This window comes from Balearica regulorum, chromosome 22 (assembly GCF_011004875.1).
Source record: "Balearica regulorum gibbericeps isolate bBalReg1 chromosome 22, bBalReg1.pri, whole genome shotgun sequence".
NCBI classification, from domain to species: domain Eukaryota; kingdom Metazoa; phylum Chordata; class Aves; order Gruiformes; family Gruidae; genus Balearica; species Balearica regulorum.
In genome coordinates this window covers 2,295,081-2,439,259 of record NC_046205.1, presented here as the reverse complement: position 1 = coordinate 2,439,259, position 144,179 = coordinate 2,295,081, and the positions used below count along the sequence as shown (strand labels likewise).

The following is a 144,179-nucleotide window of genomic DNA, read 5'->3' as shown; positions in this document are numbered from 1 at the left end:
ACAGTGGAGTTTCCTGAGATGTAAGCAGGATTCAGCAGCTTACAGGTTTTAATTAAATTTCAGGGTATCAGTGTGCATAACTCTACTTACATCAGTGCGGATATAGCGACTTACCCAAGTGGAAGATCTAACCTGCTGCTTAATGATCTTAATTTATTTTGGCACACAATAGCAGAAGAGTTTCCTATATTTGTTTTTAAACATCTTCTAGAGATGAATGGGCAGTAGTAGTTTCCGGATATGAGAGAAATTTTGCTTTATAGCTCACATCTGCAGAAGCATGAAACCAGTGATTTGAATATTAGACCTGCCTCAGACACTACACTGAGGCATAGCTCCTGTTACGCCCAAGGAGAGACCAACGAGACTTTCCAATGCCCTGGCAGACTTGAGAGAGAGGTAAAATGTATCCCCCAGGCAAGAGAGCTTCATTTCTGCCTCACCAGACCCTCCAGCCATTTACCTTCAGGAAGAGGACAGCAATGAATGCAATGGTGAAGGTGACCATCACTTTGGCATATTCCTCGGTTGGTAACTTCTCCAGGGTTGGCAAAAAGCTCTGTGAAAAGAGGGAGACGATCTCAGTCATAAATGCTTCTTCCCTCTACCAGGGTCACACAAAGTGGTGGATAACCCAGCAAGTTTCTCAGCCTGCCTCTCAGAAAGAAGGGGCAGGCCACCTTCCTTTCCTCATCAGAAAGATTTTTCCTCCTACTGTTTGCACTCTTTTGGCAAAGATTTTCAGAAGACTATTTAAATGAGCACTAAAAGTATGACTGTTTAATAAAGATGAAAAGTTGATGCATTTTCAATGTATGCAGGCAGGCTCTATCCAAATCATTTTGCTCTGCAATTTGCATCCATAAGATTCTTACAAGAAAACAGGGTGTACTTTTAAGAAACACACGCATAAGCAAGCTGTCAATCAAGAACACCGTGTTGGTGATAACATATGGAAAATCCTCTTTTGTCATCAAACAGAGCAGTTCTGGGTATACCACAGAGATCAGAGAAAGTTTATTATTGCTTAACAGCCACTGAAAGAAACTTCATAGGGGTTCACAGCATGACAAATCAGCTGGGCTTGCTCACTACCTACCCCGTTGTCTGAAGACTTGGGGCTGAGATAGGTAGGGACCTCCATGTAAGAGCTGCAGAGAGTGAGAATACTCAGGCAGAAGTCCAGCAGCTGCAGAGCCAGGAAAGGGATCTTCGAGCGTCCCTGCTGCAAGAAGGACAGGGAACGGGGAATTTTGTTATGATTACAAGATGCGTCACTTCTATAGATTTTCTCCCCATTTTACACAGGGCCTGTGCTTTGTTCACACTGACAGACTAAGCTGTTTAATTCACTTGTACTAGCCAAATGATGAGCAAACCATCTTTTTGGGCTGATTTATACAAGCTCCTCAGAAGAGGTCTCTAGCTGGAGCAGTGATATTCCTAGCTTATCTCCAGCATTAGCACACCCAGAACAACCTCCCCAAAGCCCCGAGACAGAAAATCAACAGGAAGATTCCCAGACATGGGAAACTAAACAATGTCCCAGCTGTCACTAGTTTTCCTTGCACACCCTTTAGCCCCCAAGGATTGCATCCTGTCTCCAGCCCATGTAGGACCTGCCTTGCCATGAAGAACCACGGCCCAAGACAATGATGCTTTATTCCAACATTACGCATCAGCGTCCATCTCAGAGAACAGAGAAGAGCACCCCAGAAGTGAGCTGTTACCTACCGTGTGGCTAAGGGAGGACACAGAAACAATCGCTGGGACTTGTAGGTAGGAACTGAACATTGTTAGGAGGCTGAGGAGAAAGTCTATGACTTGTAGAGCAAGGAACGGGATCAGGAGACGTTCCCTCTTCTGAGAAAGAAAAGCAATGCCAGTTATTTCTATTCTAAAGGGGAGAATGAGACCAGCTATCAATACCTGAAAGGGCTTATATTAAGGTACTCCATGAATGAACACTTTCCTGGAATTTCTGCATCTAATTCCACATACTTTGATGACAATTGATTCAGAAACAATAAAGGGCATCAACTCTGATTTTTTTTTTTTACCCCCTTGGAAAGTTTCTATGAGTTTTCATTATATGACATTGGCACTTGATTTCATCACAGCTGTTGTTCAGCTGTCCCCAAAGTTTACCACTATAGAGAAAGCTGGTTTCCCACACCAATGCGTGATCATTTCTTCTGAGTGTAATAGGGGAGTTACAGTTCCCCTCCAGGATCTGACTTACAAAAGAGCAAGGAAATGATGCAATAAAACAACATTTCCAAATCATAGCATTTCCATTCCTTAACACAAAAAGGTCTTGATGGAAATATCACCCAGATTTGGTAAATCTGGCAGTTAGCAGCCTTGCAGATGAGCCTGAGACTGCCTTCCTCCTCTGTAAGAAAGCAGAGATATTTATCTGCTTTTTTGATCATATTTCAGCATTTTCAGTGAGCATCCTGAGTCATTTCAGTGACTCACTCATTTCACTGAGTCCCCTCCTCTAATACCTCCTAACTCAGAGAGGCTTCAGCCAGCAGCTAAACGTCATTTGTGGAGGACATACCTTCACCACACCAAGGAGGAGGTTGAAGCTGATGACAAACAACATGATGATCAACAGGAAACTGGTGATGACATCAGCTAAAAGTAATAAGAGTAATTACCATTACTAAAAGCTGGAGCCTAATGTCCCAATTCAATCATACCTGTAAGGAAGAACTAGAGTGTGATAACCTGACAGAAAGAACTGTATACATGGGGAAATGAATGCCATGCAGCTGGAAGATAACCCTCTTTTCCCTTTCTACACCCACTTTTTCATCTGTCTTCAAAGCTTCTCTTTCTTTAGCCACTGGGTTGAGCAGGCTGTCAGCACAGGCATGTGGGAGCCAAAAGCCTTTATTGCCTGGACTGAAATTTTAAATATCCTAGGCTACAGTATTAAGGTAAAATGAAGTGTGTGTGGCGGGGGGGGGGAAGGCAGACTGCTTTTAGTTAATGTTTAATAAGTCTGAGTTGGAAATTATTTTGAGAGTCAAAGACAGATAAAGTAACCAACAGTGAAATTTGGCGAAAAATCTGCAAAATTCACAAGACAAGAAGCATGAGTTTTAACCACCCACCTCTGGTATGGACCACAGAGTTTCAGGGTGAAATGTCTCACCTTTACTCTCAGTAGCTGTAGGATGCAACATACACATTAAAAATAAATGTGTGAGGAGAACAACATGAGACAGTTCTACCTACAGGGCTGAAGCTTTGTCAGCTGTTTTGGGTGCAGGAAGGTGGTCTCCTATACAGGAGTAGCTTACCACTGAACAGCTCCCAGGAAGCAACGTTCCTCTTGGTATTGCAGCCTGCCCTGATGAGGACTACCAACGCCTTGCTTGTACTGTATGGTACAGTATACACATGTGGTCTTTGTAGCAGTCTAGACAGTGTGAATGTTTTTGGTAAGATTCATTTGCTTCTTAAAAAAGCTCACTCCCAAGTCAAAACACTGCTGATTTCTTTGTCTGCCTCTGTGTAATGTACAGTCTTTCACAGCGTCTCCTCCAACTCACTCTCTGATTTCTTTCTTACTGCTTTACTCGAGTTCAAAACAGCAACAGTCTGTTTGGGGTCTTCAGCTCCCAAGTTCTTGAATAAAGGGTTTAATTTTATTAGAAGAGCCAAACTTTTAGCTTTTTTAAAGCAACTGAACCTTTCTATAGTTATGTTTCTCAGACATCAGAAATGTTTGATTACAGGTTTGCTTTCCCCCCCACCAACTGCCCAATTTATTCCATAGCTATCAAATAAATCTAGTGCTTAACTATTTTTGTTCCATTACCCCTTTCACTTGCTTTCATAAAGAAATCTGGAAATTGTGCTTTAGCCTGTTGGATCCCTCATGTATTCCAGCTGTTCTGAAATCCTTCACTGCTCCATATTACCCATTTGTTTTCCCATGAAAATGCCCTTCCACCTCCCTCAGCTGAGAATGTTTGCCTCTACCTTTGGTACCACATTACATTTTTAGTGGGTAGGAGAGTATTTCAGTGCTTGGGCATACACCAAAGTGTCCTTAACTCACTAACTTGGCTGACAATACACTAAAATAATTTACAAAGATGTTGAGGCAGAAAAACCCATCCCTCTTTTCAGGCAGATGACACCAACACTGCTGTTTATAGCAACAAAACATTTGCATCAGGGCAGTCACAGCTATGTCATAATTTGGCAAGTTACTCTGAGGGAGCAAATGCAAACAGTCAGCCCAAGTCAAAGGGAGAGCCATGCTGGAGAAGGACAGACTACCACCCATGCTGCCCGTGATGTCTGGCAGGAGATGGGTGCCCATTAGATGCAGCAGCTGCAGCATATGCAAACTGTCAAGTACTGCATCCAGGCCCTGCTAAGCAATGTGGGTATGGACTAATGCCAGTTGAAGAAAGAATCAAAGATGAGACTGAGAAGCTCTGGAGCCTTTCCAGGGTTGTAGGGGACCTGCCTGACAGCTGGGCTGAGCCACATCTGGCAGTAAGGGCAGGTGGCACCAACGGCAACACTCCTCACATCCTTCCTCTGCTAGCAGAGTGTGCGCTTTATTTCATTTAAATGCATTGATACAAAACATATTTTAACTTCCCCTACTATCTTCTCAAGAATTAGTGACACACTTGAGTGTCCTCTAGAAATGAGATTTGCTGATAAGGAACTTTTAGCCAAAAAAGGAGATCTGACCAGTACTTCCTTCCCTGAGCATGAGAAGCCTCTTCCTTCTGGGACTCAAAGGGGGGAAAAACCCTTTGAGGAGGCTGCATCCCTCAAAGAAGCAAAAAGAGCTTATCTCAAGAGAGGGAACAACACTACATGAGCTGCTGCACATGGAGGTGTCAGGCATTCAAGACCTAAAGGAGTGATCAAAAGTATCCAACACACACATAACCTACATCAGGAAAAAGAGTTTTACTTATAACCTGGTAAAAACCAAATGCAGGATCTGTTTACCACAAAGCAATGAGAATCAAAACACAGAAGAAGTCCTAGGAAATAGCAAAGAAAGGGAACCCAAATCCAGCAAGACCCAAACAAGAACAGAGAGGGAAATGGAGAAAGGGCTTTACTGCAGAAGAGGCTGCTCATAGCTTTGCAGCTCACGAGAGTCATGGGAAGAGCCTAAGCTTCAAGGCAGAAAACCAAACCCACCTTTCAGAAGCGGGAGAGTAGAGACAAGGCTGTGATCTGGTGCACACACAACCAAAGATTAACACACAGACAGCATAAACTCAAAACAACAACAAAAAAAGAGCTTAACAAAGAAGAAAGACTCAGCCTTTGTGGGAACAGCCAGTCCCATTAAACCCCAAACTGTCTGAAGCCATTTTCCCTGGTTTTCCTCCCAGAACCAACAACCAGAACCTTTCCCCAGAGGATTTATCTCTTTAGCACGGTGTTTCCTCAGATTCATGACAGCTGTGTTTTTCTGCTGCTTTCTGCCTGGTCTCATGCTCCAGCTCTCTCAGCAGGCTCGCTAAGTAATTGGGCAACTGGCCGTTGCTTCTGCAGGCTAATTGCCGGCAGAACCCAGCTGAATTTTACAAGCAGAACCTAGATCAAAAAAACCCTAAACAAAATAACAAAGAAACAAAAGCTCACAACCCTACAGACACAAAGGGATGGAAAGAAAATGAAAACCAAGAGAAAACAACTTTCCACTCACTGTCTGCCTCCTATTTGTTCACAGTGAACATAGTCATCCTTTCTGCTGGCAGCAGATCTCTCTGTTCCAGCGATGTTTCAGTGGATTTGATCTCAGTAATCAAAGATTTCACTTAAACAAAATGAATTCTTCCTTTCTGAGAGCACATTTAGCAGATGGGCTAAAGGAGTGACTCCCTTAGATAGTGGTAGCTGCTGGCTCTTAGCCCTGTCTGTGCAAACCCTCCATGAGATAGGAATGCAGTAGATGTTATGGAGAGGCCAAATGCCACCTGAAATACTTTGCAAGGGCTGGCAGAGCAGTAAGATACCTTCCAGGACCAGCAGTAGATCCCTGGGGTTTGAAGCACTTGCAGCCACAGCAGACCCTAAAGACCAGATTGCCGTGACTACCACGCTTCCAAGCCCAGCATCTATTGTTTAAAAATATCAGACAGTATTTTTTAAGTCTCTTCAGTATTGCTCTTCGTGCTTAGTTGGCCATTGTAGGATGAATGTTTGTCTCTTTTGTACTTAAAAATCCTCAGAAAAGGGCAAAATTTAGGAATCTTGAACCAAGCTTGAGCACCTGTATAATGTCAAATGCATCTTCCTCTCTATTCCTCCTGCATGTTTGTCTGTGTTCCTATCTCAGGAATAACCTGTTTTCCTCTACAGCATCTTAAAAAGTACCAGAGTATTCAGACAATAACAGGGTTTATCCCTGTAGAAGGTGTACTGGCTCTTTGAGGGCTATTGATGAAGACAAGAGGCAATTCTTACAATAAAGGAAATTCCAGATAAAAAGAAGTAAAATCTTACAAGAAGTGATGCAGTCTTGAACAGGGATGAAGAGAGGTTGTGGAATTCTAATTTTGGGAAATATGCAAACTTCAACTGGACAGAGCCCTGAGCAAGCTTCCTAACTTTGAAGTCATAGAATCACAGAATGGTTTGGGTTGGAAGGGACCTTAAAGATCATCTAGTTCCACCCCCCTACCTGTTTCAAGCAGGAGATTGGACTGGAGACCTCCAGGGATCCACCTTGCTTTTGCTCTGATTTGATGATTACAAGATCAGGCAGGGCAGAAATGTTGCTCTTCACAAAGCCTGCTTCACTCCTATAGCCCTAGAATATCCTACCTATAAGAATATTTCAGTTCCACAGCCATCTCCGTGCTGGCAGTGGTACTTTATTGCTGGCAGAGAGTGTGGTGAGAGCTTGTCCCCGTTGAGGTCCCCCTTTTTTGCAAAAGCATACAGGAATAATCAGCAGCAACAAATAAACAAACATGCTCTTTCTTATGCTTTTTCTTACTCAAATTCTCTGAGACTACCTGAGTCTCCCAGCGAATTTAATGAGAAGGAATATACGTGTGCTGTGAAGTAAATGCCATTTTGCGTGGGGAGGTGGTGTAACCAGAATGGGGGCAGGACAGAGCCTCCCCAGAGCTGCACTAGACATTTGCAATGCTAGCAAGTAGTACCAAAAAATCCCACCCATCCAACAGGAGGAGAGAGCATTTATTTGCCAAATGTCTATTTTTTATTAACTTCACATCAGGGTTTCTGCCCTGAATGCAGCCAGGAGGGACATTGAATGAGTCCTAATATTTCCCATGAATGCAGAGAAACTCCTTTATATTTTATGGCCCAATAAACTGGCATGGGAAATACAAACAGGGCTCATAAAGCTGTGGTTTAACAGTCGCATTCACAGATTGTCAAGGACGGCAGTGTCTGATTTGGTGCTGCTGATAAGCTGCAGGGAGTTGTTTCTGGACAGCTGCATTCAAACGATGGGCAGGATGGGTGAGGGAAAGAAGCCTCGAAGTCCCTTTAGCTTTTCATCAGAGAAGGAGGGAATATTTTCTGCAGAGGATATGGTATGCATAGGATATGGTATATGCTGTGCACACAGGCGTTCAGGCATAACTGAGGTATTTTTCTTGGCTGACTGGACAGAAATTGAAACAACTTTTCCAGTTGTACTTTGTCCACAGTGACAATTTTTATAGTCATTAATGAAAACTAAAAGTGATTAATGAAAACTAAAAGTGATTAACATTTAGACTGTATACAGGCATGAATTGAAGACATCCTAAAGATCTGACCTATGGCAAGCAGTGGGGTGTAACATTTTCAAGGCAGAAAACCATTCATGTTAGCAGCTTAGAACTGGAGAAGAGGTTTTAATTGAAATATTTTTGGGGGGATTGCTTTTTTGTTTTAATTTTCCAGCAGGAAAAGCTAGTCTGCCAAAGCTCACATGCTTTCAGGAATGACGCACTGCCAATAAGACTTTTGCTGGGAAGGCTTCTCAGCTCCAGGACGAGATTTCTAATAGACTGGAAATGGGTGAGGCTCCATGGGAAATGCACATCCAAATTTCTGCTGTACATGAGATAGAGCGTAGAGATGTGAACCTAATTCTTCCAAATTGCAACTGAATGCCCCAAATCACCATGCAGCCAAATTCATCTCCTGTTCCTCTCCCTGGCAAAATTAATCTTGTGTTATTTCCTAAATATTGGTTAGGTAGTAAATTTAGATCTACTTTATATTAGCCAACATCCTGGGTTTGACCCCACTAGAGGTGGGAAAATCCAGGCTCCCAAGGACAAAGAAGAACCTGGGTCTTCTTCCCATTTTAAGCCAACATTTTCAGCAGGTCTTATATTAATTTCATCATCAACTTTCATTGAAAAACAAATTTCAGGGGAGCGCTCTCAGTCCTGTGCTGCCTGTGGCGTCTTGTAAGCCAAGACAGCAAGGAGTAGCAGGCTGCAAGGGACAGAGCATCGCTCTTCTAAGGGCAGCTGACCCAGTCACCCTTCCCATTACCCTGGCAATTGCAAAAACCTACAACAATCCCAATTCTGCTTCCCCTCCCTGGTCATATCTGTGGAAGTCGAGGCCCATCCTATATCCTCTTTTCAAGGCAGCAAAACATACTCGTGAGAAGTCTTGAGTGTGCTCTGATTCCTGATAAAGAACTCCTATATATATTTTTTGCTATTGTATCATGTGAAAAGCCTTTGCCCATAAACCTTGCCTCGTTTATATTCTTGGGCCATGACTACAGCATTAGCATTATACATTCTGAGATGTGCTTTAATCTGGCAGGATCTACAAATAGAGCAGCAGATGCTGAGGGCATCGACAGAACCTCTCCCCAAATTGTTCTCCAACTCTTCCATCTGGGTTTTGAAGTAAAATTGAACTTTTTGCACTGCTTTATTACTTCCCTGCTAGTTTCTGGAAACAGAAGGGTTGCACTGTGTTTATTCCAACTATAATCAGAAAACACTCGCAATCTCCCAAGCAGAGCCCTTTGAAATGCTTGGGAAGAGAAGCCAAGTGGAAGTGCTGGGGATTTCATTATAAAATGTTCCTTTTTGTGTAGGAGGCAGTGGAAGAGGGGGAGGGGAAGACCTGTCATTTTGATTGTGTGGGAAAAGGGGAGGGTGTTAAAAACGGGGCCAATTTCACTCGGAACTGTTCTATTCTTAAAGAAAACCCTTCAGATTTGCAGAAATGCACATCTTGCTTAGAAAGCATATAATGGTTTCATATGGAAATTAACCGAAAAATCTGTCTCAATGATTTGTTTCTTTTTCTTTAAAGAATATTTTACTTAGATATTGCAAGAAAAGTAAAAATCATTGGCCTTGGATGATCTGTCTGCAAAAAATAATGAAAAACAATTGTCATTTTTACATAATGACAAATTGGGTGGGGTTGGAATTAGATGATCTTTAAGGTCCCTTCCAATCCAAACCATTCTATGATTCTATAAGTGTATCTGTGGGAAAGCATTCTGATCTGCAAATATCATGTTTGGTTTTCAGCAGTTCAGATCACTGCATTATTCAGAATATATGTGCATACTCTACCATCAAGAAAAAATATTTCCACCTGTGCCCATGTCCAAGCCAGATACATCAAAACAAACCAAACAAACCCAAAGAAGGGAGGAAGACCTTAAGGTCACCCTTGCATGATTTTCTTCAGGTTTTATCTGTAAAATTAGAACTAGAAACATATATTACAGAAGTGGAAAACTGGATTCTCCTACGTATGTTGTCCTGACCCAGAAAACAGCTGGGTTTTAGAGCCTGTTGGGTGTATTGCATGTTGCCCTAATGGGAAAGCTCTGCAGAAAGGATTTCCCAAAGCAAACATGATGCAAGTCTATATTGGGTGTTGAGTTGAGCCACAGCTGCAGAGGGGCCTTGGTGGATCACAGCTAAGCAAAGTAGCCTCCAACCCACCCAGACTGGACTACTTTGGAAGTAATGCCCTGTGTGAAAGATGTGAGCCACGGCAGCAGACCCGCGCTCGGTGTCCTGTTAGCAGGACTCACCCAAATTTCCATTTTCCACTCACTGTTGATGCTTTTCAAAACAGCCTTGGTGGATCACAGCGGTGCCTCCTAAATGCCATCTGGGCTCTTTTGAAAAATGTGAACCCATCTTGTAGCAATAACTTCACCTAGACAGTGACTATGCGTGTTTTGGTGCTTTCCACTATGACTCATAGCCCGGGGACAATGAGTTTGGGATGTGCACGAATCTGCCGTATTTGATTTCTTTTTCCTCCACTTACAGGGGGCCTCTCCATGCATGCTTGAAGCCTGGAGAAGGACACACTGGAAAATCAGGGAACAGGCAAGTCCTTGCTGCTATGGGTTGCATTTTTATCTATCAGCCTTCTCTGCAGGGAGAGACAATGCAGCGTGTGGGAGTCTGGTTTCTGTCTTTCTGAACACAGCAGAGAAGGGTTATCTAAAGTTGTGGTTTTACACCAAAAAGTTACTAAGAAAAAGAAAAAACACCCTGCATTTGTTGCTTCCTGTAAAATTAGCCTAGTTAAGTAATATTTGAGGTTTGGGGAGTTATTTTCTTTTAAATGGCACCCCACATGAGAAATCTGCCAGGTCACTGAAAGCCAAGCTAGGTTTTTCCTAGTTCAAGCCACAGGAATTCAATCAATGGTGATGAACATGACGCTTGGGACTACTTGTGGGATACAAAACACCCTGGCTTCTTCTTCCAGATAACCAATGATGTTCTGCAAAAAAAACCAGCAGTTGGCAACATCTGGGGATGGGGGCCAAAGGGACAGGGGGGAAAGGGAGGTGGGCTGGTGTGGCACTCTGAAGTGCCTTCAACTGTGAGGCAGGAGACCCCTGCATGGCATGACGGATGATGAGAAGAGGATGGCTCCATGGCATAGAGGGCAGGGTATTGGTGGCAATGTCAGGTAGCCCATGCACCCATGGGATGTGGGTCTACAGTTGGTGAAAAGAAAGAGAAGAGGAAACCAGGGCTGCCAGATTAATACAAAGTGTATTGCAGAGGGAGTGGGAAGGCAGGAGGAGTATGAGGGTACTGGAGAGTTTGAGCTGAGGGACTGACCCACTGAACTAAAGACTTCACTGGGCTCCACATCGGTCTCCAAAAAGCCAACACAGCCATGGCCTAAACAAAAATCCAAATCTTTAGAGTCTAAACTTTGTTTCTGGGTCTGAGCTTTCGGCCTATCTGGTCTGAATACCAGTTTCCAATTTTCTTTGATGAAAAAGAAAGAGGGACCACTGGAGGACTTTGGACTTCCTCTCAACCCCACAGACCCCTGGTGCTTTCCAGCACCCCAGTGACCTACCAATTCTGTAGTAATCCTTATCCAGGTCTTTGCAAAAGCCTTTTCCGCTCGCCACCTCCAAGGAGTACTCAATCAGCAGCAAAACACTCATAACCTAGGAGAACAAAAGCAAAAGACACAATTCAGTGGGCCATGGGCCAGCTTCCTATCAACAAATTTATTTCCAGGGAGCATGCAATGGCCACAGTCCTAAATGCAGGATAGGTCTCCAAGGGAGACAGTCATGAACAGTTTAAAATCCTTTACAAGGAAACATTGAAACAAAAGTTATCAGTTTATTAATGGTTTGGGTTTAACTGTCTTTTTCTGCCAGCTTCTGAAGGAGGGTGGAGGAATTTCAAAGTTAATGAGTTTTGTTTCAACATTTTTTATCCAGAAAGTCCTGGCTTTACATTTTGAAATTGCATTTTGCTTCAGAATTGAGCTAAATGGAACAATAGTATTATAAAGTGTAAAAAGAAACACAAAAAGAATAAACAAATATCTATTAAGTCTACCTATAGCACTTCATTGGCAAAATAGTTTTCCTTCTTTTATTGATTTGAGAAAAATTGAACCAGAATGATTTTCTCTCCCTTCCCCACCAAGTTTCCAAGTCGGACTATCAAACCCTAGACTCCATGGTTCATCCCACTCTGAGTTTAGCAAGCTGTGAGATGGAGTGTGGTCTAGAGCTGTGGCCTCAGTCCTAGCACTGAACTTCTATATCCAAACAGTGATGATCTGCAGTGAAAAATCAATTTCTAACCCCCAGGTTAGGGAGAGCTCCTGCTGCATGTGGGGCACTGGGCAGTCAGGGGCTGCAGAAGACCTCCATAAGGCTGGAGACCTCATCATGGACCACCTCAGACAGCAGGTCCATGCAAGTAAAACCAGGAAACGAGTAGGCACAATGCCAGACACTGCACCACATCCCTCCTGGGGATAATCTCACCCTGCCAGTGTGTATGCTACAGACAGCACATGCCAAGGGGACCAAACTTGTGAATTCAAGAACAAGTCCAAGGCCGCAACAGAGCCTGCAGTGCCAGAGCAAGTAACACTTTTCGGGGTAAAGGACTACTCTGACGCCATTTATTGCTCCTTCATCACCTTACTGACAGTTTCAGCACTGTATAGTCAGGCGGCCCGTTTCTGACTCCACTATGCATCCAACCTTGTTCATTGCTTTCTTCCTTGTTCTCCGATTTCTGCTGTCCTCCCTCACGCTTGGTATGTCTTTCATTTCTTGTGCATTTTTAGGCTGTAGCAAGCTGGAGCACAGCATGGCCTGCCAGTCCCATACCTACAGCTGCACAGCGTGCGCTGTGTTATTTTAAAATTGGTTTAACAGCGTGGGTGGTTGGGGAGAAAGCCTACGTTCCCCGAGGATGCAGGAAACACGGGCTTGTCACCCTGCAGCTGCATCTCACTGTCTGGACAAGCTCTCTGACCTCTCTGCTGCTGTGCACATTTCTGCCACTTCTCTGCCTGAGCTTTACCGCCGTCCGGGAGGACATCTTGCCACAACAACAGGGCACACCTTGAGAGCAGAGAGCGGGAGTCAGACCAGGAGAAATGCACGGACTGTCATGCCTTGTGCATTTTTCCTTGGAGAGGTGGGAACTGAGTCTGCAGGAGAGGAAATCCTGAGGCGTGCAAACAATGGAGAAACCTGTGCAAACATGACTCTCCATCTTCACCCCAGAAACGCCAGGTCTAGCATTGGGAGCACCCATTCTGTAGACTATTCTCCAGGGACAGGACCCATCAACAAAAGTACCATCACCAAAAAAGCGGTGGTCATGAAGAGGTGAATGACAGAAGCCATTTTATCTGGACTGCGCAACCTCTGTCTGTGAGTCATCTGAACCCCTCTCTGATGCAGGAAGCAAGCATGGGTAGTGTATAGCTGAAACAACTTTTTCACAATATTTATAGCAGCCTTTCATTTCAACAACCGCTTAAAGAACTGATGCAGGCATGGAGAAACCGGAACTTGCGGTCTGCACTTGCGTTTGCAAACTTTATGTGTGGGGAACAGCACAAAACCAGCAACTGCAGTGGGACGAGGCAAACCTAACTGCAAGTGAGCGGAAGGGGGAATATTTTTTTGTCTTTTGCAGAGCAGTGGCTGGAGGTGCCATACAAGATCCGGGCAGTGTTCAGGCTGGAGTAATGTATAGTCAGATGTGCTGGGGCTGACATTGCAAGCCAACAAAACGAAGAGGAATGGAAAGAAAGACTTCGCATTGCCCTGAAATAGGGAAGAACGGCTGGTGGGATGGCCTGCAGCAGAGACAGGAACTGAATGCAGACTGTCCCACTGTCTCTGCGTAGCTGCAGGAGACCTAGAAACTATCTTCAAAACCAAATTCATCAACTTCCTGTGCCACAAGTTCCAAGTGCAGTTTCCAGAAGAGCTGTAGCACATCCCCCAGCGCCCTTTGCTGCCAAAGCGAGCGTCCACCAAGCTGCACTCTTGCTGCAGTGGGGACCAGGGCCCTGTGTCCCACCACGAGCCTTCCCTCTGAATCTAAAATACTGTCTAGAGTCTGAGTTGGAGGAAAGGATGTGTCATGTTTTCTCCTGGCCTGTCTGATATCAGATTGTTCAATAGTTACATGAGACGCAGTACTTTTTTTTTTTTTTCTTTTTTTTTGCCATGCAGTAAATGAACTTTGCAATTTGTTTGTGAGGCTGATAGGAAAAGGAGAAATATCTAGGTCTCGTTACATGGAGACACAAGAAAGTTAACATGAATTCAGTTTAATGTAACAGTGTTTGAAGTCCCATGGAAGCAGTGAACCTTGTCAGGGATGAAATCGCATCAGTCTGAAGTTTCTTTAAACTTGACAGCGTCCCCTGGGACGTAAAGGATCTCTTAACTAACTACACATGGAGATCACACGCTGATGTCAAGTTCTGTAACTTGCCTGAGAGGTTTCATGTACACTGTCCTGAAGAGATTTCACTTCCCTTATTGCTACTGTTGGTCAAACCCCTCAAATGTCAGTATGGGAAATATAGGAAGAAAATGCTTTTTCAGGTTTCTGTTAAATGGAGGCCTGAGCAAAATGGATGACCTGAGCCCTAAACATCAGTTTTATTCCTGAAAGACAAGTGAACAAAGGACATCAAATCCCAAATGCTCCCATCCCAGAGGCATTTACAGCCAGAGCAGAGTCAGAGCCTAAACTTCAGTATGAAGAACCATCTCTAATGTCTATCAAAGAGGGGAACAGTAAAGCAAAAGAGCTCCTGGTTTCCTTGCAAGTGTTGAAATGAGCCACACAACCAGACACACTGCAGTCCTGTAAAATAAGTACACGTCAGATAGAAAACCCAAGCCCAACCTGAAAGATTAAGGAGAAGACTTGTAAAGTGAAAGTTGGTTTAAACTTTCCATTTAAAAGGGTTTTTGCATAGAAATAACAAGCCACTGAACTGCAACAAGATAAAACGACAATGATCTGTGTGCCCCTCCATCGGCTCTCCATCACAAGTGCCGTGTGAGGACTAAGATACCTCTCCATCACCTGACTTTGACACGCTGCTGCCGGGCATGTGACAATCTCATTTATTCCTGCAGAGAATATACATACAAGGTGATGAAACCTCTGCAGTGGGCTGCTCGCCTCAATTTGAGAAGAAGGTAGAGAAAGATTGATGTGGTCTCTGCCTGGCACTCCTTGCTCCACAAGGCTGTGTATATTCTCACTCGAGATTCACCCTTCAGCTCCAGAAGAAACCAAAAGGTTCCCATTTCAGACAGACAGGACTGCTCAGACAAGCATCAAGCTCCCTTTCTTATTGCTATGTCACGACAGGAGAGAGGCAGGCTTAAGATAAGAAATTTCATCTCCCATCGCTCAATTTGCAGCTCACTTGGTGGGCTGCAGTCTGCCAGCCCCTCCACCAGCCAGCCCTTCAGATTTTATCTCCTACGACTGGAACTTTGGGAGGACATCTCTTATCTTACTGCTGCCTCTGTTTAAAAGGAGTGCTTCAAGTTTCTTGGTAAAAGATTTCTAACACCAGGAAATTAAGTGACTTAGCCAAACAGTGTAGGACTGAGGTAGAGCCAGTTGTTAAACCAAGGCAGCTAAATTGGGGGTGTCTTGCAAGGCAGAATCTTAACAGCATGACACACACAGCCCCTGTTCCCTGGTGAATAATTTTGCTGCAGCTGCAGTAGGGTTTAAACTGCTGTTAGAGTTTGTGTCATGTGCCTTTCTTTTCTGAAATATGTGCAGCTTGACTAATCTCCAAATAATTTATCTTTATGCACATGGCCTTGGTGTGACGACTGCTCCTTCGTTTTTTCATACCCAGTGTTTCTGCAAGAGCTTGAAGCCATAATGAACAGGGGTCAATAGGGACAGTGATATGCTGCTCCAACAGTGCATTGGGGTGCTGCAAAGGTTTCTGACAGCACTGCATGCAAGCAGGTGACACCCAGCACTTTGAAGGCAAATAGCACCACATACAAATGCAGTCCTTTCAGTGCTTTGCCTTTTCTTCCTTTAATTTAAAAGTGGTTGTTGTGGCAGGGTAGGATGAAGTGAAGAGTGCTTTTAGCTCCCATTTGGTTTCCTTTCAAAACGTTTTATCTTTTTCCTTCCTGCTGCCTCCTTCTCCCCCTCTTGTTTGTGCACCAGAGATGCTCCAGGAGGACGAGGGAGCAGCAGAAGGTCTGCTGAACCTCTCAGGTCAGCCACAGCCTGGTGAAGGTGCAATGAATCGCAGCTCTGTACCAACAAGAGTCACGTCCACAGGCGAGGGCTGGACCTGGGGAAGGTCCTAGAGATGAGACTTTGCTCCTTGAGTTAAAGAACTGACAAAGAGAAGAGCTCAGCTGTGACAGAAGCCAGACCAAGCTGTAGACATGCTGCTTGCTAAGACCTCCTGAGGCTCTAATCAAGGACTAATAGCAAATGAATTGCAGGGTTTCTTCCCATGCTGTGTGCACAGAAGCAACTTTCTGGCCTTGTTCTGGAAGCTAATGTCAAATAACTTGAGCTGCTTCATGCCTGGAAGGAGTCAATGAGCAGAAGGACAAATTCCTCCATGCTTTCTTTGAAAGACACGTGCAAGTCACCTCATAAGACCCAGTGAAGCTTTGCTAATCACACAACTCTAGCCTTTCCTTGTTCTTCTCCTTCTTCCCTGTTTGAGAATACCAACGATTTATTTCAACTGTCTATGGAGAGATCAGCAGTGAGACAAATCTAATTTATAGGAGGACAAGACATCACCACAAAGCCTGAGAGCTTGTGTTTGATGGCATTACTATCACCCAGCATCACTATGATTCATCACTAGGACCCATAGCAATAATTTATACTGATACAAACCAACAGTATTGATGTAGCAAATCATCCAAGTCACTGCTGAGTTATAAATCCCTTTTTCTTTTTCCCTCGCTTTGCCCAGCTGCAGCTACATGATCAAAAAAGGTGAGGAAGAGGTATGGAAAAAATACTTGCTATTCTGTGTTATCTCTTAAAGCTCTAAGACAAGACAATCTTCTCAAAAAATCAAACTGTTTCCCAAGGGGTTCTGTGTAAAGGAAACCCACTGCAATGAAACAGTAGGTACAGACACACTGGGACCCGCAGAGACTTGGGGAGTAAGGGACTCTGGTACTGCAGTGCCGGTCACTCTGTCAGGAGCTAGCAGCAGCAGGGTTGAAGAGGTGAGGGCTCAGGCTGCCCCTGTCCATTCTCCATATCCTTTACCTGGTCAACCGTGGTCTCCAAGAGCATGTCCGGCTCGTTAGTCTAAACCCAAGTTGCATGTTAGTTGCTAATGCTCCCCGGCACCACATGTCCTGCACTGACTTTGTACATCATGCTTGTGCATATCTTACGGTAATCACTCTTCTGGTTTTGCAATGACCCACCACAAAGTTTCAGAACTTTGGTGACCCCAAACCCTCCTGACCACCAGCCACATCCGGATGGTCACTGTGATGGTTGTTGAACTGCACAAGAGCTGTCATTTAGAGACATGGGGATCCTTCCCACCCAGGAAGCCCTAGCACTGGGGACTACCAATGTGGGCAGAGGGAGAGCAGAGCAAGCACCCAGCTGTGGCTTTGCAGGATTCTCTCCAAAACCATGGTGAGATCCCATGGTGAGCTCATGTTCCTTGTGATCTCTCAGGTGCAGGGTGAAGCCAAATCATGCCCTGGCAGAGCAGAAAGGGGACACATGCAGGTGGCTTTGACCACAATGTAAGAGTTTGGTCCTCATTAAAATATCAGGCAGAGTTATTATTGCTACGTTCTTTCCTGTGAACGTGCTTAAGACACGCTGTGGGTGATGGGCAAGTCTGTTTTAAAAATGGTCTCATAGTCACATTCATGCTTGACGCAGACTTGTCCCACATAAAAGAGGGTCAATGGGTAGCTCCAGCACTAGACCCCTGATGGCCCATACTGCCATACTTAGTGTGCTCCCTGGCTTTGGTTTGAATCACTCCAACCACTTCAAGACCAATCTGCTCCAGAAGGGGCTGACCCCAAGCCAGGCAGCATCCCTTGGCTTCAGGGCCCAGGATCAGTCTTTTACCCTCTTTTAGGCAGAAATGCAGAGAATCTAAGTGTTTTGTCGCAGATACCTGTCCTTTTCTTTATATAGGGTAAGGTATAAACTACAACTAAGTATACCACAGATAATCTCTGATTTTTTGAACCATGTCTCCACTGCTAAGAGTCAGGAGAGGGATAACATTCATGGACATTTGAACCTCTTCTGCAAACGCTTTCCCGTGAGCACTGTGAAGGCTCACTCCAAGGCTCTCTGCCTTTTGCTGTTCAAAACTCACCTGATGTCTTCAACAGACCCACAAAATATTTTTGAAATAACACGCCTTTGATATGATGTCACTGGTTAAGTTTTGCCTGTTAGCCAGCGGGACCAAGAGGTGGTGCCTCTTTCTTTTCCATCATGCACTGGTGCAAATCTCTATTTTTGTTAGTGGCATCATGGTGAAACACTTAGAAAAATGTGCCTCAGTTCAAAGCGTTTGCTGACTTCTGAGAAAGACAAAGGAGGCTTTGTTATGATTCACGCTCCCAGATAGGAAAAAATAGTTCACTTTCTATACCTCTATTTCACTACTGATAACAGATAGTTCACGTCGCAAGGCGTGCTTGTAGCCTTCTGCAGAAAATGCAGAAAAGGTCCCTGGCTGGTATTTCCTGCGTTTGCACAGACCTTTAATTTTGCCAGCTCCTCTTCAGATCTTGGCTATACTTCCTACGAGGGTCCAATTTTTAAACAGTTCATGACCATCGCTCTGTGATGGCTATATGTTTAATTGGTTGTCAGAAATTGCTTGTGCTCTGCTGCAAACTCTCAGGTTTCATATGTTTCAATTTTTGTGTCTTGGGGTCATGAGAATGCACAGGAAATATGGCAATTTCTTTTTCTTTAAAGCAGTGAGATTATAAGCTTTGAGCTTGTGGCAAAAAGACAAGTAGCCTGCCCAGGGTGTAATCTAGATGCTCAAAAAGCAGAAAGCAAAAGAGGTTATAAAATTGCATGATTTTTTTTAACCAACCTTGTAATGTTTTTGAGGTCCCCAAATGATTAAAATATGCCATGGAAATGCCACTACAGCACCTGGCTTTGAAGTCATGCCAGGGAAAAGAAGTTGGCAGTCACATGAAGATGCGCTGTAGACCCAAGTTTCTCTGCTCTCCTGCTCTGGGCTGGCACAAGACCATCTCCTGCCCCAAACCAGGGAGGTGCAGACATGCTGCGCTGCGCCCAAGCACAGCCACCCCCTCCAGCAACCCACAGTGCTGCTGCTCCTGGCCTGTTTATAAAATCCTATCATTCACTGAATGCTTTCCATTTTTCTTAGTATCCAAAAAAGCAACTAAACTGATCTCCAGATTTCTTTGCCTTTCATTTCACGAGTTGAATCCTCCACCAGTGTATGCAGGCATAGCATCGTGGAAGTCAAAAACCATTAAACCAGCACGTCAGACCACTGTCTTGGCTTTGTGTGAGAGAGGAGGGGGCTATGCTGCAGTGAGGATTTGCTCAGGCAGCTTGGATTGCTTCTGCTGCCCCAGGAAACCTGGCTGGTGTCGCGGAGGGACCATAACGTGTCCTTCCCACGCGTGGCATGGCTGCCACAGTTGCTATGTCCAGCACGTATTTGCAGCTACAGCTCCCCTCACTCCACTTTTCCTGTGCAAGGAGCGAGTTAAGAGCCCCCGTTAACCGTTATCACCCTCCAGGCCCCCAGCCCGTGACTACGCACACCGAGTACAACAGGTGAGATTTTTCTAAGTGCCTCTGCTGTGCAAGAAACCACAGTATGACTTAAAGCCACCTGAAAGCATCTCTGTGCAACCAGGTAGATGGGAAGAAATGTCCCTCCAGGCTCTGCTGCCTCTGCTCGCTGCCATCTGCGCCCACCCCTGAGCAGTTATGCCAGCTGCCTGGCAGCTGAACACAGTCACAGATCAAAACAGAAACCGAAACGGTGCCTATAGTGTCCAACTGGCCATGGAGAGAGAAATGAGGCAGCTTTACCCCACCCGCCCTGTGCTTGCCTGGGGCCCAAATCCCTCCTCCCTCCAGTGACCCGTAATTTCAGCACTCCCACAGTTTCCATTGGCAAGGTTCTGCCCAGCTTCTAACCAACAGGTCCAGGTAGCCGTGCTGAGCCCTGGCCAGGCTACACGCCCCTCTTACCAGAGCTCTTGCATTAAGCTGCAAGGGAAAAACAGGAAGCAGAGTGAGTTTCCATGAGCTCCAACAGGGAGAGCCAGGGAAAAAATAGTGAAAAAACCCTCCCAGTATAATAAATTTCTTCCTGCCTTCCCCTTTCCCCCCTGCCACCTTCTCCTCTTTTGCCCATCCCTCTTAAATCATTGGTTTGTCTCTTTTGGGAGCACAGAAAAGTCAACAGTCAGGAAACCTTGTGATCTGCAACGATTACACCTTCTGCAAAGACTACACCTCCGCCTCTCTTTTCTCATCTCCCTCTCCCTGTCCCCCCCTTTTAGTCCTGTAACTTACCATGTGGAAGATCCCTAGAGCGACTGTTGCTGTCTTGATGTTGAAGCAGCAACATTTGGGGGGCCTGGTGGTCGTTTGGGCAGTCATTTTCTGCTCCCTGCGCACAGCTATGAGTTAAGGAGGTTGAATTTGCAGCAACCGCTCCACTGAAAAGCGAAGCGAGCAGTGCAGCTCAACTTCCTTCCTGGTCTATAAATGTGTTAAGTCATCTACAAAGTCACATGAGGTCTTTGATTTCTCAATAATAAAGCAAGCAAAATTGTGTTGCTTTTCTAACAGATCTTTAACTGCTTGCACATCCCAGATGGAAATGTAAGCACAAGTGCTGCTTCGGGCAGGTGGTGTCCAGCAAGTGAGATGTACGGGGAGAGGAGGGCTCTGAAGCAGGGTGCAGCTTTGTCCTACAAAAATCATCAGATACAAAAGCAGGGGGCCAAGAATTTCACCTTAAACTTGACCTGCTGTTTTTGCAGTGAGACATCCAAATTCCTTAGTTTGAAGTGTCTCGTTCCTTGCCAGCAAAGTCACCATTCCTTGGAAGTGCTCCTGGGAGCTGATGTTTGAGCAGCCCTGGCCTCTGGGACCAGGAGGGTGGTTGGACTCCAAGGGTCAGGGTTGTTGGCTGAGAGATCTGCAGATTTGCTCTCAGTTCTTGGCACAGCCGATGTGATTTATGTTAGTCAGCTCCTGGAAAAGAAAAGCAACAAAGAGACCTGAGCCTGGTGACTTAGCCACTGTGCAGGATGTCAGACTGTCTACCCCTGCTTGAGCTTACTAAAATGTGCTCTTCGCTATATATTTATTACCATTCTCATAAATCCTTTTTTTTTTTTTTTTTTCCCCCTCTCTTTTCCCTTTTCCCCACTCTATGGGACAGAAAAGTCATCCTTTAGACCTGTGGAGCAGATTGACCTGAGTTTCTGGCTTCCTGGGAAAGGTCTGGTATGCCACAGCAGGGTGGCAGCTCTCCAGCAGGTAAATGCAGGTAAATGTGATGAGAGTTGGGCACACTCGAACAAGCTCTCAGGGGACTTGCCTGCCAGCCCAAATGTACTCACAGTTTATTTTTTCATGCTTCCAGGAGTGTTCCTGCCCAGCATAGCATCGGGGTCCTACAGTGCTTAGGCAGAGGGCTTTCTTGATTATTCCTATGAAACTAAATGCACAAATTCCACTTCAATGCCAGGAAATTGCCATTCTGTAGCCCTCCAAATCTGTACAGAGTTCTACACATCCAGCTACGTTATGGGAGGTGTCCTGGAAACTTCAGTTTGGCTGAGTGGATGTTCCCAAATGCCATGGAAGTTCCACAGTGACGTGTTTTTAGAGAAAGTCAGGAGTTTTGGGCAGTGATGATATGAAATATAAGTAGCTGAATGCCCTCGGGGACACAGCAACTCAGACAGGGTCAACTTATATCTTAAATCATATGGTCCATAAAAGATTGGCCATGTCTTTATGCCCAGGGTCCCCCTCCAGAGCCAGGGATCGCTGCAGCACAAAGAATTTTCAGGGCAGGGCAGGGTCAGTGCAGTCGGGTCCCGTTGCATATTCCTATGGTTTTCTTTGGAATCTCACCAAATCTGACAGTTTATTACTTAAATCCCAGGTTTTGAAGTCACATGGCACTCTTTTTTTTTTTTTTCCCTTTAAGGATGCCTCTGTGTTTTTTGGTCTTGCATTTGTGGGAAACTGTTTACAAGAGCCAAGCTCAGCTGAACAGAAGAAGAAAAGGGAAAGGATTCTCTCTTTTTTTGCACTATTTTGTGATTACACTGCATTCTAGCCAATTTCATATCAAGCTGGGGAAGAAGATGGACTCATATTCTTCAAAAACCTGATTACAGCAATACAACTTCTGCCCTGCAGTTGTCAGGAGACTGAGAGCATCCCTGGGGTACCCCTGGGGACCAGCTCTGAGTCAGATCCCACACTGCCATGGGTAACTTGTGCTCTCCACCATCCACTGATTCAAGAGAAATGCTCAAATGCAAAAAAAAAAAAAAAAAAAAAAAAATAAATAAAAAATAACGGTAGAAGGCTGGGCATCCTGGGAGAGAGTGGAAATTGAGTTGGTTTTAAGTCAGCTCTGAGTTACTCCAGCCTCGAGCTGCATGGTCTGTTTGGTGTGTTTTATTTCAGTCCAAGTCCATGTCTTTAACTCCAAACCTTGCAAACCCAGCTGGGCCCACACTGCTGAGCCCATAGTAATTCATGCTCACCAAGACTAGAGAGATCTGCTTTCCTTCTACATAGCTTTCCATCCAGGGGCCTTAGTGGGCTCCACAGAGTTGGTCAGGCACCATTATCCCTTTTCTACAGATGGGAAACTGAGAAATGGGAGCAGAAATGCCCCAGTTCCTGGCCACACCGCTGGCCACAAGAGAGCTGGGAAGGTAACTGGTGTCTGTGGATTCACAGGCTGCTCAGTTTACGAGGAGAGACTTCATTACAAGGAAAACATGAAATTTATAGACACTGAAATTACAGCATTGGCAAAAGATGGCATCGCTGTAAGTTATATTTTTGCTATCCACTCAAAACCTGCCTGGCTTCTGAACAGCTCCAGATTTCAAGGATACATTTTTTATGCAGAGTAAATTTGAAGTATGTTTGGTCTCACTCCTCCTCAGTATGAGATTTTACAGATTCTGCCTCTTTTTAGGATGGGAAATAAAGTAACTTCTACAGAGTATAGTTATGGGTCTCCTGTTACAAGAGATCTCCAGCAGCTTCCTGCCTTCGCATGCAAAGGCAAATCCATGGCAGCAGCTGGGAAATGCTCCTTCCAGATTTTTGTCTATTTATAGAGGTAAAGATTTTGTTGTGCATTACCACAGTGCTGAAGTGTTTGGGCCGAAGCCCCCAAAATGTGATCTTCCATTTGTTTTAAAGCCATATCTTTCTATCAGTCTTTCTTTAAGTATGATGGGAAATATTTTCAAAGCTCTTTAACCACTGAGAGGGTTCATCTTCATTTGCTTCAAGTATCATTGCTGTAGGGTTGTGTTTTGGGGTTTTTTTTAAACAAAGCAGAAGAATAGCCACATCTCCTGGAAACATTTTGTGATCTCAGCACTGTTGGTGGGTGTTTATTAACCTTGAGAAACTCAGTGCACCATTGGTCTTGTCTGTTGTTTTAATTTCCGTATTTTTAGGTGAGATTAGGGCTTGTCCAGGGGTCAGGACCTTGCTGTCAAGTCTGAACTGTGCACTGATCTCCCCATTACCTAGGACAGGAGACATTTCTGCCCCTTCCCCCTTACCTGTCCTGGGTTATAAGCAGAGCAGAGCAGGACAGTGCCCTGCCATCTGCCTCTGCCTTGGAGCCCTCACCCTGACCACAGCCTCTGCGATATTCATAGCTCTGCGAAAAGTTTGCCTTCCTGTGGCCACAACTCCAGCTGAATGAGTGCAAATGCCTAATATTAGTCCTCAAGCCTAAAAATTGCCTTCTCCCAAGAGAGGCAGCGCTGTCCCCTGTGTGTCTCCACAGTGACAGCCTGCACTGAGCACAGCACCAGATGGTCACCGACCCTCCAGGGCTCCAGAGATGCTCAATGCTGAGGCAGCAGGCACCTACAGAACCATTAATTTAAGTCTGGTCTATGAGGATACAGCAAGAAAGCCCCCCTACTAGAGATGCAGTTTTTACTGGCAAAGTGAGCTCTTTAGACAACACAGTTTCTACCTCCCTAATGCACATGATCTGGAAGAGCAAATCACCTCTTGTGGGGTAGAAACTGCAACTCTGGAGATGGGGAGAGGAGGTTTGCTTGAATATTATCTCTGACTAGAGTGTTTATTTTTTTTTCCTCCTCCAGACACAGAGCAATGTTACGAATACACACTTACAGGCAGGGTTAGGTTTTTTTTATTCCAAACAATATTATGAATATAGACATTACTTCAATGTTTCAGAGCTCCTGCTTCCTAGCCTCCATGAAACCATCAGGTGGAGAGAGGAAGGCATGGGAAATAAATGATAAACAGTTGCTATAAGTTTTAACGGACCTCAGACTAGGTTTAGACTAAATTCTACCACTTTGGACTCACTTTTGAACCAAATCAGGTCACTTTTGAACCAAATCGCTTGTGACTAATAACTGGTAAAATTCTGACATCACTGTTGGTTGTCACCATTATTGGTGTGTGCTTTCCAGGCTAAAAATGAGGGGTTTTAGCACATTTTTCAGCATAGCCTCTAACTACTATTAAAAACCATAATCCAGTTGCAAAGATTCACTGGTATAACGTGAAATTGAAATCTCTTCACCTGCAGGGAAAGCACAAAGCCATAGACGAGGACTGAAGGCAGCACAAACATCAAGCCCTGCATTTATCAGCACCCTGGGGCAGCTAGAGCTACGCCAAACCACAATAATGTCTGGAGAATCTTTGGGGAAATAGGGTTAAAAATAATATTTGGGTTTAAAAATTGATCTGTTCAAGCATCTTTCATTTACAAATCAGTTGCAAATACAGGCTTTGCTTTCCCTTCTCCACATGAAACATATTTTCTTTGGGGGTTGCCTCCCCTCAAAGCCATTTTGTGGGCCTGGCCAAAGGAAGGTGCAGGAGGATCAAGTATTTCCTGCTAATATGAAAAGCTGATTCATAATTTGAACCTGACTTTGCTTGAAAAGCATACTTTCCCTTTGCAATCCCCCCTCTCCTTTTAGAGGCAGACAGAGGCTTGCTTGTATGTTTGAGCATACCATACCCAAACTTAGCTCACAACGTGCAAAAACAAATAGAAAGTGTGGCCCCGGCTGGGCCATTGGCTTCAAATAGTCCTGAATGCCACTGCATATTTGGCTTACAGCATTATCCTGAGTGGCCCCTTTCAGTGGTCTGCAATACCAGCCTCTTCAGACACCCAAAACGTTGCTGAAAAATCAGTGTTGTAGGAAGTCAGTCTGCTCTAAGGAACACAGCCTTGTGTTTTTCATGGAGATATGGACATATATTTCATATGCTTTGCAGAGCCTTGCCCCTGACTCCTTCCTGGAAGCAATCCCAGGTGGGACCTCTTGTTTGAGGGGTCTTCGTCCTTTGGCTCGATTGACAACCCGCTGACGTCAGAAAGCATCTCCCATCAAGACATATCCTTCAGAGAGAGCATGAGGAGAGGCCGATACGAGCCACGTGCTGCTGTCCTTTGCACCCGTGGCAACGAAGAGCTCCCAGGTTTGGGTGTGCTTCTCCTCGATGAGACCAAAGTTGAACCAGAGTGTAGGACAGCCACTGCGGATAAATCAGAACTGCCAACTTGCCTGCATTGCTCAGAAGGGTATTAACGCAGCCATACGTTCTCTGTCTAAATCTTTATGCCTAATGCAGACATCGTTTCAGGCATGCATTTTCTATATAAGGACAATTATGGAAGAAGTGAAAATCCTGAAAGCAAGAGGTCGGGTGAGGAAGACAAAACTTTCAGTCTAAAAAGCCTGGGCTGACTTCACAGATGAGGAAACTAAGTACAAGGAAATTAAGAAGCTTTTCCCAGAGAAACAACCAGCCTACAACAGAGCTGACTTGTACTTAAGCTTCCTGCACACAAACCTCTAACACCCTCCCTGTAACAGGCTCCCAATTTCCATGCAGCCCTGATCCTGCTTAGTCCTGGGTCTGGCCTCAGCCAGTGGGAAATGTTCCTTCTGTCCTTCCTAATTGGCTTCTTCCAAAGCATTGCTTCATGTATTTGCACTTTAGAAGAAGCCAAACAACAATGTGAGAGCCTTAATGAGAGAAGTACTGCATGCCAGCAGAGCAATAAATCTCCAGCAGAGGCTGGCATTGGGTCTGCTACCGCAAATTCCTCTTGCAAACCAGTTGGGCTCAGGCATCTGCTACTGCCAGGGAAAAGGGAGAGTTTGGTTAAGTGGCTGACAAATGGCTTCTGCTTGTAGAGTATACTGATTAAACTAAATGCACTTTCATTTCAAATCTGTTTGCAAAAGGAGGTTTGTAAAAATGCAGCTAGCAAAGGACGCAACAGAAGCGAGAAGATGTGCAGTCGCTGAATCGTTGCTGCCTCTTGCCAGATGTCAGATGAAAGCATTGGGGGGGATAAGGGCAGCACATAGGGCTTTCTCCAGAAGTCAGAGGGTCATGAAAATTTGCACCTGCTTGTGAGCTGTGACCAGAGCTCTGTGTCATGGGGTCCCACCTTGGATTGAGGTGAAGGGTGCTCATAGGCAAAAAATACTCCACGATCGGTGAGTTTTACAAGCCAGTGCTTTATTAATGTCTCTGCCTGAGTCCGTTCAGCTGCACCCCACTGCAGCTCTGGTCTTGCTGGGGGTGGGGGGGTGTTTCCTGCTCTTTAGGGGCAATTACTTGGGTTCCTCTGTTCCCTCTATAAAGCCTCTTGTCTCCAAACAGTGGTGAAAAGGTGAAACCTTGCATTTGGAAACAGTTACAGTGTAACATGTGAATTACAACACCATGATTTAAAAAAATACTTTAAAATATGTTTTTAACGAAGGTGTAAAACAATGTCCCAGAGAAAGTTAGTCCCATCTATGCTTTTCTACCTACATCTTATTGAGCAGACTGTGTTTCATCAGGGATATTTGGGGAATACGTATTTGTGCAGGTAAGTACCATGGCGACGTGACTGTGGATGGGGTTATTGCAAATTGGCATAGCTGGATTTCGTAATACGCCCAGCCTCGCTCCACCAAGGTCTGCAAGCCATGCTGACCTGTCTTTCTCCGGGGTCTCCAGCCCATGCCTGCTTCATGCAAACCCTCGCTAAGCCCAGCAACGAAGGTTTTCAACCTGACAGGTTTTTAGACCTGATGATAATATTCAGTGAAAGGTATTTGAGAGTGTCAGATATTATTAGTTTCTGAGTAAGAAAACTAGAAAACCCTCCGCATAGTCCTGTGTAGCCAGAAGCTCTCTAAGGGCTCAGAAGACAAAATGATCATTTTGCTTATTCTGAGTGACAAGAGCAGTCTATTCATTAATGTGACTTTCATCCATCAGTTCATTATGCTTTATGCCTATGCTGATGTGTGTTTTGCCATTTGCTACTTTTTTTATCGCTATTATGTGACATGCTTTATTCATTGCAGCAGGATTTATATCTGCCCTGTTACCTGCTTTATTCTTTCATTATATTTTATATCAGGTTTTCTATGCTTGATGTCCATACAGCCTCCCTCTAGATGTACCTTACTATATTTTATACATTATTTTACATGCCTTCTGCTTTACTCAGACATAAAAAATAATAATCTTGAGTATATTTAAGTGCTCACAGAGGTAAAGGACTATTGTTTTCATTCAGCTGAATAGAGGAAGCTGCTGTGTTAGCTTTTATGCACAAAGCTACACAAGAACAAGACCGTCTTTACGTTTTAAATACGGCAGCCGTTTCATCTAAACAGTCATGCAGCAAGGATAAATTAATAAACCACTACTTCTGTTTAATTGTTATTCATATGAATGATTAATGGAGACATCCCTCCCACCTTGGCCTAGCCTCATAAAATTAAAATGGGATTGAACTCCCCATTAGGACACTTAAATTTAGGTGTCTACTTGTGTGCCAGGTATCTAAATTGCCAACACATTTTGTGAATGGCTCAATGGTGGAAGCTGGAAGCTGTTAAGGTCACCTGAAAGCAGACACTCATAAGGGATCAGTTCCATCCCCCTCTTGGCTCTAAGGCCCACATCTCCATTGCTTCTCCTAACAGCTTCCACCATCAGCAAACAGAGATATCCCCATCTAACACCAAAATGCTGCTTCTTAACCTGGACCTAAATCCCACCCTCGGTGTCCAATCTGAGATACGTGGGATGATTCCCTCTGCTGAATGCAGGAGCCTGGGTGAGAAACTTGGACTAGGTACCTCGCTCATAAATAAATAGCTCATTAGCAGAGAGGAATCCCTTTTGCAATGTCAGCTGGAGCTGCCTTCACAGCATTGAGGAAACCACGACTCAGATCACCTCCAAAACGGAAAGGACAGTTGGGGTACACAAGGACTTTGAGGTGTGTCCTACAATGCCTCTGCCTCAGAGCACCTGCAGCTTTGGGAGGCTCTGCTTGAGAGGTGGCTCAGGCATGGTCCATCTACCTACGTGCAGGCACAAACACGAGCAATGTGCCACTGGAACAACATGTCTCCAGACTCCTGCAGCATCGGTACGCACATTGGACTCCAAAGGACTGAGGGTGCTGGTAAGTGCTGGTCCTTGTCCAGCACAGAGGCCAACCCAGGATCAGGTCAGGCCAGGAGAGAGAGGCACACTCCACAAGAGCAGTTCACATCCAGAGCCAAATTCACCTTATTTGAGGGCAAAGGAGAGCCCTGTTCCACAGTTCAGACCTGGACCCTGCCCATTGCAAACTGTGGGAGATCTGCCCAATTAGTGGGTTGCTGCTTGCCACAACAGGAAAACAACATATTTCTGGAACTTAGTCACCATATAAAAATCTTATCCTTTTTGCCTTTTGCATCCCCAGGTTTGTTCATAACCTGCCCTTGTTGTTCACTGTAAGCATCTGCAATTACCTGCCATTGATGATATTTTTGATCCTAGCCCTGATTTGCTCAGGAAACAAACAAACAAGCAAACAATGGATTATTTAGCTGCAAAAGGGAACAAGACTGCTTGCTGCTACATTTGCAAACCCCAAAAGATTTATTAGGAGACACCAAAAAAGGTGAGTGTTTTCTGCACAAAGCTTGGCAGAACATACTGTATGAATAACTGAATGACCTTTCAAATATTTACACGTACATAGAGGCCTGTATGGAGGCTGCTTCTGCTCCTTCACCCACTCTCAAGCTTTCCACCCAAACTGACTTGCTGCAGATAGAGAAATGCTGAATATGTTATTATAACAAACCAGCCATGGCCAACAACAATAGCCAAGAAATGTAGGAAAACATGGACAATTTGCACAGCAGAGTGAAGCCTCTACAGCACCATGAAAATCAATTGAAGTCTAAACTGGGGTTAGGAAAGCAGAGAGCTTCTAGGAGTCAGTCATGCTGATGAAGGAGTTGTAGACAAGAAGGGCAAATGTGGACCGTAAGACTTCCAATTGTATTGATTGGAAAGCAGGATGGGGAGGAGGTGCACATAGCTATTGCTGATGCACTGCAAATCTCAGTTCTGTTTGGGGACATCACTTCAAGGGATTTGCCAATTTTGACTCCTCAGATCATTTTCTTGGATAAATGCTATGATTAAAATTAAATTACCTCTCAAATGAGTAACCTCACAGGAAATAATTGTGGCATTCTTGGCCTTTGGTATTGTTTCTACTATTCATCCATAAGATCAAGTCTTTGCTCGGCAGGAAAGATGTGCGAGCCATTCCCCACAAGCATACATGGAGGTAAGAGGCACCAGGCTATGTCTCAGACCTACATATTGAGCACTCAACCCAAGCTGGTCCTCCTGCAGCACTTTCCTGCGAGTGCGAGAAAATTGTCTGGTCAAGATACTCAGATGTCCTATGGCAGAGGAGGATCTTGGATGGTGCCAGGCAGGGATTAGGACTGATGGCCAGACCCTCTCCTCCATCCCAGGGCACACAGGAGGGCAGAGGCCACTGCCTTCAGCACGAGAGATTTAAAGAGTATGTTTGCATGGTGCAGCTGGTATCCCCTGTGCAAAGAGCTTCAGGAGATGGAGAGATGGCAGAGAGGGACGGTGGGGTGGGGGGATATTGTTACGCAGGGAGCGGGGCAGAGAAGGAGGAGACCTTGCCAATTGGTCCTTGCACTATCACCACACTCATCTCCCAGGAAATAGAAAGAAGAACAATTTGTGGCTATTGTGCAGTTTGCAGAACCAACACCTTCCTGTTTTTCTCAGAAACCCCTGTGTGAAGGCATTTTTCCAAGGTTGTGAGACCCCTCCTCTGCCTCACCTGGTCTGGGCATGCCTGACTCCAGATCCCATTAATCTCAGCCTTGCAGGCTGCTCTCAGATGGATACTCAACAGCAAGTCATGAACCACCATCTGGGGTACCCAGTAAATTGCAGCTTCTGGGTGATTTTTTTCAGCAAAACCCCATCTCAGCTCTGCAACTTGTTCTGTAGCCTCAGAAATCTGCCTCAGATACAGGCAAAGCAACGTGTGCTGGGCAGTTCAGGGTTGAGATTTGGCAAGTCTGAGTCATATCTCAGCTGTGCCTTGACCACAGAAATGTCCTTGAGCAAGTTACTGCTCTCCTCAATCTCCTGCTTGCTCTAGGGAGACCACAAGCTTTACAGAGCAGTTGTGTCTCCAGCACAGCAGTGGCCTCTTGATGTCACCGTAATACAACTGATCAGTTTGTTGGCTCGGATGGCTTTGGATCAGGCTGGGAACATTTTTAAGACAGCAGAGAGAAATCTTTCCAGTGTTTTTCACCCATTCCTGAAAGGAAGCATCAATCTTATAGGGTTGCGAATGGTCTTTTCTTGTGACTGTCCTCACTACCATTGATCTTAAAATATTGCTGCAGTTTGTGCACATAGATCACACAAACATTCATCTTTTCTGCCAAAACGAGAACAGTGTGTTTTCTCCATATGTGTCCACTATAAATGTCTATAGAGACAGACCCTCTTGTGCAGGTGCTTCATCTGTAGCTTTAGCACAGGAAAAGGACTCTGTGTCATGGGTACAGAAAGTTGAAGTCTGAGCCAAACTTCTGAACCCCAAAACTCAGATGAGGATCAGCTGGAACCCTACACAAATGTATTAAAACCTTGCAGAGATTTTTTTTTTTTAAAATCCTCCACCTACAAATTATAATATAAAAGTAGGAACATTTTGTTTTGCCATTTTCAAAATGAAACATTTCACCTTCTCAGGTTGAGAAAACATTTGACCTTGAAATAAGTTTCAGTGTTATATATGGTAAAAAAACCTGTAGCAATCAAATCAAAATGTTTCACTTGACCAGATTTTAACAGTCTTGTTTTTCAAGGCACTGCATTTTTGAATACTTTCCTTTCAGGTTGATTTTTTTTTTCCTTCCAAATTTCAGAACTGCCTAAGGACCAAAAATGCAGTTATTCCCAGATGTACTGTAATTAGCTAGAGCTTCTCTGTATCTCTTAAGAATCCAATCAATGATTACTCAAGTGAACTACAGAGGCCTTGCAGGAATTTAAGTAGGGTAGAGTCCTTAAGCTGATTTTCTGCATAGAGATTAATTTCATCGTGGTTAGAAACAAATGGAATATATCCTGCTGTCTCTGTCCCCTTGTGACTATCCTTATTAAGGGTCTAAGCTTAAAATTCTTGGTCAGACCAGGCTCCCACTGAGTTAATGAGGTCTTTGAACGGGATTTTGAATTGCTTTTGAATAGAGTGTTTGGAGCTCTGTGGTTTGCACAAAGAGCCCTTCTTTGTTCTCCCTGCAGAAGACCCTCACCTTGAATTGCACCCATCTGTCATCCTGTAGCTCTGACATCAATGTCCCACTGCAAAATCCTGCAAGGAAACTCAGTTTTAATGAAATGGCTGAAAGTGCCACCCTCACAGGGCTGGAGACCACTGACCGCTGGCTAGGTTCCACATGAATTAGAAAGATAAAGGCCATCCTGGCACTCATTTCAAGAGGCAAGATACTTTTCTGCCCACAAAACTATTAATTTGGGTGAAATTATCTGACCCAGCAGTTGAGCAATTTTACTCCAGTAGGAATTTTTTTAGCAGAGTCAATAATTCTGCAGGACTGCTCTTGAGCATTCAACCACCATGCCAATAGCTTGAATGTTTTAGTGCGTTCACCTAAAATAAGAATGTGAATATGGAAGAAAATATAATTTGGTGGTAAATCTTGGGACAGGTCCTGTTCAGACAAATTCAGGCTGGAGCCAGGCAAAGTGGGCACATCAGCTTACATACATATCTCAGCTAGATAAGAGATGTAGAAACAGAACTGTAAGCAATACTTCATTGAAACAAAACTTGGGTTAAAAACCCCAACCATAATTATCACAGGCAGTTTCATCACCATAAGTGGAACTGTGTTGGTTTTGCGTGGCAAGGTTTTGGTAGCGGGGGGGCTACAGGGGTGGCCAAAACCTTGCCATGCAAAACCAACACAGGAACGTATAATAATTTTAAAATTTTGATCAAAAGTTCTTTAAAATGTATGAAAGAAATTTCTGTGGTAGCTTCTCAATGTATTTGTTGAACTATAGAGTTGATTGAATATTTTTTTAAGATTTCAGTGAAGAAAAAGGAGAAAAATAGATGAAAACGTTTAGCAATTACTGAACCATTCTTCTCAAGCAACACAGATTAAGAACAGAACAAAATACAAACCAACCACATCCTCTCCTTTCTACTCTCCAAGAAAAATGATCTAAGCAGAGTTTTATATAGCCCAGTAGGAGAAAAGAGCAGAGATTCCATTAAATTCACTGACGATGATGTATTTATATGGCCTAGTCATAAGTCTCAATGGGAAATTTCTAAGACACAGAAAAAGATATGTTCTTTACATATTCATTTGCTGTTCCCACAGATTTTAGAAGTACCACATGGGTAGCAGCTACGTATGTTTGATAGTAGCTATAGAGGAACCCTATCAGCTGGGAGTTTCTTTTGATCCTAGTAGCTGTCCAAAATGTTACATTTATTTCCAAGTTTTCTTTTATGTCTTTGAAATTCAGCCCAGACGCCTCAGAAGAATTGCGTTCTGGCAATACGTCCTCTTTCGGGTCTCCTTTGGACCTGAGGAGGGGTCTGGATTTGACCAACAATTGGCATCACAATCCAGTCTTTATGTCTGTTTCCTTCCCTGCTGGGTACACTGAATGAGGTGAAAAGAAAAGTTTGGCAAATTTCTTCTTAAATTTTGGATAAAAATTATTGTGGGGAAAAACCTTTTTTCCTCTAAACCAGCTGTGTCATGTGTAAATGGGATCTTTTTTTTTTTTTTCATGGTTTGGACTATTAGACTTCAGATCAGAGAAAACTCCCTAAAATGATTCTCCTGCTGCCATCTATGCATCTGACTGCCTCTATTTTGGGATAGTGCCTCAGGATCTCTGGGCAAGGGCTTTTCTAGTCTGCATGGAACAACCCTTGAAGATCTGAGCCCACCAGACCATTTCTCTGCTGGCATTGGTTACGTAGTGCAATACCCTGGATGTGTATTCACCATACCAGCATGGGGAACGTCTGCTGAAAGAATACATCATCCTTACAAGTGTATTACTGTGCATGAATTATGGAGAGGGGAAGGGAATGGACTGTGTGGTCCAGTCATCGGGGTCATGGAGCCAAATTTTCCCAGCATGAATAAGCAGCAACTCCACCATCTCCGGCAAGGCGGGTAGGTGTAATGTACAGCTTTCCTTGGAGGAAATTCTTATTTACACCTGTATGAGTCAGAGGAGCATCTGCTCTGCGAGCTCCACCTCTGCCAAGTCAAAGAGTCGGTGTGTGAGCATGGGGAATCCTTGACCTCTTCATACTCAAGGGCCACCCATCTAGAAGCCGCTCTCCAAAACCCAAAAAGAGGACACTCCTGGAAAGCCCCACTGACGCCTCAAAGGGAGGATTAGAAAAACCACATTAAATGTATGCAGAGAGAAGCCTTGGCCTCACCCAGGGAAGTGGTTTCCCACCATCACAGGCCCATGAGCAACAGCTCCTAGCAAGGAAGACACTACCGCCTTTGGTCTCCTTGCTGGCCTCAGGTTTACCTTGCTTGCTGCACATAGTCGTGACTTAGGGCTCCAACTTGTCTAAAAGGTGCTTCTGAGGGGCCACATTCTGCTTATTTTTTATTGGTGTCCTTATGGTGCTTTTATTGGTGTTATTCTATCTCCATTGAATCCAGGATTGTGAACATAAAGCAAGCTCACTAAGTCAATGGTGTAAATCCTCTACTAAGAGTGGTTTTACTCTAGTTCTATGCCAGAATAACTGCAAACTCAATATGAATGAAAGGAAAAGTCATTTATATTCCTGGCCAGCTTTTCTTTTCCAGCTCCTGCCCAGAACAATTTCATATCTATAATGTTCTTCTGCAGCTGTGGGGAATAACAGAGAAACCTAGTCCAAGGTAACAATGATATTGGCTACACAGTGTTAGATTTTAAAACGAAGAAATTAAAGACTGGCACTCTTTTTGAAATAATATAAAGAAACAACCCAAACTTTCTCTGAAACTAAATTAGCCTGTTAAAAAGTTGAGAAATAAATGTAGCTCATTTGCCCATGTAAAGAAAAATGAAAGAGGATTTGTTTCCAGTCGGGCTTCCTGGTTACACGTAGAATTCTAAAAAGCAAATCCCAAAATAAAGCAGTATAGAATAATTTTACCATACCAAATCCTTGATATTTCACAGAATTGCTGTTATTTCCCTTTCCTCACTTAACAGACCTGTTAGGGGGAAAGGAAAAGTTAAAGCATATAAGACTACCATGTAGAGAAAGATGTTTTGATGTTCTAGAAGATCAGAAACAGCTTCATTAGAGGTGGAATTAATTATACCTGCAGAGAATGGGATTCATCTATCCTAAGTAGTTCTTAAAATGATCATGCAGTTAGTCCTAGCAGTCACCTAAGCTCTGGGGAAAGGTACAGAAGTGATGGAGATGTTTCCAGGAGGAGATTTGTCCCAGCAGTATGGAGCTCATTTTTTACCAGTGATGGGGCAAGTGCCATAGGTTAGACCTCACATCAGATGAAAAAGGTCTAGTTCTTATTAAAAAAAACCCCAAAAACCAAAACCGCAAACAAATTTCCTTAGTTTCTTTAGTCATTCATTTTCAACTTTATCTTGCCTTTTTATTAGTACTATGTTCTAACTGTAGCTAGACACACAAATGATCAAAGGCAAGATTAAATGCTTTAGGGAGCAGTCCTAAATGGGTTCCTTACCCTGGGACTTTTGGCTCAAGTTGCTCTATATAGGCAGGTATTTGGGATTCCTTTTTCACAAAAAAATACTGCCTTTTCTAGTTTGCCCACCTCCACTTGTTAGCACCGCTCTGTAGCCTTGAAAAGATTTGGGCTTTGTAACTGACAGCCTGCAAATGAGATTCGTGCCTTTTGATTGCACAAAGCTGGAAATCTCATCACTGCAGCTAGTTTGGACTTCCATTTGCAGACAACACATTGTGCAGGAGAGCTGAACAAAAGCGATGTAATAAGCCAGGTTCTTTGTTTAGGAAGAAGGGTGGGGGTTTTTATTGTTATTCTTACAGCATTTTTTGGACTGAAGAAATGGAACTTCATCAAAATCCCTAAATTTTGCATGTGGTTCAGTTCTGGAGTGTAACCTATTCCATTGTTGGCTTGTAGAAAACACAGACCAGTTAAATACCACTTTTTCTCAAAAGTCACATGAAAATTACTAGGTCTGTTGGAATAAAAGCAATAAAGAAAGGGCAGACAAGACATAAGTTCAGTACCTGCTGTACTCTGGAGCACATAAGTATTCTACCAGAGCAAAATCTTGGGTAACTTCTGTTACAGGCTGATTTGACAGCAAGAGGACCATGGCAGTTGTCAGTGACCTTATCTTGGGAGAACAGCTCTCGGAGCATACCCCAAGAATATGCCCTTTTTATCTCCTAAAACTACCCCAATTTACATACTAATTTATTACCTATGCAGTCTTGCATCCCATATGATACACTTAGCGAGACCTCATTCTAATGGTTCAGATTACGTTCGTATCACTTCGACCTTGTCAGCAGCATTCAGACCACCTAATGCATCACTTTCAGAATTCACAAATATATAACAAAATGCTTATTTCATCACAGCCTCCCTTCACTAATGTCTCATAAGGACATTTGATGCTAAAATAGTGTATTATCTCCTCCCCGCACACTCCAAATTTACTAGCTAGTATAATACAAGATTAATTGCTTTCATTACTCCACTATATTCATTTTCTTATGTTACAGTAAACATAATATACTTATTTCTATTCTATATACACTGCTACATCTGCTAAGGAATTTAGCAAATGGTTTCATTAGGTCAATTAAGATTTTCCTTGTTTAATGTGTAGTCCTTTGTCACCATTATCTAAAAGACTTAATCTAAACAAATACATTTCTACAGACAATGCTGCAATTGCATGATCTACACTGGGATTTAGGGAGTTTCTTTATAGCGAGGTGGAGAGGTGGGAGATGGAGGATGCAGTCTAAGGCAGGCGAAGCACAGGCTCTTTTCTGTGTTTTACAGCGTAGCAGAAACCTGGCTGCTTTCAAGGCACCGGATTTTTGCTGCGAGGCGCCAGATGATAATTTAGCTCTCCCACTCCAGCTGTGCCAGACACACTTCATTTTCATAACCAGTTACATCAGGGCACCGGGAAGTTTAGAAAGACTGAATATAGAGTTCGTATGTCTATGATAGAAAGCGTCTGCGACCAGACTGTGGTTGTGTTTACATTATAACCATATAGATTCAGTCCAGCCTTACGTTGCTGTGCATATGAGGCCATCCTGATGTTTTTGATGGAGTTACATCCCATTCGCACCACTGCGACTCCAGGCAGTCTGCCTCCCAAAATCTAGGCCATGGAGGAGAGGTGCAGAGCTTTAACTCAAAAGTTTCTTTAGCTGTGAAGGTAGCAAGCCAGCCAGAGGCATGTCGGCTCCTTCCTCACCTTCTGTTCCCTGTCATCTCTCAATCTGTCTTTATCTCTCCTGCTCTTTTACTCATTTTCACATGTCCAACAAGCAAACAGTGAGAATCGCTGTCGTTCCTGTGTGCCAGTGCCAAATTTCAGCTCAGAACTTGGATCTGCAGCACAAGTGGCCACGGTGCCACTCACGACGAATGCACTGGACGCCGTGAACCTGGCAGCACAAGCCAAAACAAACACTCTTCTGATGTGTGCATTGTCCCATTCAGTAAGTATTTCCGAGCTAGTTGCACTAGCCTGAAACCACAGGGAATTGTACACCTGGTTGTGGGCCAGCAGCATGCAATGGTAAGTGTGGCAAAAGAAGTCCCAGCACCAAGATGCTTGCTGTACTGGTGCTCGATCCAAAGCATCCAGCAATCGATGAAGGAGGGGCATTGAGCAGGAGGTGTTGCTTCTGACTTTGCACATTTATTCCCATGGAGGGACTCTGGGGGTTTGTAGGGTGATGTGAACAAGCTTTGCAGTGTAAATCAAAATCAGAATATTTGGGGTGCTGGTTTCCGCTAACTCTAAACACACCTCCTGCCCGGAGGCACTGCCAAGATGCTGTCCATGTTACACATACCTCAGTCAGGCCATGGAGACCAGACACTGTGTGGGTGAGCAAGCTGCCATGTGTGAGTGAGAAGAGATGCTCGTCTTTCGAGATTGAGGAAATCAAAGATTTAACTGAAAAAATCAACTCATGGTCTTTCTTTCTCATTTTCTCTACTTTTATCTCTAACTGTGCTCAAAAATCAGTTTAGTTGGGTAAGGCTTTCAGCCATCCTGCTAGGGCTTGTCCTGGTAACCCTCCATACAGGTCTGCAGAGCCTCCCTCCATCCCACGTGTGTTGGAAAGAATGGACGAGATCTCCAGAAGTCGCTGGGGAGAGAAGCAGAGAACGGCTCAGAGTTGGTCTGCTCCTGGCACAGGGTGCCACTGGGAATTAAAAACCAAGATGAAAGTGGAAGGAATTCATCTGAGCGTCTACGGTATAACTAAATAATGGGGCTTTGTATGTAAATGAAGTGAGGGATCGAAGGGGTGTGCATGTTTCTGTCCAAGCCAAAATTATAAATCTATGAGCAAGAACTTTATCAGCTGTGGTACAGAAGTGTTGGAAGCTTGGCCTGGATGTCTCCAGACAACTGTTCAGGATTTATTTATTTATTTATTTGTCCCTAATGGAATACTTAGAAGAAAATAGGGAAAAATCCATGAAAATCTATTGCTTGCAGAAATAAATAAGTCCTACTTTTTTTTTTTTTTTTAATGTAAGGGGTGGGGGTAGCACAAGATCTAAATATTGGGCTTTAAAAATGCCAGCATTACTCTATTACATATCTCATACTTTCATTCTCTCTACTGGGAATTTTCTTGGACTAAAATTCCTGCAACACCTCACAATTCTTTTCCTAAAAGGCAGAAGTCTATACTTGGGATTTGCATGCAGGTGATTCAAGGAACCTATAAATTCCTCTGCAGAATCCAGGTACTTTTTGTTTAGATGAAAAAAAATCAAAAGCAGAGGATCTCTAGGAAAAAAAAATATATTTTTTTAATTGAAAACCTACTTTCCTTTCAAAAACAGTGGTGATGGAACATTTGCAACAAGCTGTAGCCAAGAGCCAGGGTAATGCAAATGTTTCTTTAATTTTTCTTGGCATTTTACATCCTTTTTCTCCCAGAAAACTCCTCCTTCTCCTCTTCCTCCTTTTCAATAGACTAATTCCTGTTGTTGCTTTTAATCCTATTAAATGTGCACATTTATTGTGGCATAACTGACTGAATTTTAAATGGTATCGTAGCACCTGAATGTACAATCAACAGGTTGAAGCAGGGTCCTTGGGAATGCTGTCGGCACTTGTGCATCCCTGTAACGACAAACCAGCTTGTGGTACTTAATTAAATTCAATGATTGGTTTGTGCTTTTTTCCAGAAATGAAAGTATCTTGCAAAAATCTTCCTGAACGCAGTGTGTCTGTCACTCTCAGCCTACAACCCTCGTCTTTGACTGTAACTGTAATAAAACCAAGATTTGTTTCATACCAGACTAAATGCTGGAATGCCATAAATCCCACCGCACACCTTTTTAAAAACAGCTTTTTTTTTTTTTCGAGGCGCTCCTGCGGGTTGGGTAACATAGACCCCGGTGTTGTGCTGGGGACTGTTGTGAGACTTCATGGTAACCTCCCTGGTGAATTCTTCATCCTCAAAAAGTGATTCCAACTCCCTTACCCCATCCGCTTAAATAAAGACTCCCTTATAAGGTATGTTTGTGTGCCGCCTTTCAAGGCTTTTCATTCATTTTTTTTCCTTCCCCCCCCCCCCCCCCCCCCCTTCCTTGCTAGAGCAATGACTGGATGTTTCTTCTCTAGCAGTGGAAGGGAAGGAAAATGTTATGAGGATGGGAGGGATTCAGAACATCCGACTGGCTATGATTTACTCTGCCCCTGCAGCAGAGATCACCCTTATCCAGAAGTACAACGGGGACTTTTGCCCCGGGCCAGGCTGTGGTGGTCTTCCTCAAAACCTGATTGATCTCTCAGATCTCTGGATGGGTGAGGAGTGTCTAGTTCCCTCTACACCTCTGTTTCCCAATTTCAGGCCTCGTTGCAGCGCTCTTTGCCAGGTATGAAACTTCCACAAGCTGATGAAGGGATGTGGGCAATGGGTGCTGAAAATACTTTTTTTTTTCTTTTCTAATTCCACTCCAAATTCCTGTGCAAGAGCATCCCAGATTATATTAATGCTAGTGCAAATGATCAGGGAAACAGCCCTTTTCCATGGATGTCTCTCTGAGAAGACAGCTCCAGCCATGCCCGGCCTGATGTGGATGCTATAAGGGGGAGCAGGTGGGAATAGGGAGGTCAAACTGTGGAAGAAATTATCTGCTCTCCACACCACTTCAAGGCCAGAAAGAACTGCCAAAGGGAACATCCCAGTAAATCTGTTCCTATGACCTCTTTCCTGAGAGATGCCCATTCCCCAGCAGTCCTCACCATTCCTGGCCAGGGTGCAGAGGGATGCTGCTGGACCCAGGGGCTCCCTCCACACTCATATATTACTCCTGCTCCATTTCTACTAAAAGAGAGGGGAAGTCCATCACTAGAATTCAGCAAGAGCTATTTGTTCTTTTTTTTTTTTTCTTTTTCTTTCTGTTGGAAGATGTCAAGGCCTTGGGATATTTCTAATACTGTACCAGGGCAGATATTTAAAAAATCAACAAAACTTGTCTAAAACCAAAATTTTGAGAAGTGCGTGGGCAAAGTCAGGCAAAGCTTTATATATACATATACATATATATATACACACACACCCCCAAAACAAACCTGTGATTCAGAATACTCTATTTAACTAATTTTCATTTTCAGAAACATCTTCCAAACACAAGGTGAAGCTGGACATCTTTATTATTTTAAAATATCCAAGCTAGCTGGTTCAGGAGAGGGTATTTTTAATTATTTTTATACGTGAAATAAAGGTGAAAACACCAATTAAAACAGACCCATTCTGCCAAAAACCTCAAATCACACCTAACAGGCATTTTCCCAAGGAAGTCTTCCCAGGGAAATCCCAGCTCCACTTTCCTTCCCAGGCTGATTTCCCCATCTAGAACAGGTAATCTCTACATGTTTGCACCAGACACCCTCATAACCTTGGATATGTGTCCAGAAACCAGAGGATTTATGTGTGTGTCTTCCCTTTGCTATGTACCCTTTCTTAAATCCTTATTATACTCCTGTTCAAGGTGTTCTTTAAAGAAGTTAACTTAAACATGTATAAATATATAATGTGTGTGTGTATATGTATATATATTCCCACCACAGCCCACAGCAACCACGGTAATTTCCCTATTGGAAAAAATAATACCCATTAAGCATTTTCCAAATTACTGTGGCAAGAAGGATTGGTCCCTGCTCCCATTTCCCTCCTTGGGGACCAGATTTCATACCCGGCTGAAACTCCCAGTAGAAAACGTGTTTGGTGGTTTCAGCAGGATCCCAGGCAGATGTCTGTGCATCCCACAACGCCGTCACATAGAGTTATCTATGCATGGGGTGACAGCAGGTCAGGAAGGAGATTTGCCACTCAGGTCCATGTTGCACCCACTGTGTCCATGCCTGTGAATCACTCCCTCCTAGGAAAACGTGGCTTTGGTGCCACTTCCACCCATAGACTGCAACAAAATGGGGCTCTTCTGCAAGAAATCATCACTTGCACCATCAGAGCCAAAAAGTAAGCTAATTCCCAAAGGAGGGTGGATCTAGAGCTCTCATTTATGAAATAACCAATGACATCATTTTTCCTCAAGTTAGATGACAAGAGATTTAAAAAAAAAAATAAAAAAATCATTTAATTCAAAGGTGAAAACAAGTAATGCATTTCAGGTAATGATCACATCCAGAATGACTCATCTCACTCAGGTTTTATCAGAATGAAGCATACTATTCATCTTTAAACAAAAGATTTTACATCAGTTTTTTATTTTTATTTTATGTTTTCCTTTACTTGGAAATTGGTACATAATTTTTTAAGGGATATAAACAAGTTTTCATTTTAAAATGTTGCCCAACTCTTCCTAGAAACAGAGCACTCCTCTGTTTTCATTGTTTTCATTGAGCAGTTTTAACAATCTGGTTCTTAAATTCTAGGGTCCCGAGTCTTTTTTCACAAAAGAAACCCTTTTATTCTCATGCTTCCTTTTATGCTTTCCAGCAGAATCCAGGTGAGTCACAACCCGAGGGTCTGACTGACATTTTTTTGAATTAACTATCTTGATTTATGGCAGCATAAAAGGAATAGATTTTCACCTTAAAACTCCACTTCTATTTCTGCGTGAAATGAACTGAAAGAAGCTGCATTAAAGGCTAGTGTTTTTAAATAAGTCACTGCATATATATTCATGCAATTTGCACTCTGAGGAGCTGCTGTGTCTGGATATAGCTTTCATGACTATTCAGTAGATTCTAATCACTTAAACCTTCGCATCCCTCCATGTGGATATGTGTTTGTTTAAATGAACCAGTATTAAAAATATCCAAGGAAGCTATCACTCTCCAGATTAGGGACTCTGTACCATCAACAGGGGCAGAGCCGGGCACAAAAGGGCTTTCGTCTGCTCAAACTGCATCTGCTCCATAAATAGCAACTCCATAATGCTGCCTGTGTCCAGGCCTTCATGCTGTGTTTATTGCTGCTATGGCTGACTAGAGAGTGCAAAAAAACCTACTCTTGAACAAAGGATTTGTGGGTTGGCTTCAAAAATATCACCACCTACAAATCCCTCACTCCTGAATTTGCCCATTGCTAGAAGGAAAACAAGGCTAAATGTCCATGTAAGCTGTGAAGTGGACCCTGAAGAGCTGAAAGCCAAAAGATCTTGATTTTCAGGTAGCTGAAGTGAGCGTATTTCTGGCAGCCCAAGCTGTTCTGTGCTGAAAGCAGCTGGAAGCAGAGCATGTGCTCCACCTTCTCTGTGTCATACCCATATGTCTGACATTGCCGGGCACAGATCCCTCTGCGGCACCGCCCTGGACACACTACCGTGCCAGGCACGCTTCAGTACAGGATCCTGCCCCCGTGAGAGAGGACACTCCAGTGGTGTGAAGGCCAGCTGGCCATGTGGAAACCCACCCTCCAGAAGCAGCATGGACACATCCGTTGACGGTGCCAGTGGTCCCAGTAATGGTGCCAGTTTGAGATCTGTGGAGATAGCCGTGAACACACACACAGTCTCTGCAGCATTTGGGTTCAGGTGTCACATCACCCACATTTGGTCCTCGAGGCTCCAAGGGCTGTATCTATGGTGGGGTTGATGAAGTTGCTCACATGTAGCTCTCCAGCGGCATAGCCTCCACATCATTCCCGAGGAAATCACATTTCTTTTCCAGCTGCTGCTCCAGAAAGGCCGTGTCTCCCATAGGTCCTGAATCGTATCTGTCAGTCCCAGGTAGGTGTCTTGGATGCTCTACAGCATCTGAATTTGTACTAAATAACTACTTGTCAGCTACTGAATGAAGTCTTGGGTCTTCACTAACTATAAAAAGACCTTAGATTCCTAGGTTATATGCAGACACCTATATTTAAGTGTCTTAATCTGGAGTCAAATCTTGAGATGGCTGTGAGTTAAATATAGAAGTCTGAACTGATCACTCCTGTCTCCATCACCAGTGGAGAGGAACAGATACCTCTTGGAAATCCCATGTATGACAACGTCTGATTTAGGAAGAGATGAGTCAAGTTTCAAAGGCTGTCTCTCTGCATCTCAGCATTGAGAGGATGGATTCTCTCCCCATTTCTTTTGGTGACTATTAATCATTCACTACCTCTGAATCAGACATGCCTGGAGATTAGAGCTATCTCTCATCCTGTAGCTACAAAACACCTAGAAAATGTCCTCTCTTTGACTACCAAATCACAAACTGCAGAACACAGTGCTTGGAAACAAGACTTTTCTCAAGATAAATGTTTTTTAATGATACATGCCTTCTGGAGTTGAGCTTATTAAATGAAGTAGAGACCATTAAAATATGAAACAGGTGGATGCTCTCATAATGCCAGCATGTCCATCAGCTGCATGTGAAGGCTTTCTGTGCCTGGGCTGTACCTTCAAAGCTCCTTTGTCAGCAGCTGTGTTGAAGGAGTAGGATTCAGATCTGTACCTCAAGGTCACCAAAGTTTTGGCCCGGTAAAAATCAGGTTTCAGAGTAAGAAAACATCTCTCTCATCATGTGTCCCAGGTCTATATTCCCTAAACATCTCTCTGTATGTGTCAATATTTATTTAGCAATGTTTTTCTGTGGTCAAGGAGGGTGGAGGGAAGAGAGTAGAAATGCATCAAACTCCACAAATAACATTTGAGCTAGCATGGGGCTAGCCAAATCTCAGCTGTGTGATACAGGCTTGGGATTCATTTACATATTTATAGGTTCAGAAGCTCAACCAGTGGAGAAGAGGACGAAACCCATATGCTTCATAGTGCCCAGCTCCCTCTTTTAAGAAAGCCACCTATGATAGTGTTGGCAAATGTTCGATAGAAGAACAAAACCAAAACCTATAAAGACAGATTGTCTGCTTTTGTAACTTCTCAACTCTGTTGAGTTCTGTTCTGCTGCTTTACTTCATCAGAGATATGTTCTGCAGAGCTTTCAAACTGTACAGGATGAAATGTATTCTGAGAGTCAAGAACAAACCGATTACAACATGCACACGAGACATGTTTAGATCTGTAACACTGGCCAGGTTGGACCTGAGAATTTTCATGTCTCTGTGTAAGATATAAGGATGTTGGACAAAACGTGGCACAGTCAATGACAGTATCTTGAGAAGGTTGGGAAATAGAAGAATAAAGAATATTATGAAGGAATGAGAAGATGTAGAAATTAATTCTCTGAAGACAGGATATCAAATATTTTGTGACATGCTATCATTGGAAAGGGCCCAGAATGAAAATGATATATTAAAAGCAAGTGAGTGTAGAGAGTAGAGACAGTGCATGACAAGGAGATGGCCTCAGAGGTGCCAAGAAATTACTCACATGCAAATCCATGAAAGCTTTTCTGGAGAAATTAATGGATTATCTACAGAACAAAACCTGAGATGAGAGCAATTAGAAATATCTCTGAGCCTCCACGAGCCCTTTGCTTAGCATGGAGCTGCATTTGGAACAGGAGAGAGCTGGGCTTTGACCAGAAATCATGGCTTTGGCTGAAGTTTGGTTTACTTTCCAGATCTGTTTGAAATCCAGGCTTACAGCAAAATTTGGTGGGATGCCCTAAACAAGGTCATGTGAAAAACTGAAAGTTCACTCACAAACCACTGACAGTTCTCCTTCTGAGATCTATGATGGAATCTCAGATTCTTTTTACACCCAAATAAACTCTGGGGAATCAAAGTTACTTCTGATTTGCAGTGTCAGAGGGAGGAGTTGTGGGCTGAGGCTCATCTCTCACAAGATTGGACACCCAACCTTTAGTCCCTTAAGCCTAAGCATATTGCTGAAGGCTCCTTCTGGAAGCAGAAATAAGCAGGAAACTTCAGGGACCAGTTCATCCAACATGTCTTAAGTGTCTGCTTCAGGCTAAGAAGAAACAGGTTGCAGTGGTGTAGATGTCTAACTGTTAATTATAGAGAGTATGACCAGGGCAGATGTAGACATCTAACTTCTAGACACAAAAGATAAGGCAGATCTTTCACCCTTCTCCCACTAATATCTCTGGGAACTAAGGGGGGCAGCTTCTACCCATCTCTCTAGGCATTTTCCCTTTGTCATGGGATAATAGCTATATTTCATCTAAAACTTTTATTAGGGCGATATCAAGGTCAGTAAAACATTAAAGATTTTTTCAAGTCCATGAGTATAATTATCATTTTATCGTTGGGGATACCTTAGCTCAGGACTCGTTAGGTCTAATGGGTCAACAGAAACCTGGACTGCACCTCATCCACAGTGCTGTCTGTTCGCAAATCTCCCACACCATGGTATTGTAAGTCTTAAATGACAGAAATTTCCCATGAACAGAAGAGAAGGGACCTGAAAAAGGAAAACTGTGATAATTTTCTAAAGGCAGAATTCAGTGAAAGGGATCTTGCCAAATAGCTGGTCAAGAGAGGCGACTTCAGAATTTAGGATTAAAAAAGACCAGATGGTCAAGTCTCCAAACTCCAAGCAAAGTGTCAAAGGAGCTAAGGGAGCTGCTAGAACTAGAAAGGCAGTACATCAGAAGCTTCCTTGGAAAATAGAAAATTAACAGTGGACAGAAGTGAAGTGTACAAAACACCTGTCAAAGGGAAATGCTATAGGGAACAGCAGAGCAAAACTATAGGCCTGTAAAGATTGACATTGCCAAAGGGAAAGATTCTAGGGAACAAGGATGAGGGACAGATGCGGGGGGGTGGGGTGGGGGAAGTAAGTTTTGATTTAATTAAAGAGAACAGGCCTGGATTCACAAATGGGAGTTCATGTATAGCAAGCCAGGTGAAGTATTTTTGGCAGAACGCACCATGGAGGTAGTTTAATGAAATTTTAGGAGTGCAATGCAGTGAAAGCAAACTTCCAAGGTCACCATGTTACTGGAGCTAGGCATGAGAAACAGGACTGATGAAGAACAGTTGCCTGGTATAATGACTTAGAAGAAGCCAGGAACCTGAAGGAAACATTTAGGCACCCCACATTTGTCTTAATTTTTTTTCATGGGTTTGTAGTACTTCTGGAAGCTACTTATAAAACAGTCCAAGATGTTAGACCTTTCTCTCAACTGGGAAACGTGGCAAGTAAGGATTTATCTTGATAAATCACAGGTGTAAAATCTTACCAAATCAGGAGTGCAAGGCAATAGGAATAATGTGATCTTTGTACTCATTTTACCCTGGACTAGGTGGTGTTGCCTGGGCTTCCTCAGGTTCTCAGTCTTGGAAATAATACAGAAAAGGTAGAAGTATGTTTGCAGTGTTCCACCTGTGGAGAGAAGCAGAGATGTTATGAAGTCAGTTTTGGTAAGGTCTCCCTGTCACCTATTGCTGGCTATTGATCAATGATCCCAGCATCCGTGTCATCTCTATTCCTCTCCCCAACATCTTTGGTACTGTTGTCAACAACTATGGCCACATTTTCTTCTTTATTCCATTTTCTGATGCATCCCATGGACATGCAACACTCAAGATAAATGCACTAGAGAGAGAGAGCATAAAAGCACTTAATTTACAGTACAGTATACAGGTTTACAGACACACTTAGACATTTCACCAGAACCATCTAATTTTCATGCTTAAATTATGTTTTGCAAGTAGGTGAGGTGAGAAGCCTGGCTGCAAACTCTGCTGATGTGTTTTGAACGACTGACAGGAGTTGAAGTAATGAGGTTTTGAAATCAGCTCTTGGCCTTTCCATGAATTCTCACAGCTTTTATTACTTGTGCATCTCTAGCTGAAAATTCATCTTGCATTCCCAGAATACAACAAAGGTATGAAAACATGAGAATTAACTCTGTGTGTGTAGATATATCACTGACTGAACAATTTTACAGCAGTCTGTTTGTGGGCTAAACACGATCAGAAATGAGGCAGATTGTCCTGAACTGACTCAAGTGTTTGTTTTTCCTTGCTTTTTACTTCTGATTTCGCTCACTTTGGCTTATATCATGATTCATTCCACTTACATCAACATCACTGATCGAAACAGGACTCTATGCAAACAAAAAGTTAGGCTGACACAGCAATATCCAGATTTTATTTGTGCTGGAGCTATCCCACTGACTTTAGCAGTCAAATTTACAACAGCCCTTACAGAAGGGTCATGTACTTTCTGGTGAGTAATGGTCTGTTCTATTACATGCTCTACTATCTCCTATGATGCAAAGCAGAGATTTTCTGATTCAGTAATTCATGCACAGGGGACTCAGGTATACTTTAAATATGATGTATTCTAGATGTATTTTGAGTCAGTGTTTCTTCTATGCCTTTCATGAGCCCACAAAGAACTATAGTCACAAAGGGATCTCTCTCTACTTCAGAAAAATTTCAGAGCTTGTTTGGTGCTTTGCAATAAACCAGAATTGGCTTGTAACACCTCATAATTTTGTTTTCAGAACCACTAGGATTAAAAAAAAATCTGTGAATTGTGTTGTCTCACAGGATATAGTCTTACTGTATAATAGGGATGGAAATAGTGTGAAAAAATCTGCCCATGTTGAATTATCTTCTTTTATTCTTTTCTCTCCTGATCATTAAATATAGGAAAGGATAATATATACACATAGTAGATAGCTAGATCGTAAGGTAAGCAAGTAGAATGGAATATAGAGAAAAATGTACATAGTTGTTAGAGAAAAAGCTTTAAGTATTAGCCAAGGACTCAAGAATCATCGTCAAATGAAAGATGTGGTCAAGCTGTAAATTAGATACAGCTTTAACATATCAGCTTTTTGATTAAGCATGCCAGATTGATTGATTTTGGTGCCAGACAGAACATCCTGTTACCGGAATGGAGACCATCAGGTATGATAATGATACAGATAAAGCAATCATCTCACCTTTACTGGCTCCAGGCCAGTGTGTGTGGCCTGAATGGGAAGTCCAGGTCTGGTGTTCCAGTATCTGGTTGTGGTCTGCAGCCCAACACTCCCCACATTGCATGCTGTTATTCCCCACTTTCAGAAGGCAGGACAAGCATGGGCTAGCAGTGGCTCTCATCTGAACAGGAATAGGATAGGAAGAGGTCTTAGGTCTCTGTCTGTGCCATCTCCAAAGCTTAAAGTCCTTAAGGTGGGCTCCTAATGTGTCTCCCTGGGCACATGGAATGGATAGCACCCATGTCACTTATGAGCCCATGGCTCCTGGTAGTTGGCATGTTCCTAAGTTACCTGAAATACCCAAATACTCTGCATCTGGTCTCAACCCAAAGGCTGGCAAATTGCAGCGCTCTGCCAGGCTGAACCAACCACTTCTCATGAGTATTGCACTGCACAGCACAGCGAGAGCAGCACCAGGGCATTTCACCAAACGCCTTAGTCAGTAAATGTGTTTATCGCTGAGGTGTTAGCTTAGTGGTTTAAGCTTCCGTAAAATAAATTAACATGTATTAGCTGCTGTAAAGCAAAAGGGACTTGAGTTTGTTTTCCACCACTGTGACTCTTAAGAAATGCTGTTGCCCATTTTTGTTTTCCTGCAGGCTGTGCCTTACTGCCAGCTATTTATTTATTTATTTATTTAGTGGCAGTTCAAAGAGATTGGAGGCACGTTCATGCATTTCAGTGAATTCCCAAAGAGACTAAAGGCTTGAACTCAAACGCTTCTGGCAATGCACAAAACTTGGTCTGCTGGGTCCACGGACAACATGTTTCTGAAGATCATTCAATACTTGCATGAGAGATAAGTTACGTGGCACAGTGTGAACTCTAATACCTCACTTGCAGAGAGAAAGGTTTGCTGGATTACACATTTGAGACGCTAGAAGTGATAGACAGTTCTTCCACTGCTGTTTAACCCACTTTGCAAACAGAAACACCTTAGAGACTTCTTCCTCCCTTTACTGTCATGTCCCTGTAAACTAAAACATGGCTCTCCATTATTTTACTTAACCTGGATATTGCTAATAAAGACTTTTTCTCCATAATAAGTATTTTTGCTCCAGTATTTTTCTGAATAGGTTTTTAGGTGTATAATAATCTTAACTAATTTAATTTTAGATTTTGGGTTTCTAGATTTAGAATCTTTCTTCCGAGCTATATGCACATCAGTGAACAAATAAATTATGTCCTCCTGCTTTACACTGAATTTTGAGATCTTGTTATGGAGCACTAGTAAATGCATTTTTCTCTTCCTTTTGAAGTGTCTGACCATTCGGTATGATGAAGCAAGAAATCAAAAATTGCAACCAAAATGATATGAATTATTCTTGAGATTATGGGATAGTTTTCCTAAAACCAACATCTAAATCTATTAGATAATGAACACATTTTCTCAGCTGTGTCTTTTTCCATTAGTGTTTAACTTTACAGCTTAGAAATATCTATGTTTTAACATACAGTAGGCATGAGGTGACACTAAGTTGTATGTCTAGACTCCTTTCATTAAGGAGAAAGAGTCTGCATAAACTGTAAATATATGGGAATAACAGCAGTTGCACATCACCTATAGTCAAGAAAATGTCATAGATGAGAATAGTGTGAGACAAAGTTCCCACAATCATTCATTTTTCAGGGACTTTCTGGGTTACGCAGTAAAAGTAACTCAAATTAGATGCCCTCAATATAGGTGTGGTATATTTGAATAAATATTGAGCTGTATCTGCTTCCAGAAGCATCTTCGTTGACAATAAATGGGTGACTGAGGTTAGAAACCTAATGTCAAAAATCTAACATTTTGGAAAATAATTTTCTACCCAGGATGTCCAAACCAGGGTAGAAGGTTTCTACTCCTTTGCTCTGGGACATGCTTCTTGTCTTACAGGACCTTTTTCCCACTAACATTGAGTTGATTTGACCAGGCCAGAGCAAAGGGGGTCTGTGTGCCTGAGCCCACACTGTGCTGTTCTGGTCACTGAAGCGTTTTGAGATCAAAATGAAATCAAATCCACTGAGTTCACTAAAAGGATCTTGTGGAGGCTTATTAACTGCCTCAAGGCAAAGTCTGCCCATGTGGCTTAAACCATCTTCAAAATCAGCATAGATGACTTTTCATCAAAATGGTTGAGGAGCAATGACACAGCCACTTCCACCAGCTCATCCATGGAAGCAGTGACCTCCAGGAGAGGAGATGTCACCAATACCTATCACAGTAGGAGCATCTTAAACTGCTCCAGCATCCCTATAGAGCTTGTGTGACCACATATATTGTCTTCCAGGGCTAAATAGCTCTGTACTACTATGAGGTCATTAAGCACACCATGTTTGTTCCTGTTTACTCCTTGCATTAAAAAAATGCAGTACAAACCCAAAGCAACAAGAAACTGAAGCCTAAAATCTCCCAGGCATTCAAGCATTGAATTGACCTGGGATTCCTGCCCTTTTTCATCACAGTGATCACAGGTCAGAAGTCACCCTGGCTTTTCAAGCATCTGAGAAATGGTTCTGTGCTTTCCTGTTAGCCTTTACTTTCAAATCCCAATGGTTTAATGCATCGTGACCATAGGTACAAACTGTTTGCTGGCTCAGACCTGGGGAGTAGCTGCCAATGTTTATCAACAGCCTCTCTGGGTGCACTCAAAGGAAAACAACAGCCCTTCCCTCAAATCTGCTCACACATTCACAGGCATTTGGAGCAGGATGAATGAAACCTCAGAGAGGGGCCGTTTGTTTTTTCCTTCACAGGACTGGTGCCTCTAACACTCTAGGCTGTGCGGATCCTAACAGATCACATCTGTGCTCCCTGAGGGGCTTGTGGGAATAGAAAAACGTCCTAGAAATGCAAACACTGGTCCAAGAACACGCATCTCCTGGGGATATGGTCTCCTTACGTGCATGAGGAAGATGTTTTTGAAAACCAACACACAGTTACACAAAGGGGAATTTGTATCAGTCACTGTATATGCTTGGAAGGGGCTTTTGGACATCTTGTTATCATAATAAACCTGTTTACAGAAAGAATTAACACCTTCTCACACCTGCCTGCATGCGAGAGGAACACATTCTTGCTGGTCTGTCCACAACTGCATGCATTATATAATGTCTCGAGGACTCTTCCAACCCTGATTCTCTCTGAATCTATGATGATCCCTAAACCCTTATCGAATTGTTTAGCATTGCCCAGGAAGAGGCCATGATTGCACTGTTGGCACACATCAGAGCCTCCTTTACATCAGGGATAGCTCAAGCACAACTGTCATCCTGCCTAGGAAAGATTCATGAGATACATGGAGATCATTCAGTGCCTAATCCAAAATGAGAGCCAGAGGTCATCAAATCAATGTAACAGAAGGCAGAAGCAGAAGGCAGAGTCAAAGCAAAGCAAAGGAGATGTTTCTTCATGGAGATGAACATCCTTACACAGAATTAGGCTGTGAAACTCCTGCCATAGAATGCCATGAGTTTGCAGGGAAAGGATGGACAAGTTCAGAGAAAAGAAATCCATAGAGGGTTATTAAACACATAAAAAACTACATTAGGTGAACAAAGTTGCTTAGCTGAAAATGGATAGATATTGGAAAATGCCATGTTCTGTTCTTGTACTCTTTCCTAGGAAGCTAGTTTTGGCCCCTGTCAGAGACATGGCTGCACAGACACACTTGTTCTTACCGTCCAGCAGATTGATGTGTGGCTACAGCAAGGAAGACAAACCTCCTTAAGAGTCCATGAGCACAGAGCTGGGTATCAGCCCAAACACAGTGGCATTGTGCACTCTCATCCACAGACGTGCATGAGGGGATGGATCCTTTCAAAGCCAGCAGAGCATAGCATCACACCTCCCACACAGTTTTCCTACAGCAAAGGTCATACTACCAAAACAGTGGCTCACTGAAGCAAACAACATGAAGTCTTATATTTGAGGCCAGTTGAGAGGTTTTCAGCTTTATTTTAGCAGAAAAAGGACTGCCATGCAAGACTCACTGGGCTTCCAGGGCTAAGAAGCCAGTACCTGCTCTCCTACAGCTGATTCTCTGCTTTGCCACGCACACATGCACTGGATGGCTACTAAAGGGGTCAGATAGTGGTGTTGGGGCAGGAAACACCATGGAAGAACCCTGCAGGTAGCCGGCATGACATAATGAGCAATAACTTAATTGCATGACAATATATCCTAAGGTATAGGGAGGTCGTACACTTCACTCTTTCTCATGTGGAGCTACTCAGCACCCCTGGAGATGCTATTTTCTTGGCCAGATGAAGTCCTTCCCCAGTTAAAATGTCCTTGGAGACTGAATGAACTGCAAGAATGAACTCCTGTAAGTGCAAAGACTGGATCCAGGAAGGGGCTTGAAATTGCTATGATGAACTTGTGACTATGCACAAAGCTTCAACTTACATGAAATTTGTCTTGATTATCACAAAAGAGAGAATTCCATAGGTGAAGCCCTTCCTTTGAACTATCCTTAGATAGAGACTTTTTTTCCTGTATTTCCCTTTAACACACTTAACTGGAAAAAAGGAACATGACATAGAGAAGGTGAGATATTTTAAGCATCCTGCTGTGTTTTGGTTCTGTCCTCAGAAGAAGTAGTAATCAAGAGCATAAGTAACTTCATAGTTTCTTTTCCCATCAGCTTACATGCATACTTTGGTACCTGTTTTAATCTGCTTCAGCTCTGGCCCTCCTCCTCCCACCACACAGTTTCAAACTCAATGCTGAAAAAAAATCAAGCTACTAATGTGCAGCTGACTACGGGGACTAAGCCATGAAGTTCAGATCTAGATCACAATTTCCTCCATGTTGAAGAGTGCAGACAGCTACCCCAGTGCTAGAACAAGCTTTCAAGGTCATACTTATATCCAAATGTGGGAAGGGTGCCGAAGATCCATTTTGAAGATGTCAAGCAGCATTTGAAGTAGCATTTTTCAGGGGTTTTTTTCTTTTTTTTTTTCCTCTTTGTGTGTGTGTGTGTGTGTGCAAAGAACCAGACTTCTATCAGCACCATATCAGATTCACTTGAACTTCCTGGATTTTAGCATTTTTTAGGTTTCGGCTGCCTCTTCTGTCTCTGCAACAGTCTCAGAAATAGCTAAATTTAGATGATTACACTGAATATTGCAGCATAACTCAGGTTTGGAAACCTCAGGCTTTTCATTGCAGTTTCAGACCTGACATAGTCCAGTCCCTTCCTAATTAGCCCTGACAGCAGAAAGGGCCCTACAGCATTCAGCAATCTCAGAGTCATTATGGAATTAGCAGGGTGCCTGATTTTGCTTTGAAGTCAGTGAAGTATATCTGTTGTAAAGGTTGAGACATGGTGTGAGGCCACACACTCTTAATATCTGTAAAATGATCCAATAATGAAAAGATTTTTATAAGCATAAAATGTTGCAGAAGTCAAAGATACCGAAATGATACTAGAAATGGAGCAAAAGCCATAACAAGATCATCAAGACTCGTATCTCGATCCCAAAGGACCCCATTAAGAAATATTAGTTATAGCACTCATCTCACCTTATTTAGCTAATACCTTAAACCAATTTAATCATCACCTTATCCAAAAGCTTGATGCTTTCTCCAAGGCAGGTATCCTGGACATGCATAACACAAACCTTCCTTTAAAAAATCCTGTTCCCATTAACATCACTACAAGCCCAGTGTTAACGCACTGATTTCAGACTTCTACACCAACACCATGAAGGGGAACATAGCCTGTGAATTTTACAAGCTACTCAGCAGCTTTTCGGCATGTATTTAAGTCCAGCAAAAAGACCTGGAAGAGAAATGGCACTGCCTGTCCTCCTTCCAGCAGAAAAAATAATATTATTAAACATTCTGATTTTCAGGTTCCAAGGGCAGGCGTTACACACAACAGCACAAGAAGAAAACCTGTTTTCAGTGAAGCCTGTATGGTAAGCCTGTTGCAAAGCTCCTGGCTCCTCTCCCAGGGCTTTTTTCTTCCCACTGCTGGACTGAGTTATATTTCTTTGGGTCGGTCAAATCATTCATGCCAGGGTCAGCTCAGATCAAGCATTCTTCACCTCAGCTCACCCTGTGAGCAGCTGAAGTGTTTGGCAACCTGTGTCCTTGGCGTGGAGGAGTAGGAACCGCTCCTGCGGCACAAAGTGTTTTGAAGAAGTTGCAAAGCAAGGCAATGTTCAGTAGAGAGAGTTGCCCCATGCTTTCAGAAAGCATGCAACTGTCTTAGAATCATAGAATCATTTAGGTTGGAAAAGATCTTTAAGATCATGAAGTCCAGCCGTTAACCCAACACTGCCAAGTGCATCACTAAACCATGTACCTACACACCACATCTACACATCTTTTAAATACCTCCAGTGACAGTGACTCCACCACTTCCCTGGGCAGCCTGTTCCTGTGCTTGACAGCCCTTTGGGTGAAGAAATTTTTCCTAATATCCAATCTCAACCTCCTTTCAGGTAGTTGTAGAGAGCGATCAGGTCTCCCCTCAGCCTCCTTTTCTCCAAGCTAAACAATCCCAGTTCCCTCAGCCGCTCCTCATCAGACTTGCGCTCCAGACCCCTCACCACTGGGTTGCTCTTCTTTGGACACACTCCAGCTCTGTAGAGCCTTCCCACCCTCCATCAGATCAATGCTCCCGCACAACTTGGGTGTCCTCTGCAAACTTACTGAGGGTGCACTCGATCTCCTCGTCCAGACCATTGATAAAGAGATTAAAGAGAACTGGCCCCAGACACCACTTGTGACCGGCCACCAACTGGGTGTAACTCCATTCACCACAACTCTTTGGGCCCAGACATCCAGCCAGTTTTTTACTCAGCAAAGAGGACGCCCATCCAAGCCATGAGCAGCCAGTTTCTCCAGGAGAATGCTGTGGGAAACAGTACCAAAGGCTCTACTAAAGTCCAGGCAGACAACATCCACAGCCTTTCCCTCATCCACTAAGTGAGTCACCTTGTCATAGAAGGAGATCAAGTTAGTCAAGAAGGACCTGCCTGGGCAAAATTTGTCTCCAAAGGATCATAAATGCACTTGTCCACAGGTCATTGTTTGAGTTTCCATTAGTGTCATTAAAGATTAACACCTCTGCTTAACCAGAGGTGTCTGGGGCTATTTCAGATGCTCAGGTGTCTGCATGGGGATGGAAGATGTGACACACATCACTTATGTGCCATAGGAGCAGGATGGCCCTAAGCTATCTCTAATGGCAGTAGACACTCAGTGGGCTACTGAACTGGCCCTGGCATCCACAGCCCCATCAATGTCAGTGAGTGCTCAGCTGAATTGCCTCAGGAGAGGCACCAGCTACCACTGGAGAAGCTCTGGGTAGCTGAGATACCTGAACAGAGTTGACACCTTCTATGACTGAAGGTGTGGATGTGAAGGGAGGATACAAGGGAATGGTTCTCTGATAGGAGCCTGGCTCTCCTGCTGTCCCTGGATGGGATGTCCTGCCACCACCATCAGAGACAGCCCTGGGCCTCATGGACCGTTAGTCTGCCCTTTAGGGCATTTCTTATCATCTTATTATCCAAAATCCATTGTTTTATATCAGGCTGATATTTGTAGTGTGTCTCCCACCACCTTCCAAAATGCAGGAAATGGCTTTGGGACAGTTTCTTCTCTCTGCTAATCCAGACAAATTCATTGACATCATGAGGGTTTCCTAGGTGAGAAGGGAAACAAGACTTCACTTGGAGAAATGCAAGCAGGCTTATGTTTATCATCTAAAGATAAAGCCAAGCATCAAATTGCTACTAATTTAAATGAGGAGGCAGACCATGTCCCCACTGCATATTTCCACTCTGGGGCAGATCTGATAGGGACATCACTGAGCCTCTGGCCACACCAAAATGTTTATTTCTTGCCAACCAACTACATTCACTTGATTTTTTTTTTATTTTTTTTTAATGACTTGTTTAAACGTTCTTCTGTTTGGCTGCCCCATTCCCTCATTCCCCCAGCACCTTGGTAAACCTACAGGACTTTGTGAGCCAATGCTCTGGGTTTGCCAACCTCTTACACAGCAACTTAGTTTGTAAGAATAATCCTGCACTCCTGAAACTTGCAACCCGTGTCCTGGGCTGCATCCCCAGCAGTGTGACCAGCAGGTCGAGGGAGGTGACTCTGCCCCTCTGCTCCGCTCTGTTGAGACCCCCCTGCAGTGCTGCGTCCAGCTCAGGGGTCCCCAGCACAAGAAGGACATGGAGCTGTTGGAGTGAGTCCAGAGGAGGCCACGGAGATGATCAGAGGGCTGGAGCACCTCTGCTATGGAGACAGGCTGAGAGAGTTGGGGTGGTTCAGCCTGGAGAAGAGAAGGTTCTGGGGAGACCTTAGAGCCCCTTCCAGTCCCTGAAGGGGCTCCAGGAAAGCTGGAGAGGGGCTGGTGACAAGGGCAGGGAGTGACAGGCCAAGGGGAATGGCCTGAAGCTGCAGGAGGGGAGATGGAGATGGGATGTGAGGCAGAAATCCTTCCCTGTGAGGGTGCTGAGGCCCTGGCACAGGGTGCCCAGAGAAGCTGTGGCTGCCCCTGGCTCCCTGGCAGTGTTCAAGGCCAGGTTGGATGGGGCTTTGGGCAACCTGGGCTAGTGGAGGGTGTCCCTGCCCATGGCAGGGGGTGGCACTGGATGGGCTGTGAGGTCCCTTCAAACCCAAATCATTCTATGATAATTCTATGGCTTCTCATTTGCCACCAGCTATTAACGATGAGGGTTGCCTGCTGAGTGTCACTCTGAAGAATTCAGGTTCTCACTGGCATAGAGTGAAATCATGAAGTCCCTGGCGGGATTCATATATTTTTTTTCCTTTCTAGCCCTGTTCCAAGAAAAATTAAATGCATTAGTTTCACCTTAAGCTGTGGTGATATTAAAATCCTATTACCTTTTCAAAGCAAGTCAGGGCACATTCGCATGGCTGCTGTTAACTGTCAGGGCAGAAGCAACAAGCAAGTCAAGATTCTCAAACAGACTTGGCAAATTCACATGATGAATTTATTTGCCGATGAAAATGACCGGTAGCTGACAGCAAACATTTGCCAACTTGAGCTGTATTCATCAAATAGGTCAGTTCAGAAAAAGAAATGGAAGAAGAATTCAGATGTGATGAAACATCTTTTCCTACTCTCTCCAAAGTGAAATAAGTGGGTTTTCATTTTTGAATTCTTAGACACCAAAGATGGCAAAACATTTTGTTCAAAAGGAAAAGCAAAGAAACAGAAAGTTGTGTCAGACCAAAACAGAACTTTAGGTGAGTTGAGGTTGAGTGAGAAAATGGAAATGTTTTCATTTCTAACAGACACACTTTTGTTTTTAATTTTCTGAGCAGTAATTTGGACAGCCCTGTTCTGGGGATCCCAACACTCTGTTTTTGCTATGAAAACATTTGGACTACCATTTGTAAACTTGGATAAATAAAATCCTGGCCCTTCCAAGGGTACCTATACCCTGACATACTCAAATGCCACAGCCAGGGACAGGCAGAACCCTCACACCTAAATGCCTTGGCGTTTTCACATCAACCAGGCTCTGGCAGCCTGCCTGGCTGAGGTGAGTCAAACCAAAGGTTGCTCATCATCTTTGACCCTTTTAGTGGCTGGTTTTGGACCACATGTGGTGAGACACCGCTACCAACAAACCCACGTGCCTTTGTGTCGTTGCAGCTGCTTGCATCGTGCTGCGCGTCACTTCTCCCACCACATCCTGACTCCTCCAGGACACAGCCCAGGGACCCCCGCTGTTCCTCCCCCAGGCACCTGGATTTCCATGAGGAGGACACCCAGGCGTGTGAGCCAGTCAGCTGCACTCCGAGCAGATGCCCATTACGGGCGCTCAAAGGAGCATGAGGTGCTTGAGCTCAGCACGGCCGCGGGCAGCCACAGGAGCACACCTCCAGAGAGCCCCTCTCCACCCGGGCTGCTGGAGACTAAGCACCGATGGCCACCATGCCAAGACTGTCGAATCCTGCTTTGCGGCCCTGTGAATGCCTAAGGAAATCCAGGAGCCAGTCCCACTGTATTTTTACCACTTTTTCCTCTGATACCATCTCCAGTCGGCAGAACATTATTTGCTGCCACATTTCCCTGTCATTGCAAGATAGGACATGTTTGTTTCTCTGCCAAATGCACCAGGTATTCCCAAGTACAAGGAACTTTATGTGCCCTGAAATGTCCCCAAAGCAGCCAGGTACAAGGCACCTGTTCCCACTAATGATCCAGTTACACTGAGGAACATGGGACTTGTTTGGTTGCCAAAGATTACAGGTGCATTGGGTTAAAAGGCATCCGCTTAGCGAAGCACATCCAGGCAGAAACAACCTGCTGTGCTTCTAGACATTTTAGGTGAAGGAACGTTAAAAACAAAAAACCGAAAAAACAAACTTTCTTTAAAGCGGCAGCAGGAGGCAGAGGGCAGGAGAGCCACCAGCAGTGATGCCTCCTAACCTGATGGCTGCGAGCAGATCGTTTGCCTTTCCTATGCCTCAGTTTCCACAAAATGGGAAAATGGCTGATGATTTCCTTTCCAAAGCACTCCAAGCTGCTGCTAAATATATATGTGAATATTACGAAACACCACACTGAAGTGAACAGAAAACACGCTCTCTGTTGTGCCTCCAAGTGTCCCAGGTGAGCTTCAGTGGAAAGAGCCAAGTGCACACAACTGATGACTCTGTTACAGGGCTTAGCATAAAGCACTAATAAGCAGATTCTGCCCTATTTTTGTCATGTTGTGCAAACACACTGCTGACACTTGATTACTTCTGTCCTAGGCACATTTTATTTTTTTTTATGAGAAGCTAACCAGGAAAAATAGAAATGAGAGTAAGCACCTGCTTTTAATAGCAGAATTAGTAGATTTGGTCAATGTCCTTTTTCAATATTTATTAAAGAGGAGAAGAAAGAACATTTCCATCTCTCACTAACCTGCGAATTTAATGCTTTTGATTGTTTACCCATAGCTGCTCTCTAACACAAGCAATTTCCTGCATTATTTCATTAAGGTAATATATATACACACACACATATACTTTCCCAAATAATCCAAGGCTACTTCTTTCCTGACTATTTGCATTTGAGAGCTCTGACTGAATTAATTTCAGACAAAATGTAAATATGGCACCTGGATTCTGATCAGGAGAACAAACTGTCTCTGGGATTTTTTTTCATGACTGAAGCAAAATCTTCAGGAGGAAGAGTACTGGCGGGCACCCATCTCCTTCCCCAAGCGTGTGCTTTCATAATGTGCCTTCATTAAGCATGGGAGGAAAATGTGAAGCTGTATGACAGATATGGGACAGGTCTTGTCTTTCCATCACAGGGAAAAAAAAGTCCTAAATGAACCATCCCTCTGAGGTAATGAATGCAAAGATCATCCAGCCGTTTGGCTTGAAAGAAAGCATCTCTTGTTCAGTACGTACCGCACCCAAACTGGGGGATTTTGGGTCCAGCTGCATCTGGATTATGTCTCTGAAGAGCCAAACTCCTCTTAGGTTTGTGGCTGTGGCACAGTGCAACGGTCTGAGAAGATGCAAGAGAGGTGGCGATTGGGTTTGTCACTCCAGAGGGACTTGTGTCTGAGTTCCATCCTCACATTTTTCTGGGGAAATATTCCTTACCTGACACTGGATAAATGAGTCCTTGCTCCTGCTGGTCACAACTGTCTGTCGAGCTTCCCACCTGGGATAAGGAGTTCATCCTGCTGTGGTTTTGCACTGAGAAGAGCTCAAAATCTTTATAAAATCCAACCAGTGCCCTGACACCTCAGCTGATGTACATTCATTTTTCCCATGGAGGATGTCTCCCACAGAGAGCCCCACATGAGGATGAGCAAAATGGTAAAAAATAAATTCCCATTGCAACCAATAATGTAGATGCTGTAGATGCTCCTAAGACTTTCCAGAAACACCAGAAGGATAGCTGTGACTCTGCTTAAAATCAGAAAGAGCCCTAAAAAGCAAGCATTGATTTAAGACAGCTGCATTCTCTGTAAAGATACAGATTGTTTTCCACAGTGTTCAAGCTCCAGCTTTGTACACCTTTTAACCAGGACCTGACCATGGTCTGGAGCAAGCTGCAGCCGACAGCAACATCTACAGGCAGAGCAACATGCTGCAAGCGATGCTGCTCCTGGATGCTACAAATCATTTTGCTGCTTGTGATGTTTGTATCATTAAACTGGCTCGGCCCAGCAGGTGTAACTCCAGAGGTGGGCTGGCGAGTCAGTGGTCTGTGTGAATTCCCAGGGGGTCTGTGTTAGAAGTGTTTTGCTCTGTAGAGTGAGAACCAGAAAGCAGGCAGCAGCATGAGAAGGGCAAGGAAAAGGAGGGATTCCCCCAAGGGACAACATGTCTGGAGAGGTGGTCTTAAATACCCTCCCATGCTATGCTCTCAGGAGCTGTGCCGTAATCATGGCTTCATTTTGTGGAAAATATGAGAAAGGCGAAAGAAAGTGTAACTCATAAGAAGTTAAACTAGAAATTGCACTGGCACATTCACCAAGATGCTGCACGCTGCAGGTGATCCAACCAGGCAAGCTCTGTGAGAAGCAGCAAGGGGTTGTGTGTCTCCGTGCAAAGACCAGGAGCCACTCAGTGAACCTCAGTCATTGGGACTGGTCTGTGGTGGTGGCAAATCCACAAATCCACAATCCTTCTACTGCTGGCACTGCCCTGCACACCCTGGGAGGTATGGCTGATCCAGCCTGTCTCTCAGTCCATCTCCAAGCTCATCTCAGCCTCAGTGTCCTGCTCACAAGGACGTGTCCAGGATACAGGCAAAGCAAAGTCTCAGGATCCACTTTGGTGAACAGAAAGGTCTCCAGATCTCCACTGGCTACTGGTGAGAAGCTCAGTGCGGTTGCTCATGCATAGACATCTAGTGCAACTTAATCGCCCTGAAGTATCTCACATGGCCTCCTAATGTCCCTCCAGAAAAGAATTGTTCTCCTGAGACCCTGTGTCACATTTTCCAGTCCACCGTATATATCTTGGGTGCCCTCAGGGTGTTCCAAATGAAACAAATGCTTAAGTAATTGAATTGCGCCCCTGATCTCTATTGATTCTGATGGGAGGATAGGCACTCAGCACATATGGAGCCATGTACATTAAATCACCTTAATCTGCAGATGAATCTTATCCAGGCAAATGTGCTTAAGCTGATTCTCTTCATCTCTCTGTGTAGATGGACATTTTTTGTCCCCTTCAAATCTCTGACAACAGGGTTTCAGCTTTCTAGCTGAGGAGCTGGTTTCCAGCCTCCCCCTTCCTCAAACCTTTGGGAAGGGAGTGCCTCCAGGCATCACTCTGCAGTCAGGATTGCAGCTTTTTTTTAATTATTTTTTTGGGCTGAGATCCCTCCCTGCAATATGAGGGCCAGGACGGCTCTGTGCATTTCCAATTATAAATTTTGCAGCATCTGGTCTCATGAGAATTCACTCCATGAGCATGATGCTGAAATCTCAGTGCTGAAGATACAGAAACCTTGAAAATGTTTCTTGAGGTGCAATTTGCACAGTGAGAAGAGCACGGGGCTGCATCTGTTGAGTTAGATCAAGGCTAAATAGCTCATGGCTGCACATGTATCCTAAGATACATGTGCATATGTTTCCCTAAAATGCTATGGCAAAAATAATTAATGAGTAAGTGTGATAACTGAGCAGAGAATGAGTGTCTTTTCTACTTGTTAGGGAAATACTGATTTTTGTTGCATATAATCTCTTTTGGACTCCAAATAAAACCATCCAAAGTCTTACCTGAAAGATGGTTCCAGGGCTACAGCTTCAGGTTTCTGATTTTGTTGTCAAACATTCAATGTGAAGCTGAACAGTTAAAAATGTCTTCCTCTCTGTGTATTTGCCTTTGTCGACAAAAATGGAAACACTCCATAAAAAGTGACTATGGAACTAAAGTTTCAAAATCCCTGATTTCTGCAGAAAAACAGTTTTGATGCATCCAGTCCTTGCCCTATTATTCCAGGCTGTTTTGCACCTCTGCAAAGACGTCTGCTGGCCAGGCAATGGTTAACACCTTTCCATCAATGCAAAAACCTCAGACTTAGCAATTTTTTATTTTAGTCAATTCCTTTCCCCTTCCCTTGCCAGTGGTCTGCCTTTGAAGCTGGATCTTGCAAAACTTGCATTCATTAAATGGAACTGACTTTGGAAAAGCCAAGAGAAATAGAAAAAAATTAAATAAAATCCCCCAAATCTTTGAGTCTGTTTCCTTAAGACCGCAGCCCAGCTCCGCCAGACGGGCTTAGCCACAGGGGTGAGCATCCTTCGCTTTGCATATGCAGGAGGGAGGAGAAATCTCCGTGGATGATTTCTGGACCCATTTATGAGCAGGAAATCTATTAAATGCCATGCCAGCATTGTTCACAGCCTTTGAACCTGCCTCCTCCAGGCCCAGTGGTCTCCAACGCACCCAACCACATGGTCCATGGTGGAGCAGGGGAGCAAAGGGGAAAGCTCCAGAGCTGCAAGAGCTGAGATAACTCGGGCCTGCTGCTGCTCTTCCTCCCTTTCCATGAGCCATCATCCCCCTCTCCTACTGGCCTCTCTGCTTTATTACTGCTGAGTAAAGTATTCCCTCTGCTGACTGTATCAAGTAACTCTTTATTGATGCGCCAGAGAATATTTTTTTTTTTTTTTTTTTTTTTTTTTGGTACGATAAAGAATCATTGGCTAAGTCTGCAGTAAAATCACCGAAGCCAATATATCTAGGGATGAATGAGCTAAATAAAGTTTGGGGCAAGTTTTTCTGCACTGAAAGGTCCTATGGGTTTGCACCCAGCTATCAATCGAGTTATGTTTAGAAAGCTTAAGAGCTTGATCTTCCTCTGGGCTATGTTTGATGAGTGCAGAAAGCCTAGATATTCATTTTTAAGCTAATAAACTGGCACACGTGGTCTGCTTTCTCTGGCTATGTAGCACTCTTAGCATTCAGAAGTGTTCCAGCTAAGCAGTAAATTTTACTCATAACTCGTGTTTGCCTCTAGAAGACCCAATTGTTCATTCCCAAGTTGTTATCTCTATATATTTATTTTGACCAAATTTCAAAAATAGTAATGGGGTGTTATAAACCAACTGAATTCTGGCATAAGGCACTATCTGCAAATTGCTTTGGATTTTGGAAGGAGAAGGGTATTCTTGGTTGTTGTTTTTAGTAAGATTAACAAGATTTATTTGTCCATCACCTAAACATTGAGGAGACAAACAGTGCTTGCCCCCACATATCACTACAAGAGAGAAGGTGGGGACCTCTCTGCATGGGCAATAAGGATTCAAGCAGCCTTGTTTAAAATTCATTATACCCTGGCTCTAGTGTTGTTACTCCACTCATGTATCTGGCAGCAGAACGAAACTCAGAAAGCCCACATCTCCAGGCAGAGCATACAGTCCTGCTCACCCCAGGGTGGACTCAAAATGGGATGGGAAGAGGTGGCAATGGGGACAGAGATCTCCTCACAGTGGGGAGGGGGGGTGGGGTGCGGGTTTTGTTTTTGTTTGGCGTGGCAAAATAAAGGTTGATGGAAACTGGACACTAGGGAGGGAGAAGAGCTGCTCAAATGAAAGGACAGCACTGTCACAAGAACAAATGGGGATGGAGCAGCCATGAAACAGTTCAGACTAGAAAGCAAAAAAGCCCTCAAAGCAATGAGGTTTGAGAGCAGCTTCCCTGCAGCTGAGGGAACGACATAATCTGATAGCAGAACTTCATGATGTGAGTCTTCCCATCACATGCGTGTCATGGGGCACATGTGCATGTACGCACCTTTCTTGTGGGGCTGGGCATGGGCCATGTAAAATGGGGTCATGGTCTCACATGCTGGACGAACAACAGGCGGGAAAGCAGCATTGTGGCTGGTTTATATTATTCAGCTCATTGGCAGAAGTAGCTATGCCTGTTTAAGATTAATTTTAACTCAAATTAAATTATTTGATCTATAAAATTGGGTTGGTAATGTCATGTTTTGTTCCCTCTGAGGAAAAGACCAACCATTCTTATTGGAACAGCTCTATTCTTGGCTCCACTAGGAACAAAACATTGTAATTTTACATGGCAGTTATGCTTTCTGATGACTCATATTGTGAGAACAAGTTGGGATAAATCGTTGGAGCACTGTGTAGAACACCCCCACCTTTTTTTATGGGGGGCCTGAAACAGGAGTTCAGACTGAGTTATTACACAGGGCCAGCTCTCAAATTCAGATCTGGAATCTAGAGCCCCTGAGCTCCAGGGAGGCTGGCTCCAGAGCTGTGGGCACAGTCCAGCTTTCTGCTAGAAAATGCTACCAAAAAAAAAAAAAAAAAAGGTAAATTAAATTTGACTTCTAATGCAAATCACAGCACGGTTGCATACATCAGTGAGAAAATAACCTTAACCATTGTCCTCCAAACAGCACTAGGGGATGAAATATATGCAACTCAGAGTTAACCTTAAACCTTCAGGCCTTGGTCAGTCAGACGTTAAGAAGGGTATTTCCTAATTAAGGTATTTTTTAAGCTATCTGACATTAATTGTTATAAAATGGAAATCTGACTTTAATGACTTTAAGGTCTCCTTTTCTATTAGTAACTCTGAAGGTATTTTGACCTGTGGGTTGGACAGCAAAGCATCCCTGCCCCGTTGTACAGAAGGGGTTGGGTGTGTACACCTCTGCTGTCCGTGGCATGGGGACAACTGCCCCCTGCACAGTGGTGGTCTGATGGGGATTGCCCTTTGGGACAAGCCTTCGAGATTCCGGTGTGGCCACAGTAGGACCTTCTCTCTGTCCTACCTGTCACTATGACTTTCCATGCGACTAGAGCGTACAGCCCAGTAACAGGCGTGACATCCTCACATGGTACGAATTTATCACAATCCTGATCTTGCCATTATCTGTTGTAAACTTTAGCAGAGACAACACTGAGACTCATTTTAGAGCTTTCTCAAGAGGAAAATGCCCCTTTGAGGATTGCTTTTTAAATGCTAAGGAGTTTGCTCTACTCATAAAACCAAAACAAAAGTCATTACACAATAAAGTTACCACCCCCGGTGCTGCAGTGCCATCAAACCCTAGCATGGCTAGTGTTCAATTAAAATGTAATCATATCAAAGGCATTTTGGAGTTGTATGACAATGCCTGTACACAGCACTAATACTGTAATGACACAGTAATCAAGTCTCAGTTGCATCCTATTCAAGTCCCAGCTGTTCTGAGTGAGGTATAACTTTCATCAGAGCTAATTATTTCGTATTAATCTCAATACTTTAGCCCATACAGCTTTATAATATGCAGATAATGAGGGTTCTCTTGTTGATGCCACAAACAAATGAGTTGAACCTCCTCTGCAGCATGGCCATAGGAGAGAGACGGAGTGACTGATTGAGACAGGGCTCCCACAGAGGGATATGAACAATTTAATTGTGATTGGTTTTTATAATTGGATTTTATTTTAATGGTTCATGCTGCTCCCAAAAGGCTCTTGGTGCAGGAAGTGCTTTATAAATAACATTTATTAATTGTTGTAACCTCTTTTTCTTTCATGAAAGAAAGCAGGGCTTTCTGAAAGCAGCTCTCCACCCCTGTTCATACCATCCAGAAGGACCTCCGGTACAGATGCAGCTTAAAATCATATACAACGTCTTCCAGAGTGCTGCTCACTCCAATGAAGGGAGAAAAATCACTCCTCCATCTGGGTTTTCAGTGGGGATTGAGTATCAGGTCGTTCCCATTCAGGACTCCCATTTCTGCCACCCGAGCTAAGGAATTAACCCAGTGAGTTTCCAGCAGCAGCTATCTCTGAAGTGAAACAGCCACTTGAAGGATCTTGTGGTGGTTTGGGTTACTTGCATGGATGATTAGTCATGAAGCTTTAGGCTTAAAGCTTTAATCCAGTTTCCTTTAAAGTTGATGGGAGCTTTGGCCCTATATGTGTTAGGGAGCATATTGCTTATGGCAACTCTAGCATAGGTTGAAAACCCTTATAAATCCCCTCTTTCCATGAACTCCTAACATTTTCTGAACCTTTCATCTTTTGGACTGAATTTTTCATGCTTGGTCTCTGCCAGGAGATTGTTTTTAATGGATGATTTGAACACAATCCCTCTAGCCATTTCAGTTCAGGGACAGTTAGACACACAAAGGCTCTTCTATATTTAAAAAAGAAAAAAGTATTGTGATAGAAGTGAATCAATTTAAAAATCAATCTTTTACAGACATAAAATGGCTTATTTCCATATAGTCATATGCGATAACTTTGTGGAGCATAGACAAATTCACATGCCCTGATTCCAACATGCATGTGTCATCATTTACGCTGTAAAGAGATCACGGTGACAGTACCAAACACAACTGATCTTATCCAGCTGCGTTTCAGAACTGATTTCCTCAATAGGTCTAATTCAGACCCACAGACAGCAAGAAAATGAGTCCCACTGCCGCTTCTCAGAATTAGAAATACATTGGATTGCTTTGAAAAATGCGGTAATAGAAATGGGATTAAATTTACTAGCATAAAGTCCATGCATTCAGGAGGCTGAGAACTGGAATTTCTACCCTAAGCTAGAGCTGAGCATGGAGGAAAAATCCCAGAGTGTGCTCAGCAATCACAAGGTGGCTCTGGGACACTGTTTTGGTAACGGCCATGAGAAATGCTGGTGTGATCCTACGATGGGTAAGGAATAGACTGCATGAGACTAAAAAAGGTATAGATGCAAGGCCATGGTCAGACCTCCTCAGGAAAACAATCCATTTTGGGGGGGCTGCCCAGGTCCAGGAGTGATGAAGGGATGAGCAGGACTGCTGGACTGACCAGAAGAGCTTGTACACATATACACGTTATCCATATGCTCATGCACCCCCATGAAAACATTTCACCAAGCAATAAAGCCACTCATTTCTAAAGAAAAAAGGCATTCATCTCATTGCAGAAAGCTGGCTGTGAACTCTTATAATCTTCATTACTAAGAAAAAAGAAAAGGGGAGCATTTTCCACTAAAAACACAGCCAGACAAGAAAACCCCACTAACAGCCTGGTGAGATCTTGTCTTAAAGAGGAAACTCTTCTTGTGGGTCCAAACCAGTCAGGAAAAACAACTAGATTTTCTTCACCATTTTGCATCCACGGCCACAAATAGCTTTATTATTGTCAAGTAACTATGTCTGGGACATTACTGGATGGCATCAACTTGTTACCTGTTTCACAGATGGGAAAGTAGTGTGCCCAGATGATAAATTGCTCTTCACGCAGCAAATCAACAGCAGGGTTGGGAACAGAAGTCCTGATCGCTGATCTGTTCACTGATTAGAGAGGCTAGTTATAAAAAAGTGGGATTTGTTCCAGAAAATTCCAACATTTCTAAACTAACTCCCACTCTGAGGGCAATCCAGAGCCGCAGCATCAGGATTTCCTGGGAAAATGCCATTCCCAAGCATTTCAGCTCAGAATTGCCAGCTTATTGCAGTCATGTGGAACAGTTTCTCATGGTGATGTCCAAGTTACATGTTTTGGTGTACCATATAAATACTCCATCGGTATTAGAATATAAAAGTCAGGGCTAAATTGAACAAGATCATTAAGTTGCAATGAGGTGTTAGGCACAACTGCAAAGAAACAAATCGTGTTAACTGCTGTCCGACCACACATTTCACCAGATTTGCAAAGTTCAGGCAAAACAACCTGTGATAAAACCACATTTTGAAGTCAACAAGGCTTTATCAACTTCCAGCTCCTGGGGATATTATACCAATTACTACTCCTGACTGCTAAAGTAAGAAAAGAAGTGTCTTTAAATGCAAAATAATTGCTCTGACTTATTTCTCTGAATGCTTACAACTCTTGGAATTACAAACCCAACAACCCTCTCATTGCACAATTAAATTTAAAATTAGTAAATGAATAGCTAAGATATATCTAGTCTGGATATGGATGAAAGGAAGCAGTAGATGATAACGGCCAAATCCATCACTGGTGGGACTCAAGAGCAGTCAGCAGAGGTAATAAGCAGAGCAATGCTGGGTCCAGAGTAGTTTCTCCTACAAGAAAAGCCTTCAGCATATGTTAATGGCAACAGCTCACAGTGTGTATCACACAAATCCTATTCATGTCCAGAATTCCTATCACTCTATTAGTGTCACAAGTTATTAAAAGGACATTTCAAAAATAGGTCTCTCCAAGTGGAACCGGTAAGAAGTAACCATGGCTATTTGATATAGTCATAGCAACAAAGGAGCATCACCTTGGCAACACACCAGGCTTATTTACCGAGGTGCGTGTCAAAGCATATTAAAGTCATTTATATCTGAATGAGTTCTGATGCCATCTTCTAATCCTCCGAGCTCCCAAGCAGCCTCGCAACAGCTATGGAAAAGTAATCAAAGGAAGGGTTTGTGTCATATAGCGTGTACCACGCTCACAAATAAAGGCATTTTCATTTCTGTCAGATTTCTGACCTGTTCAAAACTAATAACTTGCATGTGACTGAAATAATAAAAGCATTGGCTGGAAACAACTATGATGGAAACCCTTGAGGTGAAAATTAAATGTAGAAATTAAAATGGACTAGCACATGCCCCTGCCTGGATATCAGAAAGGAAGAAATCTGGAGATGTTCCTTGTAGCTGGGACGCAGCAAAGACCCACTGCTGTCAGAGAGCACATATAGAGCCCGAGCCAAGAGATGGCAAGCTGGGCATCATCTTGCCAAGCAGGACTGTCCGCAGCACCACCATCTTCATCTGAGCTAGCTGATGAGATTTCCATCATTAAAGCAGGAGGCAGCATTTTTAATTGAGTCCATCCCAAGAAACCAATTATTTCAGTCCAGACTGTCTGGATACCATGTATCTGTAAGAACTGTGCATCCCTTACAAGAAAATACGTAGCTTTGACCCCACATGATCATGATGGTTGAAATAATAATTTAAAAAACAAGAAACGCAGGATCACTGCAGGACCGGACCCAGAGGAATAAAAGTCATCTTGGCACAAGCATGCCATTGTGCAGGGGGGCAAGTGCAAGCCCTGACAGCATCAGAAGCACACAGAGCATCTGAATGCCACGTGGGACTCATTTCAGAGCCTCTAACCCTTGATAGGACTTTGACACTGGCACCTTTGTATCCCGCCAAGACTGCAGCTGCAGGGCCCATTGTCATTCATGTCCCTCTGCAGCAGATTAGGTAGCAAAGCAAAATGCATCTTAATAGCATCTTGTGTGGCAAAGATGTTTTAACAATTTAATGCAATTTCTTTACACGCATGAGGGGCAACAGAAGCTTCTTAAACAGTCACTCAATCAGCTTTATCCCTCTTCATCTGCTGAAGTTTACTCATGAGAGGTCACCTTGAAGAATTTGTCTTTTTCTGACCTGTCTCTTTCTTTCTCCCCTGCCTTAGGGACTCAAAGAAACTGGGAAAAAAAACGAGGAAAGATAAATACTTTAATTCTATCATGTACCACAGGCCCCACTTGTGTAGCAGCATGGCCTTGAGAGCAAGGCACAGCCCTCGAGCATGGTGTGGGGCTCTTTGCTCACTCTGAGCTCCACGGGGTTGAGAAGGAAGCCATGAGACACTTGTGCTGCCTGCATGGGATTGTCCTCCCACCTCTCCTCTGAGATCTCTTCTCCAAAGACAGATCTCTTCCCATACCCCCTCCAATGCCTCCTGCATTAGGATTCATCCAACCAGACTTCAGACCTCTCTTAAATGAGAAGAATTGCCCTCTGGAGGCCTCCAATCCTCTCAGTTGACTGCAGGGGAGGGTTAGGTGGTGGGTAGACCAGTTCCACACTGTGCTCTCCTCATGAGGTAATTCATCCATCTGGTTTTTTTGTTTACTCTCCTAATCTCTGTCCTCTTTGTTTAGCCTGATGCTCAGAGCAAGGAGTGACTCATTATAAGCCTATGCACGCACTCCAGGAACACAGCAAGATCTTTTGACTGCTGTATCTCCATTATAATATTTTAAAGGTTTTATAATAGATTGGATCATTTCAGGTACGTGCAGCATAGCTAGCTGGCAAAACTCAGCAAGAGCTTACAAACGTGTGCGAGGGAGGTCGTATTTACAGCTTAGATACACTCAAGACTCATGGAAATGCCACCAGCCGGGCAGAGACGAACCAGCACTAGACCTGTTCAAGGCTATTATTGAGAGAGATGATGGAATTATGATTATACCTGTGTCTGCACAATGAAATCCTGGAGAGAAAGAGGTCAGCAGGGGCACCGAGGAAATGAAAACACTGCGACTCACTCATTGCAGGAAATTGCTGCCCATGGGACAAATTCAGCTCTTGTGAGGCAAGCACAGCTCCCTGAGTTGCACCAGTGAGACCTTTACACCACCACTGGTATGGTCCTGTTGCAGGTAAGCCAGGGCACCTGTATCTGGCACAAGGGGGTACAGGAAGAATCCTTGGCTCTTTCTGGGCTTCTTATATGTTTCCAAGCCAGCTACATTTGATCTCAGCAAGACTCAGCTTATCCATATCTTAGATATCTAGCGCTTGTTTTTATAATCTAACACCTGTTTACTTTCTCTCAGGAGTTGTGAAGTTTACTCTGTGCTTGGAGAGAACTTCAGGAGCCCAAACTCAGAGCATTATTTGCTGCTAATGCCTTGAATGCCTCTGCAGCCAGCTCTGCTGATGAGCAGAGCAGCAGCTGTGCATTACTGGGAGGAGGCACCTGTGGTGTAAGGCAGAGAGTATTCATTAATTGCAGGGCAGCTGCAGCTTCTCAGAACATACCAAGAAGAAATCAAGTGGTGTAATGACACACAGGACACCTGCAAGCACCAGGCTCTACATCCCCATGGAGAGTTATGGGAAGCAGCCACGAGGGTGGGGGGGATCAGGGGAGACTCCCAGCCCTGCCAGGGAAGAGGCTAAAAGGCTTCTCAAGGATGCAGTGGCCTTTGTGGGGATATGTGCTGCAGGTTGTTGATGGGAGGAGCTGATTCTTTGCCAGATGGAAAGACAGAAATGTGGGGTGATCCTAAGCTGCTGCCCTCCAGGCAGTACTCACTGAGGGCTGGTGCTGACCCTGGTATAAGCCCATGCTGTGAACTCAAGAAAAATGTTTCATCTCCTGGTTTCCATGTCAAATGTAAGCTCTTTAGGGCACGAGCTGTCTCTCCCTGAATATTTGCAGAGGACCTAGCAGAACAGAGCTTCTAAACACCCCTTGAGACAGGAACAACCTGGCTGAGCTGAGGAGCTATCTTGGCAGCTAAAAGACAAACCAGCTCTTACATGGTCGTGCACGCATCTGCAGCAAACCCTCCTGTGCTTTAACCTATGGCTTCCCAGTAGCCATGAGGATCCAGATAACGTGGAGCATGGCAATAGCTGACTCATTAGGGCTAGTGCCTATTTGCAATGTCTTTGTTTCATTTGTGAGAAAGGAATTGCACAGGAGCCTGTGTATCTGCTTGTGCTTGGTGGTGGGTTTGGCACGTGGCTCCACCATTAAAAATGGGAGAGTGCTCTGCAATGAGGAGACAAAAAGCCTTTAAGCAGAAGGCATAAATTCATTATAACAGACCCCTATTCTGCTGGACAAAGTGCTGGGGTCTGCAGCTGTTGGGAAAAGCTAAAAGAAAGAAAGATCTCAGTCACTTAATATTCAGCAAACACAAGAGCAGCGAATGTGGTGAATGGAAAACTGAGGTTGCCATCCTCATTTCTGTATCCTGCATCCCTGAACGTGCCTGGCGGCTGTTTTATTTGCACTAAAAGCCTTTGCCTTTGCTATCCATAGGATTCATCCACCCTAATCTGGGCATCTTACATGGCTCCCCATGTTGTCTTGTCAATAAGCACGGAAAAAGCACTGCAAGAACACGATTCATCTACCCCATTTTTGACACCTGTCTTGGGATGTGATGAATCACTCTCTGGAGCTGCCTCTTTCTCTCTGCTCCCTATTCAAGGAGCCGAGGGAAACCAGCTCTGATGATTTTAATATCTTTCTCTCCTAAGTTAGGCATTTACAATCTTACCCTCCAGGTGGTAATGTAATACCCCAAGTCCCCCACCCTGCATGTCCTCTCTCAGGCTCACCACTGTACAGACCTGCTCTCCCTCCCTCCGTGGAGATTTCATTTGTGTGTTTCCTGAAACTGAAATAAAAGGTCTCCTGGGCTGTAAATAGATGTTTTGCAAACACATATTTTTTTCTTTGTGTCTATGGAAAAGAACATAATGCCAGGGAAGTTATTTACTTCTGATAGCATGTCTGAAACCTTTCATGCATAAATATAAACAGCCTGCAGTGGAGTGGGGCTTCAAATTCACAAATCCCAGTGAAATACTTTTCCATGAGTTCTCAGTGGGGTGAAGGAATTTATAAGTTATGTATTCTTACCTTGTTACTGACGACTATTAGAGATTTAGTCTAGCTCATATAGATCAGCTAAACAAATATACTTTCCCTTCCCAGAAATGCCATTTAATCAAACTACTGTGTGCTTTATGAAACAAGCTGGGCAGGTCAGCCCGAGTGGTGTGAAAAGGCAAGGCACAACCATAAATAATGGAACGGGTGACAGAATTCAAGGAAGGGAGGAGGTTTTGTCACTGATCTTACATTCAATTTATAGTTCCAACATCCCTTTTTTCATTAGCCAAAGTAAAAGCCTACAGAGATACAGATACGACACTCACACATTTAAATAAATACCTGGATTCATAAAGATTTCCCTGGAAAACTTCAGTTATATTCCACTAGCTCTATGTCTTCTCTACAAACACAATCCACGTAGGCGACTTTTTGTAAAAAGCATATTCTTTGGAAAAAGATTTCAAACTTAATGGGGCTGCTTCAGATGTCTTTAGGCACTTATCCAATCCTTCTTCATGGAAATGGATTGATGTTTTAATACTTCAAACTTAATAGACCTTTTCCATTTCTTGGGTTTGTTTGCTTTTGGTTTTTCGGGTTTTGTTTGCTTTTGGTTTGGTTTTGGTTTTTTGGGTTTTTTTTTCCTTTTCTTTCTTTCTTTCTTTCTTTCTTTCTTTCTTTCTTTCTTTCTTTCTTTCTTTCTTTCTTTCTTTCTTTCTTTTCTTTCTTTCTCTTGGCTATATCCTTGATTTCTATTTAGTGAAAATGTTCTCTCACAGCTCTGCTGTTTGATGATCCCCAACAGGCCTTTATTCTGCAGAGAATGAGTCTGGAAATGCAGTGCTAAATGGCTATTTGTATCACAGAGATGCAAAAAAGGCCCCATTTGGGACCTTGGACCCTTCCTGCCAGGTGCTGTACCCCATGGGACAGAAACCTTCCCCAGCACCACTGGAGAGCAGCCCATGCAGAGACAGCACCAGGATGGATCCTGGGGAGCAACGAGGCAGAGATGATATTTCCTAAGGCATTGGAGCTTTGCAGCACTGAGCTTTTAGGAATCCCTGAAATTTCCAGGCCTAAATTTCAGCCTGTTCAATGCAAGAAGGCACTAGAGAGTAAGACTTGCCAAGGGGGGGGGTCAAGACAAGGACCTCTGTTGAGACTGTCACCTAAGACATCTCTCCACCTGTTGGAGCCTACAGAAAGCCCTTTTCCCAATAGTTGTGCAACACAACCCCCGTACCAGAAGTCCTTTCATGGAGTTGGGAGATTTATAAACAGAAATGCATGTGTAGATGCTGTACAAGGATGTGTCTCACTTACTCAACATGTCCAGGTGTCCTCCTAGTGCGTGCACCCGTGCTGCAAGGTTATCTGGGGAAGTACAGTGACCCTTTGGGGACTTCAACCCCAAGCTTGCTCACAGACCCCATACATCTCAAGGCTCATGCTAATACCTAGCAATAATCCCAGAGAGACAATTCTTCTGCTATCTACAGAGACATCAACAGGGAAAAGGAAATGCTGTTTCATCAAGCAATGAACCCACGTTTCCCACACCCCCAGCATCCTTTGTCAGTGCTGATCCTCCCTCTCTAATCACATTTGCTTATTGTGCTCCCAAACTGGGATCAGTCTGGTGGTTATACACACCAGTAACACACTTGCTTACTACATAAGTGGTGAAACTAGAGAAATGTGCGGGGTTTTGTGAGCATGCACCAGTGCCAGAAGGACCTTCTTTCTCCTTCTGTCTTGCACAGCTCCAGCCATTGCAGCCACAGCATTTTGATGTTCCTGCCAGCAGCCCCTCATGCCTCCTTTGAGCATCCCCATCCTTCTGGGTCTCTCAAGCACCAGCACAAGGCGATGCAGCACCCAGCGTGCACAGCTCCAAGCTATGGGTGCAGATCAGCCAAGGCTGATTTGGGCAGTATGGCCCTTCCCAGGTAGGAATTTCCAAAATTCACGAAGTACATGAAAACATTGTACCCTTGCTGCTAGCTGTCATAGTCCAGGTGACCGCTGGCCTCAGAATTGACTGTAGGAGGAGAACAGAGGGAGAAAGGGTTGTATAAGTCTCATTTCATCAGGAAAAAAAAAATTAGCTTAAAAGCCCCTTTCTCAAGGGATTTAGGGTGCATGCAGCCAATGAGGGAGAGTCCATGCAGCTCCCGGCCGACACCCCCAAAGCCTTCGAGGTGCAAGTCCAGATTGTGCACCCCGTGTCCACGATGTTCAGCCACAAGAGGGAGATCGAAGCTATGGAAAGCACCCCGGAGGCTCCTGAGGTTTGGATGGGAGCCGGGACCCCCCAGCTGAAGCAGCCCTACAGCACCCCGCAGCACCCCAGCTCTGGGCATCCTCCTGGTCCCGGTGCACATGAGAGCAACAGGACTCACTCGCAGGCTCTGGTGAAGGTTAAAGATGGATTCTTCACTCCTGATGACAGGAAAGTGTTTACCTCAACCTGGGAATAAAATTACACATAAGGTGCTTTGTTTTCTTTTTTTTTTTTTTTTTTTCCTGAGACCTTGGTATTAATGAGGTTAATTTTGCACCAAAGTGACAAAGAGACCAATAAATAATAAATGAGATTTAAATGGACCTGTCTCTCAGAAAAGAAAAGAAAATACACAGAAGTATTTCTTTTTCCTTGCTACAGTGTAAATGGAAGCAGGCTCAGTACAACTGACCCCTCTCTATATTACCTGCAATAATTACTTAATTATCGTGGATAAAAATATCCCATTATCCACATGCCCTAATGAGCCTTGGCAATACTGCAGGGACCTGTATTTGTAAGGAAGAAGAAGAATTACAGCCTGGAGCCACATTTGATAAGGCCAAATCCACACAAAGAGCAGTACACCATATAGCCTGTCCCAGTAATGTCAACGAAACAATTTGTGTAAGTCAAGCGGTGACACAACCACCCTATTAAAGGCAATGGTTAATTAACTGACAAAATTACTAACCATGTACTTAAAATACTAGTTTCTTCAGTTTCTATTTGCTGCGTGGCTCCAGCAAGCACCAGGTTATTTCACTGTGCTTGGTTTGATTTTGACCAAAACCTGCTCCTCTCTGGATTGTGATTTTCATTGCAGAGGGTTTCATTTGGTCAGGGTCCCTCCCCTAAAAGTTTTTTGCACTTTTCCACCTTTTCAGGGAAAATGTTCCTGCCTGTATGGTGAGGTTTAGTCCCGCGGACCAGTCACCAGCAGAGGGGGAAGGAGCAGCAGAGAAAAGGGAAGGAGTCACCTAGAGATCCTAAATGTCATGGTGAAAAAACAGGCAAGTCCTTCTAACCTCACCCAAACCCACATCTCTCTGCAATTTCAGCAGAGCCTTCCTGGTGCCCAGGAGGCAGTGAGAGGCAGTGGATCAGAGCATGAGGTGTCCTGGGTGGAGAGCAGGATGCAGCTACAATGGGGCTATGAACCATGATATAGTGGGACCATGGGGCCAGCAGCCCCCGAGCCCCTCTGCAGACCTCATTGCACTGCAGCAACTGAGGTTACCACAGGTGGGAGAAACTCATGCCTGAGATCCATCACACAGAGCTCAGAGCTTTTCTATCAGTCAAATTTTAAATGGGCTTTTACGTTAACGAGTTTTTCAAAAAATCTATCCAAACTCTTCTCTTCCAACCCATGGAGAGACTGGCATCTACAGAAAGTTCAGTCCATCCTGAGGATGGGAGGGATATGGGGATAAGATGGGATATGGGGCACATCTGTCCAGAGGATGTGGTTTTTGCTCTTCCTTCTCTAGCAACACCCAGCTTTGATTAGCTGTTTAATTTTGACATGGCTAAAGTTAGAGCAGAAGTTTCCTATCTTCAGATAATACACTATTTCCCTGAAGAATCAGAGCAATTTTCAAACCTAGGCTCACTAAACTTTCAAAAGCCGTGAAATTTCGGAGTTGTTTTAGGAGACAGAAAGAGAAGTAATTTCTGCATTTCACGGAAAGGGGATGGGTTTTCTAGATGGCAAAACTCTCCCTCCTTTTTCAATCAACTTTTCATAGAATTGCTCTGTGAGAAATAAATATTACATATCAGCTTTATTTGGTCATAATTGAATATCCATCAACCTATCTGTCTATCTAGCCATCTCAGTATAGTGCTGGAAATGCCAATCTCTGACATAACTGTAGGCCCCTTAGAATTTAAAATTAAATTATTATTGTCATTGTTAAAGGATGTTCATATGCTACAATGCTGAAGCTATAGAAGAAAATTGATAGTTTATCTAGCTAGATCATCTGACCCATACAGATAACATTCAGAACTGCCAATGAAGGCACAAATTTTTCTGCATGTCATTCTCTGCAGGAGCAGAGCCTTGCTGTCTATGCAATCAAGGTCTTTCCAGAATATATACAAGGCACTGTATAATGGATTTTTCTCCTCCTCCCATCAAAACTATGTTCAAGCCATACACGCCAGCCTCTAAAATTGCATTAGAGCACCACTAAGCTGCAGAACAGCTACCGTCATCCCACTGATGTATTTATTTAGCTGTGTTGTGTCTGCTGGAGAAAGACTAGGCAATTTTAAAAATTGGGCACCTGTTGGTCAGACAGCTCAGGATGGACGAGAAACTGAGAACCAGGCAGATTCTGTAGTGACTAGTGGTTAATTTTCCTTCCCTTCATTTAAATTCACACCCTTTGCCTTTCTGCTTTCAATATATTCAGAAACTGGAAGGGAAAATTGCTCCCATGGTGTTTGCTGTTGCACAGTCAAGCACCAGATTCCTCCAGCAAAAAAGCTTTCTCAGCTCCAAGCATGCAGTACACATTCAGAAAAGGTTAAAAACTAAACAAATGTAGTGCCAGGAAAAATGCAGGGCACACTGCTATGCGTTCGCCTGCAAAACAAGAAAAGTAGCAAGAACCCTCCATGTCCTGGAAATGACAGCCTGCTTTTGCCCCTTGGCCACCCTGCCGTGGCCAGCATCATCCCAGCCAGGCTTTTGAGCATATTTCCACTGGGGATTGCTCAGAACATCCCATGCTCTGCTCACAGATCACAGCAGAGACATGAGCAGTCCTAGAAAACCAGGAGGGGATGGGGGTGCTGAACCAGGCACCCTAGCTGAGCCGGTTGAACCAGCTCTGGGGAACAATTATGAGGGCATAGTGCTCTCAGTTGCGCTGAAATGTTTTATTTCAGGTGGAAAACCTGAATTTCTGAACTGTTATAATTGCACTCAGAGCCCCTCTGTGAGCTCTGAGCATCTCTGGATGTGCTATGGCAAGGCACGAACTCATCCCCTGGAGATTTGCAGTCTGGCAATATGAGCAGGTAGACACACAGTGTGCTCATGCAATAGTCTCTTGCTCTCTTGGCCTCTCTGGCTGGTGTTTTGCCCACTTGAACACAAACTGGAAGAATTAAATGGCTCTTGACTGGTTCTCAACCTACTGTACAAAAAGGGCTATGAATTCTAAAGAAAGGGAGCAGGGAAGTTAATTAAAAGAAGCATTTGGTTTCATCCCAGAGGGCATTGCAGCAGGAAGTCAGTGAAACAAGGCGTGGAGGAAAAGTGCACAGTGCCTGCAGAAGTGCCCAATCCTTGCAGAAGTACCAGGTCCCTGTGGCTATCCCTTTCCCTGGGCTCACCCCCCTGCATAGCATCCACGATTCTTTGGCTGGGATTTGGGGGGGGAGGTGAGAGCCCCATTACCACCCTGATTCTAGTCTCCAGCCATTTAGTTGTGGTTCCCCAGCATATCTGATACCATCTCCAAATCTTTCAGAGCTCCAACTCACTAAAGAGTTTTAAAAATGATCCCAGAGAGCAAAGTCAAAGAGATACCAGGTAGGCAGGACTTTGCCTGTAAGCAAAGGTATCTTATGTTGTACTAACGTTTAACAACCAAAGTCAGCAACACCAATCACAGTAGTAATTACACTCCACTTGACACTGCCCCACGGTGATGCCTAGAAATTAAATAAACTAACAGATTTGATTGACAAGAGAGGAGCTTCCCACACCCCTCAGCCATAAACCCCCTGTAATATAGGTGTCTACTCTTTGCTTGGCCAGGCCCCAAGGGCTCATCAATCCATGAAGCAAATGAATTGCTGTTTTGTGTGTGTGCAAATAACTGGATTAGTCACAGACCTTTTTTTTTTTTTTTAACCCTTGTTAACTTTGCCCTGCCTTTGAAGGCAAATATACACAGCAGGAGCTGCCTAAGCTCTCCGTCTTCCAAGCACCGTTGCATTTTCAGGCTGTAATGATGTGATTATTATTTCCATCGCAGCACAGCCTGCAGGTCATAACCAAAGTCAGGGTCCTACTGAGCCAGGTGCCATGCAGAGCCACAGCCACTTCCCTACACAGCGTAGCAGTGCTAGGAGTTCACCACAGATTTCTTGAGTCCCAAACCAGCTCTCCAAACTCTTTTGTAAGTGCTCATGCACAGTATGGACTGCATCTGCCATACAGGAAAGCCAAATTGGTCCTCCCTGGTTTAGGCAACCTTCAACCCCACAAACCAAATATTTCTGCAAGGAACCTGGAGTGTGTGTTATACATGTTCCAAAGGCAAAAGCTTTATTTAGAAACAAAGAGATGAAAAATCAAGACTTCATACATCCCCTGCTGAGCCCTCTCCACAATTCCCCCCACCCCCACCCCTTTTCGTTGTATCTAATACTCTAGCAGATAACTAACTGGCTTGTTAGCGTTTTAAGCAGGTTTTCCCATGAATATCACATAACCTTAGGCTCTCAGAGCAGGGTAATGGAGACTGCTACGTTCTCTTGCTTGGCCACGTTACAGAGATGATTGCTAAGCAGGGAGATGACATTTGCATGATTTACAGAACTCTGAAATTCCTGCTGTGGTGGAAACACTCCCTCAGATTAGCTGCAATTCTCCTGCCCAGCTCAATCACAGCCCTTCCTGGCTGCCATGCCCACAGCTCTGAGTGGGAAAAAGATTGTCGGCAGGGTAAGTATAAACATCTTTATACATCTTTACTGGGGGAAAACTTGGAAGACATAAAAATGTCATAAAACTGTTGATGACAACCTCAGCTGTGGCACACCTCTCCTCTCTATTACTACCCGTTGGTTTCAATTGCTCATAACTTTACCAACCTTCAGACATTTGAGCTGAAACTGAGCATTTACGGAGCTTTAGGGAAGTGGTAAAAGTGTAGCCTGGCATGTCTACACTACCCAGGCTGAGTGCCAGGTACCCACCAGCTTCAGCAGCTCAATGTCAGAAGCTGCATCCATCATCAGGGAACAAAAAACTTCAGTATCTGCCTTCTAGTGATACCGGAGCTGCTCACCCTCAGCTCCTGGAATTCCCCGTACATGGGACAGAAATCAGCTCTTCCAGTAGATGTCTGGGCAGGCAACACCAGCACAACAACTTACTAACCAGGACGCAGCCTGGCCTCACTTCTGCTAATCTCCGTAACTGAAGTGTGCAGGTAAACCCCTCTTCCACACTCCCCAAAGAGCCCTCATCCATCCCACCCGCCTGGAGCAGCCCCTGGCCCTTGCTGCCCCCTAAATTATGCCAAGTGTTTGCAGGGAGAGCCATAACAATTAGACAACCTCACACCCACTAAACCTATCTGTGCTTCTGTTCTTGAGTGAAAAACAAGCTAGAAGCAGGACTAATGATCAACAATCTCTTCTTATAGGTTTAGTGCCAAGTCCTGTGCAGTCTAGTCCTGGATCTTGGCTGAGGCTGCTCAAAGCACCCTTACAGCTCAGGGAAATCAAATATCCACCCCAGATCTGCGTGCTCATCTGAATTGAGCTTTGTTTTCAGGGAAGAAATCAAGGCTGAATAACACTGGTGAGCTGTAAAAAACAATAACTGGAACGCGCTGCTCTCAAGGGGATGGAATTTAAACCGAAATAAAGGAAATAACAAAACGCAGTGTGTTTAGCAGGTTTGTTTCACATAGTTGGGAAATCATTGCGAGGTAAGCTGAAGGCTGCAGATTGGCACGCAGAGGCTCCATTCACGCTGATAGTGCACCTTCGCTTCCAGGGCTTAAATCACTTTATAAATGACAAAAATCGTATTTTGATCTAAAACTTTATGTTCTGCAAACTACTGACTTTCAACCTTTCTTTAATGTATTAAGGGAATTTCCTGAGGCAGCAGTAGCTGAGAACAGCTGTTACATGGTGTAAACCTACATCAACCCCATTAAGAATCTTTTCCCTTCTGTTCCTCTTCCCTTCCCCTTCCCCTCTCCTCTCCAGGGAGTCAGATCTGATGTTCATATGGGTCCTGGTTTTGGCTAAACCATCACAATATGGGTCACTGGCCTCCTAGTTCTTTCTTTATATGTTGGCTATGCTTATTATCCAAGAACAGCATTGAGTTTTCCAGCCCCCTACCAAACCAAGAATAGGTGTTTTGAGCAGACTGGGAAGCCTAGATTTGTTCCACTCTTTTGAGGGGTTTGGGTTTCATTTGTTTGTCAGCAATAGCCATTGATCTAAAATTGAGGTAATTGTCACTTGGGGCTGAGAGAAAGTGCACTTCTGTATCCTGAGAGATACAGATATTTCTAAAGGTTATTCTATGGAAAAACTGAGATCCAGCAACATGATATAGGTTTTTCCATTGAGATGTTCAGACAAATCCAAAAGTCAGTTTTCTGGCTGGTCTCTGGGAAGAGAGGGGTATTTCCCTGCTGCACCCCAGGGACCTGGTCTGCACCGTCTGCTCTTGGGGAGTGCAATGTCTCAGCGATTGAGACAGAAAAGCTGACACAGTAATGGTACTGCTATTGGCATTAATTAGGCAACCCGGGAAGTGGGTTTTCATCCTGCTTTCTGTTTGCTTTTTAATCAAAGCTATGTGGGTTGTCGCAGGCAGGGGGGAAGCGAGGGTAGATACTTTTCTAATGTATGTTCATAAGCAATTTGGAGGACTTTGAAACATGACTCTGTGGCAAGCGAGTGGCTTGTTGATTAACAGCTGCAAGTGAGAGCCACAAAGCTACAAAGATCTTCTGTCAGGTCTGACTTGCCAAGCAAAAAAAAGATATTAAAATACGCATGTAATTCAATTGTGCCTGAATTGCCATTGTCTGAACCTTTGTGTCATCATTTCTATCACAGCAAAGTGGATGATAAAATGTCAGCAGTCGGATTTGCTGGGATGCAGCACTGGCCCTTTACACTGGCAAATAAATAACGGCATAAGGTGTCGGACAACAAAAAAATCAGACCTTTTCGGTATAAGTTGTTCTCGAAAATCCTGGCAGATCCCGGTCGGGTTGCAGCATGATTGCACACCAGTGCTGGTCACCTTGGAGAGCCCTTACGCCTGCCCACGTGTGGCACAGGCAGGGGCAGGAGGGACCTCGCTGCCTGCCAACGCGCTCGAGCCCTCACCGAGCATCAGGCAAATGCACCTCGGCTGTAGGAAATGCAGTTTTTAGTCCTTCATAAACTCAAACGAACCCTGCAGAAAGCCACCTTCATGCACATGCACGCCCAAAACACATCGCTGACATCAGTTTGGTTTTTTAAAGTAATAAATCATGCAGAAGCAAAATATGCCTAAGTAAAGAATTAAGGCTGATGAACTCTCATAGAGTGACAGTTAGACAACTAATCACTTTCAATAGTGCAAAAATGCTGGTCCCAGAGAGAGACTGTGCAATGGAAAATGAAGTAGAATCACTAAAGCTCCCCGAAACATAAATCACAGCAGAATTTATTAATCACACAAAATACAAACAGTCATAAATCTATCGCAAACAAGCAGACCAGGCCATCCAGAAGAGCAAGGGAAAATAAAGTGGAAGGAAATGTAAAAAGATGCGGTAAAAATTGGGAGAATGAGAAGCCAGGGACAGGGGAACAGTACTTCAGCTTAACATTTCACAGGAGAATGATTCAAACCTTTTCTTCTGCTGTTGTTAATGTCAGCTTTTGTGCGAATGCCCTCTCATTCACAGCAGCTTGTTGTGGTTTTGGTCACCTATTAAAGAGTGTGATGGCCACAGCTCCCAGGGGTTCGGGCTCAGCTCGTGAAAGCTGGTAAGGTGTCAGACATGGGTCTGCTCACCCTGAGCCCAAATTGCTGCCTATTAATTGGGGATAACATAACACACTCATCCTCACTGGTGCGAGCTCCGAGACTGCGGCAGTGCTGCACATAGCCTCAGCGAGGGGCAGCTCCTCCACAGGCACAGCCTCAAGTGTCTTCATTGCCTTCGATGGAACAACATTGGTTACAGCATGGGATAAACGAACCACAAACTACGCAAAAGACTGCAGTTTCAATGGAGGCTGCTCTTGGCAGAAGGTGATTTTTAAGTAAATTGTTGATTTGCAGGAAAACTTCGTTTCTTTTGTCCTGAAATTCATGAGAACTTGAAATGAATTCAGGAAAAGGTTTTGGAAGGAGAAAAATTAGTGTGGGAAGGTGAAGGAGGTGTTGAAGATCTGATGGATGTGGAGTCCTCCTTCTACCTCCTTGCCCAGGTGCTGGAGTGGCGATGCAGGGGGTAGAAGAGCCTAGTGTGAGCCCACCACCCTCACCTCAGGAGACAGCCATCTGACATGGTGAATGCTCACAGTCTCTCTTGCTGATTTTCACTTTGGATTCATGATTAAACATTCACAGGAGCATGGGTGTGATCTTGTCATGCCCTGTCTTTGGGGAGCAAAGTGTACCTCCAACTGCCGGATTTAGGAATTGTTTCAGGCAGAAAAGCATCCATCTACTCATCTCACACCACTGTTCAGAGGGATGATGCTCTGAGGGTATTTTCTCTACCCACATTCACTTTTTCTCTTAGGAATGCAATTGGCTTCAAGCTATAAACTAACATTATGATATTTTGCAAGTTAGGCCTCATAAAAAGTTTTCTGCATTTTTGAGGGTCATATTCAGTCATCTTTTGTTTTACTGTGACCACAACTCTTCCTTTTAGGACAATTGCATTGCATCTCCTGCCTCCCAGGGTGGGCATCCCTGCCTTTAATCTCCAGGGTATCCTGTTGTAAATCTTCTCCAGCCTCTCCACTGCAGCAAAACAAAGAGACCAACTCTGCAAATTGGCTGAAAGGGCTCTTTGTTCTCTCTCTGTCATATGGGGCTGCAGCACAACTTTCCAGACTGCTAGTAACCATTTCAAGTTTTCTTTTTTTTTTTTGGCATTTAGTAATTTTAGTAATTTCCAGCTACTTGCAGTAACTATTTTGAGTGTGGAAAGTTTTAAAGCAGTAGACCATGGTAATTTTCACCCAGGAGTCCTAAAATAATTGGCTAAGGCAAGCTCTGGCCCAGTTGTGCTAATTTTTCATAATCTTGGATTACCGGGAGATCTGCAGGAAACTGAATGAATGCCAATGGTGTGTTAGTGTTCCTAAATAGTATATATAACTCGGATGTTTATTGCTCAGTTAACTTTATGCTAGTCCCTACCAACTAAATGAGAAACCAGTCAAGGACTCAACGGAGAACGATGAGGATGTGATTAACACCAGTCAATAAGTTTTGCTGTTTTCTGATTTTCCTTTGTTTTGTCAGAAATAGGTCTTTTAAAGAGAAGAATTGATTTCTGCTAAGCTTTGGGTATCCTGTTGCACAACATTCTGATATATTTATAATGAACTCTGTGCCAAATTAGCAGAGTGCATGTTAAATGGACTGAGGTTGGGTTAGCTGACAGCTCTCAAAAAGCAGTTAGCAGCAGGGAGGCATTGCTGAATGGGGATGTTACTTGTGGATTCTGCCAAGACCACTTCCAGGCCAAGTTATTCAATACTTTTTGCAATGATCTGGAAGAAAATCACTGCTGATAATTACAGATGTCACAAAGATTGGCAGAGCAATTAACAACTGTGAAGATAGTGCAGTTAGAGTAACCTGATTCCCTTAATAAATCCGATCCATTTAAACAATGTATAATTTGAATAACAACAAATTCGAGGTCACTTATTGAAGAAAAACCAAATGAAGGCTAGGCCTCCAAAACAGAAACTATTTGTGGAAGCACAGCTTCCAAGAGGGGTGTGGGAGTGAGTGTATCTGATGGGCAGCTGGGCAGTAGCCCCCACAGCAGCAGCATTGAAAAATGGGCTTACGTGATGCTGGGAAATATTAAAAGGGGAATTAATGAGTGGGAGTTTGGAATTGACTTTCCCTGTGCTCACGGCTGGAAGAAAGTCCTCAGTTTTGGTGCTGACATTTCAAAAAGGTTATTAAAATTAGGGGGGAGGGTGGCACGGGCAGTGGAAGTCCTTCCAAATACTGTCAGAAACGGCAAAACTGTCTCCCCGAGACAGTGCGCTGAGTGTTTTTAGCTCATCCAAGGCAGATCAAGAGGTAACTTGATTATACTGCGTGAGAACCATCACAGGGAAAAATATCAAGTACTAAAGGGCTCTTTAATCTTGCAGAGAACGACACAACGAAGACCTAATAGCTGAAAGTTAGAGCCAGACACATGTAAATGAGAGAGGCGGCACACTTTTGTAACAGCAGGGCTGATTAGCCACCGAGACAAATTGTGGTCATTTTCAGAGAACATTGTGTCAGCATTCAGAGCACCTACTGGTTTTGTGAAATATCATTCCCAATTGCTTTAGCCCCTGGAAATTAGTTTGTCCATTTTCCAGCAGACCGTGAGACGAAGGGCTTCGTTCAGGGCCGTGGAGCATCCTGCCGTCCTCTTTGCTGGAGGGGGGGCTGTAAGTGGCCATTAGTGGGAATTCCTGCCCAAAAGCTGATGTGTGGCAACAAAATCCCCCACCGTGCAGTTGGCAGGATAGCAGGGCTCCTCCGAGCCCAGGCTGCTCAGCCACGGTTCAGATCTGCCATTTCCAGGCAGACGGGGCATTCTCAGTTGGTGCCTTTCACTGTATTTCATTGTGCCCTAAATACCAGCCACGTTTCACAGTAACACTGAGGAGAGAGCAGTCTTATAAGATTTAAGGTCAGATTTGTAGGTACAAGATTGGAAGCAAAAGGTGAGAAGTAAAACAAATACAAAACACAAACTGAGCTGAGGTTTAACAAGCATATACCTCCCCTGACATGACTCCGATCTCAGAGCTGGTGATAAGCGTTCACAGCAGCAATCCATCTTCCAGGTGTTATCCTCATCTCCAAACACTTCCCTCCTCCACGCAGCCCCAGCTACAGTTCCTTGGAGGTTCGTTTCATATGTAAACATAATAGTCCTTGTTTGCCCTATGTGGAGCCAGGTCTCCTGGGTTCTTAAAGGATGCCTGTACTCATACCCCATCTCATCAGCAACTGGAATGCTTGTGATGAGTCTTCTTGGACTGAGCAGAAAGTGTTTTAAAAGCAATTCCCACTTTGTTTCTAGCTGGCTTGCTGGCATGACTGCTACCCACCCAGCTGGATGGTTGTTTTATCATGGGTTGCTAAGTTGCTCACGCTAAATATTATATGAGACATCAGGTACACAGACATCTCAAAAGCACATTTTGGCTCATTACCAGCTTCTTGCATAGACCACACACCACGCTCAGAAATGCAGATGGCAGCATGGTAACAAGTGGTTTCCCCACCCCTTGCCCGCCTTGGGAACACAATGATAACACAGCGTCCGGGCACAGACTGAAAGTCTCGTCTGGAATATCCTGTCAGGACCTCTCCATGGAGGAGACCAGACCCATTCTTCTCCCCTTGAATGAGAAGTCTCTTTGCAGACGCCTGCCGGGTACTGGGAATCTCCCAGATTTGAGTGAAAGTGCCAGATTACTACTTCTCCTGCCAAGCACTAGGACCCCTTGCCCAGAGACATGTCGCCTGAGCAAGGAGGACCTGAAGACCTTGGACTGATGGAGGTTAGAGAAGCAGGGCAGATCTTAGCTCCTCCAAACGCTGCAAGATATTAGGAAAGGGACAAGAAATCATCCAAGGAAGAGATGAGAGAAAAGAGGCCTGGGATGGGTGATGTGTTGAGGGAACTGCATGCTGGTTTTCCTGGTTCCCTTTAACCTGTGTCATATTAGTGCTTCTTCCGAGTGTGTCTGTGTCCCCCTCGAGTTAGTCATTTTTGCCCACTCTTGTTCTCAAAGAGTGAAAGCAGACAGCAGAGAAGATAAAATTTGGGGTGGGTGGAGGAAGTGCAAGTTAGTGAGTGAAATAACTTGTGGAGCTCAGTGTTGGGGTGCTGGGCAGATTGTGGTGGAGGCAGACACCAGTGCAGCACCCGAGGGATAGGATCCACCTTGCTGCACCTTAGATTTCTCCTCTTCTGCACCAGTGGCCTCCTGCACTTAGAAGATCCTTTCTCTGCTACCAGGAATCATGAATGGGGAGATGGAAGGAGTGGAGGGATGCTTGAATTAAAGAAAGCACATTTGCTGCGAGCTCTGCATATAATTTATTTGATATAGTAAATTGAGCATTATAATGGAGACCACCATCATTCTCTGCAAAACACCTGGGTTTTTTTGCCTCTGTTGCAATTACTCCATCTGCCAACATAAACAATAAATTCTGTCAGACCTTTTTTTAGTGCATTGTATAAGTCTCTGACTGGTGCTTAAGGCAGGACGCTCTTCCTTCATTTTAGCAAAGACTTTCATTAAGAAATGTTCAAGGGGGAAAGAAACAACACTTATTTTAATAGGGCAAGGGTGGGGGAGGGTGATGAAGTACAATGAAAAAGGAAACGTTGTCACTATGTCATGTTTAATTTGGTTCCTTGCCAGGTTGCTAAATTCAATTCAGATGCATGATCACACCTTAATGAATTCAATGGGGAAATTAAAATTTAACTATCTGCTCATGAAATGTTCATGCTGTTGGTTGTGGTTAATGACTAAAGACAGGATACGTTGAGTCAAAAAAAAGGGAGATACCAGTCTGTTTTGCTATCAGGACACTCTATAAAATTTATTTAATCCCCTGAGTTTCATATTGAAAAGTAAATATGGGTTTAGACAGAAAATGGGTTCCTAGGAACTTTAAAGACAGGGTTTTTTCACAGTTAGGTGAGAGGGTTGGGATCTGCATTGAGGACCTCTAGAAACTCAACAGGAGTCCACGGGCTGGTGTAGAAACCTGCAATGCAGGTGTTAAGGCTTCAGCTCTGATCTGCACCTCTCAAGTGCCCTTGAGTATGGCTCCTAGGCCCAGATCCACACCTCTCTGTCTCGCTGTGCTCTGCATTGCTCTTCAAGAGGCATTGGCTTATGGTGGCTCCAAAGATAGAAGAAGCCATGAGCAGGCAGTGGTGCAGGAGCCTGCAAGTGAGACCCCTTTGAGACCAAGCCCCGCTGGGAGTCTCACCTCAGAGAGACACTGCAGCCCTCCTCAGACCTGCACCCTTCCTACCTCCAGGACACAGTCATGATGGCAAAAAGAGGCCATAGGCCTCCACATGTGTTAGATGTGCCTATAGCTGGGACGGGGGCTGTGATCATGCAGTGGGAGTCAGCCATGAGTGCTGCCCATCCAAGACTAACTCAAAGGATTCAAGAAGGCATTTGGAAACTTATGAAAGGCCTTGTGTCATTTTCAAAGGTCCCCAGTGGTGGTAGGGTTCCAGCTCATGTGGACCCTTGATAGGACTCAGGTCCTGGACAAAATCCTTGCTATTTACCTGCAACTGCAAATATATGGCAACTTTGTGAGCCTCCCACTTCACTTCTCTGTGCCATAACATCACCTCTACCAGGGAGAGCAGCATCCGGGTACTGTGAAGATGAATGTACTGAGGTGCCTGAGGTCTCATGGGAAGGAGGAATAGACAAGTATCACAACTGGTGGGGTGGAAACTGTCACTGCTCTGCTGGACTTGACAGAGCTCAGCTGAATTACACCAGCAAAGCAGCCAGTTGTGAGCTGCTCTGTGGGCTGGGATATGAGTTGGACCACAAACTTCGAAGGAACCTGCATGTATCATGGCAGGACTTTTTTTTTTTTTAAATTAGAAGATCTATGCCCTCTCCAGCCCCATCAAATCCTGATCCAGGCTCAGATATGGACACAGACCCCCTGCTATCAGCAGGAAGTTTAAATCAGCTACATATCTTACAGAGCAATAAGCAGTGAGCAAGCCCCTCTAAAATACTGTCACACTCAAGAAGCTGGGGTAGATGGAGATGGTTTACCAGTGTGGCTAAATAAAAAACATCAGTGCTGGGTTTGCTTTTACTCTGTGGTGTTTGCAAAGTTATACAAAAACTGCCCTCCTGATCACTGAACACTCCATAAAACCAGGAGTGGGAGGCCTGGAGTGCTGCTAAATCCAGGAAAAGAGCAATCTTGATGCAGATGTCTGATAAAGAAGCATAAAAGGCAAGAAAGAAAAGGTCAAATAAAAATGGCTGTGGAGGCGGCTGTAACAGCAACACATCCCAACTCCCACGCCACTGATTCCTGGGGAACATGCAGGAGATTCAGGGACAGTCCAAAACATGTTTAACCTCGTCAGTAAGGGCTGGAAATACCAGAAATATGTCCAAATTGTATTCATTTCTGCAGAGATGAAAAATAAGCACTTTATTTGTTGGAAGGAAACCTACAATGAAACTTTGCATTGGTCTGCCTGACACTCACTATTATAAATGTTTCCTGCAGCCTTGGGAGAAACTTTAACCTCTCCGTCCTTCCAGGATGCTTTAAAGCAGAGCAGGGGACCTCCTGCCTCAAGAGGCATGCCCCCTTGTCTTTTCAACTTGTAGCAGGAGTAAGTTGAGGTGAAAACATGGTACATCTTTTAATTTATTCATTTGAAAAAGTTTTAGAAGCAGATCGAAGGTTGGAGGGATAACTATTAAATTGGCAGTACTTTAACTTTGTAGTCTAAAAAGCTTTCTTTTAATCAAGTAGTTTGGTTTTTTTTAATGGAATATTCATTCCTATTAGAGAACCCAGCCAAGCCTGAAACCCCTTGCGTGAAGTGTAATACACACGTAAGTAACAGTCCCTGCCTCCAAGAACCTACAATCTGAGTAAACAAGACAGGCGATGGGCTGGGAATGGCAAAGAAGGTCTAAGCAAGGTTGCAATGCAGGCTGGTAACCCAGCCCTGCACTGAGTACAACATGAGCAGAAGACGATGCAGAGCCAGATACGCTGGTTTTAAGACTACAAGGAATCTCTGTATTCATCAGACTGCCCAGCATGCCAGGGAAAGGAAAGCTCTGGTTTGCCCATGGTGAGAACAGAAACATCACATTGGGCCATGGAGCTGTGTCAGCTTTATGCTTTTTCAGCCAACAGCTGGATGAGGATACCTGGAGGTCTTCAGGCTGACAGAGCTTGGCTGGAGCATCAGGTTCAGGAGCTGCTGAGCTAGAGCACATCTCCAAGACAGACTTCCTTCACAACATTGAAGCTCCAGGACAAGATGAACAAGCTGACCATCTCAGTGAGTTTTCTTAGTGCTTTAATACTCCCTGTGAATGCCTTATGTGCACTGTTATTTTTTTCCAGTTTAACCTTCCCTCTCCCAGAACTCCTTACAGACCAGAGAGCCAGACTTGCTGGGATCTTATACGTGAACATGATCACAGTGTGGATCAGATTTCAGCCTTCTGCAGCAGACCCAACACAGCACACCGTGACTGTCAGTGTCGATGCATGGGAGAGTGTGTAGGACCGTCATGCTTTCAGGTGGGGATGTGGTGGCTGGGACACTCAGCCAGCGAGAGGGAAAGCTGCAGAGTCCTTTCTGTGCAAGGCTCTGAAGGAATGCAAACCCAAGGCAGCAGAGTGGCAGGCAGCAGAGCAGCATCTCACCTGCTCTGTCACTGCACATTTGAGACGAGTCATAGATTGGATTGTGATCAACAAATGGTGTCCATAGAGGGGAGAGAGGCCATGATTCTGGCTATGACACCTAACCTCCTCCTTCTTGCAAAGGTTAGCAGTGTGTGTCTGATGCCTAGACCTGTGCACAGTGTATGCGCCTGGCACCCAAACACCTACTTGCAGCCCATCTCTTAATGAGCACAAGAGGGCAAGCCGACAGCCTAAATAAAACCACCAGGATTCAGGAGAGTTTCTTAATTGAAAGGCAGAGGCAGGAATGCCGGAGCGAGCATGGACTGACGGGCAGGGAGCAGCCGAGAGCAGGGAAGTGGGACACAGCCCCTGGGGGAGAAGGAAGGGGACGTTCCCTGCGGTTCTCCCAAAACTGCCCCCTGGGACCGTCCACTCTCAAGCAAACAGCCCACGCACCTCTGCCACACCTTCCCTTTCCCGATGGCGGATTACTATCTGCAGATATACAAAATAATGCAAATGAGGCTATAAAGATGTTAATTATGCTGAAGGAATTAACTGCTCATTAACTTAAACTTCCCGCTCAATTATTTTCATTACTGTCTCTCCTTTTCCACTGAGAAGAAAGGACACGTTCCAGCCCCGACGCTGCCCGGCAGTCCCCCTTTCCCACAGCCTTCTTACGGCAGTCCTGCCCCACGAGGCTGCTCAGCCTTCTCATCCCCACCGGTGCCGCTGACCTGCCGTCTGGAGGCAGCGACCCACGTCTGGGCACACTGGTTCTGCTAAGGGCCACGGCGAGGACCCCAGCAGGCAGGACACACGGCAGGTCGCATGTCTGGGAGGGGGCTTTGTTCCCATCTCTGTCACTGCATGACTCGGATGGAATTAGATCATGTCCTCACGCCTCAGTTTCCCCATATGCAATATAATAAGGCTGATGATGAAGAGCTTGGAAAATCCACTCATGGAAAACAAAAAATGAAAGCCTGGGGGGGTGTTAGTGTTAAAACAAGATTCAGCAGCATGTTAGGAAATGAATTGTGAAGAGTCATTTTGCAACAGCCAGGGAAACAGCCAAGCGATTTAACGCTGACAGTTGTTGCCATCCCTCGTTTTTGTCCACAGATATGCCTGGACTGATATCCCAAGTCATTCCTCACGTTGGCAACTTTCATCTCTTTCTACTCAAGCAACCCCTATAAACTGCCTGGATTAAAACAATTAAATTACGTGCGCAGCGTTTACACAAATACTGGCACCATCATTAATGGCAGCACTTAGAGATGCGAGCAGTGTCTGCATGTGCTCTGTAATCCATCAGGGAGAAGAATCAGATTTGCCAGCCGGTTTGGTTAAAATATTTAAATGAGAGGTTGCTGCACTTCGAGACAGAAGAAATATTGCCAAGGAATGTATCTGAAAAATCACAGCTCATCGTGACACCTCTCAAAGGGCCGTTTAGTCTGATTTGCATACCGGAGATACCCACCCATGCTGCTGGGTCCCTGCAGCCTGGATGCTGCCTGACACGCATTGAGACCTGCCCCAGAGAAAACGAGCTAAATCCAGGCTGGAAAGGCAAGGTGTGGAAGGAAAGGGTAAGTAGCTTCTCTGGCACTATGAGAAGTCAAGAGCAGCTGCACAAGGTCAGCCTGCACATCCCTCTAGCCCTGTCTCTTGTCTCAGACAGGACAAACGTGAATGTCAAGGCAAAGGTATAACAGAGCAAACATGTATATCCCCCCCCTCCCTTTAGTACCACCCAAACCTTTGAGCATTTGCAGCTCAGAAGTGGCTCCTACGTTTCCTCCCGTGCACTTGCCCACCTTACTGTTGTAAACTTGCAGCAGACTCCTGCAGCAAGGAGTCCCACAGCCCAACTCCACGGTGGAGGAAGAGCTGCTGCGTCCTCCGGTCTGCTTTGAACCTGCCTTCTGCTGACATCATAACACACGGCAAATCCCCATGCCTACCTGCCTTCCCTCGTAGGCGTGAGGTGATGCTCCTGGAGCATTGCTGGGAGGGCTGGCTGAGCAGGGACTGGGTAGCACGTCGCAGCCTCAGCCCTTCCCCCTGCTGCATGTGGCTCTTCCTCAGCCCATGCTGATGATATTTTATCTCTGTATTATTTGTACAGGTGAAGCCATGTAGTACAACGGAGCAAGAAACTGTCCAAATCTTGAAAATTTGGATGGCTGTTTTCTATAGCTGGCTCTGTTCCCTCCTCTGGTTCAGCAAAGCGATGTCTGCAGCAGAGCAGAAGGATGCATTAAAGAAAAAACAAGCAGCCAGAGGTGGGGCGCATCCCTCCCGTGTGCACTGGAGGCTGCTGAGATCGGCAGCCCATAACCCTGTGCTCGGTGTCCGCAGCAGACCCAGTCCAGCACCGAAGCCACTGTCCCACTGTGGGATTCAGTGCTGGAGAGGCCCATGGCAAAGTCAGAGAGATGAGCTGCCAGGAGAGGCTGGGAGCTGGGAAAAGGAAAACAGCCCTGGGAAGAATAGCCTTAACAGAAAGAGTCTGTGGTTTGTTGAGGACAAGGTTCAACCGTGGTTTGTTGTGGTAATTACCAACAGAGGAAAAAGGTAGCTGATACTGGGAGATGCTTTCATCCAGCAGACAAAAACCTGATGAATCCAATGGCTGGAGGCTGAAGTTAGCAAAATTGAAATGTAGGATGCAAATATCTAAGACCGAAGATAATTAACAAGCTCCCCAACGACTGCTGCTCGGCTGTTCCAAGCAGATCACAGGCAGAGCAGGCAAGCTGCCTGCGTTGGGGTTAGCTGCCTATCCTGGCTTAGCACTGCGTGGCACGTAGACAGCAAGGCAGAGCCGGCTCTAAAGCCCTGGAAAACTGAGCTGAAGTTTGCCTGGATATAAGAAGATGAAGGAAGGTCCTAACCTGCTTATTGTCCATCACACACTGCCCCACAAACTTCATACTTGTACTTTAGCACCAAAGTAGGACCCACTTGGACTCAAAGCATTTTATTCTTGCGGAATGTCCCTGGGTAGCACCAACCCATGGGACACAAAGAAAATTAAAGATGCTGAGTACCACCCCAGCCATGCCACACACGGTGATTTTAATGAGCAGTCTGTTGCTAATGCCTTCGCTGTTTTGTGGGTTGTGACGTGTCGTGGGATGTGTCACGATGCTGATGTGTTACGGGGGGGTTTGAGTGCCTACTGTGATGACTTTCCTTCAGCTCCTGCATTGTAGGGATTGCAAATCTGCATGGGGCATATCATGCCTGATTAATTTTATGGACTGCAGAGGGTCAAGGTAGATTTCTTTTCCAAATAAAATACCAGTTTAAGAGTAACTCCATGTGCTTGCTAGCTTGGGGACACAGGGTGCCATTTTATTGGCTCGTGTAGATTGCTTGCTGGCTGTTTTTATTCTTTAATAAAACCTTTTGGCAGAGCTGTGGCTTCTTGTTGCCTTACAATTAGGGAAAGAACAACCAGTGCTCAACTCCGACACATAAGTTTATGAAACCAGCAGAGATATGCAGGGAGACCTCTAAGAACAATGAAGGCAGAGCTGCTGGCTGCTAACAAGAAGGAAATGTATTATTTTTAGCTATCCAAGAAGGTGGAAGGTGAAAAAAACAACACAAGAACAAAGAAAATCCAGGAAGCCAAAAAGCAATGCCAAAAAAAATAACAAGCTGACTCTCTGGCAGGGTAGTTCTTTCACTACGGGGAAGGAGGGGACGTGGTAGCTGGCAGAGCCCCTGGGGCGCGAGGGGTGTGCCTGGCACTCAGGACCTTGGTCTCCTCTGCTCGGGGACCCGGTCTGCAAATCTAAATTGGGGCAAGCTGAGGTCCCCTCTCGGCTCCGGTCCCTGAGCAGGAGCAAGGCTGTGTGTATATCCAGCAGACAGCTCAGCTCATTAGCAGAGCAAGGACTCTTGCAAGCCATTGGGGCAGACCTCCAGCTGCCCAAATCTGCAAACCAGGGCAGGGAAGGAAAGAAGCAGATAAGCTGATCTGAGAGCAAGGAGCAGCAGTGCTGGCAGCCCAGGGGGGAAAGGACAGACCAAATCCTGAGCTAGGCAGAGAAAACACAAGAGCAGAGTACTGCGGGATGGCTGTGCAGGGCTCTTTGCAAACACTAAAACCAGCTGTGCATACAAATCCCACAGTCCGCTGTGGGAAAGGGGCATGCTGGTGTCGATGGGAGGGTAGGATGGCAGGAAGGTAATGCGGTGAGGATAAGCCCATAGGTTGAGTGGGGTGTTTGCATTGCCAAGAACTTGCCTTCACGGATAAGCCTGAGCATCCCCAGGGCTGCGAGGGTGATAGGGAGAGAGACCTGCAGCCGGGAGCTGCCGCCTGGCACAGAGAGCAACCGCTTTGGGTCACTGCCCCAACATCCAGATCAGAGTTACAGCAGCTACCTAAGGGATGGGGCGCAGAGGCCTCTGCTGGGTTTGGCATTACAGCGAGTCCAATTGGTTGTGTGAATGAACACCAGAAAGAAAATTCCTCTGTCAGAGGAGATGCATTTGCTAACGTCCAAGAGCAGAGGCAGTGCAAGAACAGAACAGAGAACGTGACCACGACAGGAAAGGGGGGTATTTTTTCACAAAACTAATACCATTTCTAATGAGAAAGATTATTCTGGGCTGGAACTGACTCTCTGCCAGTGAAGCATCGTCCCACAGAGGAGTCATTGCATTATCCTGTGTTATAGGTTAACCAGCCTCTTCGCGGATGAACACCCCATACTGCAAAAGCCTAATCCCGCACCGGAGAGTGCATTTCAGCTAGAAGCTGCATCACTGGGAGCACCCTGGAGCTGCTAGGCAGTGAAAGAAAGTGACACTAATCAGCTGGCGAATACAGCATAGGACCCAAATTAGGAGAAGAGAATAAACTGTAATTGACTTGTCCAGTGGGTTTGTCAAGGGGCTCTAAGGCAAATTGCTGGACTCCCAAGCATCGCATTCCCACGGCACCGCAGTGGGGCCTGCAGAGAGCGTTTGCTGGGAACCGGGGGCTTTGTAAATCCTCCCAGCATCTCTGAGCTTCCTAAACGAGTCACGCTTGCCAGGAGATGCAGGCAGACAATGCACACCATGCCCTGTCTCGTCCCCGAGCGCGGAGCTGCTCTTTCCTGAAGCTGGCAGGGGATGCTGCGTGGATGGACAACGCTCCCGCTTTCAGCCCTGCAGCTCTGGTCCCACCAGATGGGATCTACACGAAGGCTGTGGTCCCACCATCAGAGCCAGACACTCTCTCTCCTCAAAGGGAGGGTTTTGTAGGAAGGGAGCAGAAAAAACCCTTGGCATAGGACAGGAGAGGCCCCTGTGGTCAACTTTATGGCTTCTTTTCTGATTGTTAAAAACTTTTTTTTAAAAAAATGCATTCCCACTTTTTAACTCTTTTGTCCTGCTCACACTTTTGCTTCTCTTTTCACCTTGCGCTGGTGTCTGTGTGCCTCTGACCCCACCAGTTTCAGGCTGGCCAGGCAGCCCCGGCCGATGGCAGGTTGTGCCTGCACAGCCCTGCTCAGAGAGAGCACCCTGCTAGCTCCGGCCCTACAGGGTGTTCAGTGTCTCCTGCTATAGATTCACAAACACCTGAAACACATAAACTGGTCCAGTGTTGCCCAGATTGCTATGCCCACCCTGATTTAGCTCAAGCTGTGCAATAAATTACACCAGGGAAAACCTTTTGCTGAGAGGGAACCAGTTGCTTTTTGTGGGGTTTAGGTTTAATGTAGACCAGCTCCCTGGTTCACCAGGAGGTTGCACTGACCATGCACATGCTTGTGCAAGGGGAGGGCATGGGAAGGAGCAGGCAGTGGCAGGAGGAGGGCAGAGTCGCTCTTGCATTTCTGTCCCCCGATTGCAACTGAAGACGTTTAAGAGATTCATTCCGTGTTGGACATGTACCTCGGAGACACCTCTGTTAGGACCTCTATCTGTAATTGCATCTTCTCCTTTCCCTGGCCCCTTCAGGACGGCATTACCACGCATGGGACCAGCCCTCCCTCCCCGCGCCTTTGGCAGTCACCATCCAGCTCCCGGCTCCGCCTGGCCGCGATCGCCCAGCACCTCAGCTGGACTTTCAAACAAGGCTTCACAAGCAGCACATCCACAGACTTGCTGAAAGAGGATTACAGCTGCGCTGGTGAGAACGGCCAGCTCCCAGCCAGCATGCATGGAGGTGCAGGCATTTGCTTTGGCATTCACCCATCCTGCCTCCTGTAGCCTCAGCAAAACAAAAAGCCAGTGTCGGGAGCTGCAACAAGTTGCAGTGTGTGCGCTCTCCGTGCCGCTGCCTAATGCTCACAATGATAACGTGGCCTGTGACTAGCGATAGCAATACTGGGTTACAAGCCAGCCCAGGCACAGCCTGGCAAAGGGGTGCTACAAATCTGTCACACTCGAGACCCCAGGGACTGCGATGTTAATTCATCCCCAACGCAGTGTTACAGGAGCTGGCAGCAGTGACAATGGTAAGAGCTGTGCTCTCCATTTCCCATTTTCTTGATCCCCAAAGGGTCTTTTGCATCATGGAAATCCTGTGTTAACACCCTGGGCTTGATTTGTCTTTTATATGCATGGATTTTATGCTCACTCAACTCCATCAACTGCAGGCAGGACATTGCGTATGTTCCCTTTGCATGCATTTGCTGGTCAGTCCCAAAACAAGCATGGCACAGAAATGTAAAGAGACTTTTAACATCACAGACACGCTGGGCTTCTCTGGGCTTGGAAAGCAGGTAGTGCTGCAGAGCTGCTCAGTAGGTAGCCGTAACAATAGTGACAAAACTAGCATTTAGCTCTTTCATAACTGCACGCCTGAAAGCACCTTCTGCGGGAAGGTATCCCCAAGCCTGGAGATGGGAGGCAGTTTGTCCCCTGTCACTAAAAGCCCGGATCTGTCTCCCAGCCGGCACTTTGCCACCAGCACGACGCCCCGGCTCTCGGCAGGTTCACAGCCCGCTCCTGGCTCACAGCGATTTGCTTTTCATCTCCCAGTGTGACAGTTCAGAAGGCTGAATGTGAAAGAAAAAGGTGAAATTATTGTCAGTTAAACTCCTGTCTGTCCCCACCCTCCACCTCTAATGTAGCTGCTTATGCACTAGTATTTGCACAAATAATGAAAATCCCTCGGGGAAATCATGTTATCTCCCCCGCTGTGTAGCAGCAGGCTACCAGCAGATGATAAAACACATGAAGATAGACGAGGCAAGCTATAACTGCTCCGCTTCTCTGGAAATCTTCCCCTTTTTAGTCCTGATGGAAACACATTTTTCCTCTCATATAAAAAAGGTGATATGATTTTTTTATATATGTTCATGAAAAGTGAAACAGAAGTGCCCCAGTGCTATTGACTGTTTGTGGCTGCCCCATCTAGGAAATTCTTGTTATCATTTGACATTCAAAGCTTTTGAGTGGTATTTGCATGAAGAGTTTCCCTATATGGCAGAACAAGTGTCTCAGGGAAGAAGCTTTGATTTTTGGAGAAGGTGGGAGTTTACTCCTCTGCTTTCAACACATGACATTTAATGGCAGGTAGAGACTTTTAAATCATGGCCAGCCATGCCTTTAGAGCATTGGTGTTTTAGCTTGCAGCACAGAAAAAATACTCCCAGAGAGCAGAAATTGTGTTTCAAAAAATTCAAATTATTTTAAAGATCAGGAGTTTCCCGTCACTTCTTGTGACTAAATGACACCAGGGCATTATTGAAGGTCTTCCAGCCTCCTGTGTGAAATGGCACCCATCAGAGACAGCTCTCAAGACAGACCAGGGTGCTCCAGACAAACCTTTCAAGGCTGTCTGTGCTGCAGCCACAGAAGATGTTGGACTGGGATAGATGAGTACCAGGACATCCTGGCAAGATAAAATCACAAAGCATGTCATGTATTTCTGTGCTTTTGAAACATCCCTGACACAATAAGGAGAGAAAAGATCCTCTTAAATCTCCCTAAAACTTGAAAAACAGAATTATATGAGCACTAGGGTGAAGGCTGGATAACAGCAAGGCAGAGTCTGGTGTAGGACCTGGACCAGGCTCTGCTGGGGCTGGCTGAGGACACCGGCTAAGAGGATACATCAGAAGCAAGATCTAGAGACCTCACATCCAGAAGCAGCTCATGATGGCAAAAGGAAGCCTGGGATGAATCAACAAAACCACTACAAATATTTTAATACCACCGGGTGCTTGTAGGGTCAAAGGAACAGGACCACAGCACCACGTTGTCAGTGGCTGATGCTGGTAAGCAGCCTGTTCTTCCAAAACCAGGGCCAATCCCTTTTTATGGTCACCCTGTATTAGTTCCCAGGACTGTGCAACATAAACATGAACAGAGAATCACCCCAACCTTACCAAGAGGAGTCCCTCGTGCATGCCCCTGCACTGCTTTAGGCACTACAGCAAACCGCAGCCAGAGGAGCTCGTTACAAGCTTGTTGGCCAAGCGCTGCTGCTGTTTTCAGCACGAAGCAACAGTATCCAAGGCTGATGGATTGAAAACAATTAGTCGCTTCTATTCCTTTCTTTGAAGAAAATACAGGCATGAGCAAACTCTCTGGCAGTGCATGTTGATTTCTGATAAAATAATTAATCCAAATGCCTATGCGAATCAGCTCTGGACGATAATCACTAAAAAAATTTAATGCTGTAAATATAATGAAAACATAATTAGCAATTAAAGACAGGGGTGACAGCCTGGTGCTGCGGATGGAAATAATGGGAGTGTTGTTCTGCATCTGAATGCTGGTGGAAAGCAACAGCCTTTCAGGGCTGCTGTTTTAAGTTCTGCAAGACACTAATTGAAAGATACTTTCCTGGGTGAAGACCTCAGCATCTCCGACAGCTTGGGGATTATTGAAGCACTGAGACACTGGCTAATCCTGTCCTCCCTCGGACGATGTTGGCACATGTGCTCATCTCCTAGGCTCTGTACTGCCTGGTGCTTGGCTCCAAAGTAGGGTGTCTGGAAAACAAAGCTCCCAGGAGCTATTTTGGACAAAGTACCTGCCCCATGGCTGCCTGACAACCTGGGAGTGGGGAACCTGGTGACCCAAGGGGTCCCATTCAGTCCTCCATCTTCTCTTTTATGTTTCTCTGGTATTTACCTGCTTGTGAAAATCTGAGTTTTCCAAGCTAAGGGTTCAACTTTGGAGGACATAACTGCGAATTGTGAAGCATTTGAGCCTGATCTCTGTGGGAAGTGGGGCACAACGATCTTCCATTGGGACAGAGGAGTCCATAAAGATTTATTCTCCTCTCCACCTTTAATGATGTATAATTAGGAATTTAAATGCAGAACATTCAACATCAGGTTTCCACACTTTGGCCTCCTCCCCGTGCTCAAAACCCTCCTTCAGTCGAGAGTAACAATTATCTCTTGCCTCCTCCACAAGGACAGCGAGAAGTGCAATTAAGCAGGACATGATTTTTTTGTCAGTTGTGTGCCTGCACCTCACATTAAAGCCAGTGGTAGCTGAAGGGATAATTGAGCCACTGGTGTTTATAAAGCACTTCAAGATCTTTGGGTGAAATGCGGATGTTTATGACTGTGACTGCAGCACCAGAATCTGACATCCCAACCCGGGCGGCCCTTTCCATCCTTCCAACACCATGTTCATGCACAAACTCACACTGCAGTTGTTTTGTTCAATACATAGCAAAAAGACATTGCCTGGGAGGGTGATCTTTTGGGTCTAACTGTGTATGTGACCAAAAAAACCCTTTGGTTCCCTTTTTTTAACAGCTCAGAAAAATAAAATTGTACACAGCATGGTGATGAGGGAAGGAGGGGAGCCGTGGTTTTGTCCATCATGCACTGCTCCAGCTCTGGGACCGCTCTGGGCTTAGATCTTCACAAAAGCAGATGGCAACATCAGCCTGTTCGAAGCTGAGATCTGAACTAGCCCATTTATCGGCACTGGCTGAAAAACAAACTTTCTCTTCCATCGGAAAGTCTGACATTTTGAGCTCCTTTTTCAGTCCAAATCCAAAACCCAACAAACCAGGTTTAAAAATTCCCCGAGGCAGAGAATGTTCTAAAAACATTGCTGTCACATCATGGAAATATTATCTTGTACCTGGCCAAGTCTATCCCAGAATCCAGCCTAAAATCTGAAGTCTCAGTTTTTAATAAGAATGGGCTTTAGCTTAGGAGAACAAATGTTTGAGTAATGTTAAAAAAATGTCTATATGTTATGGGAGGGAAATGAAAAAGTTGAAACTATTCATTTTTGTGCTTTCCTGGGTGAAAATCTCTTTCCAATCAGTATTTTTCTTTGAGATTTTTCAAATGATGACAGTGTCACGTTTTTCTGATAGGAAACACCTCTGCTGAAAATGGCTTAGCCGCCTGTCCGGCGGGGCTTACCCTGTGCCTTGTATCTCCCTCATGCGAGCATCCTTCTGCCCCCTCCCCACGCCAAGGTTGCTGTCAGGCTTAACTGGGTATTTGCACTCACCCAACGAATGCATATTGCTCCTGAAGACTGCTTCCTAGCTTAATACTTTATGAGAGTGATTAGGGCTGATTTTTATCATTACCAAAGAGTGGTTGAAAGAGGTTTTGGAGTCCTGTGGATCTCAGCAATGAGGGTGGTTTCTAGCTGCGCTACAGAGCAGACATGCCAGGAGCAAGGAAGCTCCTCGGCTGCTCTAGGGATGGAGCAGACTTGTCCTCTGCTCAGCCTCCCTGCTTAGCAGAGCTTTGTCCTTTCACCCTTCCCATCCATGTGCCCAACCTACCCTGTGGTCACCCTTCCTTCTCCATTCAACTCAATTCAACAGGACCAGCTTGTCCAGACTCCATGTCTAATGGGTCTCTTTGCTCTTATCCGTTGTCCAAAAGGATGCCACTAAACCCAGATGACTGGGAACAATTAAGAGAGATGCGTCCTGATGTTTGCCACATTGATTAATAACATCATCCAGACACCATGAAAATCGACTAAATTTGTCCCTAAAACTCTGTGTTGAGGAGATCATTTGTCACTTACACATATCTGAGCCTGGCATTAAAATGGAGAGTTACTATATGTTGCCACAAGGGATTTATATCTAAAGTAATAACTTAATGCCACGGCAAATGCTTTAATTTCTTTGTAGTATAAATTAGCATACTAATCTGATAATAATACATTACAGCTTGGGAAAAAAAAAAAATCACGCATGGCTAATCATTATAGGAATTGAAACCAAGACAAAGGATCACATTGTAATTTGGCTGAAATTTCATGGTCATACACTGGGGAAGGCAAGGAGGGGTTAGATCACAGAAACACTTTTAAGGGACCATGAAAGCAAAGGCTATCATGAGCATAGCTGGCCAAAATTTTGACTCTATATTTACAGGTCTCTCCTCTTCTGTGCAAGAAGCATTTGCTGTGGTCTACTGAAATAAAAGGTTTAACATGGGAATGATGCCTAAACCTGACTGGGGCTGGTTTAGTCAATCTGTGGTCTGTGAACTACAGAGAGTTCATAAGATAGGAGAAGGTGGTGTGATAGCAAAATGTTATTTTAAAAAGCCAAAATGCACACTGAGGTCTTGCCAAAAAGCAATTAGATAAAGAGAGGGAAAACAGACTCCAAGGACTGTACTGAGAAGTCTGCACTGACCACAACAGGAACACATACAGGTATCTAAGCTACCCATGTCCAGACACCTAAAAGTGGGTATCCCAATATATGGAGCTGAACCCCATCCTTAACTGCACAGCAACTGCACCCCCGCAGCAGCCTGCCAGCAGTGCACCCCAGACAAATCCTTCCAGCAGAGCAAGGTCTCAACAGGGAAGGTAATTAAGCATCAGAAGTGATTACCAGGAGATATAGTGGTATCTGCATCCCTTGAAATCCTTAAATCCAGACAGGGCAGCTTTTGCAAAGCTATGTTTTAGCTCAACCTGTAATTACGGACTGGATGCCCATCAGGAGGTAAGATTTTGTGGTCTGCATTTATGCAGGATGATCTCAGGCTGCTTTCTGTGCTGCTGGGAGACTCAAAGCAGGGCAAGGAACGTGCTCATTTTCCAAGGTGAGCACACAAGGAGGTTGGAGAGCTGGGTCCTTTGTTCAGGGTTTTGGTTTGGTTTTTTGGGGGTTTTGGGGGTTTTTTTTGAAGCGTGTTTTTTGTATTTTGAAGAGTCTCTCTAAAAGAGTGTCTATAAATCCATCACACTCCTGCAATGAAGTGTTTTGGCAGAAACAGCTGAGAATTTAACTGGAAATAGTACTGCACATTTTAATAGCCAACAAATTAAATTGCCTTTTGTGGCTATGAATTTCACAAAGCCCATAATGCCAATATCCTAGTTAAGTTCCCTTAAATTTCTGGCGACAGACTGAGGATTGTTCAGCTCTGTATCTGACATTCCTTTTCCTCTATTACAGCAGAATTCAGGATCCTTTTCCCCCTTCAATATGGAAAAAAAAAAATTCTTTAGCTTGCAAAGAACTTTCTAGTTAAAAGACTTTCTGCACAAATTAATATCAAGTAAATACATGGTACCCAACTTGTACAGCAGAGCATGAGCAGCACCAGTAACACTCACCAAAGAATTCTTACTTTGGTGAGCAGCTAGAACAACTGGAAATGAATAATTTTTATATCATCCTAAAATGTTTTATATTCCCCTTAATGAAAGGACTTCTTTTAAGTAGTAGTTATGCTTGACTTTATTCAATTTTTTACTTTACTTTTAAGGAATTCAAACTATTTCTGTGAAAACTGTGATGTTTTCTTCCTAGCTAAATATTTCTCGTTTAGTACTACCTTTTCCATCACCCCATGATGTGATCTGTCGTGCCCATCTGCATGCTGTTCAGGCACTGCAACACTCCTTTGGTTGTTGTTTTTGGCATTTTCTGCAATTGTGCTGTCCCATGAATAAAGTGGGATCAATGATGGCAGAGTGTCCCTTTGAATTAACACGTCTTTTCTGAATACTGCAGAAGAGAAGCTGACACCTGCCAAATTACAGATTCCAGGCAGAGGTTTATAAATTGGGAATATCATCTACTCAGTTTTGAAGAAGATCACAGAAGTGTACAGTTTTTGCAAACTGCATGTATTCCACCTCCAAATCCCACCTGTTTCCAGCTAAATTAAGCTGTTGATTATTTGAATGTTGCTAGACAGCAAAAGGTAACTCTGTGGAAGAGTAAGGCTGAAATTAAGCCTAAGCTGGAGCGCAGGGAGGTTTGGTTCACGCAGAAAATATCCCCAAAATTCAGGCAACTTCAGAAGAAGCAGCTGACTTAAAAGTAGTGTGGGTAAAATCTGAATTGTCATATGGTAATTTTGAGACTGTTTGATTTACCTTAGCTGATACCTTAGATACCTTTATGGCCTTAAATACCTGTATGGCTTTAAATATCTGTACGACAGTGGGAGATGTTTGGAGGCCAAACTATCTGAGATAGAAAAGGAAAGAAGGGAAATGGAACTCAATGTAATTGGCAAAGACACCAAGATGCCACTTGCCCAAGTCGAGGCCGAGGAGGAGGTCAGAGCCAGCAGTGTTGCTCAGGAGGAGCATCCACCAGATTTGCACTGTTTTTTGATTTTCTTTGAATGAGAGGTGAGGAAAAACAGTCTGCTCCAGCTGAGTGGATGCAAGAGGCTCTTGTTCTTGCTGTAATGGCGTTGCTCAGGCAGAATTGCTTTCACCCTGTTGTGGTTTAAACCAAGAAAAAAGGTAAAACTCGTGGTTTGAGATAAAGACAGTTTAACAGGACAGAAAAGGAAGATAGTAATGATAATAACAACAACAACAATAATAATAGAATATACAAAACAAGTGATGCAGAGCACAATTGTTCACTGCCCACTGATGGATGCCCAGCTAGTTCCTGAGCTGTGGTCCCCCCTGGCCAGCTTCCCCCCAGTTATATACTGAGCATGATGTTATATGCTATGACATAGCCCTTTGGCCAATTTTGGTCCTGGCCGTGCCCCCTCCCAGCTTCTTGTGCACCCCCAGCCTCCTCACTGGTGGGGTGGGGTGAGAACCTGAAAAGTCTTTGTCTTGGTGTAAACATTGCCCAGCAACAACCAGTGTGTCATCAACGTTAGTCTCATCCTAAATACAAGACACAGCACTATACCCGCTACTGAGAAGAAAATTGCCTCTATCCCAGCCAAAACCAGGACACACCCTTATTTCTGTATTTTTTGTCCCTTTTCCTGCAGACCGGAACCAACCTGCCGCCCGTTTTGCTCTGTGTTGCTATGGCAATTAGAGAGGTGTTGCACAGCCCTTCTGCAAACTGCAGCAGCCCTGCATAGGCAAACTGTCTTGCAGAAAGCAAGAGATCTGAGCTGGCCTTAGGACTAACCCCAAATGCAGTACATACAGCTGCACTTGGCATATATCACATCTAATGTTCCTCCTGCTAAGGAGAAGGAATTTAGATAGCCACAAGTGAGGCAGATGGGTAAAATATACAAGTCAAGACCTTGTCTTCAAAATTCAACCACGGAGGCAGCTGCTTCATGGCAAGAATCTGGAAAGTTTTTTTCTGAAAAATTAAGAAGCAAAGAGGCAAAATATCACGGGAGAAATAGCTCAGATATTTCTGAGGCAAGCAATTAATCTTGTGAAAAACACATTGTGTGGATCAGATTTCCAGAGCAAAGCTGAGATTTCCAAGGGCATCAGAAGAGACTCTGGAGACCTCAGCCTGCTCCTCTGAACCGTCCTTCCAATTAGCTTCAAAATCCTCAGTCTAGATGCCCAACCAACACTGAAACTGTTTACTTCTCTCCAAAGCTCTCCATCACCTCGGTGCACTAAGCTTTCCTTTTGGGGAACTTCCCAGCCCTCTCACATTGCATGTTTTCCCACAGATGAGACCCAGAAGGATGGTGCGTGTCATGTCTACATTCTCCCTGCAATATTCTGGGCATGCTAAGTTGGCTGTGATACCAACTTAATTTCTAGCTTAAGGAATCAAGCTACGGTCTTACTTTGAAATATTCCCAAGCGCTGTACCAAAACCTTCATGCGTATAAAACTCCTGAGAGCTGGAGATCCCTTGACAGTTCCCCCTCTGCTCAGCCTTGTCCCACCAGTTCAGATGAAAGCACACTGATATTGGTCCCAGCTGGTCATTGAGTCGTCTCTAGACTTGCCAACTTAACCAGGATTAACATTAATTATCCCCGTCAGCAATTTTAGCCCTGGGATTTCCCCTGAGCCCCGCACGGCTATATATGACATGGGTTAAATTCATACAAGGTCTTGGAATACCCCAAGTGCCTGTAACATCTGGCACATCTCGGGGTTTCCACGCTCTCAGGGTCTCAGACCTGTCACAGATGGGTTGACCCCTGAGGATATAAGGTCCCTGGGTCAGGACCTATTGATTCTCCAGTGCTTTGTATAGCATTTGTCAATGATTAGGGAGCGGGAACTCAACCCAAAGTATGTTGATGTGGGCTACGTGCACACAGACACGGTCATCCAGCTTGACGGAGAAGTTAGATTAAAGGGCATTTTTGTTTATCTATCCCCTCTTTGCCATTTTGGGCTGAAGGAAGGTAAAAAAGGCTGTTCTGTGATTTCCGTAGCCCAGCATGCTGACCAAAACAGTGAGCGACATTTTGCTGTCCGTTCATGGAGAAGTGTCCTGGAAAGGTGTATGTTGGAGTCAGTGAGCAAAGAGCTCTTAAACTGCCTTTTCCATCCCTAACTCTGGGAGTAGGGGCCAAGGTAAGTCACTATCACTATTCCTATTGTGCTGGGGAAACTGAGGCACGGGAACACCGCGACTTGCTAAATAATGTCTAGGTGACAAGTAGCAGAGGGGAGACCGAAATGCAGCAGCCTGAGGCTCTCCTCGCCATTTCTGGGCCATAAAGCATGCATCACAAATAGTGCAAAGATAGACTTTAAATAACATAGAGGGCTCCCACGCCCTGCTGAGCACTGCTGCCTCTCATGGAGATACCTACTTATCTCCTGGAGATGCCTACTTAACTTCCAGTTTTGGAATCAAGATACTTCCTTACCTTGCAATGTTCCCAGGCGCTGCACCAAACCCTGGGTGCACATGAACCTGTCACAGGCTGCAGGTCAGAGTTGAGGACTTCACCCTGCCAGGAAAAACAGCTTTAGGTCTGTCTGGAGCACTTTGGAGAGGGCAACAACCTACAGCCTAGTTCCTGTCTGCAGCAGCTTAAAGGCACTGGAGGGGAATGAACATCCCCTGCACGGGGGCAGCTCTGCAGCGGCCGAGGTTCTCGTGATGGCTTTTATCTGCTCCGGAAAGGTTATTCATTTAACAGCAGCACAACTTTTGCATGGCATAAAAGCTTCTCAGGAGGGCAAGCCTTGAACCAGACCTTCGGTCTCCCTGCTCCCCCCTCCAGAGCATCCCTCCCTGCGCCGGCTGGCCCTGCCACAGGCCGTCAGCACCTTGACATACCGCTGTGATTAATTGTGCGAGCTCCCAGGCTCTCATCTGGGGCTAACTGACAGGAGGTGAAGCATGACAGTGAATAATGGCAAGACCTTTGGAAGTCCAGGAGAAATTAAATCAACGCAACAGTATTTGTTCGCTTTCCAGTCCCCTGTCCCCTCCTCTCCCCGCCTTCTCCCCCCTCGTCCTAATGGCATTTCAGGCTGTTTGGCTGCATTCCCCACCTCATAAACCAGGACTCCACATCACTGAGAGCAATGACTTTAAAACTGCCATCGACGGGCTGTTGGCTGTGGTGGTGCCGGGGTTTAACCCTTTCACCTGTCGGGAGCAGGGCAGAGCAGAGGCAGAACAAGCCCCTCTGTTAACGGCACTCGTGAAAAGTCACTGAGGTGAACCGGTTTTTATTTTCAACTGACTGTGAAAATTGCATGTGCCCAAGAGCCTCGGAGACTGAAATATCAATTGCCCGGGGCAACGCAGCTAGCAAACACATTCATTTTTCATTCTTGGCTGCTGGAGGGAGAAAGTCATGTTGCATACGCGGCCCTCTGCCTTCCCAGCTTAATCAGTCCTTAATGTTTCTGCTCTTGGCAAGGGCACGGACAGGACCAGGTTCTCTTGGAGATGCCCATCCCTGTCTCAAGGCAAGCAGAGACCCCCCAAACTCATCCGGGCACTGACAGCACCACATGGCAACAGCACGACCGTCCTGGATTTGAATTCGTAGCTCTATAACGTGCTCACAGACCTCCCAGGGCAACTTACTGAGCATCAGTGACTTCAGGGCTGGGGAGAGGAAAGCTTCTCTGCATCTTTAGGGGTTTGGTTTTACTTTTTTTGTTTGTTTGTTTGTTTGTTTGTTTTACTGTTGGTTTTATTGGGGTGGGGGGATGGGGTGATTTTTTTTTTCCCTGGGCTGGGTTCCTGCAATCAGACACAAACTCATAAAAACTCTTGTTCTGTGAGGACACCTAGTTGGGTTATGAATGAAAGATGTACTTGCAGTAAAAATCAGAGCCCTGCAATCAGGGTGCTGGTGTAGGAGGTCTGGCCTCAGCCCCTTCGCTGACTTTTAGCGATGGTGCGAGGGCACTAAGGGATAATTCAGACAACAGCAGCATTCTTCCACATCGTGGTGGCATTTCAGGCTGTTTGGCTCCATTCCCCTGGGGGTCCCCCCTCCAGGCTGAAGTCGATCCCTTTGTCATTAAACACCCCAGTGTGTAAGTCATGTCTAAAAGCATCCCAGTCCATAACCGTCTCCCTCCTGGGAGAAGGAGGAATGCATTCAGGTCACAGACTCTCTCCCCAGGGAGAATCAAACCTGACTTACCTACATGGTGGAGGAGCTCCACAAGTACAGACAGAGTGAATAAGGAGGAAATACTACTTCTTGGGCCTCCAGCTTTGTCACATACCTCATAAATGATTTATTTTTAATTATAAAAAGGGCTACAAGCAGCCTAAACCCAAACAGCTTATATTTTATGTTGCTTACAACCAAATTTTAATTTATTCTTCATTTATTTGGCATCATCTTCTAATCAGTTTCTTTCCCACATGGAAAGGAGACATTTGCAGTACAAGGTGATGATTTAAGGGTTAAAGGAAAGGCTTTGAAAAATCAGAGTAAAGTCTCTAGGGCGGGTTGCCTGGTTCAGCTGCTGTGGCTCTGAGGACACCTAATCTGGTGGGATCTGTATGCAGAAGTCCAGCCTAGAAATGCCAAGAAATCAAAGCCAGCGCTTTCTCCAGGTGTCCCCTGTCACAAGCAAAGAGTCGCTGTTTTCTTTTCTCCTCTGTAAAAAGCAGCTGACACATATATAAGGAACAGCATTTCAACAGAGAGGTTTTTGGTGGAAAAGCAATGCCTGGAATTGGTTGGGGTCTGCAACAAAACCCTTAGGACACCGGCTCTGAGCATGTGCTGTGCTCTGCTGAGCCGTGGCTGGGCACGGATCTCTGCTCCCGGCTCCGAGGCAGTGCAGAGCAGCTGGGAGATGTCAGAGCAACAGCAAACCTTACCCCTCGGTGTCACGGGGAAACAGAGATGGATTTCAAGACAGAGCAAGCTCCTGGGAACAAAGGAAAGCTTGAAAACCTTCAGTGCGACCCCTGAACCCGATCCAGCACTGCTATTTATACGTCACTCCGCATGTAAATCAGGATACTTGTGCTTCACACTCTTTTTCCAGCTTTATACGACAGAGAGAGATTTCTAAATCCCTGACCCTTCAGGGACAAGCGTTCCTCCTGGCCACAGCTACCTGCGTGGTTGCCTGCAATTACACAGCACATTAGCAGCGTTATTGAGATTATGTTCTGCCAGCTACACAAATGAGCTCCTCTCCTTCCAGCAGTCACAGGCGCAAAGGACCCTTTGGAGGGGGGCTTGGCAATTAAGCCAAACAACAAGAGCTCCCAGGACCTGATTAGAGTCAAATGGCAGCGAGCAGCACGAACAGGCAGCAACATTGCTTTGGCTGAGCAGTTTTTGTGCTGAGGCATGTGCTACTTGAAGGACTGCTCTGCTTTTGAAAGGAAAGCACATTCCTGAGGTCTGTTGGCTTCTGGGTCACATCCTCAGATAGAGCAGCCTGGCAGAACTCTGCAGAAGTCGGCGGGGGTTATCAGATGTAAATCAGCCCTGGATCCCGCACGGCGCGTTTCACATGGTGAGCACATCTCTCAGAGCATCACGGCTCTGCTGAAGCTGCCGGGAGCCTTTCTGCTGACTTCTCCGGGTGCTGGCCCGCTTCCTAAAACAACCTGGAGCCAAGGACAGCAACGAGCTCTTATATATGGCTTGAGCATCCATCTGTCTCAGGAAACTTTAGAAAGGAGGAAGGTGCCACATCACCCTTCTGCAGAGGAGGAGATGGAAGATATTCCAGGTCCCACCAGGGAAAGCTGCTGTTTTCCTGATGGCTGGACCCAAAGCTGATGATTAGAGAAGTCGTTCCTGCGAAAGCAGGACCAGGCTCCCTGCTGCCCTGTTCAAGCCGTGACATTGGTAAATTTTCTCCACTCCTCTTGCAACCCAGTGTCAGAAGTGCTGATTACTCCAGGGGAAGTCGGGAGAGCTGTGGTTCCTCTCCTCACCTGGAAACTTGGCATCTTAAATTGCTTTTGTAATTTCATTCAGATACGTCATGCCCGTCCTTCTCATCCTAATTGTCCTGCAGTGGTGCTGTGCAGCATCCCACAGCACAGCAGTAGGCAGGCAGCATGGCTGAGTGGAAAAGGCAGGAGATAGGAGGGTAGGAAGCCTGGGGAGCAGTCCCCCTCTGTCACTGCACCCCCAAAGGGCAGGACCTCCTTGTGCCAGGTGCTCTACATGGTTTTTAAACTCTCCTTGTCCCTACTTTTCCACTTGCTGATGCTGACACAGCCAGGAGTCAGAAAGTGTAATTCAGGGATGTGACAGCCTTGGATCACTCCAGCATGATGGAGCAAACCCGTGTCACCCCACATCGCCAGGGCAGGGTGCAGCAGCGATGGGGAGGGGTGTGAAGCTGGCAGCACTGTAGGGTGAGCAGCTGCCACCTCCTGACACTGGTAAACAAGCAGGGACAGAAATGCCGAGGGACCAAGGAGGGGCCAGTAGCCCTGCAAGACCCTTACACCATCCTGTGATCGTCAGACAACAGCCATATTTTGACATTCATTTAATTGCTTGCTTTTTGGAACAAGATATATAATAAAAGCCACTGCAGAGTTGTATCTGGGGTTTTCTTTGAGCTTTAAAGTCTGAAGAATTTACTCCACCCTGTCTGAGTTGTGTAGACATGGTGCATATGCAAGTGCAAGGTAACATAACTTGCTTTTCACTTCACCAGAGAAGGATAAAGCAAAGCTACACGTCCTACATCCAGGAGACAACTGGCAAGTTACCATCCCTTAGCACCCGGTGACTTGCTGGGCTGTGCTAAGGCAGAAATGAGACCCTATCCCTCATCTCAGCGGATCCAGCTCAGTGCTGTCCTTGTCGAGAGGACTCCACCAGTCTGCCACCCACCCGCTGACACAGCTTTTCCTCTGTGCCCTGTGGCAGAAAGCAGCTCATCTCCTCTGCCCCAAAATGATTAGTGGCAGAAAGATACCATCTGCTTTTCCTATGGGAGCATCCCTGTACCCAGGAGCCCATGGCACAACAGCCTGTTCATGGCACGGCCGAATGGGCCAGGTCTGTCCCCAGCCATGTCCGTGTTGTAGGGAAGAGCCCAATCCTTGTCATTACCCTGCGGCGAAGCTTTTGCTTTCATTTGGGCAGCTGGCTATTTGACTAGGAAACCCAAGCTGTGCTTTGAGGAATAGCAACGGGCTGTGTCTTCAGCAAAGTCTACTGTAGCAGAAGGCAATTGCAAGGGAAATTACATCTAGTGGAAGCAGGTAGCTGGGCAATGATGTGAAAAATGTTTTCCCTCCAGTGAGTGTGTGCATGCTGCTGGCGTTTTGGTTTTCTTTATTTTTTTAAAAGGCAGATCAGGACTTGATGCTCACTGTTTACTGCAGGGAAAATGATTTCACGGGTCTGAACGCCATGCAGTCACTTCCAGGCATAGCTGCTCGGGCTTGGTATACCTCCTTCCAGTCCCTAATGCATTCCCCTCCACAGCAAGAACATCCTTACTTGGAGTGGGGTGAATGGTGGGGCTCAGTGGTGCAAATATCAGGGCAGTGCTGAAAATATCTCTGCATCCTTCAGGCCAGGGAAATGGTATTTGAGGAGGGGACAGTTTCTGCAGATGATGAGCTGGGTGGGGGGAGCAGTTCTTGCCATCCACAAGTGTCTGCTAAAAAGCAGAAATCCTGCTTGCACCCATGCTCGGGGGCCTCCCTGCCCTTGCAGGATTTCACCAGGCAAATATTTTTCCCCAATACAACATCCAATTTCTCCTTGTCCTTTCCTTCTGCAAACATTTAACATCACTAATGCATCCCCCCTGCCAAATGTTGAACTCTCTTCCTTGGTTTCTTTAGCTCTCCTTTGGGATGAGAAGACCCGCTTTTCGTTGTGGGGAAGAGGAAGGGCCAGATTGACCTGCAATCACAGTAACCCAGTTACAGCCCTCACTGAGGCTGCCGCCACCCAATTTCCAACCTGTGAATAAAACTTCCCTTTCCTAGCCAAAAAAAAAAGTAATTTGCTGAGCAGCTCATGACTAACCGTGCTCATGTGGGATCTCTGGGCCTGGATCTATGCATCCAGGTGTGAAAATATCAGCGCTGGATTATAAACCACTCTGTCAGCCCTGTGGGACAGGAGATGCCCCAGAAACATTAGCTGTGATTCTATTACTCTCTCAGTGGGTCAAGTCCAGCCTGGGTCTGAGCAGCCTCTGAGTGCTGATTTGGGAATCAAGAAGCCACTAAATTAGTTTTGTGCAGTACACAGCTCATCAAGGATTCAAATGTAATAACGGCATTTATAATGGATTTAAGGGGAAAAAAATATATTCCCTTCATGTATAATTTATTTACTCCACATATATATATAGTTGAAAATGTGCTGTGTTAGCTGTGAAAACTGCACAGCTAGCAGAGGGAGAGAAAAATCCCCACCCATCCTCTTCATCTGACGGGTCAAAAAGACACTTCAAATTGTTAGGTGTTACTGGCCCTGATGAAAATTTCGGTCATTTCAGTCTGAGCTCTTTCTCAGAAACAGATCCCAGCTCTGATCTCCAGGCCTGGTGCTGCATGTACTGTGTGTCATGCTGAAGCCCCCCCTGGCATGGCAGCCCCCAGCCCAGCCCATATGGCAAACGACATCCAGGGGTGTAGGCAACCTGGTTCCCCACGTCACTGTATGTATTTGAGCAAGATGGTCTGAGAAAGACACCAAACCCCTTGTTTTTACATCCAGAGAGTTTAGGATGATGCTGTGCAGATGGATGCTCCAAGACCGTGCCTCTACCAGGGCTGAGGTCTTACAACTGCATTGCACAGACATGCGCGTGGCAATTTAATGTTGGGGGAGATGCAATGGCTGCTGAGAGTTTCACCTGGCAGATGCAGATGGAAGTCACCATGGGGGAGAGCTGGGGACCGGAGGGTTCATTGCTGGTCTTGCACTGGCTCTTGGTTGCACAAATTAATTTTCTCCTCCCTTCCTTCCTTGCCTGGCAAGACGTTTAGTTCAGTTCTTCTGGGGCTTAATGACCTCTCTCTGACCTGGTAGCTGGGTCTCAACATGCCCCGGGGAAAAGGGAACCATAAATTTACCTTCACTCACTAAAATAAATTACGAGAAATTAATGTCCCATAATGAGACAATTTGTCATTGCTGATAGGCCTGGCTTTAACGGAGGGTTTTAAAACAGCACCATTAATTTATATGGCTTTGCTATTTAATATTTAAACAGGATGAATCTTGCTATAAAGGCAGTTTACTTGGAAAGCAGGCAAAGAGTGGAGGAGGAAAAGAGCAGGGGTGCATGTGTGTCTAGGGAGCACAAGACTGCCTCTTGCCTTCAACTCAAGGAAAGGTGGTTTTAGCTCTATAAATTTGGCTGATGAATGCAAATCCCCTTGGGAAACAGGCTGCAACTCCCAAAAAGTCAGGAGTGACAATGTGTTCCCTAAAAACTGGAGCATCATATTTTCAAGGGCCCATCCCTACATGTCCAGTGAGGTGCTGGCTCCTGGTTTCCACTAATTACTCCAAAGTTTGTCCATCTTCAGGACTATTAATTTCTGGTTAGCCCAGAAAAACCAGCAAGCAAGACCTTTCTTCCAGCAGAGGAATCGGGGCTGCCTGTAACGCTGCCTTGCCTCCTACCCCCTCATACAAAGCTTCTGCCTGAGGTTTGCAGGACTGCTACAGGCTTTACAGATGCAGCTGAACGGAGAGGTGTATGGAGAAGACGATCCCCGCTCTTATGGTCAACAGACAGCCCCTTCCCTTCCCTCTGGCTTCTGCAGATGCATTTAGAGAGATGCACATAGCAAGGTTAGTATCTTTATACTTGTAGAAGGGAATGAGCAGCTGACTTCCTTCTGCATTTTTAAGATATCTCCCCATGTTTTTACACTGTTCTCCACTCCTTTTACTGTCAGACTGCCACACTCTGCGCCTAAAAAAGGCTGAAATACAAAGGATGAAGCATTTAAGTGCCAAAGAACATCCAAATCCGTTGGATGGACCTCCTCCATCTCCTCTTTTCCTGGAGGTGGTGCTCGTGCCAGGCAACATTCCCATTGTCCTCTGTCTCCTGCTCTCCATGGGGACTCTTGCCAAGCCCTGGAGCAGTCTCCTGAGGTCACTGGATGAGCAGTCCTGCAGTCCTGATGGGTGACTCTCATTTGGATCTTGCACTGCTGCCGAAACAGCTGGGGAATTACAGCTCGTAAAGCAGCACGGTGCCTGCACTGCTCCATCTTGCACAGTAACACAGCCAACCTGCCGACTGCTCAGCCCGTACCTGCCTGGCTTCGGGGCCCGCAGGGAGATGTATTTAATTAAACTACCGATTATTGAGCTCAACTTACTCCCTTCTCCCAGAGATCTTTTTATTAATTATCATTATTATTATTATTTTCCGTAGCCAATTGTTATTCTAGAGATCTCTGGTTTCATTCCTCTTATAAAGGGCATATTTGCCCTGCCAGGGTGGCCACCCATTGGGTTCAGAAAGGGAAGGGTTTGGGATCAACCGCGTTGTCTGGGAGCCCCGCAGGGACTCAGCAAAGCAGCTCTGCACCAAGCCAAAGGCAAACACCCAAACTGCTGGAGGTCTTAATTCTAATCAGATTTACTTCTTACACTTCATCCTAATTAGAAATAATTTTGGTGGCATGTCCTACATTACACTCATAAATTAAATATTTCAATACTCAAAAACGTTTAGCTCAATGCCTTCTTAGAATTACACTGCTTATGAAACAAAGGCAAAGCTACTCCATTAAAACTATTGTTCTCCAAGAAATGTCATTAGATTCATTTACTACAGCGAGTTATTGCGTATGAGGACAGTATGAAAATGCCCTGAAGAGTCTGACCTAAAGCATATATAAAGTCATCTTACTTTCAGTGTGGATTTTCTGCTACCTTTATCAGAGCAATACCTCAATAAGAGCCTTGTGCTGGCTGCTGCGTTATCCCCTGTACAGCAAAGGAGACCTCCTGCTGTCCAAGGGCGTTTCATCCAAGGACCGTCCATACATAGGGATTCTCCAGATGGGAAGAGACTTTTAGCAATCTGTCTTTTACTCTCTCGCCTGATCCTCTCCCTTTCAAAGAAGGACATTTAGCAGCTCCTACAGTGCTTCAGGCGTTGTGAGAGGACCTGGGGTGGCTCATCTAAATGCCCTAGCAAGTTGGCTAGACCATCCATGAATCACTGAATTCATTTTCAGTTAGAGTTCACTGAAAACAAAGTTTTGGGACTACTGCAGTTTATGAACCTGATTTAATTCTGCACTGGGATGAAAGGAAGTCTTTTTTGGGTAAAAGTAATGGTGTCAGAGCTTCTGGCCTGGAATTCGATTCTGAATTTCTATTCAGAGCCCCATGCTTCTCTACAGAGGACAGAAAAATTCACCCTGGACTTCAGAAACCTTCCCCTTGGAAACATGTTGGGAAAATACTCTCATCACATATTTCAGCTGGAACAAAGCATTTCATTTCGAGGAAAAAGGAATTGGGAGAAAATATGCTGGCTGGCTGTTCTTCTAGGGCAGACGTGGAGCTGTTTTATTATTGCTCTCAAGGTTTTCTCTAATCTCAACCTTATCTCCCTCAGTGATGATTGTGGCACAGGTGCAGTGTCTGAACCCCTTGTTTCACACATCAGAAAGGTTTGCATACCCAGCTGTACGTTACACGGGACATTACAGATTTAATCTCCAACATCTTGCTCTTAAGCTGCTGGAACAGGCACTTATTTTGGGAGACATCAGGCTGTTTTCTCTAACGCAGAACTCATTTCATGTACCTTCAAGTTGCAGGGTGAGTAAAGTGCCAGCATAAAGTCTGCATTTCACATTTAGTGCTCAATTTAAACCAGATTAAGATGGGAGTGAATTTTACAGCAAAACACATTTGAAATTAAGATCCCTATTCTGAACTAGCTTAATCCACTTATAAATTTCCTGTGGGGAATTTGGATGCTCTTATTCCAGAGCAAGGGTGTACCCGCTGGGAACAAATAATGTATGGTATCCCGTTTGCACAGCTTCTTTCAGGTGGTGTTTATGGCTCATTCTGTCATTCTGTATGTATCTTTAGTAAATAAAATACTTCATGAAACTTGATCAGTCCTTCAGGACCTCAATTACCTTCCTTGTAAGTTTTGGTGGGTAAATTCATAACTGATACTGCTGTATTAGAAACAAAGTCCTAATTTGGTTCATGTTTGTATGATTTTTATGGCATGCACCTAGACAGAGAACTTTGCCCTTTTCTCTCCAGATTGCACACCAACTCTATTACTCTTTAGGGCCAAAGAATCAATGAGCTTAATGGAGCAGACATCCCATTTATTTTTATGGGATTTAACACAGCGAAAATCACTGTTTCTGGTAGTAAAATTCCACGTCTGACCAAAACATTTTCTATTGGGTTCCAGCATCCTCCATCCCAAAGTGCAGATAAGGCCTGAAGCTTCAGAGAAAGGGCAGAAGCACTCATAATGTGCTTAGCCAGTTGTTCAATGGGCAAAAGCAAATTCATCCCTCTCCCCTTGCAAGTGTTCTTATGTCCTGAAGCATGAGGTTTCATTACCCTTATCATAGTCTTAGTTTGCAAAGCATCAAAGGTTATTAATGGTCATAAAATTACCTATTCCCTTTTCATCTGTAACCACTGTATTTCTTTTTATGGCAAGCTTGTTCCACACTTTGATTACCCGGAGCACTTGCAGAACAATGCTGTAATCCTGCATGTTGGATCAGCAGTCATTTTATTCACATTATCTATGTGCAGAATATAATATAAGCAATAATCTTTGCCTATTATTCTGACAACACAAAATCCCATTAAGGTCAATGGTTCAAGAAGTCATTTGACTTTGGGGGAACATGGGCTCATTAAAGTAAGGCACAAATGCCACTTAAGGGGGACCCAGAAGATCTCTGGAAATGGGAGCAGAGGGTTGTATTCTTCTCTCTTTTCACTCCCCACCACTGATATTATCAGAAGGGAGCATTTAGCAATGGGATTTCCATCCTACAAGAAATCGCAGTGTTTGAGAGCTTTTCTTCAATCTGGACTGGAAAGAAATTTTTGAGATGTTGCACACACAGAGATGCACACCTCACTTCACCCCCACGAGGCAGAGCATCAGCAGCAGGGATGCCAGGCAGCTCCCTGGCACTGAGTGAGGAGCGAGCATCAGCGGAGGAGAAAATTCTCCCTGCCTGAACGATGTGACATTCACAACAGGAAGATCAAGGCACGAAATGATAAACAGGCTGTAAGGGACGTAAAGAGGAACATGAAATAAGTCTGTAAGGACTTTAATTGATAAGGGAGAGATCAAAGAAGTGGCTGGTGCACTCTCCAACAGATAGGAGGGTTAACATGCACAGTGCTGTATTTGCAGTCTGATACAGGGTAAGCAGTGTTTGGCTGGACTGCACGGTTGATGTTCGTAACAGCAGAGTATGTGCTCGTGCTACAGCAAGGGAAAAAAGCAAGTTGGGGAGTATTTCAAAACATCAAGTATTTTCAGATGGACCTTGCTTGGTAATGTCTGGAGCACTCGCTGACGTAAACAATGCGGGCTCATAGCTGGTGTGATTCTTGTCAAGGACACGTGGACAGTGGGTGATGTCCCAGCAGGCTGGAAAAGGACAAGCATCGTGCCTGCAGGTGGGGAAAGGGAGACCCCACGACTATATATCAGTTACCTGGTTCAGACCCAATACACACAGATAATCAAACCAGTCCTCTGTAAGCCTCTAGAGGATAACAAGGAGATGAATCACAGCCAGAACAGATTTGTCAAGAACGATCCAATCTCCCCTCATGACAGGGTCACAGGCTTTGTGTATAAGGGGGAAGGATGGGCTCTTGTGATGCTTTGGATGTTGTCCCACATTGCACGCTCAAAAGCAAGGTGGGGAGACATGACTAGCTACTTAATGAGCCCAAAACACTTTAAAAAGGCCTGTTCAGAGAGTAGCTGACAATTTTCTTAGCTGTTTGAGGTTGAGCAGGGACCCAGCTTGGACCTGGTGCTATTTGATACTTTCATTGCTGACTTTGATTATGAACTGAAGAGTATTTAGGTTAGGTGTGGAGGAAGCTACAAATGCTGGCGTACACGATTAGTTAAAGACAGCACATTAATAATTGAATACTGTAATACTTACATACTATAATATTTGAAATACTATCTCAGGAAGGAAATGGCTAATTTCTGCTCTGCGGAAAAGAACCAGGGACTGACAATGGATTGCATGGAGTCACCATCAGCAGAATACATCCTGGTATATACAGGAGAATCGTAGGAAGGTATGGGAGAAACCACCTTATTTTGCTCAGCCCAGAAAGGTCTCAGCTGAAGTTGAGAGTTCAGGAATGGACCCAGAGAGGATGCAGACATCCTGAGGACAGCAGCAAGAAAACCCATCTTAGGGAAGGACTGGTTGAGCTGTCTAATCTAGGGAAAATTGACCAAGAGGAACACAATAACCATCTGCAAATATATAAAAGGAAAATGAGGAAAGGAAAGGAGTGAGCCATTGCCCATCAGCTTTGAAGACAGGACAAGAAATAGCGGGTTCACCTCCATCAAAGAATATTTAGATAGGCATAACGAGAGCCTTTCTAATAGTAATAATGGCACACCACTGAAACAGATTGTGCAGCTGATTGATTGCAAAATCTCAGTTTCTAGAGGTTTTTAGAAACAGATTATACAAATATCTGCTAAGAAGGGTTTCTGCAGAGCAGATCCTATGTTGTAGCTGTGACTTGATTAAATGTCTTCAGTCCTGTCACTGCAAGGTTGTGCTTATATATAAAATGTCATTCTTAATATTAAAAATCTATGTAAGATGGATGGTGTTATATATTTATATATTCAGATTTGTAGATATACACCTGAATATTAACCTTTATATTCAACAATCATATAGAAGCCTATATTTAATGAATTTAAAAAAAAAGATGTCATTTGTTTGAAATGAGAACATCAGAGTTTTCAATTTCTCCAGAAAATATCACTGAAACCAATGATGAAAGATTTTATTTAAAAAAAAAAAAAAAAGCAACCCTGCATTTTCCGTTAGGAAATGGATCAGTTTGAAGTGCAGAGTCACCCTAATTCCCAGCAATTAACTCTGAATGGCCTCCAGAGAGCTTTCTGCTGTAAAGAAGAGAGTTAAAACATTAACTCACTACTCTCTCTGAGTCTTTATATGTGGCTTATTACTGTCACTAATAGATGCTTATCATTGCAAGGATATCGATGAAATAGGGAAGTGCTAGCTCTATAGAGGGAAGCTTCCCCACATCACTGGAGGGGCTGGAAATCCATCCCCACCTTCGCAAATCTTTGCCTCGCGGTTTTACAATCGAAGAAACCAAATCCTGTGGAAGGGCAGAGCCTTGTCTAAAGGTTACAGGGTGAAACACAGCTCAGCACCCAGGGCAAATTTAAACTCAAAATGCTCCTTCTAAACAACAGAGGATGTGGGAGGCTGCACAGGGGCATTAACTCGGAGATGACTTTGTAGAAGGGCTGGAAAGAAGGTCAGATCAGGGTTATGATTTTTCCCCCCACTCCAGCAAAGAAACAACTTGCTTTTGCATACTAGAGACTCCTTGCAAACATCATTTCATCCCTGCAGCTTTCTCAGGAACTGAAATCCATCACCGGGCTTGGCAAGCCTGGAGGGCACAGAGGTGAAATGTCTCTGCAGAGGTCACTGGGTGAATTACTGTCAAGCCCAGGGATGGAGATCACAAGGCCACCAGGTCTGTTGTACTGTTCAAGATGCTGCTCTGGGTTGATACTTATGTAGTTTATTAACAAAAGACAAAAACTGAAGTTCAAAAGCAGAGAAGTAAAAGTCAGAGGAAGAATTAGTATTTACCAGCAGATTTTCCAGCTCCTGAGCTGTTCTTTCTCCTGCTCCTTTTCTCCAGCTGAGAGACAGAAATGGCTCCTCTGTCCTTCAAACATTTGCCCAGAATTTTAATCTCAACAGTGACCCACAGGCGAGTTTGCCTCTCCAGCAATAGAAACAACCCAGACAGCTGAGATCTCCAGCCCTGGAGAGAAAAAAAAAAAAAATGGATATAGGGCCTAAGGGTCCCTTCTGCACTGACCTTTTCCATGCATTTTCATCCCATCCTACCTCTGCCGCCCCAATTTCCTCCGTTGTCTTTTCTCCCGCACTCACAAAAGCAGCAACAAGTGCTCCACTCGGCTGCGGCTGCCTCTGCCAATTTCCACACTCGCCGGTTTTGTCTTTCTAGGGACGCACGGAAATAGCTGCAGGTTCCCAGCAGAAGCAGGAGGTGGATCGAGGGGGTGGATAAAGCAGAGAGAGAAAATGAAGGCTTCGATCTCGCCGTGCTCCACTGGGGCAGCACTGAGCGTGCGTAGGCAAAGGCAGCACCCTTGGGGCTGTCAGTGCCCGTACACCCTACATTAGGAAGATCGCTACCAAACGGCCATGAAGACATGGCCCGACAAATGCTGACACCACCTTTATTTCCACATTGCAAATATCACACATGCATGAGCAAAAAACTATTTTAAGAAAGCTTTGGAAAATTTTTACGGGGGTTATTTTGCAGCTGATTTTCATTCCTTGCACTGGGCACCTTAGTGGTATAAGCATGGATGGGAAGGAGAGAACAGCAAGCAACATGCACGCTTTTAGAAATTATGTATTAGTGCTGCAGGGAGGCCTGTCGGGTCAAGGGATTGAACTTGGCCTTACTCGTACGTCAGCAGGAGCCTGGTTTTAGCTCCATGCCTGCACGAGGCTCCCCGCACATCTGGTCACTGCTGGGGAACGGGACGTTTCTATTCCATGACTCACCGAGCACTGGCCAGATATCAGTATATACAGGGTGGGAAACTGAGGCACGGAGGGAAATCCCTGATGCTTAGAAAATCCCAAGTGTCCGGACTGCAATTCCTAGTGATGCAGGAAATCACTGGCTTTCAAAGTCCTTACAAGCTGGAGGAAGGAAAAAGTGGTGGAGAGACACAGAAATGGAAGTTGCGATCTCCTCCTTCCTTCCACAGTCAGCAGCTTCATATTCCTACCCGTGTCAGACTTCCCAACCCATTTTCTAATGTTCCTGTGATAAAAAAATCACTGAAGACCTGAGAGCAGCATGGTAACTGCAGAGCTGGCCAGCACCACTTCATCATTTCTGCCCTGCTGATCTAAATCCACCTGTAGCCCCTCACAAATACTTTAAGCTCTTTATTTATTCTGGGTTTAATGCAGCCTCAGGGGAATTCCTTCGCACTAATGAATATGGCTTTTACTGAGATTACTATTATCACTTTCCAGAAGCGTTTCACTCACTTAAAGCATTTCATCTCTTACATTGGGGTTTCCTCGCAAGGAAACCTGGAGCCTGTATTTCTGATGAGTCCTGCACGATGCAGCCAAGATAAGATGCAGACTAACAGCCACCCCATGATCTGCCACTTGCAACCTCATTGATACAAATCCAGGTTGACTGTGGTACTTGATATCTGGACCTACTGATGTCTGCTGTATCTCAGCCCAGATAGGGATCTTTACTCTGTCCTTCCTGTGGCTTTGACAAATAATCCAAAGATCAGCCCCTGATTGTTTCAGCAATGAAAGGACATAGACAACAGAGCTCAACTGCTCCAAAACTTTGCAGAATCCTTCCCTGTCTTCCTTTTTTTCAGCTCAGTTTCTAAGGTTGCAGCCTTCATGAGAAAGGTGAGTTGCCCTGGCAACATCTCAACACTCTGCCTGGACATAAATTACCTGTCAGTCTCCGAGAAAATGATGAACTGGGTGAATCTGCAGCATTTCTCCTGCTAAACTGGTCTTTTTCTTCCCCTTTCCCCAGATAGCTTAACCAGTGGTGCTTAAACTCTCTAGTAAATAAGAGAAAATTTAAAAAAAGAGGTGGAATAACCCATTTCTGAGAAGTCAGTGAACATCTACTCTGCCTGTAACCAGTGGAGCCCCAGGGGAAGGTCCTGCTGCTGGAAAGCTCCCACCCATAGAAGCTCTTGGACCACAAATGTTGAAGGTGGTTGAGGGTCGGGGAAGGGAGGCAGCCTGGTCCAAGGGGATGGCAAAGGGAGCTGGGGTAGGTGGCTTCTGCTCTAAGAGGTGCTGCATGTCCCTTTGCTCACCATCTCCTACCACCAAAATCAGGGTTCCTCTCTGAACCCTGCAGGGATGATCAGGGTGAGGGAACTTGGTGTTTTCTGAACCTTAAGCCCTGGCTTAAATCTGCAACAAGAGCACCACAGGCTCTGCAGCTGCTGCTTAATTTCTGCCAGCACCAGCAGGCTGGAAGGGAGATGCAGCTTCTCCCCACCCAGTGCAGCACAAACCCCTCAAGCCGGCACTCAGGAAGCCATGGGGATGTGCAATGCCTCCGAGGGATGCCCATTTCTCTGTCTCTCTGGACTTGCCTCCCAAAAAGGAGAGGTGTATCTGCACCACGGAGCATTTACACCACCTGGTGAGAAAGGCCAGGCAGGCAAAGGCTCAGCAAGCTCCGCGGGAAGCCTCTTCTTGTGCACCGGGAGGGCTGTGCTCTCCGCACCAGGAAGAGCTGTGGTACTCAGTAAATAATTCAGGAGAATTTATGTAACCATAATACAAGTATGTTTGTGTGACTTTTTGTAAGATCTCCCAGGCATCACGGGTTTGATCAGTCAGTCTGGGGAACCCCAGCCACGGCATCTGTTGGTGCTCAGATCCTCTGAAAAAAACATTAAAAAATTATAAATCACCGCTGGTTTCTTAACAGCTTTTCCAGTGTTTTCTCTTTGCAGGAGATCCTGAGACCCAATATGTGGAGAGAGTGGGGGGATGATGCACTCACTCTCTCGGCACACGGGGCAGGGTGATGCCTAAAGGTCTCCTACCAGTTCTGGCCATTTATACCCTGTTACCCAGCCCTGCCTGGGCTGCTCTACCCGGGGCACAGAATCAGGAAACTCCGAAAGCCAGCCAGCCAAAACCCAGCACATCCTAATTCAGGCCAGGATTAAAAGATCCCAAAAGAATGATGTGCCCAAGAGCCATTAATATTCAAGGAGAGTGAAAAAATCACAGTCTAAATCTACAGCGAATGTTCTCACTGCTGCTGGAGTTTGGACGTCAGGAGCATTTCCACGGTGTCCAGTAGCATGCAGAGAGATTTCAGTCCTGAACACAACTACTTTCATGGGGTTTAAATTTAAAAGTGTCTTGATTTTCTTTTTCTTTCTTTGGGTTTGGTTTTTTTTTGTTTTGGTTTCGGTTGGGTTTTTGTTTGTTTTTTGTTTTTGTTTCTGTTTCTTGCATTTACTAAGAAGAAAGGAAGAAGGGGAAACATCAGCACAGATCTCGTCAGTGCCAAGCCTGATGCTGGTGAGGCAGACAGCATTAGAGTCATGATCTTATTATTAATTTCAAAGTGAATTTAATCGGTCACTTAATACTCAGTGAAGAAAAATATAAAGAAGAAGAAAAACACGGTCCAGAAGCAACATTATAGATATTGAACATTGTGCTTCAGGGCTTTCTGCAACCCAGCTCCGAGGCTTTTTTTCAATGACAAGAAACAAAGATGCTTTCCTCATCAGAGCTAATTAACTCCTAATGAGGACAGTGCAACAAGTGGTTTTGCATGTGAGTTACAAGGTCAAGGTAGGGTTTGCCTGGCCTGTATCTCCTCCCTTCATCAGGAGCTTATCCCACTGTGCAATAACTGATGCAAGTCACGTCACCATCTTCCTTCTGGGAGAACAAGCCTGTAGCAACGGGGATGAAGCTTATTGAGGAGGATGGGGGACAACGTTCCCCATCTGCCCGACGTAACGGATGCGGTTCTGCGTTTTACGTCCCTTTCGGAAGCAGTTGGTGCCAGCCCCGTCACAGCCCAGCCGCCGGCCGGCGGGGGCGGACGCTTTGATGCCATCTGGTTGTTTCTAAGGGGAAAGAAGCGGTTACGTGAAAAAGAAGTGATGCTGTTAACCAAATGCGAACAGAATGGACAGGCAGGAGTGATGAAGTTTTCAATCAAAGTTGGGATTTTTTATGAAAAAACAATATTATTTTTTTTGAAGAAAAGCTTTGGGAATGCATGGTGTTTTAATTGCCATATCTGAGAGCATGTGTGAAAATAAAACAAAACATTCCCACCTGTGTATCCCCATGCTCACTCCTCTCCTACCTCCCTTCCTTCTGCTAATGGAAAGGGCAACAAGGCAGCCGGAAGGGACCAAAACCTGCAGGAAACATGGTCACATTTCAGCAGCTGATGGTCTTTTTGTGGCAAATTTTATTCCTCCATAAGAAAAATGAAACCAATTACAGCTTTTTGGTGGAAGAAGATTATTGCAGACCCTCCTCTAAAAGTCAGTTTGTACGTGGTTTTTTTTTTCCTCATTCTGTTTTCCTGTAAGTGCTGTTATATCCCTTTAACAGATAAGGAAACTGAGGCAAGGAGAGGCAAGGCAAGATATAATGTCATGCAGTAAATCCTGGGCAGGAACAGAGCCAAGTAGAGATTCACCTGCTCTGCAGACAGGTAAAGGTTTGTTATTCAGCTGCTGTTTTTAATAGGGTTTAATGGGTAGGATCTTCTTCTCCCCTCCACTGTGCTCCTTCCAGCCATCCCTCCAGAGGGACATGGGGACATGGGACATGTCCCTGCTCTGTCCTTTCACATGAATCATCACCCTTTGGGCAGCGGCAGAGCCCTCCTCCCAGCCGGGCAGGGGTCTCGGGTGCAGGTGTGAGGTGGGCATCGCTCGGCACAGCCCCCTTCAACGGATGCAGCAGAACAGTCCCATCAGGGTCCTGTGCTGGCAGGAAATGTTTATCGACTGTGACAGCCTCTGTCTGATAGCATAAGGAGCAGCAGGGTGATGGATACAGCCTTTTCTTTCTCTAGCTCCAAGGAGCGTTTTGCTTTTTACTTGGCGTTAGGGCAGCCAGATCACATCTGCTACAGTCGTTAGACCCAGTTACGGCAGCCAGCAGTGATCCCCTCGGGATGAGCAAGGGAAGTGCTCCCAGATGATGTTTGGGGAAGCTGCTGGGGTGCGATCACCATGCCAGGCATCCTCTGACCTGCTCTAGCAAGAGGCGTCAATACAATCTTCCGTCAAGAGATACAAGTATGAAGCTAAATGAAAAAGCCTGGAAATCCTTGGGGAAGAACCAAAGTCCCTGAAATTATGCCTACTCCAAACTGTCGTCACGCAATTAGTCACCTGAACCCAATCCCATCAGGAGCAGCCCCAAACAGCGCAGAGACACATGCTGACGGTCCCATGGCACATGTCAGCACCGCCCGATCCCTAGATATCGCCTCTCGCCTTGGGTAGAAGGGGCCATCTGAGGCTTTTGGGGACCAGCACAAGAATAATTGCTTGCATTTAGCAGCCAGACAGGGTATTTATAGAAAACCATTAAAACAAATCCAATCTTCTTACGTCCTCTCTTGTACACTGTTCATCACATTTCATTTGCTCTTGAAAGCAGCCTGCGCCTGAGCCCGAGGACATCGCGCTGCAGGGACCAGATCGCACTCGTTTTGTTTTTATCTACATCTGGTAACTAGGTTAAAATCTAAAGTAGGACTAATCGGGCTAAAAATAACACTGCTCCCACCACAGGATCAGGCCATCATTACTGTTCACGTCACCACTAATGTTAGCGTGCTCCTGACGCCTGACAAATAGCATAGCTTTTAAAGGTAATTTAATGAAATTGTTAACTTTCCCCAAGCTCTGCCTTCACGATGCATTCATTTGTATTTACACACTGTATCCGGCACTGCACTCTGTAGCATTTCAGCCCAGCGCTAAACATCACAATGATCTCAGGATTATGAAAACTCTTAGAAGAGATTTAGTTGAAAAAATCAGTGCTGTATCTTAAGTTTCTCTAAGCATGGGGGCAAAGAGTGGAGGGAGGTTATCTGGGATGGGTGATATTATTCGTATCTGGATACTTTGGTTGGGAGCAGGGATGGATTTGATGACTGGATAGTACTGTCTGACCCAAAAAGAAATTGTTCTCTGCTCCCATGCAACAATGACCCCCTTCAGCCATCGCAGCTGAGGGCTGAGAACAGGTGAAACTCATTAATCCTGCAGCACCTGGAAGCCCTGCTCAGGTCATGCCTTTACTTGACAGTTCCTGGCTAAACTTGTGTTCCCAGCTTGTTCCCTACCCCTCTCCTGTGGCCATGCTGGACTCAGGGTACTGGTGTAGATGCATCTTCGATCCATCTCAGCAAAGCCGCTCATCTTCTTACAAACTTTCACCCCAAATTTCTCAATGGTCTTTACCCATTTCAGTTCACTGGCTTCTCTAAACTGGCCGAGAGGTGGAGAGATATCCCACACAGACAGAAACCCCAGCACGGATGGGTACATGCCCTGGCTGACCCAGGAGTACTGTTCACACCAGATTTCCAAGCATTTTGCATTTTTCAGGAGACACCAACCAGCAAAAGCAGAGGAAAAGACATCAGTACCATCAGCGCACTGGATTTAGCAGGGTACGGCAAATCCTGAGGCAGAGATGCTGGTTTTGCTCTGTGTTTGTACAGCACTGAGCACAGGTAAGTCCCCTCCATGACTGCTGCACTGCAAATTGTCACAGTCCCCTAAACCCCACATTTTCTCCTTGTCTTTGAACACACTCCTAGACATAACCCTCCTCTGCTAACGAGAGCAGACCTGCATACTTAGATTTCAAGCTGTTTCATACTTAGGAGCCTCTTGTGTCCTTGGATATAAACAGTTTTAGGAACAGAGCCAAATCACACCCCAGGCCACAATTTATTGTGTTTTTTTAAGAAAACGGGAGCATAATTGATCTCTGCACAAACTCTCCAGAAAAATCAGCTCCATGCAAGCCTTATCTCAGTCCTACTTACAGCATCTCAACATAATGGGGGCTATTTATGTCCCTGCCTCCTCTAAAATAAAACACATTCTTTAAGCCATTTGCAAGCGAGATCATCTCTGTTTCTTCAGCAAATGTATAAATAATGATAATGCAGCTAGAAACGTGCTTTATAACTAGGTCTTTGGCAGCACGGGGAGTTGCATCAGTCTGTGCAGATGTTCAACCTCCATGGACAGGCACATGGTGCCTCTCTTTTATAGTCCAGAAACCTTTTGCAAACAGAGAGGAGATATTTTTATTCCTGCCCTGGCTCAGCCTCTCCAGAGGCATTGGTCCCCCAGAAACACAAACGGTTCTCATTCATTTCTCTTTATCTCACACTACAGATCATCACCTGACTCTCCGGCGGTGCCAAAAACTTCCAGTCCCCTTTCAAACAAGCATGCATCCACCCTCTGCCCCGCACCACCATTTGCAGCTCAGCACCAGGCAGGATTGCTCACTTGCTGAGTGCAGGCAGTGGAGGGCTTGCTCTTCATTGTGGGGATGCGGTCTGGTAAGCAAAGGGTAGAAAAAGAAAATTACCGACACTTGCATTCACTTGCATTTCACACAGTCTAGCAGATTCCCCACGCCCAGCAGAGCTGTAGTAACCCACCCTGTACGGCAGCAGAGGGGAGATGATAAAAGCCCAGAGTAGGCATGTGCGTGCTCTGGCTCCTTGTTTCAGCATTCAGCCTAGCCAGGTGCTTTAATTGAAACAAAACACATAACATTTTTCAAGTTATCCCTTCTGAAGACAATATACGTATTTTGATCTAGAGATCAATATTTGTTTCTGTTAATAAATGGAAATCCTGACTTCCTGGTCTGCTCTTGATGACCACAATGCCTGTACACCTTTGCCTGCAGCAGCAGATGTACTTCCATCAGGCAGCAGCAGGGTAGGAAGAAGAAGGCAGAGACACAACATGATTTGTCCATGGTCCCAAAACCACATGCAGCAAAAGCAGAATTAAACCCAAAGGCCCAAGCTGGGTTTCAGGTTTCTTTAATCCTGTCAAATGTTTTTATTGTTTCTTCTGAATTTTGCACTTAGCCTGAAACATTCTGTTCCCCAGGAGAACATTTAAGATTGCATTTGGCGCATATTGGTTGTCCCTCACTCCTCTCATCAGAATAAGGAGCACAGCCCTATGGGGACTGGCTTACTCATCAGTGCAGGGATAAATTAGGCAGGATGCAAATTACCCCAAACTCCTGCATACGTGTTGCCCTGCACTGCTGAGAACATAAATGCATATTAGCAGCGGAGTTATCAGAAGAAGCATTAGCAAGAGGTCTGGGAAGGGATGGATAGAGATATCCTTGATTTAAGTAAGGGAGAACAGGGAAAATGCATATTCATATGAAGCCTCCTGGGAAAGCAATTTGTAGGAATAATGTATGTTTTCATAGTGTGGAGAGCAGCCAGCTGACATAACATATTTTGTAATGAACGGCTCAGAAAGTGTCAGAGTCAACAGCTATCCATAATCACCAGCCACGTCGGTGCTGTTCTGCAACTGAGCCAGACCTGCTCCAAGGTACAATACCCATGGCAGGACAGCGATGCTCTTTGATGCAGGCCTGGGGTGAGACTTTAGGCTGAAGACTTGTGGGATGGAGAAGATAAGACCCAGTTTCCTCCCACTGATATAAATGCATTTCAGCCTGGATTCAAACTTTGCTGGTTATGGCTCAACCCTTTTCTCTCAGCACAATTGCAGATTGCACAGAAGTTGACTGCCAGTGGTGGAGCGGTGGGGTTTGGGAGACAAGTGTCAAACTGTGGTATGGATGAATCCAAAGCACAAAGAAGCTCCAGGCAAACCAGCATTAATGCCAGTGCTTTGGTGTTAAGTTAGACAGCACCTCTAAATGCATTTTTAATGGTGGGTGAAAAAAAGGCTGGAAATAAACCATGACCCCCACACTGATAAAACTGGATATACCCTGAGATTTCCTGGATATACCTTGAGATTTCCTGGTTGTGTGGGCAAGAAACACATGCTGGTCAGATGGCCATAGCAGCAGATTCATTCACAAGGACAAATAAGAGCAGGATGCTGGGCAGAGAATGGATGGAGAGCAGCCCTGAGGAGAAGGACTTGGGGGTGTTGGGGGCGAGAATCTCAACATGACCTGTCAATGAGCGCTGGCAGCCCAGAAAGCCAACCGTGTCCTGGGCTGCATCCCCAGCAGCGTGAGCAGCAGGTTGAGGGAGGGGATTCTGCCCCTCTGCTCCACTCTGGTGAGACCCCCCTGCAGTGCTGTGTCCAGCTCTGGGGTCCCCAGCACAAGAAGGACACGGAGCTGTTGGAGAGTCCAGAGGAGGCCACGGAGATGATGTGAGGGCTGGAGCACCTCTGCTATGGAGACAGGCTGAGAGAGTTGGGGTTGTTCAGCCTGGAGAAGAGAAGGCTCCGGGGAGACCTTAGAGCCCCTTCCAGTCCCTAAAGGGGCTCCAGGAAAGCTGGAGGGGGGCTGGTGACAAGGGCAGGGAGTGACAGGCCAAGGGGAATGGCCTGAAGCTGCAGGAGGGGAGATGGAGATGGGATGTGAGGCAGAAATCCTTCCCTGTGAGGGTGCTGAGGCCCTGGCACAGGGTGCCCAGAGAAGCTGTGGCTGCCCCTGGCTCCCTGGCAGTGTTCAAGGCCAGGTTGGATGGGGCTTTGGGCAACCTGGGCTAGTGGAGGGTGTCCCTGCCCATGGCAGGGGGTGGCACTGGGTGGGCTATGAGGTCCCTTCCCACCCAAACCATTTTATGAGTCTATGATTCTGTGTCCGTGACCAGGGACTTGACTTTGTCTGAGCACATTGCAGGCTGGCACAGTTTTACTTTCTGCTGTTGAACCTCTGGGGAGCAAAAACCCCTTCATCCCTTTTGGGGTGCATGATACCAAGAGGCTGAGCTTTGCAGCAACACCAGCCACTGTGATCTGTGCAGCTGGGTAGCTGTGTGTCTTACACACACACACACACACATGTATGAGTCCCAGTTCCTGCTTTCGCTATTTATTCACTGTGTGAATAAAAGCTACCCTGTGTCTGGGTTTGGTTTTCTAGTATTCCCTCCCTCCCCTGTGCCTGAAACACTCGTTGGCCACAGCAGCAAGTGCAACAAATGATGTTTCTTCAGTACAAAGATGGGAGCCCCTGCTTCTAAATGAACTCAGCAGAAAAACAAGGAGGAACAACCTGATGTGTCATCCTGCTTTTATGAATCCAGCCCACAGAGCGCAATTAAGAACAAGATCACTCAGCAGTGGCTTTCCAAACCCTCTTGCATTGCTTTTCCCTGCCTGGCAGGAGGGAAAGGAAAACGTCAGCCTTCTCTGGTGCAGCTCTTGATCGTGAACTAATGCACAGCTCAGAGCCAAGACGAGGGAACTGAACCAAATCTGATTAATTAGAGTACCCAGGCAGGCAGAATCCTTCCTGTGCTCCTTGCAACACAACAACAGAGGTTATATTTTACCTTCACTCAGCAGAGAAGGAAGAAACAACATCCTCTGGGGACGGTTCTTACATCTGCACTGCCACCGTGGCACTTGGTTCAGAAGCAGTGCTGGTAGTGTGTGGGCAAGGGAAGGCTCACAGGGATGCTCATGGCTTTCAGATGCTGGACATGGAATAAAATACAGAATATACAAGTCCTGCTTCAGGCAGGAGCTCAGATCCATTTCCAGAGTGAACAGAAGCTACTACCGGTTTGCTGCCAAGTGATCTGCAGGAGACAGATCTGAAGGACTTTCGAGCTTAGCATCTCACGGACAGCAATCAGAACATGAAAGCCAGCTCCATGGGGAGAACAGAGATCGTGGATGAAGACCGAGCAAGATGTTCCCTCTACATCAAGGTTGCTGGGGGCTTCAAACCAGCCAGGACCTCATGGTACTACAGCACTCAGCACAGCTACAGCTGCCACTGCTCTGCATTAGGCAACCAGAGAAAACCTCTCTTATTCATAGGGGGCCAGCTGCCCAATGTAAAGGCTACTATAGTCCAGTGACACACTTCCATTAGTTCTGCGAATACTGGATTTGGACCCCAGAAATAGATTTCACAGGAGCTCCGCTGGACATGCAGCACCATCAAACGGCTCTTTGCAGAGATGGAGTCTCCTTTACAATTTTTGCAGCACAGGTAATTGTATTTACACTAGCAAATTGGGAGATGCTCAGGCATGTGCCCGTGCCCATGCCCTTGAACAGGGCTGTCCATGCTGCTAAACTGCTAAAATGTCCCCAGTAGTGTTCCCAGAAAACATTTGGGTTGCCAGCATTTAGATGTCCCTATTTCATAAAATAAGGCTCCTTCCTTGATCTATTCTCAAGCTGTGTCCAAGCGTCACCTGGGACAGCACTTGTTGGCAAAGGCCGGGGTCATGCCAGGGAGCATGTTGGCAATTGTAAAGTCTACTCTTGGACAGGTCATACTCCAGAAATTCCCTGTCCTTGTCCCTGTCCTTGTCCCTTTCCCTGTCCCATTTGCAGGGTAGATGAAGCTCAGAAAGGCAGATGGAAGAAAGACAACTGGCCCCTGCCACTACCCCTCTCTGGAGTGATTTACAAACTATTTGCAGCCACTGTGGGTGCATCCGCACCTTCCAGCGAATTTAATACATCAGCGTGTCTTCAACCACCAGGAACATGCCAGCACAGTGGCCCAGGAACAAAGTAGGTAAAGAACGATAGGAATTCATTAAGCAGCACAGCGTGCTCCTGCACCCGAGTGCTTGGCTGTGATTTCACTCCATTCCTAAGGTTTGTGGAGCTATTAGGAGATAATTTGGTCACGTGGTAGGAGAAGAGACTTACTCAGCTTTGAGGCTGTTGATTTGTTTTGGAGGTTTTTCTCTTTTATTTCTCCCAGCCTTTTCTGATTTCTCTTTCAAGCTCTTTTGACAAATTCCTGTTAATTTGTTAACTCAGATTTGTTGACTTGGTTTATCCTCTGCCTTGGCATGATGCCATAAAACCAGTAACGGCATGGATGAGACGGGATAACTCCTAAGAGTCTCCCAAGTGGACTGGAAAATTCAGATTATCGCAGCCCAACCTGAAAGGAGTTCAATTCCTAGAAAATGCTGAATGCCCCAAACGTGAGATACCCAGAGTTTTTCATTGCTTGTGAAAATTTTAATGTTAAGAATGGTGCTGCTTGTGGACAGCTATTATATCATGAAATCATCCATTTTTATAATGCTGTCTGGGTGTTTCTGGTCTGAGAAATTTAGTTAGAAAACTTGCTTTAGACTTTTTGTTCATATTCTTGAAAGAGCAGCTCAAACAAGACAGAAATCATAGACTGAAGGGCTGTTTAACCAGTTCTTAAAAACTTCCAGGGCTGGCAGTTCCTTAACTGCTCTGGAGCAGCTCGAGTCTCATCCTTTAAAGCAAAACCTATTCCTCTTTGAAATCACAAATTACCACAAAATTGTTCTCCATTTCAAACTTAATATAACACTGTGGTAACTGTGAAATCAGACAGCAGTCATTGTGTGCAAGCAATGAACTTCTTAATGATGCCTGGAGCTAAAATGGCTTCTGTGATCTTTATTGTGAAGGTCTTTTGGACAACTGGACAACAGAAGCATCGTGCAGCTGCCCGAAGCCTGAAAACAGAGGTGAGAATAGCCTGAATTTCCTGCTCTGAGGAGTGGTACACCCCAACTGGCAGCTGCTTTATGAAGTGGGTGAGTCGAGTGGGGTAAGTGGGCTCCGGAGAGCCATGGAGGCTCCACAGTCATGCAGGGGACATAGACGGGAATGCATTTGGGAATGGCTCCAGTAAGACGGTCTGTGCATGGAGCTGGGAAGTGGCTGTCACCACTGTTGCTGCGGGGTTAGTCTTTTTCAGTTTCACTCTTTAAAAGACACACCTTAATTTTACGAGGAGATGTGTAAGTATCCACTCCTGGGAACACAGCGCAAGCTATGGAAGTGCAGCGCAACGCTATTCCCACTGCTGACCGCCCAGCCTACTCTTTCAAACCAGTCACACCGAGAAAACCTTTACAGAAGGCCAAAGCTGTGTGAGCGCTTCCCTACAAATCCCCAGGCCGCGGAGCACTAAAATCCAGCCTTCAGCTTGCTTTCAGCAGCTAACGCTCTCGAAGAGTCAAAGGGATCCCGCAACTTCCCGGGGGCTCCGAGTGACGTCCCGTCTCTCTGCAGGCGATGCTCGCTGTCAGCAGCACTGCTGCGAGCTGTGCTGCCAAGGTTCAGCCTCTTGACTTCCTCTTGTGGTGGAGTTTCTCCTTGTCATCCTGACCCCATTTAGTCCTTGTGCTTAATGAATTCCTGGCACTTTATTAACAAGGGATATCCAAGTGTGATAAAGGCCATTTTACAGTGTTGGATGAGTTGCAAAGAAAAGCAGAATCGAATGCTGTCATCAAAGAGATACTTAGCTATAGATTATAAGAAATCTTTACATAGCAGCAAAGAGCATCTTCAGGCGCAGAAATGGGACTTGGCAGATTGGGTCTCATGTCCTTGTTTTGTCATGGACAACCTGTATGACTTTGCGGAGTATGCAAAGGGTCTAATCCTGCAAAGTGCTGGACCCTTTTCTATTGATCCAGCAAAATTCAGCAGCACCTGACACCCGGAGCACGCCAAGAGGATTTACAGAACAGGGATCAGAGTCCTGACAGCCTTGAAGGATTCAGCCCTTTTGTCTCTCCGTCGCACACCTGCAGGAGAGGAATTACAGTGCTTTCCTGTGCAGAGCAGAGAGGACCTTTTTTGTTTGTATGAAATGTATTCAATTATTTTCTTTCTGGTACAGAGCTGATGCATTCTGCCTTTGCTGCATTAATGAATTGTAACAGGCAGTGCCCACTTCAGCTTTATCCTTGCCGTATCCACCTGTATTATCTACTCCGTGATGGATGTTTCTGCTACGGCTCTCATCTGTGCTGCCTTTTTCACTCCAGCCTTTTTCTGCTGCACTGTCTTTTCCACTAATGGGGAATATTCCTCCTTTGCATTTCTAAGGGTTCTTTCATCCAGGGATCCCAAAGCACCCAGCCTCCTCAATGCTGCTGTGAAGCACACAAGGTAACAGCATAATTTGCACACACAACTGAAGCACTGAAGAGCTACAGGGATGCAGCCAAGATCAGGAGATGCAACAACAGCAGCAGGAGTATGAAGCGTTAGCGTGGTGCAGATTTGGGCCCCACTAACCCCGCAGAAGGGCTCTGTATCAGCTTGGGCTGGCACTGCAAGGACCAGGGGTGCTGCTGGCAAACTGGCCCAGGACTGTGGTGTGCCCGTCTGGCTGGGCTAGTTGGGGCTTTGCACACCCTACTCCCCTGCAGAATGTAAATGTGCCCTGAGGTTTATTCCACAGCTGCAAGTTTTAACTTGGATTTAAATCTTGAGAGCTGCATTGGTGATGTAGGCTCTGAAATCCCCAAAATTTTCCCAAAACATAAGCTCCTAAGGGACTGAGTAACATCAGGCTTGCTGCTGCTGAAAAGGAAGAGGTGGAGGAACCTGCTGGAGCAAATCCTTAACGTGTTGCTGTTGTCCCTCCTGCCACACAACCAGCTGGCATCTCCGCCTACCAGACAAATCCTTCAGTACAGTAATGGTCTTTTTGGTTTTTCCTCACTCATGAGCCAGGGCAATGAGCAAAGGTTAAGCCATGGCCGAAGTTCAGCTCTTTGTAGAAGGATGAGAAGACAGAGGAAAACAAAGGTTTATTGCTAAAGAAGAAGAGAGAGGAGGTTGAAATATCTTTTTTTTTTTTTCTTCATTCCTAATGAGAAAGATAGAACATTTTCATACCTATGCAAACAAGGGAGAGAAACATAGACTAGAAGGAGGGGAGGAGGGTTACACTGCCGCAATGAGTTGCATGCACTCAACTTAGCAGTGTCTGGTGAAATTCAGCCTTGCCACCACGGGGACTCACAGTGTCTGGGCAGCAGGGATGTGTTGGAGGACTTGAGAAGGCAAATATAACGTCTGTGTTTGACAGACCCAGAGCCTGGAAGCACAGGCAGCCTGATTTCCATATCCCAAAAGACCCTCAAACAAATCATTAAGCAGTTTCTAAGCACCTGAAGGATAATAAAGTGATAAAAAACAGCCAATGTGAATTTTTTAAGAACAAATCTTGTCAAACCTATCTAATTTCTTTCTCTGGCCTCGTGGATGAGGGGGGAGCTTCAGATGTGATATATCTTGACTTCAGCAAAGCTTTTGACATGGTCTCATGTGACATCTCAAATAAATACAGTTTAGGTGAAACTCCTGTGAGGCAGATGCAAAATTGGTGGGAAAATTGTACTCAAAGAGTATTTATTCACATTTGGTTGTCAAAATAGGGAGGATTTCTCATCTGGGGTCCCATAGGAAACTGGTCCAAGTCCAAACACTTCTTTTGAAAACCACAATGATGGTAAAGATAATACACTTTAAAATTATTGTGTGTGATCCAAAGAGGGGAGCTAAGCTTGGGACATACAGGGTTAGAATTCAGAATGAAAAGGATGCTAGCAAAATAGTCTGAACTAAGTAAAGGTGAAATTAAAAAAATAAAAAAGAGAATTGCATTAAGTAAAAAGAAACGAGACACACAGAGACAAGATGTGGTAAACACCAGGCAGCACCATAGCAGAGAAGGGACACGTGGGCTCTATCTCCCTTTTCTCTAAATCTTTATTAGCTGGGGACATTGCTATAACCTGCATTGGGGTCCCTCTTGCCAACCCTAGGAAAGAGCAGATGATCAGTTTACTCCAACTGTCCCATGGGAGTAGGGAAAGATGTGACTGGGACATCCCCAACACCTACAAGATAGGGTGAGCATTAGGGGGTGTTTCTAAAACAAGGATCAGTAGCTCTGAACAAGGCTAACTGAGAAGGTAGGGAAGTTTGCAGAAGGAACTTTAACAGATGCCAGGGACAACAGACTGACATCCTCGCACAGGACAGTAGAGCAGGCTGGTCTAGATGGTACCCTGAAGCCACTTCCAGCCATTCATTCCCATATCTTCCTCATCTTGCAGACCAAGTGTCTTGCAAGACCACAAGGACCACCCCAGCATACCCTGCCTTCCCCTACTAACTAGTATTTTAGCCACACTCACACTTCAGTCATGCTGTGTAAATGCATCACATTGATGCATTAAGGGACAATATGACTCGAGCTAGCTCAGAAGACGGTGGGTAGTTTTTCAAGATGATCCTTGCTGCCCTCTTTGCTGTAAGCAGACAGGCTTACATGATTACACTGTCAAGGCACAGTGGCCTCCTTTCTGCAGAACAAGAGGGGTCATTTTGCCAGTCAAACCGTGCTGACATCAAAACACAGCACAGGGACATGTGTAGGGTGCAGGCAACCAGCTGCTTGGGATCATCCTTGTAAGTACCAGGGACACCCACTCTGACACCTCCATTTCTAGGAGCATCCAACACATCCACCCTGTTAGCCAGAAAAGGGGCAACCTTGGTCAGGGGTCTGACAGCCAAAGAGGAGAGGCACGACCTGCTCTAAGGACAGGCCGGTGTCTCCCCTCTAGCACAGCGCTTACAGGGGCCAAACAAGTGCCTTCTGCACCGCATTTAGGGGACAGTTTCCCAGCCTGAGAGAACAGCAGTTTGCTACAACTCAAGAGTTTAGATCTGGTCCCTGTGTTTATCCCATGTTGATGCATTTGGATGTTAGAAACACATTAAAAATGCAAATAGAGGCAGATCCTAGAGAAGCTGAATGTCATCCCTCTATGTCTTTATTTAAAATCAAATCCAGCTTCATTTTAATGTCCTCCTTGGGCTGGGACTTAGCAATAATTTTCACTTGTATAAATACACTCACAATGTGTGTATACATATTTATGCCATTCCAAGAGGAAATAAAAAGTCATCAATAAAGCATATTATTTCTACAACTACAGCAATAACACGAGCAGCAACAGCAGGCACAGAAAAAGACCATCTCTCTGGGGCTTTGGCAGAGCACGGGTGCTGCATTTAGCCCTGTACGATATTAGCTCTGGGAGACAGAGCATCCTGCCCGAAATACCGGCCTGAAGAACTGTACATCCTTGTAAATGATGGCATCCTTGTGCCGTCGTTTTCACAAAGTGCACAGGATGGAGCATGACATGGATGTTTCAGCTGGTCCCTATGTCTGAGCTGTGTGTTTCAATCAGCCTGGCATGTCCTGCCTGGGGAGCTGCAGAAGAGAGCAAACAGCATGGGAGAGGATAACCCCTGCTCTCTCCAGCTGAGCTGTACGACAGCATTTCAACAGGACCGGATTAACAAGCTCCCCCTCCCGCTTCGGTCGGTGGAGAATTGCAAATACCCACGCAGCTGACGCTCAGGCTGTTTCCTATCCAGAAAGGGGCACTGGGGTCCTTTCGACGTTGACGTGGTGCAACGCTTGCTCTCGGGTCTGATCTCTGGCAGGTGGCAAAGAGCACTGGCTGCTGGCTCTCTGCTACAAAAATAGCTGATGTGCACATGCTTTCTGTGCATTCAAATCCAAATTTCCAGGGAGGAGAGGAACAGGCTGGGTCACGCTGTCAAAGCAAAGATCAGTTTTTACATCTATCAGGATTTTCTCCGGTCGTCTCCTCCTCCTCTATACATGAATTTTTTTCCCTACACTTCATCGGTCAGTGTTGGCACACGGAGCTGGGAACCAGATGGGCTCCTTGCCCTTAAGGTAGGTCTGGATGGCTCCCCAGCACAGCTGAGAAAGAGGATTTGTGTGTCAAGAGCCCTTGAGACCCCAAGCCCCTCACTCTCCTGCAGACCTCCTGCTTGACCGCAGGTAAGTCATCTCTGGACACGTACGGATGCAGCTGGGCTCCTTTGCTCAGCCTGATTTTGGCCACTGTGAAGCATTTTGGATGCCTCATTGCCCTGTCTCATGAGGGCGATGATACAGCTTTTCTCTCAGTCTTCCCTCCCATCAATTATTAGATTTTATGTGCTGGTGCATAGCAGAGAAATGCCCTTTCTGCTCTTTGCACCTAGAAAAGAGGGACAGAGCCCTGCTCAGACCGAGAAATTGGGAACAAAGGCCATTTTCTCCTGCTGATCCCTGCAGCCCCAGCAGGCCCTGATCTTCATTAGGACTCCGGCTTCTGGTGTAATTGAGTTACAGCTTAATGTACTGAATGCAGGATACTGGACTCCAGTTCAAGTGGAATATATTGTAATGCATTAAGCATTTCTCTTCAGATAAATAACTGGAGAAGATGTGTTTCCATTATTTGTGCATGCCCCCATACAGAAATGGCAGAAGGCCTAGGAGAGGATTACATTCTTTTTTAATTCAATAAACAAATGTATAATGATATCTTCTGGGAACTATCCTGCAGAAAAAAAGCAGAGATTTGCCTCCCTGATCCTAAACTCCAATGCTGGTAGAAAAAACACCCAGTAGAAGGCTCCTTTTGTCCAGGCTTCAAGGCAAGAAGAGAGCTTTATCCTCCCTCTCCTCCTGAACGGCAGCTCTGGGTTAAGCCCAGCAGTCCCACTGATCTGGGATCCTCCATTTGGGTCCAAATGCCTTTTCTCTAAGGACAGAGAAGGTCCCTATTTGAATTTGGTCCCCCACCAGCTCTGGGCAGGCTGTATTTACAGCAGAGAAGTCTGTGGTTAGGATCATGAAGAGGCAATAGGGGCTGATTCCTTCATCAGGAGAATTTAATTAAGCCTGCTGCTTAAATACGCAACTCTAAACACTCTAAATATAGGTTGTGCTTTATGGAGGGAGAAGAGGCAGAGAAATCCTTTATTGAGATACAAAGCAGAGATTTCAGCAGCAGAGCCTCTGAAGCAGCAATATATCCAGCTGCCAGAGGCATCTCAAACCAACTGCTTCTTGGTGGGACAGAATAATAGTCACTGCCATCGTCTTCCTTGTGTCCAGTTATATCCATGAGCATCTCTCCCTTGTCTCTGCAGGAAAAGGGAAAACCCTATTTGTGATGCTTACATGGGAAATAGTGTGATATTTCAGTTTAAACCTCATGTTGTTGGGGTATCCGGGAGAAAAGCTACATGGCGTGATCTTGGTCTGCCCTTTTCTGTTTCATATAGGAGATGCTGGTGAAATGGCTTTGAGGGGACTGCTGAGATCCTGCCTGCATCTGTCTGCAACAGCAAGGGGAGTTTGTGACCCCCACAGTGCTGCCTGCAAAGCACTTACAGCAAAAATGACAAAATGTAAGGCAATTGCAATCTCTGGAGAGTTTCCCACATGCTTTCAAATCCCTTCAAAGATAAGAGCAGCAGCATTGCCACCACTTTGAAATCCCTCCTCTCTCATCCCAGTGCACCAGGGGCAGAGGGATGGCAGTACTGCAGAGGGGAAGAGCAGCACTGGACTCAGCAGATTGGGTCTTCTATGGCAAACTCCCCTTTTTTTTTCCTTCAGATTTTTCACCATAATAAAGTAACTCAATTCAATAGAAAACTAATTCATAGAAATTCATCAGAATCAATCAGAATGTTTAGGTGGGCACAGGACATTACATCCATGGGATGATAACTGGCCATCAAGCCCAGCTGTTTTTAAAGAGGGTCCATACACTTGATACACCCAGCAAAAATGTAAACTTTTTAGGAAGTGCTCCAGGAATTTACAGCTCAAATTTATGGATGTAATTAGGGGTCTGGTTCCTGGCTGAAGGGAGCTGGGAGTCTAAGCTGTTTAGCTGATTCACAAGCCCTGTGGCCAGAGCCGTGCCATCACCCTGAGGTGCCAACCAAGAACTGAACTGGGCAGCGGCCAAAGAACTTACCTGAGGTCATCAGGAGAGTCCGTGGCAGAGCACGAGCTATTGACCATGTTAAACTACTACCAAGGTTTGTGCTTTCAAGCAACCAGCCTGTCTCTGAGCACAGCTGCAGCCTTTGCTGATAGCTCATTTAGGAGCAGTAATTTTCTCAGTGAACAACAGACAGATGTATTTTCCTTGCTGTTATGATCACACTTGTAGGTGACAGTAATAAAACAGCCGTAGTTGTATTTCAGCTGGCTGAGAATCAGGAGAAAGTACCTGAAATGAAGCATTTCTGCCTCCTGTGCAAGCCTTCTAGAAAGATGCTCAAGGTAAGACAACAGCTAATTCCCCATCTGGCAGAGTGTTTGCTGACGGATAGGCTGGCCCTTTCCAAAGCACCCCATGAACAAGAAAAACTCACTGCAATGGTAAACTGGGGGCCACAGCAGAGTGATGGGTTTTAATGCATGTACGGTTTCTTCAGACTGTTGTGCTGAAGCTAGGCAAACCAGTGGCATCATCACCTCAATAGAAATTAATTTTATACAAAACCTTAGCATTCTTCTGACAGGGATGATGGCAGCAAGGATGAAAGCTGGAACTGTGCTACCTGGGTTGTATTAGGATTAGCAAACTGTGGAATAGCAATAACCCATGGTAACAGACAACTCCTCAGCACACTGCTGAGATGCTCAGAGATGGCAAAGCTGACCTTCACACTTCTTGCAGCACATCAAAACAGGCTCAAGGTCCCCATCCTTACCTCCCAGGCAATCTGGGTTGCAAATGACTAAAAGACCAGCTAACATCTGGGATGAGTGTGGCTGACAGATGAACTCTTTGACACGACCAGTAAAGGCAGAGCTTATCTGGGAGGGAAACAAGCTTTCACAGGGGAAGACAGGCTGAAAAACAAGCTCTCTGTCAACATGGCACCAATGTAGACTGCCCTGAACTGCAATCCAAGGGCAAGAGACATTCATCCAACAAACCTTCTATAACCCAAACATAGTGCACCCACTACAGCTCAAATAAGTAGCACAAAAAACAACTCATAAAAAATGAAATAAAACTTAAAAATGTCTGGAGAACAGCTCTGGAGACTTTACATGGTCTTCACCAGTGAAAAGATGAGGAAACTTCTTATGGCACTAAAGTTGTCTCTTTTTTTTTTTGCTTCTCACATATAATAAATCCTGCAAAGGAATGCATTTGGGAGAGAAGCAGTTTGTTGTTCACTGAACAATTGTGCCATTTCCAAAACTGGAAGTGGTCAATGGAGAAGTAGAACAAAAATTTGTGAAGCTGCAGCCATGTCCTGGCAGGGCAGGAGGAGCCACATGGTTGAGGCTCAGGGCTGCAGTGGATCTTGTCCACCCTCACCAAGGACAGGCCACCCTTACTGCAGTGCACCCTCATGACCAAAGTAGTTATCAAGCAGCTGAAACGGTGACAGCTTTCAAAAGGGGGGAAGGAAACCCTCCCCGTAATCCCCCAGCTAAGCTGTTGCATCCAACCATTTTAGCAAAGGCTGTCTCCGTGCCATCTGCTAGACTGCAGCTAAATCTGTGTCCTAAACACGATCCTTTACTTAGTCCTCAGAGAGGATTCATGAAAGAGAGGAGGGTTGAGAGGAGAAACCCGCTTCTGCTGCAAACCTGCAACCTTTCGCCTTACCCGGAATGATGCTTGACAACATTTTAAAATAGATTTGTCTGTGAAACCGAGCACTTTTGGTGCAACAACTCAGGCAGAACAGGCTCCTTTCTGTCTTTCTTGACCCTTTATTTCTGCTGGTTAATCCTGCAGACAGATCTGAGCAAGCTTCCTCCCTTTCTCAGGCTCTTACCCCATTCATAAGGGACGATCAGTCTGTCCCCAGGGAACGACTTGCCCAAAGAAAAGCCAGCGGCAGTGGCAGGTGGGCACACCTCCCTCCGCCTGCCAAAGCCTGCATAGAAACCCTGTGTAGCAAAATACAACATGAGAGTCAGGAGAACCATTCCTAGAGGAGTATCACTGTGCTTTAAGAGTGGCTTTGTTCTGATGTAAGTTATAGAGGGAAAAACCCCACAAACAGAAGAGCACGGTGCCACAGTCCTGAAACAAGGCAGGTCTCAGCACCCAAAGGGATCAGTAATCCTCAAAGCAGGACCTTTTCACGATGGAGAATCCAACAGGAGGTTAAAAAAGCTCAGGCATTGTGGCTTTTGTCTGCCCGTCTTTCCTTCCCAAGCTTTGCCACGTTTGACTCATGGGATAGGGCGCTTGTGTTAGCCCAGACCCACATGCAAAGAGCCAGTACAGGGAAGTGCTCACAGGCTTTCCCTTGGTCTGGATCACCATAAAAAGTGTGTTAAGTTTAAGCCAAAACCTCCCAGTTTTCCAAGCAGCAGTATGTCACAAATGACATCATGCAATCAGAGGACCTCCAATCTCCACCTTAATGGGAGCAACAGGAGAGTTTTAAATGTTGTCTCCCCAGCTCATCATGAGCTAAAGGTTTTGGATTGAAAACTGAAAAATCTGGTTCTCTGTATTTGACTTTATATCAGTTTCACACATATTATCTGTACTTAATGTCATCTATCAGTACAGGGTCGTCAAACTCATAACAACCTCGATATTACTGTGCAATTTCCCTCTCTTGCTACAAGTTCTCCCTGTGAATCGCAGTGAAGGTATGAACGCTACATTAAGGCTGAAGGAAAGGGTTTTCCAGCCAAAGCTTAATCTCAGTGCAGGATGCATAAGAAATAACATCAATAAAAGGACTTTTTCCCCCCTTTCTGCATTATTGAAACAGTAGACATCATGTTATCAAAATTGACATGACAACTCTGGCCAGAAAGTTGAGACAGGGAGAGAGGGGAAGGAGATGAAAAGGGAGAAATTCTGGAAGTATTTCTGCTGAATTTGCTGTAAAAGATGCATCAAAGTAAATTGCGATGAGCCCACATCTTCAACACCTTTCAAACTCCACAAGGTCGCAGCCACCTAGACAGCCAGAAGCCAAACGGACATGAAAGATTTCATTATAAAGCATAAAACTGCTTCTTAGAAAGTCGGGGTTTGCTCCTGGAGTGAACTTGGACTATGCAATTAGTTTTATCAAGCTGAACTCCCTCTGCCTGTATAACGTCAGGTGCTGATGAGTTCCCTGGCCTGAGTCCTTGCCATGGGGTAGATAGTGCCTTGGAGGAGCTCTGAAATTACTGTGATAACTTCATGGCTAAAGGTACTTGCCCATATACCCACAATCAGAGGAAGAGAAATTCCCCATCTTTGGATAATTCATCTTTTTTTTACGCTTTCACCATTTGCTCTTTCAGTTGCTTAATCTTTTACAGAAGAGTTTTCCTTGAATCGCTCATCTCCTCTCTCCAGATTCTCAGCCTTTGAATTTTCTTGGACATCATGGCCAGAGCTGGACACCATTTAGAGCAGCTGATTTCACTCACTGCAATGTATTTCCAGTGTTTCTTTCCCTCCCTCTCAGAGCAGAACATCCTACCAGGCATTGCTAAGGAGGGGTCCCTGAATACCTCTGTCCTGTGTACTCCTCCCTAGGGATCCGCTGCAGTATATATACATTTGTTGGACTTAGTATGGATCATCTTAGGTTACATTAGGCCAAGAAGACCATGAGGCAGAAGGGGAAGGCTATCTGCAAGTAGATTCTCTCCTGTGGAAGGCAAACAGATCTATATCTCGCTGCTTCATACCTTGTATAGCCATTTTCTTTTCTTGGAAAGAAAATGTAAAATGCTGCCGTTGCACAAGCAGTAGAACCAGTCGCAGGCTTGAAGGAGGCTCAGGCATCCCCACGTAATGAACTGTGGGGTTCTCAGCCCAGTTCTCTGCAGGACGGGCACGCCTCAAACCCAGTGTGAACACCTACCATCATGAGCTGGCCTCCTTGCAAAGAGCCCCAGCCCTGACCCAAGGTGTCATGGCACACTGATCCTAGTCGACAACAGCTGTCCCTGTCTAGAGCAAGGGACAAGACCCCATTGCTGAAGGCAATGGTTGCAACTTCTGCTACTGCTTGATTGAGTGATTGCAGGACAGCCACCCCAGGACACATCCCCCACTGCTGCAGACCAAGCATGGAGTGGGGATTTTGGGGCTGCTGATGAATTCTGGCACTAACGGCAGAGAACAGATCTCAGCGTTAGCATCCGAGCAGCGTGACAAGGGCAGGGCTGCAGAAGGCTTCCAAAAGCACAGCTGACGCAAGGCATCAGGCAGACGGCAGACCCAGCCTGCACCATCTGCCTGCTCCTTGCCTCCCCAGGCCCGGGAACTTAGGCAGGAGAAACAACCCATCTTCTGCTGACTGGCACCTCAGGGTGCCAAAAGCATGGCAAGTCGCAACCGTGCACCAAGCAGAGCTGGCAACAGCCCGTGCTTCTGGTCCAGCCAGGAGCAAGGAGAGCAGGGGATCCTCCCATCCCTGAGCCTCCACTGAGCTGATCTTTCAGAGGCAGTTACAAACTTAATCTGTCTTTACTGTGGGGGAAAGGAGGTCCAAGACACAGTGAATTGATCTGGGCATGGAAACATTGCTTTAATTATATCTGCAGAGGGAGCTGAAAGGCCACTAACGGTCAGCCCTGGCTCAAGCAGCTCTCCTGCACTTCAATAGCCTGTGTTCAGTGCTACCAGGATCTGCAAAGTCAAGGGCATGTCCTAAACCCAGTGACATCAGTGGGTGTCTTCTCCAGCACACCTTGGACTGAGGAATCCCATTGGCTCCTACTGATTTCCACACT

The 144,179-nt window shown here is 45.1% G+C and overlaps 1 protein-coding gene and 2 long non-coding RNA genes across 3 annotated transcripts in view; 1 reads left to right on the top strand and 2 right to left on the bottom strand.

Annotated features, from left to right (window-relative positions):
* The window catches only part of LAPTM5 (lysosomal protein transmembrane 5), a 25,198-nt gene extending 4,637 nt beyond the window's left edge, over positions 1–20,561 (bottom strand). The window contains exons 1-6 of the mRNA XM_010304173.2: positions 20,376–20,561; positions 11,353–11,446; positions 2,567–2,643; positions 1,735–1,863; positions 1,100–1,225; positions 464–559 (exon numbers count right to left, since the gene is read on the bottom strand). Coding sequence (XP_010302475.1) covers positions 464–559; positions 1,100–1,225; positions 1,735–1,863; positions 2,567–2,643; positions 11,353–11,446; positions 20,376–20,462 — 609 coding nt within the window. The 5' untranslated portion in view covers positions 20,463–20,561. The remainder of the gene's footprint in view (positions 1–463; positions 560–1,099; positions 1,226–1,734; positions 1,864–2,566; positions 2,644–11,352; positions 11,447–20,375) is intronic.
* Positions 20,562–46,403: 25,842 nt separating this feature from the next.
* LOC142604779 (uncharacterized) lies at positions 46,404–119,939 on the bottom strand. Its single transcript, XR_012838614.1, has 3 exons — positions 119,601–119,939; positions 48,054–48,213; positions 46,404–46,480 (listed from the first exon to the last, which is right to left on the bottom strand). It is a non-coding gene; the product is annotated as an uncharacterized LOC142604779 (long non-coding RNA).
* LOC142604828 (uncharacterized) lies at positions 89,393–92,405 on the top strand. The gene is made up of 3 exons (XR_012838666.1): positions 89,393–89,771; positions 91,256–91,728; positions 92,268–92,405. It is a non-coding gene; the product is annotated as an uncharacterized LOC142604828 (long non-coding RNA).
* Positions 119,940–144,179: the final 24,240 nt, after the last annotated feature.